At 41.4% G+C, this 127,843-nt stretch overlaps 1 protein-coding gene and 1 long non-coding RNA gene across 7 annotated transcripts; one reads left to right on the top strand and one right to left on the bottom strand.

Annotated features, from left to right (window-relative positions):
* Positions 1–8,524: 8,524 nt before the first annotated feature.
* Positions 8,525–22,143, bottom strand: LOC128105928 (uncharacterized). Of its 4 annotated transcripts, XR_008216537.1 has the most exons (4): positions 21,572–22,143; positions 17,436–17,746; positions 17,217–17,302; positions 8,525–17,099 (listed from the first exon to the last, which is right to left on the bottom strand). It is a non-coding gene; the product is annotated as an uncharacterized LOC128105928 (long non-coding RNA). The 4 variants fall into 4 exon arrangements; XR_008216536.1 differs by having other exon boundaries at positions 17,217–17,746; XR_008216538.1 differs by having other exon boundaries at positions 8,525–17,746; positions 21,572–21,657; positions 21,824–22,143.
* A 215-nt stretch (positions 22,144–22,358) lies between these two features.
* On the top strand, positions 22,359–87,229 carry Ect2 (epithelial cell transforming 2). 3 transcript variants are annotated; one of them, XM_052731678.1, is made up of 25 exons: positions 22,359–22,481; positions 28,823–28,974; positions 29,771–29,850; positions 29,941–30,033; positions 32,657–32,839; positions 33,916–34,005; positions 38,212–38,319; positions 43,916–43,989; positions 45,332–45,462; positions 45,900–46,015; positions 46,116–46,178; positions 47,929–48,151; positions 52,397–52,533; positions 55,774–55,893; positions 57,704–57,772; positions 59,874–59,984; positions 60,827–60,923; positions 62,083–62,164; positions 63,653–63,731; positions 64,091–64,210; positions 67,892–67,925; positions 70,331–70,485; positions 79,697–79,804; positions 82,351–82,494; positions 85,966–87,229. In XM_052731678.1, exons 2-25 carry the CDS (start codon positions 28,845–28,847, stop codon positions 86,053–86,055), a joined length of 2,637 nt encoding a protein of 878 aa, XP_052587638.1. In that variant the 5' UTR covers positions 22,359–22,481; positions 28,823–28,844; the 3' UTR covers positions 86,056–87,229. The 3 variants fall into 3 exon arrangements, with proteins under 3 accessions (XP_052587638.1, XP_052587636.1, XP_052587637.1); XM_052731676.1 differs by having other exon boundaries at positions 67,787–67,925; XM_052731677.1 differs by lacking the exon at positions 29,941–30,033 and having other exon boundaries at positions 67,787–67,925.
* The last annotated feature ends 40,614 nt before the right edge of the window (positions 87,230–127,843 follow it).

The following is a 127,843-nucleotide window of genomic DNA, read 5'->3' as shown; positions in this document are numbered from 1 at the left end:
ATAGCCGAGCTCACTTTGAACTGGAGACCCTCCTGTCTTAGCCCCTTGCTAATAGGGCTTATAGGCATGAACTACAAAAGCCTAGCTGAGCTGATGGATTTGAGAAGCGTGTCATGTAGAGGATTGTGATCACCGCTTTGGGAAAGGGAAGAATATTGCAGGAGGCCAAGGTTTCCAGAATTATGGGCAACTGGGGAGATGGAACCCACAGGGAGTTGCTGGGGGTTGGTACACACCTGTAATCTCAGCAGGAGATGCTGAAATTCAAGGTCATTTGCTACATAGTTTATAGCCAGCCTGGGCTACATGAGACCTTGTATCAAAACAAAGAAACAGACAAAATCAAAACAGGAGGAAATTATTAGGAGTGTGTGGCAGTTTGAATAAAATTGCCTCCATAGGCTTGTAGTTTTGAATGCTTTGTCATTAGTGAGTGGCAATATTTGGAAAGATTAGAAGGATTCGTGTGGCCTTGTTGGAGGAAGTGTGTCCTGGGGTGGGGAATGGGCTTTCAGGTTTCAAAGGCCCATGCAGGGCAAGACTCTCTCTTTCTCTCTGCCTAAAGATGAAGGTGTAGCTCTCAGCTACTACTGCACCATCTGCCTGCATGCTGCCGTGCTCCCCACCATGATGCTTATGAACTTACCATCTGAAACGGTAAGCAAGCCCCCAATTAAATGCTTTCTTTCGTAAGAGTTGCCTTGGTCATGGTGTCTTTTCACAGCAGTAGAACAGTGACTACAACAGAGAGGAAGGTCTCTGGGGAAAAGGCAGTATTGAACTTTTTGAAATTAAAGTTTAAAAACTTGTGTTTTCTTTCTTGTTCTGAAAACTTGTATTTTCAAAGGGAGACTCTGGTGGGCAGTTCAGTGTATGGATTCGCACCTCAGGAGAGATCTGAGGTAGAGATGGAGATTTGAATATTTGAAATATTGACAGTCTGAAAGTGAGAATAACACAGAGTAAAGGCCAGAAATAACAATGCTCATATGCAGCCCACAGAAGCGCAAGCCAGAGGTCTGGCCTGCGGGTTGGTTATGAGTTTTCATGCTTTTTCACCTATGGTAATGTGTTCCCACAGTGAAGCAGGGTTTTAGTGACTCAGTTAGAAGCAGCTCCTGGCTGCCTTGTTTCCTCTTTTAAATGTGTCTTAGGACTGACGGTTGTGGATCGGCGGAAGATGATGTGCCTCAGATGCCCAGGCTTCAGTGTCCATTCTCAGCTCCTCGGAAGAACTTTTCCTAGTTATACCTTCTCTTTATTCTTGAGAATTGCATGCATATACACAGTAACTCATGATCATATCCACCCCCAATTTTCTCCCCCAAATCGTTCCCAACAGGTCGTCCTCCCAACTTCATATCTTCCTCCTCCTCCTCTTCCTCTTCTTGATAACCCACTAAGTCCAATGAGTGCTGTCCATGGGTGAGTGTGGGCGGGGTGTGGGCGGGGTCATCCACTGGAGGGTGGGACACCTATCAGTTGGAACTTATCAGTTGATTCCCCCTCCTCCACCAGCTCCTCAGAAAGGGGTGGAGCCTGGAGATCACCTTCCCCCATCTATGCTTGAATTCTGGCTGGGTTGATCTCACGCTAGTCTTGTGCCAGTAACCACACAGCTGTAAGTTCGTGTGTGTGGTAGCAATGCCATGTCCAGAAGTCAGCCTTTCATAGCCTCCTCCAGCTTCTGAGCTATTTCTGGAGCCTTGTCAGGGTTGGGGAGGGTGGACAGAGTTGCAGTAGGAGAGTGTGGGGAGACTGGATACAGACGGGTCACGTTAATTAGCTAGGAGCACTCAGTCTCTTATTCTCAGTACTTTGATCAATTATGTCTCCTCTGCATTGACTGACTGCCCATTGCATAAAGAAGTTCCTGTGACCAGAAGTATCTGTGACCAAGGTTGAGAACAGCCGTGTCTGTAGGTATAAGCATAAGTATTTAGAAGGCGGTTTGACAACATGATCACTGAACCAGATAACAATAGCAGATTTTGCCCTAGGACCTAGGACCTCCTCAGCCATGAGTTTTTGACCAGGATTACAGTACAAACATGGATTCCATATTCTGGAGCAGGCCTCGAATCCACTCAGCAAGCACTTAGTTCCCTCAGAACAGTTATGCCACTACGGCACATCCTGCCCATTCAGTCAGCACTGTAGCATGCAGAACCCAGTGCTGAGTAAATCTACTGGGGCCTTTTCCCCTTGGCAGCCTGCACAACGCCACCTGGGATGGGGAACAGAGAATTTTCTTTTTTAAATGTGGGGAGTATTTCATCTTAGAGATTTGCTTTGGAGGTTTAGATTGTACTCTTGCTTCTGTCATAGTGAACTTACGTTTTCCTCAGTACAAAGGCTTCATAAATCCTGAGCATTCCACCGCTGAGCTATATTCCTAGCTACACTCTGAAATTTTTAGTTTGAGACAAGGTCTTGCTAAGCTGTTCAGCCTACCTGGAACTGGAAATTCTCTTGCACCAACCTCCTGAGTGCCAAGGTTGTAGGTGTAGGTCACAATACCCCATGTTGCTTATTTTTTGTAAGATCTTGATGTAAATTAAAATTCTAACCCGGTGTCTGTTCTTATTATCATCCCACCTGCATTAAAGATCTAAGTTCTACTTTAGACTATTTGATGCAAAAATAAGTGTAAGAAGAAATATAAACTGTGTGAGTCCGAAGCTGAGCTCTGGGAGGTAGAGCCAGGCCCAGTGTGCTGGCCCTCCAGAACTTGGGCTAGTATGTATTGGTCACTCTTGCATCTTCGTTTGGTAACATAACTCTAAAGGTAATCAACATTTTCATTATTCTAGGGGCAACATCGAAGAGGAATCACAATTAATAATGATAATCATACAGAAACAATAAAAAGCACACATTTATATCCACAAACTTAATACTTTAACAGGTAGAAGTTTAAAAATAGTAATAGTCTTTGCTATAAACATAATTTTATAATTTTAGTTTGTTAGATGTATATATAAAATTCGAGGGGTTGGGGATTTAGCTCAGTGGTAGAGCACTTGCCTAGCAAGTGCAAAGCCCTGGGTTCGGTCCTCAGCTCCGGGAAAAAAAAAAAAAAGAAAATTCGAGATTTTTTTTTTAAAGATTTATTTATTTATTATGTATACAGTGTTCTGCCTGCATGTATGTCTGCAGGCCAGAAGAGGGCACCAGATCTCATTACAGATGGTTGTGAGCCACCATGTGGTTGCTGGGAATTGAATTCAGGACCTCTGGAAGAGCAGCCAATGCTCTTAACTGCTGAGTCATCTCTCCAGCCCAAAATTCGAGATTTTTATTTGCTTATTTTTAGCCCAGGCTAGCTTGAAACTTACAATCTTTTCCCCTGATCTCCTCCAGCACTGGGATTATAGTGGTCCCCAGCATGCACAACTAAGGTAATCAATCTATTAGACATATGATTTTAATAATTATGAGCCTGGTGTGGTGGTTGGCAAATATTTGTAGCCCCAACACTCAAGAAGCAGAGGCAGGAGGACCAGGGGCTCAAGGCAAGCATTGGATACATACTTAGTTAGAGGCTAGCCTGAGCTACATGAGACCCTCTCTCAAAAAACACAAAACAAGATTATCTTTTTTGTTTTGTATATTTTTTTAAATAAGTGCATTTTCTATGCCCAGCTAGATTTTTTCTCTTTTCTTTTCTCTTTCTTTCCCTCCTCCCTCTCTCTCTCTTTTTTGAGACAAATTATCACTGTAGCCCAGGCAGGTTTGGAAACTGCTACACAGACTAGACCGGCCATGAACTTTTTTCTTTTCTTTTTTCCTCTTTCTCTTTTTCTTTCTTCCTTCCTTCCTTTCTCTCTTTCTTTCTCTCTTTCTTTCTCTCTTTCTTTCTTTCTTTCTTTTTCTTTCTTTCTTTCTTTCTTTCTTTCTTTCTTTCTTTCTGTCTCACTGTGTAGCTTAGGCTGGCTTGGGACTTGCTGTATAAACCAGGCTGGCCACAAAACTGACAGAGATCTGCCTCCCCAAAACAACTAGGACTAAAGGTGTGTGTGACCACATAGAGCTGGCCTTGAACTCTTGGTTCTCCTCACTCATCCTCTCATCCTTATAGCTTTTAAAATTATTATTATTACTTACTTGCTCCATTTTTTTGTTGGCTTTGTTTTATTTTGAAATCTCTGATGAAGAGGTTTCTACTTTAAGGTGTCCCAGGGTTTTCCAAGAAACAGAACTGTCACCCTCCTTTCCTTGAACAAATATGGGCTTGTTGAGCGTGAGATGGTTGAGCAGGTGGAGGTGCTCACCGCCAAGCCTGAGCACCTGAGTTGGATCCCAGAGGTCCACATGGTGAGGGAGGGAACTGATCCCCACATGCTGTACAGCGCGCATACTTGGAACAAACACGTAAGTAAATAAATGGTATCTTTACAATGTTTGTGCTTTCAGTTTTCGGGGAGAGATGGTAAAAGACTTGGACCACTCTTGGGCAGAGCTTGGATGTACACCATTGAAAACTCGTAGGACACCAAAAGTTTCACAATGAACAGACAGGGCACAGCAAAGGTTTCAAACTGTAAAAACAATCTACATTCATGTCAGGTGTTCTGTGTTGTGCAGGCCCTTCAAAGAAGGAGAGACACCCTAGAATGTAATTTAGGCTCTGGTAGCAGGGAGGAACAGTTTCTGAGAACTGAACCCCGAACCACTGTTCAGAAGCATATTTATTGGCTGTACATAAAGCCTGTGTTTGGGATCCAACAAGTTCCTCGTGTCAAAACCCCCTCTGATTTATTCTACATGTTATCTGAAGAAAACCATCACACCCTCACAACCTTTAGTCTTTATTGTACAGTGTTTGATGTTTCCAATAATAAAGACCTCCAAGTGTGCCTGGTTAGTCATGTGATCAAAGATATGCAATAGACGTATAACCCCTTCAAATAAAAAAAAAAAAACTCTATAAATCATAACTGTTCTTTACACAATTTCCTCAAGGTCCAGGTACCTTCAACAAACACTAATACACGCCCTAGATACAGTGACTCTACTAGATTCCCACCACACATTCACAACTTTTTGAAAACAAAAAGACAAAAAGAACTGTCAAGGATGTCAAGGCCAGGGATGGTGGTGCATGCCTGTAAACCCAGTACTCAGGAGGCAGATCTGGAGAAATCTAAGGCCAATCTGGTCTAGGTGGCAAGTTCCAGGACTGCCAGGGCAACATACTGAGACTTGTCACTCACACCACAAGCCAAGGTCCAAGTCCAGACTTGGGAGGAGGTGGAGACAGGAGAATTAGGAATTCAAGGTCAGTTTTGGCTACATAGTGAACTCAAGTTGGCCTGGGCTGCATGAGACCAGTCTCAAAAAAAAAAAAAAAACAAAAACAAAAAAACAAGTCAAGTGATGCTCACTCAGCTGGGCTTAAAATGTCACATCCACACTCTCAGGGGTAGTGCTGTATCAGGTCCTACACAGCTGGGCCTCTAATGTCCATCCACACTCTCAGGAGTAGTGCTGTGTCAGTTCCTACATCACCCACCTTCCTGAAGATAAGACAACAACAATAGAACCACCACCACCACCACCAAGAAAAGGATTTAATTTGGAACAATGAAACAGTGTAATTTGAATTTACTGATAATGATCTTAATTATACAATAGTATACGTAATGACTCTGTTCAATCTTCAAGGAAGAAGCATGCAAAATGTTAATGAAAAATTAAAGAAAATTATGTTTAATGAAGGAGAAAATAGCCCAATATTTTAATAGCTTCCATAAAATAAGCTCAACTGGGTGTGAAAAAAGGTGAAAATAATGAGCTAGAGCATTTTCCATTTCCACGGCGACTGGATCTAGCACCACAACCTTCATATTAGTGTTCATTAGGGAAATATTTCCTTTTTTACGTATATTAACCAAAACTGCCTCTCTTACAGATAATTAGTGCAGATATAAAGCTTCGTGTTTTCCAGTTGTACAAACATGAAAGCGTTGTGATAGGATTAGTGTTATCTGAGGCTGGGGATGGTGGAGTGCTCGCCTAGCATCCATAAAGCCCTGGTTTAACTCCAGCACAGCGCAGACTGGGCATGCTGGCGCACACCTCCAGTCCCTTCACTTGGAAGGCTGCCATTTTATTAGCTCTACGGCAAGTCTGAAGAAGACTGGGCTTCATGGGGTCCTGTTTTTAAGAGAATTGTAATAAGATCACATCAATCTGTTTCATAGTTTTATTCCTAGTGCCCAGCACAGCACCTCAAAGGTAAATGCCTAATAAGTAAATAGTCACACTGATTTGCTTTGTGGTGTTATGAAAACTGCCTGGCGATTTTATTTTTGGTGTGATAATGTTTTGAAACAGGATCTCATGACTTTAATTCCTGATTCCCCTGCCTCTACCTCCCTAGTGCTGAGACTGCAGGTCCATGCTACCACCATATCCACCCTGCCGGCTCATTTCTGCTGATGTACTACTGCTGTTCACAGTGTGGGACCTCTCCACTTTTCCATGCCTCTCTGGCCCGCGGCATCTCACACTCTGTGCCTGTGCTCTAGTGCTTTAGGCACACCAGTTCCTGTGTGACACGGGATTTGCAGCTTCTTCCGGATCCTCGTGTCACTGGAGCCAGACATCCTAAGTTCTTACCCCCAGGCCACTCCTTTGCACACTCTCTGCCACAGATTTAATAATGCTCTCATGAACATTATCCCATGAGCAGGGCCAGTTCTTGGGGAAGTCCATGTCAGCGACACCCGGGCCTCATGGACAGGCTTGCCATCCCAGCCACTCAGGAGACTGCAGCAGGAAAACTGAGATTTCAGAGTGAGTTCAAGTCCTGTCTGAGCAACATAGTGAGACTCAAGAGAGCAAATAGAAAAGTACAAAGGAATATAGCTCAGTGGTAGAGTATGTGCCTAACACATGGGAGGCCCTAGGTTCAACCAGAAGTGTGACAAAAAAGAAAAGGGAAAAAGAGAAGCCTAGTCAGGTGACAAAAGCACGACCTCCAGGGAATGAAAGTGAACTTGCGAGTGGTCTGGTGTGATTCCCCGCCCCCAGCCTTCTTCTTCAGGGTCGAGTTGTGTAGGATAGGTTGTCCTCAAGAGTCCATCCTCCCATCTCTGCCTCTGAGTGCTGGAACTGCTCACTAGCTACCTTTGATCTGATACCACTCATCTTTTGCTGTCTCCATAAGGCATTTATTTTGGTTATGCATTTTATGCACTTATTAAAATGATCACAGTGCCTTGTTCCCTTATCCTGTGAAAGAGGTAATACAGTTCACTGGATTTTAAAATGGTGACTTTTTTGGTTTTGTTTTGTGTTTGTTTTTCAAGACAGTGTTTTTTTTTTTTTTTTTTTTTGGTTTTTCGAGACAGGGTTTCTCTGTGTAGCTTTGTGCCTTTCCTGGTACTCGCTTTGGAGACCAGGCTGGCCTCGAACTCACAGAGATCCGCCTGCCTCTGCCTCCCGAGTGCTGGGATTAAAGGCGTGCGCCACCACCGCCCGGCCCGACAGTGTTTTTCTATGCAGTTTGTTTTGTTTTGTTTTGCTTTGTTTTTGGTTTTTCGAGACAGGGTTTCTCTGTGTAGCTTTATGCCTTTCCTGGAACTCACTTGGTAGCCCAGGCTGGCCTCCAACTCACAGAGATCCGCCTGGCTCTGCCTCCCGAATGCTGGGATTAAAGGTGTGTGCCACCACCGCCCGGCTACTTCTCTGTGTAGTTTTGGTGCCTGTCCTAGATCTTGTTCTGTAGACCAAGCTGGCCTTGAATTCACAGGGATCCCCCTGGCTCTGCCTCCCAATGCTGGGATTAAAGGTGTGTGCCACCACCGCCTGGCCATAAGGAGTTTCTTCAATGACCATCATCTCTGAAGTAAATTGCTGCTGCCAGGAGCAGATGTGTCTTATTGTCACGAAAAGCCCTAAGTTAGCAAAACATTTTTTTTTTTTTTTTTTTTTTTTTTTTTTTTGGTTTTTCGAGACAGGGTTTCTCTGTGTAGCTTTGCGCCTTTTCCTGGAACTCACTTGGTAGCCCAGGCTGGCCTCGAACTCACAGAGATCCGCCTGGCTCTGCCTCCCGAGTGCTGGGATTAAAGGCGTGCGCCACCACCGCCCGGCTAGCAAAACATTTTAAATGCCATATTCTGAAGGTCTTTGAAAGGTTTGAAGACCATCTATCTATCGAAAATATATCTCTATATGACCTGGAAAGCATACCTAACATATCGACAATTTTGATTGTTAGAAATGACTCAACATTAACCTATGTTTCCTGATTATCCTATATAGTTTATAATAATAGTTTTCCAAACTAGAACTTCACCCTACATTTCCAAATGAACTGCATAGGCACAATACCTCAAAAAAAAAAAAAAAAAAAAAAAAAAGAAACATACATATAATATGTTGTAACAAAAATAACCTTAAATTTTTATCAATATACAAAAATCCTTTGAACAAGAGTAGAAACATATATACAATATAACAAAATTAACTTTGAATTTGTATCAATATACCAAAATCCATGCCAATGCAAAATATCTGAAATTAATAGTTGTCTCTTTATTCTATATTCCTATATTCCCCTAAATAATAACAAACATCCATAGCCCACCAAATAACCAAAGGCCTCCCACAACCCAACTCTTGGGAATGTGGACTTTGTGTTCTCCAAACTGCTTCCTGCTGTCTGTGGATGAAGTATCTTTAGGGTCCCAGAGAAATTTTCAGATAATGGCCAAGTCCTGGGAAGACCAGCAGTAACCTTTGTGGATAGATATCACCTGTCGAGGTTCAGGAGGTCTCCCTTCATCATACCTGATTCATCTCATTCCTGAAGGAATCCACAGCCTCTCGTCTCCTGTGGGAACAAAACTCCAAAGCATTTTTTATTTCCATTTGAAAAATACATTTTTTTATTTCTTTTTTAGAGTTAAGGCATTCCTAAAGTATCTAGATTGGTTCAATTTAGCAGTCCAGTTCACAACCCCATGCATCTTAGCTGGTATTGCTTGCTTGTCAGCATTCAAAAAAATTAAAAATCAACACAATATTATATAGGATGCAAACTTCCTGTATATTTCCCATCTTACATGGCTTTTTTTCTTTTATATCTCTTTAAAGGCTTTATTTTTCAAACTCTATAACTGCTTATACCCATATTCTTTTTTTAAAAGATTTATTCATTGTGTATTATGTATACAGTGTTCTGCCTACGTGCCAGATCTCATTACAGATGGTTGTGAGCCACCATGTGGTTGCTGGGAATTGAACTCAGGACCTCTGGAAGAGCAGCCAGTGCTCTTAACCACTGAGCCATCTCTCCAGCCCTATACCTACATTCTTTTCTTTCTTAAGCCTACGCACATTATAAAACACACTTGAACCTGTTTAGAAGGTTTTTCTGTCTGAACCTCTTTTACTATGTGTTGTTGTAGAATATTATTTTAAGGTGTGTTACTTTTGTTTTGTTGCATTTGTTTAACTCTATGAAGCTGTGTTACTTTACCTGTCTAAAACACCTGATTTTCTAATAAAGAGCTGAATGGCCAATAGGAAGGCAGGAGAAAGGATAGCCATGGCTGGCAGGCAGAGAGAATATGTAGGAGAAATCTGGGAGGAAAAAGGAGAAGTAGCCAGAGAAGGAGGAGGACTCAGGGGCCAGCCACCCAGCTACACAGCAAGTCACAGAGAAGTAAGAGAATGGAAAAAGCCCAGAGGCAAAAGGTAGATGGGCTAACTTAAAGTTAAGAAAAGTGGGCAAGAAACTAAGCCAAGCTAAGGCCAGACATTCATAATTAAGAATAAAGCCTCTGTGTGTGACTGTAGAGAGCCATGCACGGCCGCGCCTCAAAGATGGTGCCAGCATCCGGCTTCCGCCTTCGCGATGGCAGGTGTTCTCTGGGATAAACAACTCCTTATTTGGCTTGGGTGTGGAATCTGGCTTGCTTGCGTATGTCTGACCTATCGGCATTGTCCATGTGGCACTATGGGGTTGGTTGCCGAGTGGCTATAAAGGGCGTGGGCTGGCTTTCAGAAGATTGTTCAAGGTTCCTGAATAAACTGCTTGGAGAAGAGCCTGGTGTTGTGTCTTCCTTGCTGGTTGAGGCGGACGCGACATGTGACTTATTTGGGAGCTGGGTGGAGGGCCCCCAAAAGAGTAAAATACCAACAACAGCATATCTTTCAGCCTTTTTTGACCATGTGAGCAAACTTGTAAACTGCTAACCTACATCTGTATCCTCCACATAAGGCTCTAGACTGGCTCTGCCCACTTCTGTGGTCATGAAAGCCAAGCCTAAAACTCACGGCTCGATGGGAGGTTTATGACGAACTACTGCATTCAGCCTTCCTAGAGCTCTAAAATGATGATGCTTGCACTGTGGCAGGCATTTTTACTTAGTTTTTTGTTCCTACTTAATGTACTGGCTGCTCAAGGGCTCACTGACTGGCAGGCAGGAACTCTTCAAGGAGCCATATTTGTTTTCCCTCCCCCTTTTCTCAGTCCCTAGGGATAGTCGAGCCTCAGATTGGTATGCCAAAATGTAAGTGATTGCTTTTGCTCTTTTGAGGAGCCCACCACCCAGCTCCCAAATAAATCACACATGGAGAGACTTATTAGTTATAAATGCCCAGTCTTAGCTTGGCTTGTTTCTTGCCAGCTTTTATTAACCTAAATTATCCCATCTATCTTTTGCCTCTGGGCTTTTCCTTATCTATTCCTGTATACCTTTCTTTGTTTCTTACTCCATGGCTTGCTGTGTAGTTGGATGCCTGGCCCCTGGAGTCCTCCTCCTTCTCTGGCTCCTTTTATTTTTCCTCCCAGATCTCTCTTTTTATATATTCTCTCTGCCTTCCAGTACCACCTATCATTTCTCCTGTCTCACTATTGGCCATTCAGTTCTTTATTAGACCATCAGGTGTTTTAGACAGACACAGTAACACAGCTTCACAGAATTAAACAAATGCAACATAAACAAAAGTAACACACCTTAAAATAATATTCCCCAACAGCAAGAGGATCAGAATATCAAGGTTATCCTCAGGTCTAAGATACTTTGTCTCATACACACACACACACACACACACACACACACACACACACACACACACACACACACACTGGAAACTAGGAGATAGAGGTACAAGTAGAGAAGGGCAGGTATAGACACTGTTAAAGATGGCAAATTTAGAACTTACGAGAAAGACAATATGAATGGGGATGAGCTCAGTGGTAGAGCTCCTGCCTAGCATATTGGAAGTCTGTTAGAGTCTGGGTTCAATCCTTTGCACTACAGGGTTGGGGGAGTGCAGCTTTCATGTAATAAGCATGTATAGTTCAGGTCAAACTAAGATGAAGCACTTTATGGAAGACATAACTTTAGATTTGTGCCATGTCATGTTGCATGCTGAAGGTAATTCTTAGGATAAATTTAGAGAATGTGCTATGGGCTAGTGACTGTTATTAGGTGCTGGAGAATAAACTGAACAGCAAATCAGTAAGGCTCCTATAGAGAGTACTTTATGTATTCATTTGCTTTTAGTTAGTTAGTTAGTTAGTTAGTTTGTTTATTTGTTTGAGATCGGGTCATATGTAGTACAAGATAGCCTGGAACTCACTCTGGAGTACACGCTGGCTTTTTTTTTTTTTTTTGGTTTTTCGAGACAGGGTTCCTCTGTGTAGCTTTGCGCCTTTTTCTGGAACTCACTCTGTAGCCCAGGCTGGCCTCGAACTCACAGAGATCCGCCTGGCTCTGCCTCCCGAGTGCTGGGATTAAAGGCATGCGCCACCACTGCCCGGCTACACGCTGGCTTTTAATTCCTGACCCTCATGTCTCAGCCTCCCGAATAATAATTTTTGTTTTTCTTTCTTAGAGTCAAGATCATACTCTGTAGCCCAGGTTGGCCTTTGGACTCACTATGAAGCTCAGACTAGCATTGAATTCATGGCAATCTTCCTGCATCAGCCTTCTGAGTCTTATAATTACAGATGTAAGTCACCATACTTATCCATTTTTAACTTTTTAATCTATGTGTATGTCTGTGTGAGTAAATGCCGTGTGTGTACCTGCTGCCTGCAGAAGAGAGCGACAGATCATCTCTTCATCTCTCTAGACCCAGTCCACTTTCTTAAAAAAGGTAAAACACAGCCGGGTGGTCGTAGCACATGCCTTTAATCCCAGCACTCTGGAGGCAGAGGCAGGTGAATATCTGAGTTCAAGTGTACCCTTGTCTACAGAATGAGTTCCAGGACAGCCAGGGCTACATGGAGAAATCCTTTCTCTAAAAACAGAAAACCAAAAAACAACAGCAACCAAAGGTAAACATACATATTATGGGTAAGTATATTGGTGCTTTTGTATGCATACTGTAAGATAATAGATTAATAGAAATGAGCCTTCTGATCTTGGTTTTGCCACTTTCTAGTTAGCTAACCTTGTGTGACCTCTATGTTGTTGGCCTTGGTAAAGGTCATCTGTAAAATCAAAAAATGAGACCAGTGAACTGAGTGAGGTTTTCTTCCCTGAGTTCATTTTACTAATCAGATTACTCAATTTTAAAGAATGCTTTTGGGGTTGGGGATTTAGCTCAGTGGTAGAGCACTTGCCTAGCAAGCGCAAGGCCCTGGGTTTAGTCCTCAGCTCCAGAAAAAAAAAAAAAAAAAAAAGAATGCTTTCCTTCTACTTGGGACCCTTTTGCTCTACCAAGGGAGCTAATTCTAGTGCCCAGTGAAGTACCAGAGCTGCTTTTGCAGTCCTGCAAATCGGTATCAAGTGATTTATAGCCTAATGATTCACATGAATAAAGCGAAGATTCATATACTAATTACTGACTATTGAAGTGCGCAAAGCAGCTTCTTCTGGCTCCCTCTGATTATAATGTCTGAGGCTTGTTTTACAGGAAAGGATGACAGGTTAGAAGATGCTATAGCATAACCAACCTGGAAGTGTGACAATTTAATTGGAAAATGCTAATAATTTTTTAAAAATATTGACAGAAATTTCATGGCTATCCATTAAAACAAAGCTTTAAATGAAATTCTTAGAGGACTGACTCTTTGTAACTTTAGTGTGGCATTATATATAGCTGTGTTTATAAATGAGGCCAGTGTGAGTCATATGAGACCTTGTCTCAAAACAAAAACAAAAACAAAACAGAATAATCTATCCATTGCAAGCTTTAATATTTGGCTTCATGGTGTGTAGTGAGATATAGTAGGGAAGGTGTTATGAACAGCCAGTTTCTATTAAAAATGGGCAGAGGATGGCAGTCGTGGCACACGCTTTTAATCCCAGCACTAGGGAGGAAGAGATAGGAGGATCTCTGTAAATTCGAGGCCAGCCTGGTCTACAGAGTGAGTTCCAGAGTGGGACTATACAGATACCCTGTCTCTAACATGCCCCACCCCCCTGGGGGGTGGGAAGAAGAGACCAGTATCATTGAGGTGAAATCTCTAATGTATTCCTCAGGGTCTGCACACACAGGGGGTCCATTGAGGGCCAAGGTTTTATCTTAGGCTGGCAGCCCAACTCTAAATGTGTAAGGGCCACCCAGGTAGTGCTGGTTTTTATGTTATTAACTTTGGGGTGACTACCAAAGACATCAGCAGCTGTATAATGAAGCTGGCCTGAGTGTTAGCATTTAGGCATCTGTACTGCCTGCCCTTAGAAGGACCTCAGCTGCAGCCACTAAGAGCATCCCCTGTGTGCCTTCTCTATGTGTCCTTATAAAAGGCGGGCCTTGTACACCTCCCGTCTCTTTCTATTACTTCCCTCTCATCCCCAGGGACCAGTCTCTGCCCCCTTCTCTCCCCTCCCATCAATAAACCTCCCATGTGGGTCCTGTTGTATGGTGTGACTCCTTCCCACCCTTTTTAAAATACAGCATTGAGCCTATGAGATGAGTTATATGTGCTGTGGAGGGCAGAGAGAAATGGGGGCTGCCTAAGCCCAGAAGATCATGAGTGGATCCCAAATATTGGCCACTGTTGGACTTTGATTCTGCTGTGATCTGATCATAATTGTGGTCTGGTTCTTCCCTCTTAATTTCTGCAAATGACTAGTATAAGTATTACATCTCTGAGGGAAAAGATTTCCCTAGTGGAAGTTGTTGTAGAATATTATTTTGAGATGTGTTATATTTGTTTATGCTGTGGAACATTTATTTAATGATGTAAAATATGTTGCATTCTTTTATGTTGCATTTGTGTAACTCTGTGAAGCTGTGTTACGTGCCTGTCTAAGACTCCTGATGGTTTAATAAAGATCTGAACAACCAATAGTGAGGCAGAAGAAAGGATAGGTGGGGCTGTCAGGCAGAGAGAATAAATAGAAATCTGGGAAGAGAGATGGAGGAGTGAGAATAGGAGAGGAGGACATCAGGGCCAGCCACCCAGCAACACAGCAAACAACAGGGTAAGAGTGAAAGTAAGATTTGCAGAAGTAAGGACAGGAAAAAACCCAGAGGCAAAAGGTAGACAGGATAATTAAAGTTAAGAAAAACTGGCTAGAAATAAGCCAAGCTAAGGCCAGACATTTATAAGTAATAATAAGCCTCCATGTGTTTATTTGGGAGCTGGGTGGTGGGTTCCCAAAAGAGCAAAGCATAAAAAGAGCAAGACCAAACCACAACAGGAGGTGTTACAGCTCTGAGGGTAAAGGTATCCTGGCAGTTGGGAGCCAAGGAATACCACAAAGTCACATGTACAACAAACCTCACACAAGAGATTTATTGGGAGAAACACAAGAGGGTAGCTGCCTCTGCTGGGGAGAAGCAGCACAGACCTGAACAGGAGGCAGGCTTATATAAGGTTTCTAGGGGCAGGGCTTTTCAGGATAGCCTGGGATTGGAGGGATTATGTGGTTGGTCTTGAGCTTTTTTTTGTAGGGTGGGGCGTGGCCACTCTCCAGCCTCAAGGGCCTGGGGACCGCACTTAGAGACTCTGGGAGGTAGTGTTTAGCTGTTCAAGCCTCAAGGGGCTTACAACTAGATTTTCTGAATTGGTAGCTTGATGGGTCCTAGAATGATACAGATAGATCTTGGCTCCTAGGCCTCCCCTGCAGTGAGCTGGAGTCCGCTGCTGCTTTTCTTATCTGGCTCTGTCTTCAGGCCTGTGACTGATCACTAGAGCAGAGCAATGCTGTCTCTAAAGGGGTCACCATGACCCACGGAGACAAGACTATGGGTTATAAGGAGGACAGATGCTGGGGGCCTGTCACTGCACTAAGCATTGAGTCTCTTTTTCAGTGTAGACCACTAGATTCAGTTTTACAGAGGAACAAATGCTTTGTCTGCACATCACATTGTCAAGTGCTGTTTGAATCTCGAGGAGAAACTAGTTATGGAGGTGGGACTTGGCATTCCCATGTCAGACTCAAGCATATTTTATTTCAAAACATCCTCCAAAGCTCCCCTCACTGAATCAGGCTGGCCGCCTAACTCAGTAACAGGGAGAAAGAATAAGAAAACAACCAAAGAATAAAGATGTGACTATTATGTATCTCACGATATAAAGCTCCGTCCCTAGCTGCCACTTACACTTATTTAAAACCAAAAGCATCATTATGGTAGATTGATCTACATGTATGAAGACTGTCTTCCTGTGTTTTCTACAAGTTTTACCTGCGAACTTACCAAGCCCTACAGTTCAACAATAAATACACAGGTAGTATTAATTCGTTATGTATACCATTTGGATATATGGATTTCTTTCATTAAGGTGGTATTAGGTAATACTATCTTCCCAGACACACAATTACCATGACACCAGCTGCATCATTTTCAGTTGTCATGTCTACTGTGGATTGTTGATTTGTTAGCTATTATGTCTCATATCATGGCGGGATGCTTTTTTTAAGCATAGCAAAGAAAGCTGGAAAGTTTAAGCAAGTTACAAGGGTCTGAGCAAGGTGTGTAAGAAGTCAAAGTTCAAAGCACTGATGTTTAAATCAAAGGAGTTGTTGATCTATTCTCCAAAATAATTACAAGGACTGGCTTAAAAACAGAAATGTATGTCTAATCAAAGTGAATTTAAAAGTGTTTGGTGAAAGGACCAAGCAGATGCCATAACAGGCTGCTCAGTCTTCTCTCAGAGATCAGGCCTCAATTTCAGTTTCCTGAGAGTTGAGCAAGCAGTTTCTGGGAGGGCCATGAACAAAAGACATAGTCCTTGCAGTAGCTCCCTTTCTGCACGTACTCTGATTGCTCAAAGTTCAGCCAGATGCTTACTGTCTGGGACCCCTCACCAACTTAGAGTTATGTGCATGAGTCAAGGACAGAGCCTGGACCACTGAGCCAGCACCCACAGTCAGTACGTGCTAGGCCAGCCAGCCCCCATGGCGGCTCAAGGTCAAAGCCTGGGACTTGTGCTGGACTGCCCCCAAAGTGATAATTGTAACCACCAACCAGTAAATTTAAAGGTTACATACCCTCACCCAATTAAAAGAGAACAGAGATAAAAATAAACCAATCCGAGTTGCACCCATGCAAAACCCCCCCAGCCCCCCTGAAGGGCTTGTGGTTTTTGCCTTTAAAAAGCTAGCCACACAAAGAAAGAGCAACTCCTCCCTGCCTCACTGTATTGGGTGTAGGAATGAGTTCCCTGTCTAGACTTGTATCTACAGAATAAACCTTGCTGTTGCATTCTGGACACCTTTGGTCTTTGGTGGTCTCTTTGGGGTCATGATCTGGGCATAACATTTGGTTTTTGCTCAAGTTTTATCTAAATATTACATAGTTGTTAAAAGTATCTAAGTGGTGCCACTGACCTTCCGAGAGTTCGATAACCATACTTGGAGGCTATACTAATGAGATAAGAGGGATGAGAGGGAGAATTTTGCATGCACGCATGCACGCACGCACGCACGCACGCACGCACGCCACCCCCCAGCTCTCCATGGTCAAGTATTACCAGGGGACTATGGGACACCTCTCTAAATGTCCTGCAACCGTGGGCAATCCCCTGCTCTCTTGGGCAGCAGGCAGAGATCCCCCTGGCGAGCTCTCACAGTGTCTGGTTTGCGCAGGGGAGTGTCAGTCCAGAGGAAAAATCTCCTCCATGCTTCAAGGGAAGTCATTGTCAAGCAAGGCCTTTGAATTATTCTCACATCCATGAATGACTGAAAAACAAAAGGAGGTTAGAGGATCCAGAGGTTTCTCTTGAGCCCAGACAACCCACAAGAACAAGATTCTCATAGAATCTTGACAGTTTAAAAAAAGTGATTAATTTTAGCTACCTGTATGGTCTTAAACACCCAGCAGGAAGATGTCCAAAGAATAAAGTGATTGGTGTGATTCTTCAATGGTTTAAGGTATCACATTCCTTGGGCATTAGGTTTAAAATCACATGAGATGTTATTTAGACAGCTATTTCTCATTAACAATTTTCTTCCTGACCAGAAAAAAACACAATACAGACCTCAGACCTTGGCTCAGTTAAACACTGCAATGCCTACCTGAAGACAAGAGACATAGGCCCACTACTGTTTTCAACTGATGGTTACATTTCCTCTTGGTCTCTTTGTCTGTCTCTCATCTGGGAGGGACCTCGTACTGCGTTGTTAGCCTGGGGTCATCACTCCCAAGACCAGCCTTGGATGTGGGACTGTCTTCTCTCTGGAGAAAGAAACATGAAGTGGAGATCCTGGCTGGAACAGCCTCGGGGTGGAGGTGGAGGTAAGGATGGCGGGCAGGTGTAGTGGCTGGGAACCAGGGCAGAAACAGCAGCATGGCCACCACTGCTCTTGCAGTCGTACACGAGAAGGCACTGTCGGGAAGGAAGCAGCAGAAAAAGAAAACTGTGGAGCCAAGGTACTCCTTCAAAGTCATCCCCTGGGGACTCACTTCCTCTAACCAGCCCTCATCTCCTAGTAGCCATGAATTTATCAATGAATCAATCCATCCCTGTGGTGTTCAGTCACCTCCCAGGAACACCAACAGCTGGGTACCAAGCCTGCCAATACATGGGGGAATCGGGGTGCTTTGTATCCAAACCAAGTCACAGCACAAGGGGAAGCAGGTGGTAGGCATTCAAGAAGAAAGATAAAGCTGGGTGGCGGTAGTGCAAGTGGGTCTCTCGAGTTCCAGGCCAGCCTGGTCTACAGCGCGAGTTCCAGGCCAGCCTGGTCTACAGCGCGAGTTCCAGGCCGGCCAGCGCTACTCAGAGAAACCCTGTCTTAAGAAAAGAAAAAAAAAAGGAAGAATAATAAGATTTAAAAAACCCTCAAACTGTAATATTTACTGTGTGGGTAATTTATTCCAGTTTATATACAAAGTAGTAGCTTTTAGAATCAAGTTAGTAAGTAGGAAAAAACCACATTAATTAAGATCAGACATAAGAAAAGTCAATGGACTAGGGCTATAGCTTCTTAGCTGAGTGCTTGCTTAATATGCACGAGGCCCTGGGGTGGATCCCCAGTATAGCATAACCTGAATGTAGTGCTACATGCAGTAATCCCAGCTCTGTGGGAGACAGAGGCAGGAGGAACAGGTGTTCAAGGTCATACTCAGCTAGGTAGTGAGCTGGAGGCCAGGCTGGAAACGCATAGCACCTTGTCTCAAATGGGGGTGGGGAGGAGAGAAAATGAAGTCAGTCTGAAAATGAAGTCAGAGCTTATTGATCTATTTTGGTGTAAAACTCCTACAATATGGCTTTGATCAATCTGAACAGCTAGGATCAGTGTTATAAATGTAGCTGTAAACAGGTACTCTGAAAGTTCTTGGATTTCAACTCAGACAATTGATAGAGTGATAGGGAAAAAAAAAGGCAGATTCATGGCTGTTAACTTGCCAATTTATAAAAAATACTTGGGGCTGGAGATATGGGTCAGAGGGCCTGGGTTTGATCTGTAGCTTCCACATAAGACATAGATATACATCAAGATAATGAAATATTTGCTTATCTTCCCTCTGTTTTTCATAAATATACACGTGTGTGTGTGTATGTATGTATGTACATATATACTTTGGTATCTATATAAGGTATATGTTCAGATGGAACCTCCTGCTCACCCCTGCACGATCCAGAAAGCCCCATTCCCGGTCTATCTCCAAATCCGCTCTTGTCCACTCTGAGATCCTCTGAACAAAGGAAAGGCGCCAGAAGACCACTTCTGAATTCTTGCAGCTTCCTCCCCTGAAGTTCCTAGCCGCCCAAGTCCCCACCTAAAGAGCTCATCTTTTTTTTTTTTTTGGTTTTTCGAGACAGGGTTTCTCTGTGTAGCTTTGCGCCTTTCCTGGAACTCACTTGGTAGTCCAGGCTGGCCTTGAACTCACAGAGATCCGCCTGGCTCTGCCTCCCGAGTGCTGGGATTAAAGGCGTGCGCCACCACCGCCCGGCTGAGCTCATCTTTTGACCATACTCGGACACAAACCGAGCTTGCGGCAGACACATCATCACCCCTCACCTACAACCTATAGTCTACCTACTTTCATCTCTGGGACTGGAGAACTGGCCTGAAAGTTGCTTTGCTCAAATAAACCTGTTGTTATTGTTAGAATTCCCAGCCACTCCCCCATGACCACTCATGGACTGGCAAGACGCTTAGTCATCCTAGGGCCTTCCGTCCTATGTAATCAGTGCACTGTGTGATCAAGTAATCTGTGCGCATGCGTGGCGTATCTATGTAAGCCCATACACACACGTGCGGGGGCGGGGGATCTATAAAAGTGGGTTCCACTTATTCCTCTTCCTGCACGGTCTTTCCATAGGCCTAAGCATCCCCTTCTATTTCCTCTCCTTAATTGTTATAGTGGGCTTTGTTGTACCTCGTGGCTTTTCTCGAACGGTAAACAGAGCCGCTTAATGAATAACATTGCACTGCATAATAAATAACAGTAATGCTTTTTCAATTTGGCTTAGTCTGGCTTACTGCAGCATTGGATAAACCTACTGTGGGGGAGGGAATCTATTAGTTAGTATATGTACATATAGGCACAAATTTTCTTTGTTTTGTTTTGGGACAGGGTAGTCCTATGTAGCCTTGTCTGGCTTGGAATTTGCTTATCAAAGAGCAATATACCACACCTTTTTAAAAAATATTTCACATTAAAAACACTTTTAGATTTAAAAACTTTCTTTTATGTGCTTGTTTTGCTGTATGTATGTATATATACCATGTGCATGCTGATGCCCACAACAGTCAGAAGAAAGCAGAAGAGTTAGGGTGGTTCTGAGCCACCATGTGGGTGCTGGGAACCAAAGCTAGGTCCTTTACAAGAGCAACAAGAGTTCTTAACCTGCTGAGCCATCCCTCTAGCCCCACCCCTGCACCTCCCCCACCCCCGTCCCAGCCCTTTTCATTCATTCTCAGGCTGCAAGGGTTTAGTCTGGCAAGACAGCTCCGTGTGTAAAAGCCCTTGTCATGCAAGCCCGATGACCTGAGTTTGATTCCTCACTTCCCACTGTGGAAGGAGTGAACTGACTCTTGAAAGTTTTCTTCTGACCTCCAAGTTACATACACAGGTGCGAAAACACACACACACACACACACACACACAGTGAAGATTCAAAGATTAAGGATTGTGTTTTATTTTACCAGGATCTGCACGATGCTAGGTACAGTTTGGTAGCAATCATCTCTCTCACACACAATTATCTAAAATGCTTTCCATACACTGTTTTCTATATTAGGATTCCTATTCATCCATCTGTTATTTCTGGATTCCTTTATATTTTTAGACAGGGTCTCACACAGCCCAGGCTGGCTTGGAACTTGCTGTGTACCCAAGGATGACCTCTAGCCCTCCACGCTCTGTGGAGATGGGATTACAAATGCACACCACCACACCCCACTGAAGCCTCACAGGCTGGAGCTACACCTAATTCGTGTTTTCACTCCAAGCAAGTGCAATGGATTCTTACATATTTGCTGAGTAAATACAAACCGATAAGAGAAGATGCTATCTCCTGTTCGATTCTCATCAAAGCGCCACACAAGCACTGAAAGGCTGCTTAGCCTTCTCGCACAGGTCTCACACCCTGTCCCAACAGACTGGGAAGCTTGTTTCCCTAGGGCAGTGCACAAAGGGAACAGGGCCGCTTCAGTCTGAAGTGCTTTAGTGATGAGAATGTTTGGAATGCCAGACACACCCAAGCTTAAGTACGCAGGCACACTCCAGAGGGCAGTTTCAATGCCTACTTTTCTTCCTCCCTAACGGCGAGTATAGAATTTTAGTGAAAGGCAGACCGTAGATACTGGTAAGCAGAAACAACTGTGATTAGAGACTGCTCTACTCATTCTGTGAATCGCACCACAACCTTTTCAAGCTGCTAAAGTTGCCTGACAAAACTAGAAAGAAGTTGTGTTGTTTTTAAAGTTGTGTTGTCTTTGGCTGGAGAGTTGGATAGTGGTTAAAGCACTTGTAGCTCTAACAGAGGTCCTGGGTGTGATTCCTAGCACCTACATGGTGATGCATGATCTTCTGTAATTCCAGTCCCAGGGGATCCCAGTCTCCTCCTTCTTAACCTCAAGGCACCAGGTCCTCCAAGGGCACCAGGCACATACATTCAGGGAAAATACATACATGCAGGCAAAAAATTTGGACACAAAATAAAATAAATAAATCTAAAACAAGAAATTTACTTTCCTACCTTTTATTGAGATTTGAGGGCTTAGCAACAGATTCACTCCCTTTTCATTGAAGTCAACGATCACTTGGTAGTTTTTTGTTTTTTAACTAGAAAATAATTGTTTTGAGACAGGTCACTCTGTGTAGGCTGGCCTTGTCCTCCACCTCCAGCCTCATCCTCCTCAGTGGTTTTTTTTTAGAAGTGTATTTTTCTGAAGAGCTTGTATTATAGAACATTACATCTAGAAACAATGTTCAGAATAGCAATACTGACCCCAGGGAAAAAATGGGTCACTTCTTGTCTAGACTTGGAGGGACCTTCTTTATGCCTGGGGTGCGGTGGGAGGAGCAACCCTGAGGCAATGTGCCTCGGGAGATTCCAAATCTCACACATTTTTAAGTTGCTCAGATGCAAGCTGGTCTTTAAAGCAGCAGTGAGTGCGGAATGACTGGGGGTGCTCGGTACTTCTTCTTGAAGTTGGAGGAGCCGGTAGAGCGAGGCCCTGCTCCTCAGGAAATAGGCTGTTTACTGAGTAAACAAGCGGTAACCACAGAAACACCTGCTACTCCAGAGGCGCCGCGGAGCCGCCGCCCCCCGCGGCCACATCCGGGCACTCCGCTGACGCTCGCACGCTACGGCCGTTTAGCTCATTTGAAAGCCACGCACAGCCAATCCACCGGCACCGCCTGGAGGCGGGCCTTGGGCTGTGACCAATCAGCACGCCCTTCGGGGCTCCAGCCTATCAGAAGGAGGTTGACAGAGGGCGCCAATCAGCATGGCTCTTAGGGAGAGCGGCTGGATTTTTGAATCGGCCGCGGCCGCCTCCCTCGAGCCATGGCGGCGCCGGTGAGCGGAGTGAGTGTGTGAGGAGAACAGCCGAGGACCGCGCCGGAGCGGCTGTCTTTACCTCTCGGCGTGGTGGGACTGCGGGGTGAGTGGGGGGCGAGTGCCCCGAGCCGTGGGCGCCGGCGTCCGAGGCCGGCGTCCCCGGGGCCGGCCGCGGGCCCCATCCCTGCCCGTCCCGCTCCCGTCCCGCCCTCCCCACCCCCGTCCTCTCCCGCGTCCGCTGTCCCCGGCTGGCCCTTCCTCGCGGTCCGAGTCTGGGTCCCCCTCCTGTGGTGCCGCTGCCCGGCGCCCCGGGTGAAGGGCGCAGTGGGGACCGGGATTTTGGCCGGCCGCCCGCCCGCCGCGGCCCCGAGCTGCCCTGATTGCTCTGTGGTTTCCCTCTGGAATTCCTGCAGAATTCCGATTTTCGATTTTTAAATATAAACCGCTGGCCGCCCCGCCCCTTCCTGGCCACAGATGTGTGTGGTTAGTGGTTAAGGAAGCGCTATCGGTGGATTTGGACCCCGCTTGGAGTCGCCTTGTGGGCAGCTTTCCTTAGCCACAAACTGGATGTGGCCCCAGTAGTCGTCTGTTAGGATGGCTGCAAAGGTTAAAATGAATGGCAAGGAAAAAGATTGGGGATAGTGCCTGTAAAATATTAAGCTCTAAGTAAATGAGAACTAATCACAGTTATCAATAACATATTCACTATTGTAATTTGATTCTTTACGCTGGATAACGTTTTTATGAAGAAACCTAATTTAAAAGAACAGCTAAAATGACTATTTGTTTAAACGGGCCCATGTGTTGTGAGACAGGGTCTCAGGTTGCCCAGCATAGGCTTCTACTGTGGAGCCAAGGGTGACATTGATCTTCTGATGTGCTTGCCTCCACCTGCGTGTTCGGATTACAGGTGTACTTTCACCGTGCCTGGTGCATGAGTTAATTGGGGATGACTTCATGCCTGCTACTGCGGAGCTGCACCCCGAGACAAAGATGTGTTGTTTTATGGTTACTGATTCTGTTGTGTTTATTTTTAAAAACTCTATGTGAATATAAAAAAATGTGATTGGTGCATTTTAGTTTGAAATCAGATTGTTGGATGCTAGTTATATCATTATTTACCATGTAGCTCTTTTGCTGTAAATTTTGAAGCTTTTTTTTTTTTTTTTTTTTTTTTTTTTTTTAAAGATTTATTTATTTATTATGTACACAGAAGAGGGCACCAGATCTCATTACAGATGGTTGTGAGCCACCATGTGGGTGCTGGGAATTGAACTCAGGACCTCTGGAAGAGCAGTGGGTGCTCTTAACCTCTGAGCCATCTCTCCAGCCCCATGAAGCTGTTTTGAATACATGATATATGCATTTAGGCATTTTCTTTTTTCTTCTTTTTTTTTTTTTTTTGGTTTTTCGAGACAGGGTTTCTCTGTGTAGTTTTGGTGCCTGTACTGGATCTCACTCTGTAGACCAGGCTGGCCTCGAACTCACAGAGATCCACCTGGCTCTGTCTCCCAAGTGCTGGGATTAAAGGTGTGTGCCACCACCGCCTGGCGCATTTAAGCATTTTAAGTTAAAGAGGGTTATATAAATTAAAATATCTCTAAAAATGTATAGTAAAAGTGGGATGGTGTTAGTTCACGCCTTTAATTCCAGCACTCGGGAGGTAGAGGCAGATGGATCTCTGAGTTTGAGGCCAGCCTGGTCTATGGAGCGAGTTTTAGGACAGCCAATGTTACATGAGAAGCCATGTCTTGAAAAACCATAAAACCTGTCTTTAAAACACACGCACACGCACGCACACATATTACAATGCATACACACACACACACACACACACACACATACATATATATATATATATATGTATTGTGAAGTCTTGACATTGATGCATGATTATACATAATTATGGGCTGTATTTTGACATTTCTTTTTTTCTCTGGGGCTGAGGGGTTGAACCCAGAACATCCATCCTTCATGCTTTACCACTAAGCTACACTTCAAGCCTTAGAATATTCTAGTACATTTATACAGTGTGTATGATCAGATCAGGGTAACGGTTATGTCACATCACTTCTTTTATTGGAAACATTCAAAATCCTTTCTACTAACCTCTTCTTAATGAAGCACAGTTGGAGTTTATTTATTAGGGGAAAGTTTTTTAAAATTTTTAAAATTTTATGTGTATTGGTGTTTTGCCTGCATATATGTCTATGTGAGGGTGTCAGATTTTGGAGTTACAGACAGTTGTGAGCTGCCATGTGGGTGCTGGGAATTGAACCTGGGTCCTCTGGAAGAACAGTCAGTTTAATCGACAAGCCATCTCTCCAGCCCCAGGGAGAAGCTTTAAGCACTGTGTTCTACTAAACATTTCATTAATTACTGCATTTGGCTTTTTTAAAATCAGGTTTCATGTGATCCTCCTGCTTTTACTACCATGAGCAGCTCAAATGGTCTTTTATTTTTATTTTATTTATTTATTATGTATAGTGTTCTGCCTGCATGCCAGAAGAAGGCACCAGATCTCATCATAGATGGTTGTGAGCCACCATGTGGTTGCTAGAAATTGAACTCAGGACTTCTGGAAGAGCAGCCAGTGCTCTTAACCTCTGAGCCATCTCTCCAGCCCCTCAAATGGTCTTTTTGATTTATTGAACATTTTTGATTTCTTTAACCTAGCTTGTTTTTGTGAACCTTTAATCCCAACTGTCAGGAATGCTGACACAGGAGGATTGCCTGGAGTTTCATAGTGAATTCCAGGCCGGCAAGGGTCACATTGCAAGATCCCTCCTCAAAAGAACATCAGTCAGCCAAATCAAATCATCTCCGTCCTGAAAGCTGATCACCTCTCCCTCCTCCCTTTTCCTTCTCCCTCTCTCCAGCCCTTTTTTTGAAACAGGGTCTTCTCCTGAATTTTGGAATAAAAGGTGTGTACCCCAAGGCTTGGCCCAGGGTCTTACTCTGTAATCCAGACTGGCCTCACATTCACAGTAATCCTCATGCCTTAGCCTCCAGGAGTTTACCATTATGTCTGGCTTTTTTTCTTTTTAAAAAACATTTATTTTTATTTTTTAGGTTGTTGTTTTTTCAGACATGGTCTCATTTTAGCCCTGGCTGTCCTGGAACTCACTATGTAGACCAGACTGGCCTTGAACTCACAGAGATCCATCTGCCTCTGCGCCCAGTTGCTGGGATTAAGATGGGCCACTATATCTGGCTCTTTTGTTTTTTTTTTAAATTGAAAATAGATTTTTTTTTTCCTTTTTTTGGTATTTTTGAGACACAGTTCTCTGTGTTTTGCTGGTTGTCTTGGCACTCTTTCTGTAGATCAGGCTGGCCTCAGATTCAGAGATGACCTTCCTCTGCCTCCCCAGTATTTTTTTTCTTTTTTTGATTTTTTTTAATACAGTACATTCGATCATTTCTTTTCCTAGATCCTCCCCATCTCCCTACCTCTCCACCTAACCAATTCCACAGCTTCTTTCTTTGTCTCTTTAGAAAACGAACAAGAAAGACAGAATAGAAAAATCAGGAGGAAAATCCAAAGAAAAAGCATGAGAAGCACATACACAAGCAGAGAGACACACACAGAAAAAACATAAAAGCACAAAACAGTATATAAACAAAAGACCAGTTAGGTAAAAAAATGCCCAAAGTATTATGAGGCAAAATATTTCCACAAGAATACCACAGTTTGCTTTCAGTTGTCCACCTACTGTGGGTATGGAGCCTGCCCTTCGTGATTGTGTACTCAGTGAGACTTAGGAGAACACTGTATTCTTCTTTTGAGTGGTTGTCAATTGGAGATAGCTTCTTGGTTAGAGATGGGAGATCATGTCAACTTCCTCTCTCAGTGCTGGGACCCCTTTTGGCGTGGACTGTGCAGGCCCTGTGCATGCTGCTTCGGTCTCTGAGTTCATGTGTGCATCAGTCCTGTTGATTCAGAGGGCACTGTTTGCTTGGAGTCCTCCATCCCCTCCTCCTCTTCTGATGGAGACGTCATCCCATTTAGGGCTGAGTGTTCCAAAGTATCTCACTCTCTGCATAATGTCTGGCTGTGGGTTTCTGTATTGTTTCCCATCTACTGCTGCTTCAAGTTTCTCTGATGATGGCTGACCAAGACACTGGTCTATGGGTATATAACAGAATGTTGATAGAAGTCATTATGTTGTGACATTTCTTTAAGTGACTTAGAACCTTGCGTTTTTCACTAGAAATGATTTTTAGAAGATGTAGGAAAAAGATTGTGTGGAATTTGTAATTGATTCTGAATAAAGACAACTATTGGAGCACTCTATAGAGAACTTTAGAATAGTAATTGCTTTGGAAGACAATAAACAATACCGAGTTGTGAATATTGTATAAATATGAATAGTTATTTGTCATTTCAAAATACCTATTCAATTTCTATCACAATCTGAATTTGAGTTGCAATCTATATCTGCTTTCCTCAAACAGAAACTGAGGCTTAATGCAGAGCTGAGCTAGGAAACAGGTGTCTGACTTGTAAGTGTATGATTTTTACAACCATGTGTAGGTCTGTTGTGTGTACATTTTGTACTACCCAGACTCACCATCCAGAAGTGAAGATTCAAACCTTACTGATTTTCCAAAGCATACAGTTTAAACTGTTTCTTTACTAAGAATCCAGAGTAGTAGGGAAAAGTCATGAGCTCTGATGTAAAGATGAGACTGTTACATTTAGTTAAGAAATTTGCGCCCCGCCCCCCCTTGGGTATAAAGCCCAGGGTCTACAGCATGATTGGCAATCACTGTACCACTGGCTACAAACTCCAGCTTTATATTCAGTTAAACTTTCTAACCTGCCTGCTTAACTTTTCAGTTCTTAGGTCCTAGTGAAAGGACCAAGTGGATGCCATAACAGGCTGCTCAGCCTTCTCTCAGAGATCAGGCCTCACTTTCAGTTTCCTGAGACTGAGCAAGCATTTCTGGGAGGGCCATGAACAAAAGACAGTTAATCACTGATGCCCCTGCCAGCAGGGACAGGGAGATAGGACACACCAAGCCTGGGCCACTGAGCTAGTCTCCACAGTCAGTATGTGCTAGGCCAGCCTGCCTCCACAGCAGCTCAAGGACAAAGCATGGGACTTGTCCAGGCCTGCCCCAAAATGGATAACTGTAACCCCTTTACTAACCCTAGCCAATTAAAAGTTACTAACATGCCACTTGCATAAACTAATCCTGAGTCTGTTCCTATGTAGTCTGTAGGCCCTAAGACCCACCCCTTGCTTTGCCCCTATAAAAACCCTGCCCTATTGCTACTCAGGGTCTCTCCTGCTCTGCTGCTGCATCAGACAGAGAGGCCCCAGTTAACTTGCAACAATAAAAAGACTCTGCTTTTGCACTGGATTTGGTCTTTTGATGGTCTTTGGGGAACTCTGGGTACAACACTAGAAATCTAAGAGCTTTCTTTCATGGTCCAGATTTATATTGGTACTAATTTATATTTATTTGTCTTGTCAAACCTTAGAGGTATTTGGAAGTTAATATAAGCATGTCAATAATATGTGAGCTGCACAATTACCTGTGAAAGGTTCTGAGAAATCCATAAAGGTTGAGTCAAGAGTGATGATTGAAGTAGAGAACATGCTAAGAAGAGCTGATCACTACTAAATATGCACAGTTATAAAGTACATTGCAGTTTGAGCCTCAAAACTGCTCAGAAATCATTGTGATTCATGGAGTTTGACACTGGAGTTACTGGATTTGAGACTGGCAGGCATTTGGGCAGGGAGAACGAGGCAGAGAATAAAGATGGGATTATTGTAGGTAGCTGTTGTGTGGACATTTTGGAAGAGAAATGGGTTGAAGACAGATGAGGAAGAAAGAAGTGGAAAAGTATTTGTGACCACCTTTTGTGTGCTTATGTCAGGGAGTTTTCTGTGTTCCTTTGATGCTCTTTGATAGTTATTTGTTACTGTATTTCTATAAACCAGTTCTGAGTAGCTTTATTTTACAGGAGAGGAAACCTAGACTCATGGAGGTTTTGAAACAGGGTCTCTTGTACTCCAAATTGGCTTTGAATTCATGTTGCCAGAGATGACCTCCTATCCTGATCTTTCTTCCTCCACCTCCCTGGTGCTGATTCCAGGCACAACGAACCCCTACCACTTGGGCCCAGCCGATACATTTTACATGACCCAAGTACAGCTTCTAATGCAGTGGTTCTCAACCTGTGGGTCAAGATCCCTTTGGTAGTCACATCAGATATCCTGCATATCAGAATTTACATTACGATTCATAACAGTAGCAAAATTACACTTATGAAGTAGCAATGAAATAATTTTATGGGGGAAGTCACCACAACATGAACTGTATTAAGGGGTGGCAGCATTAGGAAGGGTGAGAACCACTCACTGGTCTAGTGCTTGTTGCTCAGTGACCAGGTTTGTTTCATGTATTCAAATTTCAAATTTTGTTTTTCAGCCTCCAAAAAATAGTACAGACAATGGCTGACAACAGTGTATTAACATCTCCTACTGAGATAACAAGCTTGGCAGACTCTTCCATCTTTGATTCTAAAGTTACTGAAACTTCCAAGGAAAACTTGTGCCTGGCATCTACTTCAAATGTTGACGGTAAGCCTGTTGTCTGCTTTTAAAAACACAGAATTGCTACTTTAATCCTAAAGTACTGGCAGCTGATTTTTTGGTAACTGATGTAACAGTTGTTAAGTTAGAGCATGTCTATTGAGTAACTAAGTCGGGCTCTATGTCTACATTCTCTGTCCATCATTTGAGCTAATGCTTCCCCATTTTGAAAAAGGGAGTGTTCTAGTGTTGATACTGCTTCTTAGTATTGAGACAGTCTAGCTATAAAATTGCTAAGCTAGAATTTGTTGATGGTTAAGTGAGGAACCACTTTTTTTTCCCCCAGAGCTGAGGACCGAACCCAGGGCCTTGTGCTTGCTAAATCCCCAACCCCAAAACGATCCTCCCCCACCCCCAGGATTTCTCTGTGTAGCTTTGCGCCTTTCCTGGAACTCACTCTGTAGTCCAGGCTGGCCTTGAACTCACAGAGATCTGTGTGCGCCACCAACGCTCGGGAGGAACCACTTTTATTTCACTGCTTTGTAGATGGTCTTTCCTAAAGTTTCCTGTGCTTTAAGAAGGAGGATCATGCTTGATAATGCTTCTTTGGGGGAATTATTTCTTGGTGGTTGTTTGTATGCCTTTTACTACAATGTATCTTTTTTTTAAAGTGATACATAGTCAAATATTTTTGTAGGAAACTCAGAATTAGATTATTTTAACTTTCGGGAATGTTCTATTCTCCTCAGAGATAGAAGACTTTCTAGATAGAAGAAGGCCTAGGAAGTACTGATTGTGCTGTTGGTACCCTATAACCACATTAAAACATTTTACATTTCAATAGAAGAGATGCCTCAGGTTGAAACAAGATTGATACTGGTCCAGGAAGCTGGGAAACAAGAAGAACTTTTAAAGGCTGTAAAGGTAAGGAGTTTGGGTTTGTAGTTCATTTCCAGATGAGATTCTTCACCCACCTATCTTTCTTAATCTTATACTTAAGTCTCTTTTCCACAGAATATTAAGATAATGGAAGTCCCTGTTATAAAGATAAAAGAAAGTTGTCCTGGAAAATCGGATGAAAAATTAATAAAAAGTGTTATTAATATGGTAGGTCAAGCATCTCATTGCATGTGGCATGCCTCACTTCCTTAGATTGAATTGCTTCACTCTGGTGATGGAATCAGGCATGAGATGTATGTGCACTCTGAATTAGAAATGTAGAAAGTAGCCGGGCGGTGGTGGCGCACGCCTTTAATCCCAGCACTCGGGAGGCGGATCTCTGTGAGTTCGAGGCCAGCCTGGACTACCAAGTGAGTTCCAGGAAAGGCACAAAGCTACACAGAGAAACCCTGTCTCGAAAAACCAAAAAAAAAAAAAAGAAAAAGAAAAAGAAAAAGAAATGTAGAAAGTAGCTTATATTTATTTTAGAATTGGGTTGTTTTTGAAATCCCAAACTAGCATTTATTATAAATACAAATTTTAGAGACTTCTCATTTAATTTAAATCAAGGACGTAATGTGTACAAAGATCTGATAATTTTATTTACATGTTTTAATACTTTTCCCCATTAATTTTATGTAGTTTGAATTCTTGTTGTTTTTCCAAATTATTAATATCAATAATCAATTATTGTGTCTCAGAATTTGTAATATATCTAACTAGTTTTCTAGTCCATCTCCAAAACAATCATTATTTATTATATTTTGACAGATTGAACCCAGGGTCTCCTGCATGCTAGGCAAGCATTTTACTGCTGAGCCAATGCCCTGGCCTTCAGTTACATTAGTTTGCTAGGGACGTAGGAACAAAGTAACACAGACTAGAGAGCTTATGCAACTTCATTTTCTCAGTTTTGGGAGCTAATTGGAATTGGTGCCAGCAAGTTTAGAGTCCCCGAAACCTCTCTTGGCCTGCACGCGGCTTCTTTGCTGTATCCCTCACGGTCTTGTTTCTTTGTAGTACATCTTTGCTGTTAACATCCTTACCCACATATAATCACCTTGTGAGATAAAGCTTCACTTTTCATTTTGGGTTTGGGGTTCAGTATAAGAACGTCGAGGATAGCTGGGTGGTGGTGGTGCACGCCTTTAATCCCAGCACTTGGGATGCAGAGGCAGGAAGATCTCTGTGAGTTCAAGGCTAGCCTGGTCTACAGAGTAAGTTCCAGGACAGCCTGGAACTTACTCTGTTTTTGTTTTGTTTTTTTGAGACAGAGAAACCTTGTCTCAAAAAAACAAAACAAAAACAAAAAACTTCGAGGATAGCTGATTTGTCTCATCACTCCAGTCTTTCAAATTAAAGCCCAAATAATTTATTTATCAATTCAGAGTTATTTATTTATTTTGGGGTAGTGTTTTTCTGTGTATCCCTGGCTGTCCTGAACTCATTCTGTAGACCAGGCTGGCATCTGCCTCCCAAGCACTGGGATTAAAGGCGTGCACCACCATTCAGCTTCATTCAGAATTCTTTTTTCTGTTCTTTTCACACAGGAATTATGTAGGCTCTTCAGTATGTTGATTCTTTTTTTTTTAATTGTAAGATACTTGCCTTTGTGTATTGTACGTCTGTCCCATGCAGCTAGTTTTGCTCATGACCTTTCTTTACAGCATAGGTATTGAAATGAGAATGTTGGGGCTGGAGAGATGGCTCAGAGGTTAAGAGCACTGAATGCTCTTCCAGAGATCCTGAGTTCAATTCCCAGCACCCATATGGTGGCTCACAACCATCTGCAATGAGATCTGGTGCCCTCTTCTGTATACATAATAAATAAATCTTAAAAAAAAAAAAAAAGAAATGAGAATGTTAATCAGAAACCTTTTTGTTAAACTGTGGTATTTTATAGCTTATGGTATTTTTTCTTATTTTTTTGAAGATAGCAGTATATGTATATTATCATTTTTCCTGATCAGAATAAAAAGTGGTGAACAGATCACTGATGAAGTGCATCAAAACATGTGTGCTTAAATTTTTTTTAAGTAGGACCTGGTGGCTTATACTTGTAATCTCATCATTCAACAGTCTGAGGCCAGGAAGGTTGCTGAGAGTTCAAGGCCAGCCTGGGTTATATAGAGAAGTTCAGGCTAGCCTGGCTAATATTGTAAAACCTTGCCTCAGAAAAACAATAAGGCAGTGGCAATAGCTCGTTACTAGAGTGCTTGCCTAGCACGCTCAGAGTTCTGGGTTCAATTCCCGTTACCACCAAAACTAAAACTAGAGAAAGGGAAACTTCTGGTGTTCTAGTACTTGGAACTTACTGTGCATGCTGGTGGTTATAGGCCACTGAGTCATGGAGCCTAAGTTCATGTCTTTACAGTATCCATCTGTAAAGTCTTACTGTGGATGGGGTAGATGACATAGAGGTAGAGAAACACAGTTTTTCACTATTGTATAGGACATTGGTAATTGTATGCTTTAACAGTTAAGTTTTCTACAAATCTTAAAGAAAGATGTCAAAAAAGTACCGGAGTCCAGCCAGGCGGTGGTGATGGTGCACGCCTTTAATCCCAGCACAGGGGAGGCAGAGCCAGGTGGATCTCTGTGAGTTCGAGGCCAGCCTGGTCTACAGAGCAAGATCCAGGACAGGCACCAAAACTACACAGAGAAACCCTGTTTCAAAAAAACAAAAACAAACAAACAAAAGTACAGGAGTCATTTTTAGGGAGTCATGTATTTTATATGGTCTATGAATGAGTTTTATTTGTAATAACCATATTAAAAAAAAAAACCCTAGGAAATTAAAGTGCCCTGTGGAAAGATGGACTCAGTGGAAGAATTTGAAGATTTGGATTCCCCAGAATTTGAGAATGTATTTGTAGTCACTGACTTCCAGAGTTCTGTCTTCAATGACTTACGAAGGACTGACTGTAGAATTGTTGGACCACCAGTTATACTCAACAGTGCACAAAAGGGAGAGGTAAGAAACATACAGTTATCATGACTTCCCAAGAATCATTTTTACTGATGAAGTTTTTGAAAATTTATAATTAGAAAATCCTGTTAATTGTTGAATGTATGTAACACAGAATAATTCATATTTGCTGGATGGTGTTACTCATGCCTGTAATTCTAGCACTTGGAGGTGGAAATTGGATTTGGAGTCTAGGCTACATGAGGTGCTCTCTCCTCAACAAAATGATAATTAATAGGGGCTATTCTTATGTATTCCTTTTCAATTTTTTAGTAGTCAAAACCCAAGGCCATTGAAAGTCAGACAATAAGAACTGTGGGTATGTAAAAGCATGTACATATGGCCTTACTTATTACACCTGTAATGCCTTAGGGGAGATTTGCAGAGGCTTGGCTTCCAGACATGTGTATACATAAACCTTTCTTTTTTTCCACATAAAACTGGTACCATATCTGTTATCATAAAATTTTAACTAAGAAAATTATTTAGCCTCCCCCCCACCCCAAGTTTTTAACTCTGTGTGTGTGTGTGTGTGTATTAAGAGGACTATTTGGGGGGTTCAGTTCTTTCCTTTCATTATGGTGATTTCAGGGTTCAAACCCAGGTCATCAGGCTTGCCAACAAGTGCTTTTTTCTTGGAGATAGGGTTTCTCTGTGTAATCCTGGCTCTCCTGGAACTCACTTTGTAGACCAGACTGGCCTTGAACTCAGAGATCCCACCTGCCTCTGCCTCCCAAGTGCTGTGATTAAAGGAATGGGCCATTATGCCCAGCTACATTTTTAAAATTTTATTTTGAGATAAGGGCTTCTTGTATTCCTGGATGGCCTTGAATTTGCAATCCTCCTGTCTCAGCCTTCTGAATACTGGGATTGATTACAAGAATGTCCAACTGACCATACCTGGTGGGGAGATATTTAATTGTGGAGTTTATAGAATTTGACTTTTGTTACCCGAAAATTCAAGTAAAACTTGGGTATTGAAAAGTTGATTGGCAAGAGGAGAAACTGTTAAGCTTGAGGCCATGTTTTCTAAATCCTAGCTAAAAAGGAAGCTCATAGGTTTACACTTGTGCCCTCCACAGCCCCTGCCGTTCTCCTGTCGGCCGCTGTACTGTACGAGCATGCTGAACCTGGTGCTGTGCTTTACTGGATTCAGGAAGAAGGAGGAGCTCGTAAGTATGATAAGGCACCTTCGGAGACATTTTCCTAGTAATGCAGATTTAAATGCCTTTGTTTCTTTTTGGTATCATGAGTTCATTTAAAAGGTCTTGAAGGAAAAACGCTATGGCCATCAGGTTCTAAATTTTAAAGAAAAATTCTGGTTTTTTTTGGGTCTTTTTTGTTATTTTGTCTTTTTTTTTTTTCCAGAGCTGAGGACTGAACCTAGGGCCTTGCCCTTGCTAGGCAAGCGCTCTACCACTGAGCTAAATCCCCAACCCCTAAAGAAACATTCTTTTTTTTTTTTTTTTTGGTTTTTCGAGACAGGGTTTCTCTGTGTAGCTTTGTGCCTTTCCTGGATCTCGCTCTGTAGACCAGGCTGGCCTCGAACTCACAGAGATCCGCCTGGCTCTGCCTCCCGAGTGCTGGGATTAAAGGCGTGCGCCACCACCGCCCGGCAAAGAAACCTTCTTAAGAGCTTTGTTTAAAAAAAAAAAAAAAACAACAAAGAATGTAAGTGATAGCTGGCATGTAAATTAATAGAAAATTTTACTTTCCTGCTAATTATCAGTCACATTGGTTAATTGAAGTTTTTGTCACACAAAATTAATATTGTTATACAAGCCAAGCTTTAAGTATTCTTACCACCACAGAGAAATCACAGAAAGTTTTTTTTGGTTCACAATATTTCCTAAGTTGGAACTAGTAAATATTGCTATAATTTTGTGGGACAGGTATTGATGTTATATAACATGATGTTAAAAGTTAATATATTTGGCCGGGCGGTGGTGGCGCACGCCTTTAATCCCAGCACTTGAGAGGCAGAGCCAGGTGGATCTCTGTGAGTTCGAGGCCAGCATGGGCTACCAAGCGAGTCCCAGGAAAGGCGCAAAGCTACACAGAGAAACCCTGTCTCGAAAAACGAAAAAAAAAAAAAAAAAGTTAATATATTTGGGGCTAGAGAGATGGCTCAGTGGTTAAAAGCACGTTCTGCTCAGAGAACAAGAGTTCGGTTCTGGGTGATCTGACACCTGCTTCTGGCTCTGTGGATACCTACTTGTGTGTGTGCGTACTCACAGACACATAAGTAAAAGTGAACTTTAAGAAAGAAATCAATATATTTGTTTGTGGGTGTGTGGTCTTGGCTTTGATATCCAGTGTTGTAAAGAGTACATAAGGTGAATAAATGAAAATAATATATCTGTGTTTAGGCAGGATTAGAGCCTGTCGTCTATTAACTTAACATTCTGTGTGCATTGTTTGTCTTTTGTATGGTTTGCCTGTAGCAATAGCAAGCTACTCTCTCTTTTTTTCAAAGGGGTGAAAGAAAGCCTTAGAGATCAGGGAAATAGTGATAGCCACCAACCTTAGCTCTCCAGCTCTGCAGCTGCTAAAAGGGGCTACTTCCTGTCTAACCTACGCTTTTATTGCCTTGATGTTCTGCCTTCTCATAGGCTCTTAGCCCAGCTACCTCACTTCCTTGTCACTGCCTGTCTGTACAGACCTCCAGGTCTCTGGTTGGTACTGGGATTAAAGGTGTGTGTCACCACACTTGGCTGTTCCCTAGTGTGTCCTTACCTGCCAAGTGATCGGATTAAGGGCATGTGCTACCACTGCCTGACTTTTTTGTTAATGGCTTGCTATTACCTCTGATCTCTAGGCAAACTTTATTTATTAACATACAGATAAAATATCACATTTCAGCACAAATAAAATGTCACTACACTGTATCTTTTTTTTCAGAGTAGATTCAATAATTACAGTTTTATTCTATCATTTCTATATAATACATTTCTATACCATATTCTCCTTTCTTCTTTTAGAAAGAGATTGACTATGACCAATAACAATTTTTAACCAACCACTAAACAAAGACAAATTAAATTTTATTTGACCACATAAATTAATGACCATTAAGTGACCCAAAACCACCTACCCCACCTCTTGGGAATGTGGGCATCCTATTCTTACAATCCTCCTGTTTTTTCATTACATACCAATCCCAGTTCCTCCACCCTCCCCTTCTCCTGCCCCCCCCCCCCCCAACCTCCCCCAGTCTCACCCCCATCCACTCAGAGAGGGTAAGGCCTCTCTTGGGGAGTCAGTGAAGTCTGGCATACTAAGTTATGGCAGGACCAAGTCTCTCTCCCTGTGCCAGGCTGAGCAAGGTATCCCACCGTAGGGAATGTGTTCCAAAAAGCCATTTCATGCATCTGGGATAAGTCCTGGTCCCACTGCCAGGGGCTCCCAAACAGATGTAGCTACATAACTGTCACCCACATTCAGAGGGCCTAGTTTGGTCCCATGCATGTTCCCCAGCTGACAGGCTGGAGTCCATGAGCTCCCACCAGCTTGGGTCAGCTGTCTCTGTGGTTTTCCCCATCATGATCTTGACCTTACTTGCTCCTGTGATCCCTCCTCCCTCTCTTCAACTGAAGTCCAGGAGCTCAGCCCAGTGCTCGGTTGGGGATCTCTGCATCTGCTTCCATCAGTTACTGGATGTAGGTTCTATGATGACAATTAGGGTAGTCACTACTCTGATTATAGGGGAAGGTGTCTTAGCTGGTGTCATCCTTGTGGATTCCTGGGGATTTCCCTAGCACAAGCTTTCTCCCTAATCCCCTAATGGTTCCCTCTACCAAAATATCTTTTTCATTGCTCTCCCTCTCTGTCCCTCGCTCCACTGTGCCATCTCAGCCCCTCCTGTTCCCATCTCCCACTTTTCCTCCCCCTCCCCCCAGTTTACCCAGGAGATCTTAACTATTTTCCCTTTCTGGGGCCCTCCATGGGTGTCCCTCTTAGGGTCCTTTTTACCTAGCTTTTCTGGGGTTGTGAATTGTAGCCTGGTTATCCTTGCTTTGCCTCTAATATCCTTTAAAGAGTGAGTACATACCATGTTTGTATTTCTGGTTCTGGGTTAGCCCACTCAGGATGATTCTTTTTAGTTCTATCCATTTACCTACAAATTTCATGTTTTCATTGTTGTTGTTGTTTTTTTTTAAACCACTGCATAATGCTCCATTGTGTATATGTACCACATTTTCTTTATCTATTCTTCAGTTGAGGGGCATCTAGTTTGTTTCCAGGTTCTGGCTATTACGACTAATTGCTATGAACATAGTTGAGCATGTGTCCTTGTGGTATGATTGAGCATTCCTTGGGTATATGCCCAAGAGTGGTATAACTGGGTCTTGAGGTAGATTGATTCCCAATTTTCTGAGAAACCGCTGTACTGATTTCCAAAGTGTCTGTACAAGTTTGGATTCTCACCAGCAGTGGAGGAGTGTTCCCCTTGCTCCACATCCTCTCCAACACAAGCTGTCTTCAGTGTTTTTGATCTTAGACATTCTAACAGGTATAAGATGGTATCTCAGAGTCATTTTGATTTGTATTTCCCTGATGACTAAGGATGTTGAGCAATTCCTTAAATGTCTTTCGGCCATTTGAAATTCTTCTGTTGAGAATTCTCTGTTTAGATCTGTATTCCATTTTTAATGGGGTTGTTTGGTATTTTGATGTCTAGTTTCTTGAGTTCTTTATATATTTTGCATCAGCCCTTTGTCAGATGTGGGGTTGGTGAAGATCTTTTCCCATTCTGTAGGCTGTTGTTTGGTCTTATTGACTGTGTCTTTTGCTTTACAGAAGCTTCTCAGTTTGAGGAGGTCCCATTTATTAATTGTTGATCTCAGTGTCTGTGTTACTAGTGTTATATTTAGAAAATGGTCTCCTGTGCCAATGCGTTCAATTGGGCTACTTCCCAATTTCTCTTCTGTCAGGTTCAGTGTAGCTGGATTTATGTTGAGGTCTTTGATCCATTTGGACTTAAGTTTTGTGCATGGGGATAGATATGGATCTATTTGTAGCCTTCTACATGTCTACATCCAGTTATGCCAGCACCATTTGTTGAAGATGCTGTCTTTTTTCCTTTGTATAATTTTAGCTTGTCAAAAATCAGGTGTTCATAGGTGTTTGGATTAATGTCAGGGTCTTTGATTTGATTCCATTGATCTATGTGTCAGTTTTTATGCCAATACCAAGCTGTTTTTATTACTATAGTAGAGCTTTACAAGCTACTAATTAAAAAAAAATAAATGTTACATAAAATTTAACATTTATAAAAATTTGTATAAGTTTTGTAAAGTAGTTATGCTAAGTAAGTTATTAATACAGATTTTTGTTCAAATTAGTTAAAATCAATTTTGTTCAATTTTTCTTTTGAGGTCAAATTGGTGACATTGGTTCATCACATGGGTGGAGTTATTCGAAAAGAATGTAATTCCAAAGTAACACATCTGGTGGCAAATTGCACACAAGGAGAAAAATTCAGGGTATGTAAACTTAATAGTTTCATTTGTTTTCAGTGTAGTATTGCTCTATAATGGTTTTTTTGTTTATATGTTTGTTTTGAAATGGTCTCATACTGTAGTCCAGGATAATCTAGAAATCATTTTGTAGGCCATGCTAGGTTTGACATCACGAGTGTCCTGTTTCCCCGTACAACTCCTTCGATTATAGGCTGATCTACCATGCCTGGTTTGATGGGGTTTAATAATATCACTCATGTTGATTCACCATTTACTGAGGGTCAGATTGGAATTTTGCCATTGGCATGTTTAGTAAAGGGTTTGTGATGTAGCTCATTATAGAGTGCTTGCCTAGCGTGCACGAAGGACTCATCCAGTCCCTGGCACTGCATACCTGTCCTAATAGTGCATGATTAATCCCAGCCGTTGCCGTGGAGACAGGAGGCTTAGCACTTACAGGCCGTCTTTGACGGCATAGGTGGTTCAAGGTCAGCCTGTGTTCATGTGAATCCCTATTTCAAAAAACAGAGAGGGAGGCAAACAGAACCTTTAGCACAGATTTAATCTGTACAGAACTGTGGCCCATCAGGTTTTCAGAAGGAGTGAAGCCAAGTTAGACATGGAAGAGAAGCGAGTGGGGTGGGAGGGTGGGAGAGGGTTTGCTAGCAAATGTTGTCTGACAGTAGTGACAGGCGGGTCAAGAACTATAAGAACAGATGTTTCACTGTTGGCTTGATACAAGAACAGCCTCTTATAAAATGATCTTGTTCCTTTGCATGTGTTAATTATCTGTATATTTAAATAAAAAAGAATTATCTATTTAAAAAAAAACAACAGGAAAAAGTATGTTTCTCCTAAGACCGGGTCATTTCTTTTCTCTCTCTCTTTTTTTCTTTTTGTTTATTATGGGGGTGGGGATAAGTAAAGGGTTTATTTCAGCTTACATTTTCACATCACAGTCTATCACCAAAGAAAGTCAGGGCAGGAACTCAAGACAGGAACCTTGAGGCAGAATCTGATACAGAAGCCATGAAGGAATGCTGCTCACTGGCTTCTCAGCATGGCTTGCTTTTACACCCCAGGCCCATCTGCCCAGAGGTGCTATCACCCACACTGAGCTAGGTCCTCTTATATCTATCAATCACTAATTAAGAAAATGCCTTACAGGCTTGCCTACAGCCTGATTTTGTTTTTTTATTTTAAATTTTAAAATAAAACAAATTTTATTTATTCTATGTGCTTTTACATCATGTATCTTGATCTCATTCATTTTCCTGTCCCTTTGCGTCTGCCTTCGCCCCTGCACACTCCCCAAATAATACAAAATTTAAGAGAAAAAAATTAAAAAAGGAAAAACATAAAAATCTTGTCATGGAAGTTGCAGTGTGACACCATGAGTCATACCTTGAACCCTTTTGTCCGTATATCTTTACTTGCAAGTGTTCATTGCAAAGAGTTTGGTCTGATTTAAGGTCTCTGGTTTCTTTTCTTTTTTCTTTCTTTTTTTTTTATGTGCATTGGTGTTTTGCCTGCAGATCAGATCTTTGAGTTACAGACAGTGGTTAGCTGCCATGTGGGTGCTGGGATATGAACCCAGGTCCTTTGGGAGAGCAGTCAGTGCCCTTAACCACTGAGCCATTTTTCCAGCCTGTCTCTGGTTTCTACTACCCTCTGGGTGCTGGGCACTTGCTTGGGTTCTTCCTGGATATCTTGTTGTTGCCTTGTGTTGTGGAGATCTTGTAGCTTTGGGTCTGCAGGTCAGGTCCCTTCACGTGCTCCAGCAGATCATAGATGGGGTAGATAACATATATGGTGGGTGAAGTCATAACCTTGGGTTGGGCCTGGGCAGCTGTAGGGTTGGTCCACCAGATGTGAAATGGGGACAACTGTCCATGCTTACAACTTTGGGCCTCGCTCACCTCCACCTGCACTAACAGGATTGGCTCTCCCACTCTTACGATCATAGGGCCAGCTCTCCCCACTGCCCCAGATGTTGATGGGGGGAAGTTGAGGGGAGGGCAACTCCCTTCTGCCCATGCCGCCACAAGACAGATGGGTAATGGGGACAGTTCTCCCATGCTCACAGTTTTGGGACTGGCTCACCTGTGCTAACAGTGTTGGTTCTTTTGTGCTGCCCTGGCGAGGTGCAGGGTTTGCTCTCCGGAGTGCTACAACTGGTGGGGGTCAGGGACTGTTCTGCTCTTATGACCACAGGGTCAGCTCCACCTGCCCCAGACATTGATGGCGGTGGGGCAGCTCTTCTCCGCTCATGCCACCACAAGATGGATGGATGGTTCATGGGACAGCTCTCTCAAGTTCACAGTTTTGAGGCTGGCTCACCCACACCTGTGCTCAGAGGTTGGCTCTCTTGTGCTGATTTGTTTGTTTGATTGAGACAAGATCTCTATGTAACCGTGGCTGTTGTGGAATTCAGTGTATAGGCCAGGCTGGTCTGAAACTCTAAGAGATCACCTTGCTTCTGCCTCCCAGGTACTGGGATTAAAGATGTGGGCCACTGTGCCTATCCCAGTCTAGCCTCCCAAGTGCTGGGATTACTGGACTATCTATCCTGCCAGCTGAAAATAACTTAGTAGGATTGAAGTCTCTTTTAAGTTGTAGTTGAATTGTACATTTTATTTATTTTGTGTGTCTGTGTTTGCATGTGGATGTGTGCTTGTACTATGGCCCATGTGTGAAGGTCAGAAGACAACTTGCAGGCATAGGTTTTCTCCATTCATTGGTCCTGGGGATTGCATGGCAAGTGCTCTGAACCACTGATTCATGTCACTGATCCTAGTGAATTGTCTTAACTGGAGTTTATCATTCATCCCACATTCTCGGTGTATTTATATAGGAAATGGTAATTGGCTTGAATTTCCCCTAAATTTATTTTCGTGTGTGTGTGTGTGTGTGTGTGTGTGTGTGTGTGTGTGTGTGTGTGTGTGTCTGTGTGTGATGTTGAACATATGGAGACCAGAAGAAAACTTACAGAACAGTGGTTTTCAACCTTCTTAATGCTGATGTGTAGGAATGTTTTATATTTTGTCAGCTTGCAAATTTGTATACCGTGTGTGTCTGCCTCTAGAGCAGTGGTTCTTAACCTTCCTAATGCTGCGACACTCATGTTATGGTGACTCCCAACTATAAAATTATCTTGTTACTTCATAACTGTAATTTTGCTATTGTTGTGAATCCTAATGTAAATATCTGATATGCAGGATATCTTCTGATACGTGACCCATGTGGGGGTCTCCACTATGGGATGAGAAGAGCTGTTCTCTAGCATAATAAGGAGAGTTAGCAATGGGTATATATATACCTGATAGGGTGGAAATGTCTGGCATATCATAGGTGTGTTTGAAAATTAAATTCATTACTATGTACTAAGGAAGACTTACTGTTTCCCATTGTGGTAAAATATACCTAAAATCTACTCAGACTTGAGTCATTTTAAGTTCACAGTTCGGTTTCATAGCTATATCTCCTTTACTGTACAGTTCTTGTTATAATCTGTCTATTAACCCTTTTGTTTGCACTTTTTAGGGCTTCTCTTTCTCTTGCTTTAAAGAGTGCAAACAAACACTTATTTCTGTCTTTGTGAATGCCAGTACTCTACGTAACTTATTAGGAGAAATCTCATTTGTCTTTCAGTTTATATTGTTAAACAGTCCAGTAGCATCACAGTTTTGATTCAAATAGTATCAAAATCTTTATATAGGTCCAAAAAATTTGGGCTGGTAAAGGACATTCATTTTAGGTCAATTGTATGGTTGGTACACATGGGAAGCTTTTCAATTGTCCACTCAATACTCTAATAAGTAGCGATATTCATAAAACTCAGGTAATGTATATTACCTTTGTTTTAAGATTGTAATAGCCTATAAAAAGAAAGAAATATGAAAATACATGTTGCTTTAAATTTTTTTTGTAATACTGCACCATTTTACATTAAGTTAAGACAATTGTCAGGGACAAGGACAGAATCTCTAATTAGTGGAAAAATACAGACCCCCATAAGACAGGGAACTAGATCATCTTACAGTCAGGTTGCCTAGCAACAGGACATTGAGGCAGAGCCCTTGACCCTTTCACCCTGTAAACATCCTATACAAACATCCTGTTAGCTTGCCCCACCTTATGCAGATGACAGCTTCTTGCTCCCCCCGCACCCTGCAGGAACTATATAAACCCTCCTGGAGAAAAATAAAGTTGCACCTTGATCAGAATCTAGACTTGGTGTATTTCCTTTGTGTCTCCTGTCCCTACATTCCCTCCTTAGGGTGGTCGAGAACCCGTTGTAGCCCTGCAGGCGGGGCAGACAATAGGATTGTTCTGATAACTACAAGACATGATGTCCTCATATTTGTCTTCATAGTGTCAAGGTCAGTATCCGTTTCTGGTGCTGGCTACACTGCCATGGCAGGCCCCCCCCCCCCCCCCCCCCCCCCACACACACACACACACACTTGAGAACCACTGTTGTAGAAGTTTGGGTCTCTTCTTCTACCATGTGGATCCTGGGCTTGAGCTCAGGTCGTCAGGCTTGACAGCGGGCACACTGAGCCATCTTACTAGACCCCTAGTAATTTAAACCCGTACTCTAGGAGTTCAGTGACTTAGTCACATGTTTCTTTTGTAGTCCTATGTTGACCAGTACCTCCAAGGTGTGAAACAGGAACAAAAGGAGAAATAGAGCACAATATTGTCACACCTATTGACAGGGGTGTGAGTGAGCTGGAACTTGGGAGGTCTGGCCCTGCCCCTTATCTGCCCTATGGTGGTTTAAGCCTGGAGAGATGTCCCCCACCCCATGGGTGGGAGAGCTGGCCCTGCACCTCCCCTGGACAACACAGTAGGGCTGGCCCTGATGGTCCAGGTGTGGGAGTGCTGGCCCTGAGGACGTGAAAGCAGGAGAACTGGCCCTGCTCTTGCTCAGTGCTGCAGGGGTGAACTCGCTGGGGCAGTGCTGGAGAGCTCACCCTGGTGGTGAGGAAGGGGGAGAGCTGGCGACCGACCAACCCTGCAGCTACCCAGACCCAGAACCAGGGCTGTGAGTTGTCCCACCCAACATCCACCCCACCTATGATCTGCTGGAGCACGTGAAGGGACTGATTCTGCAGACCCAAAGCAGCAGGATCTCCACAACATAGGGCAACAGCAGGATATCCAAGAGGAGTCCCAGTGAGGGCCCAGCGCTCATAGGTGGTAGAAAGCAGAGGCCTCGAGCCAGACCGATGGCTCTCTGCAGTGAACACTTGGAAGTAGAGATACACGGACAAAGGGGTTCAAGGTGTGACTCACAGTGTCACACTGCAGCCTCCATGTTGAGCTTTTTTCCTCTTAAATTTTATTTTGCGGGAGGGGAGCTTTCCACAGGCAGAGGGACAAAGAAATGAATGGGATTGAGATGCATGATGTAAAAGACACAAAGAATAAATAAAAAGAAAGTTTAAAAAAAACAGAATTGGGTACCATGGAACTTATTTTAAAGTTACAATTACTTTAATAAAGTAGAATGTAAAATTCTGCTAAGAGTTTTGTACATAATTCTTTAGAAGCACTTCCTTGAATGTAGTTATTTACAGTGAAAACTCATTGTGATGGATGTTAATATTCTTAGGTTGCTGTGAGCCTGGGTACTCCAATTATGAAGCCAGAATGGATTTATAAAGCATGGGAAAGACGGAATGAGCAGTAAGTGCTTAGGAATCCAGTAGTTTATTGTGTGAATTTAACATGTTATTTATTTATTTATTTAAGAAAATTGATGTGTGTGTGTGTGTGTGTGTGTGTGTGTGTGTGTGTGTGTGTGTGTGTGTACGTACTTGAATGCACGTTGTTGTACCACGTGTGTGCAGTGCCTGAGGAAGCAAGAAGATGGCATCAGATCCTCTGGAACTGGAGTTACCATGTGGGTCCTGGGACTCAAACCTGGGTCTTGTCTTGTGAAATAGCAACCAGGGTTCTTAACTACTGAGCCATCTCTCCAGCTCAACATATTATTCTTTAAAATGTGTGATTTTACCCTTTGTTTTAAAGATAAAGCCATGTGCCAACAAAAACTAAATTTGTAGATCATACAGAAAAAAATAAATTCAGTCTTTGAATAGCTTAGGGAATAAAACATAGGTTATGAAACAATTAATTGAAAGATTTTGTATCATTGGATTTTACTTTGTAAAAATACTTTGTGTGTGCGTGCACGATAGTATGTGTGGGCATGCGTGTTGCAGCACACATTTGGAGGTCAGAGGATGACTGTGGAGTTGGTTTCCTCCATTTACTTTTATGTGAGTTCTAGGGATTGACCGTGCCTTTCCTACTGAGTTAGCTCACAGGACTGATTTTTGTGAAATAGGTTTGATTGGGTAGTTAAGATGCTTTGGTGGGTGGTGGTGCTTGCTACCCAGCCTGCTGACCTGTGTTTGATTCCCAGGGCTCACATCAGGGAGAGATTGAACTTCCAGAGGTTGTCCGCTGGCTTCCATGTGTGCATTGTGGCTCCCATGTGCACACATACAAATAAAATGATTATCGTAAACATTCTAAAATTAGCTAGGTAACAGCTTACTGCTTTTAGGTATTTGGATTATGTTACAGTTTTTTCTACTTTATGTTTAGATATGTTTGAATTGGTGCTTAAAATTTATTATCTTATTTTGCTAACTTTCCAATTACTGATTCTCTGCTGTGGCACTTCATCATCATGTAAAATTTCATGAAATTGGAGAATATCTACTATAAAATTCCAAAACCACAGCCAGGATGTGAAGCTTGTCTGTGATTACATTTGGTCAGGTGTAATGGCCCCAGGGTCTATGCATGTTACTAAGCGACATCCTAGACAACCCCCTCTTTTTTAAGAAAGGAAAGCAAAACAGACAAAACCGAAAACAAACTGCATAAGTTCAGGACCTTAGGTAAGATATTTTCAATAAGTGCGTTATGCTAAGACCTTTAGAATCCTGAGATACCAAACGGATGTGCCTAACTGATAGAATTTAAGCTGACTTTACAAGTGCATATTTGTTTTTAGATGTTTCTGCGCAGCAGTTGATGACTTTAGAAATGAATTTAAAGTTCCCCCATTTCAAGATTGCATTTTAAGTTTCCTGGGATTTTCGGATGAAGAGAAAAACAGTATGGAAGAAATGACTGAAATGCAAGGTAACGTAACAAGATATATGTGGTGGTTAATGTTGTCCAGAGACTAGTGTCTGAGCAGTTCTGAGGGAGTTTCTAGCCTAGACTGCTGGAGGCGGAAGACCCCCTCTGACTGTGAGTGTGCTGTCCCATGGTCCCATGCATATGAAGGAGAAAGTGAGCTGAGCACCTGTGTTTCTTTCTGTGTTTCCTGAAATGTGACCAGCCATCCCTTGCTTCTGCTACCGCGGCTCTTCTGCCATGCATGGACCCTTGAACCCAGCCGAAATAAACCCTTGCAGCTCTTATTAGAAATGACTAATATTATAAAAGTTGTATACATTTTTATTCCTCAGGCCTATTCAATCGCTTCCTAATAAATAGCTGCTGTAGAGATGGAGTTTGGAGAGCAGTTATTTGGCTGATTTATGTTTGTTTATCTGTGCTCCTGTTCTCTTTAGGAGGTAGCTATTTACCAGTTGGGGATGAAAGGTGCACTCACCTTATTGTTGAAGAGAATACAGTAAAGGAACTTCCATTTGAGCCCTCAAAGAAACTTTTTGTTGTCAAGCAAGAGGCAAGTAACTCCAGAATGAAATTAGGTAGCTTTAACAATACTCTAGCTTCTCTGCTGATGTAGATTTAAAATTTCATTGAATATTTTCTTTCTCCTCTAGTGGTTCTGGGGAAGCATTCAGATGGATGCTCGTGCTGGAGAAACTATGTATTTGTATGAAAAGGTAGGTTTTTGCTCTTGAGCTATTGGTTCTGTGAATCCCCCCCCCCCCATATAAAATTGATACTTTTGTATCGTATAAAATTGATACATTTAGAAAGCATGGTATAATTAGTATACATGTCATATATCTAGCTTTTTAGAAGAAATAGTTTGAATACCATATTCTTAGTCTTTGTAAATTTAAGTGAAACTGTGCAAGGCAGTGAGTTTTCTTTTAATGTCCTTACTAGTTGTAAGCCAACTTGACATAGCTTAAGTCATTTGGGAAGAAGGAGCCTCAGTTGAGAAAATATCCCAACCAGATTGGCTTGTGAGCAAGCCTGTGATACACATTTTTGATTGATGTGGGAGAGCCCCCTTCACTGTGGCTGTGGTCCTTTGGTGGTCCTGGGAACTATAAGAAAACAGGCTGAGCAACCCATGAGGAGCAAGCAAGCCAAGAAGCAGTACTCTTCATGGCCACTGCTTTACACCCTGCCTCTGGTCCCTGCGCTGACTTCCCGGGATGGTGGATGGACTGTAAGCTGTAAGATGAAATAAGCCCTTCTTTAACCAAATGGCTTTTGCTCATGGTATTTTATCACAACAATAGAAACCCTAACGAAGACATTTAATATAACATAAGTTATTCTCTGCTGATTGTTGACGATACTGTCATCAACAGTAACACCCTTGTCTTTAGAAACTTTACAACCCTGCTAGAACAAAGGTGCGTTATAACCAGATACTGTTTTAGAGAATCTCATTCTGAGAGAGTGGCAGGTTGGATAGGAGAAGTGAATGTTGAACCAGCATCCTAGGCTAACCAGGTGAGGACATTGGGTGCAGGGAGAGGTAAGCAAGCTTGCGACTAAGTAGTTCAGAGTAGTTTTTTTAAATTAGGGGAAAGAAAACCAATAGGTGAAGTTCAATAGATAGGAAGACCCAGAGTTCTTAATATCCTGAAGAGCCGTGTATTATTCAGAATTGTGAGTCATTGTTATTGAAAAGATGAATGTACGCAAGAAAGATTCCATTTTCATGTTGGATATCAACAAAGAGGACTATTAAATTCTAGAAAGATTTTTGAGAAGATTTACTTCAGTTTGAGATTTAGTAATTTTGAGTGGAGAAGCCAGGTGTGATGGCACATGACCATAATCCCATTACCTAGGAGGCTTCAGAAGAAGGTTTTCAGTGAGTTTGAGGCCAGCTTTGGCAATGTAGTGAGGTACCAGGGAGCCCAGGCTACTCAGCAAGACACTGCCTCAGAAAGATGAAAATCATTTTTGAATGCTGTGTTGAGTATAAGGTTTTAGACTTACTGTTTCCTCTATAAAATCTATGTAATTATCTCACTGTGCTCCTTAGTCTTGTTCTTGATGTAAAGTTCTCAGTGAAGTTTGAAGTGTGCTTTAGATGTAGTGAGAGAACTCTGAACTCTGGTTGAACTAGGAATGTTTCAGGAGAGACTGAAGCGTACTAAGGTCCCCCCTGCTGTAGTCGAGACTGAGGACGCAGGGTGTGGCTCACCCTCTCTCAGTTCATGCCCTAGAAGAGTAGCTAGTAAACAGGCTAAGAGACAGCTAGCTATTCATGGAGAAGGAGTCATGGAGGAGGTGCGAGGCTGCCTGTTACAGTGGTGTCCTGACCGTTCTGTTTCATGAAGCTTTGCAGTTGTCCAGTAGACTGCAAGATTCTGAGAATTTTGGTGTTCCTGTCTCAGTCAGAGCCATCATGATAACACTGAGCTTCTGTGCTTTTCATTTCAGACTAACACTCCTGAGCTCAAGAAGTCAGTGTCTCTGCTTTCTCTAAGCACTCCAAACAGCAACCGCAAACGGCGCAGACTGAGAGAAACACTGGCCCAGCTCTCCAGAGAGACTGACCTCTCCCCGTTCCCTCCCCGGAAGCGGCCCTCGGCTGAGCATTCCCTTTCTATTGGTTCCCTCCTGGACATTTCCAACACACCCGAGTCCAGCATTCACTATGGAGGTAATTCACATCTTACAAAACTAGTAACTAATAGAAGAATCCCTACTCCAGTGAATGAACAGGAAAGGCTTTTCTATTAATTAACTTTTCCTAGTCGAGGAAATAAGACACTTGGAAAGCTAAGCATAGCTGGGCAAGGTGATACACCCCTATAATTCCAGGACTGGGCAGGTGGAGACCAGAAGATGAGTTCAAGGCTGTCTGGCCAATATGAGACTCTGTCTCAAAAACCAAACCAAACCAAACCAAAAAAACAAATTTCATAAATCAGTCAACTAGATCGTTCACTGTAAGCTTTTGTGTGTTTTTAATAGGTGGTGTCTGATTTATAGGCCACTGAACTGAGGTGCAGGGGATTATGCCTTTCCCAGGGCTATAACTGGAGAGTGACAGCTATTTTAAAAGATTTTTTTTTAAACTTTTTTTTTTTTTTTTTTTAGATTTATTTGTTTATTGTGTATACAGTGTTCTGCCTGCATGTACCCCTGCAGGCCAGAAGAGGGCACCAGATCTCATTACAGATGGTTGTGAGCCACCATGTGGTTGCTGGCAATTGAACTCAGGACCTCTGGAAGAGCAGCCAGTGCTCCTAACCGCTAAGCCATCTCTCCAGCCCTTTTTTTTTTTTTTTAAGACTAGGACTCATAGCTGAGGCTGGTCTTAAACTGCTGCTTACCCTGCTTCTCAAGTCCTGGGCTTGGAGGAATGCACCACCACACCACTAAAGAGAACTATAAGCAATGTTACATTTATTATGGGGAAATATGGTGACTGACTAGGTAAAGTCCAAGGAGGGTGATGTCACTTTGTGTTGGACTGACAGGAAGACTATGATTAACCCTGTTTTCATCACCAGTATGTCTCTCTTTAGTCTGTAAATATGTAGTATTTTCTAGATTTTAGATAGAAAAACATAAAAGCTTTTGACTCCATGGCATTCTCTCCTAATTGTGCCATTTTCCTGTTCCCTTTCCATTAGTATGCTTCAGAGAATTGCCTGTATGATCCATGAACTAACTCATCCTTGTTTCCCTTATCCTTTCCGCTCGTCCCCATTAAGTAGCAGTCCCTACTACGTGTCATTTCTCTCCTGGGAGACAGTTTCTATGTAATTCACAGCACTCAGCATTTGAACAGCTAACTCCTTCCTGGACACATCCCCAGCCTTCCCGGACTTCCTGATAGAACTTACTTCTTTCTCCTTTGCTGAACTTTCCCTTCCAACTCTAACTCCAAATGCCTCATGATCTCATTTAATTCCCCGTCTTTAATTTTCTCTGCTGATGTCCCTGAATGTATCTTCTCTGCTTAGCTGCTAACTTGAGACATTCTGTCCTTAGGCAGTGAGGATCTGAGACTGAACCGAACGGGAACTCCTGTGTCTTTTCCCGTCCGTCCTTCCTCAGTTTTTCTTGTAGCAGACGCTTTTTTATGATAGTGACTCCTACATTACATCTTCATTTTGAGTTTTGCCTTTGTACATGTTAGACTTATAAAAGTCTTTAAAAATGGGTATTTAAAATGCATCACACCTCTGTTTTAAAAGTCATGGAATGGCTGCTTTGTGCTGTTGTAGCTCTTTCCCGTTTCTTTGAGGGTCTCCCAGCCCATCGTGGCTGTGAATGTCCTGTGCAGCTGAGACTGGCATTGAGCCGATCCTCCTGTCTTCTTCCCCTCCTAAGTCAGTGTCACAGCTGTGAGCCACCCTGTGTGGCTTCAGGAGTCATTAAATGAAACAGGTGTGGCCTTGGCCTAAATGATACTTCATCTTTGAAGATGATAGTTCGGTTTTAGGAAAATCAGGTGGAAAGTGAGTAGCTTTTAAAATTTCAATTTAATCTTTTTTGTTTCAACCTTCCAAGTAACTAGGGTCACAGGCCTACATGACCAGATTCGGCTTGGTTCTGTAGTTGTATGGACGAGGGCATGAGGTAGTAAGGAGCCGATCTTAAAGGTACAGGGCTTGAATGTGCAGTTTAGGAGAGAGGAGAAGAAAATTAACCATTAAAGCAGACACATGACACACTCTTATGTCAGGTCTCCAGCTGGCAGGTCCCAGCTAGACACAGTGTAATTTAACATCACTAGATCTCAGACGTTTCCTCATTCAAGTATCCTGAGGCTTAGGGCAGGCTTATGTAGCCTGAATAGCCTGAATTAATGTAGGACATATGGGAACTATTTCGAACTCTATTATTTTTCAAACAACTTAGAACTCCACAATACACATGATTGTCTTAATGTAAAAATGTTTAAAGATATTTGTGTAAAACTAAGTAAGGGTTAGGAATAGTTACTGTTTGTTTTCCATACTACATTTTTTTTTTTTTTTTTTTGTGAAACATTCTTCTACACGTAATGCTAAAGTGTTCTAATCATACTGAGAGTAAGAAAATGAATTTTTTTGAGGGCAGCCTGGGCTATAGAGCGAGTTCCAGGACAGGCTCCAAAGCTACACAGAAAAACTCTGTCTTGGAAAAAAAAAAAAAAGAGAGAAAATTAATTTTAAGCTTTTCTCCAATTTTTGTTTCATGATATATGCTTAAAACATGCTAATTCTTCTGCCTTTCTTCCATTTTCGGTTGGACTGGGACTGTTTCTATGTTAAGATTACTTTGAACTAACAATTTTGGTTCATTTTTTAAAGATTTATTTCATGTGTGTAAATGGTTTGTTTGTTGGCATACATGTTTGTACACTATGTGCATGCGTGGTCCTCTAGAGCAGAGGTTCTCAACCTTTCTAATGCTGCTACCCTTGAGTACAGTTCCTCATGTTGTTTGTGGTGACCCCCAGCCATAACATTATTTTGTTGCTACTTCATAACTGTGATTAAGCTACTGGTATGAATCGTAATATAGCTATCTGGTATGCACGGTATCTGATATGTGGCCCCTGTGAAAGCCATTTGACCCCCTAGTTGAGAACCACTGCTCTAGAGGTCAGAAGAGGGGGTCGGATCTTTGAGCTGGAGTTAGTCAGTTCTGAGCTTTTGTGTGGGTATTGGTAATTGATTCCAGATCTCTGTAAAAACAGCCAGTGTTCTTAACCACAGAGCCTGTTGGCTCATCTGTGAAGGAAGCTTCTTCTATCTGCAGAAAGTTTACATTATTGTAATAGTGTAATCATAGCCCACCCTTTCCTCTTTCATGTCTTATTTATTTATTTATTGAGGTAGGGTCTCTAGACATGGTCCTGGCTGTCCTGGAACTCACCATGTAGACCAGGCTGGCTTTGAACTCATAAAGATTCACTTACTTCTGCTTCCTGAGTGTTCAGATTAAAGACATGCACCACAGTGCCTGGTTTCCTCTTGTTTTACACTGAAGTATTTTAACATTTTTTTTTTCTATTTTAGCTTTTCAAAAACCTGTGGTTTTTCAGGTTCTCTCCATAGGATTATTCTGCCATGCTTTCTTTGGAATCAGTTCAGTCAAAAATCATTATCCATACACATTCCTCCATATCCGTTTGTGCTGTGTGAGAGGAGGGAGTAAGTGGAAAGCATGATGAGTCCTTAGTTTTCAATATCTAAGTGTCTGTGTTTGGACATTTCTTTGTGTATGTGTGTGTACTTTCTGAACATGGGTTGAACTCAGGACCAAAACATCCCGGGGGAGTGCTTTCCCACTACATCATCAGCTCATGCTTTGAGACAGGTAGGGGATATCACTGTGTAGTCCTGGGTATTCCTGAAGTCATCATGGCTTTCCTTCAGCATCCTGAACGATGAGCTTACAGACATGTACCACTGTAGCTGGTTTGGGGACGTTTTTTAAATAACCACATAACATTAATTCCATGAACCAAATCTAATATTTTAGATTTCTCTAGTTTTCTTAATCATGTCCTGATTTCTAGCCCCCGACCCAAACAACAACAAAAGTTTGTATTTTAATTTAGAGTACAATTCAGGATACACATTATTTTCATCATTTAGGTTCCTCTCATCTAGGAAACTTCCTTTTGATTTAATGACCGTGGCAAGTTCAAAGACTATCGGCCATTATTAGTAAAATGTATGTCAGTTTTGTAATTGGTATTGAGACTGGACCTAGAACCTCGCATGTACCAGGTCAGCTTTCTCCCATTGAGCTATATTCTCAGCTCAGAATTAATGACATTCTTGGTCACTGTATTTTTCTGGCCTTATCCTATGAGAAAATTTAACAGAAATCTCTATGGTGGTGCTATTGTCTGTATAATGTGTAGATCTGCCTTCCAGTTAAATCTCTTCCTTTTCAGAAACACCCAAGTCGTGTACTAAGTCTTCTAGAAGTTCTACTCCAGTTCCTCCGAAGCAGTCAGCCAGGTGGCAGGTGGCCAAAGAACTCTATCAGACTGAGAGTAATTATGTCAACATACTGGCCACCATTATTCAAGTGAGTATGAGTTAGGTTCTAGATAACTTCCTAAAAGACTGTCACGTCAACATACTGGCCACAGTCATTCAAGTGAGTGTGAGTTAGGTCCTAGATAACTTTCTAAAAGACTCTGCCCTCTTGCTTCCCTTCTGTGATTCTGTGTCTTGTTCTTTTAAAGGATATTGGGTTTTCTTTTGGGTGGCATTGAGGGTATGGGGTTGAGATAAATCTTGCTGTATAATTCTGGCTGGGCTGGCACTCAATACATGACATAGGCTGGCCTCAAACTTGGAATGACCCTACTCTCTCTCTCTCTCCTGAGTACACGGAGAGCAGATGTGCACCGATCTTACCCCGGCAGGAGGATGACCTGAAAGACCAAACCAAGTAGTATAGCATCAGCCTGTTTAAAACAATAATCCTTGACCCCAGCGGTCACTAGTGGTGCCAGTCAGAAGCAGCTGTTCAGTTTGTCTGTTAGAAGTGCCTTTGCTAGAATGCTATAGCCTTTGTGTGACCTAGCGGCTTTGTACCTAAAAATCCACGTAAGATCCCAGTTTCTTGTTTTCTTTTAGGCTGACAATGACTGACTACATTGAGTTCTTACAGCTTCACATTGTAAAGATACCGCCTTACAGTTAGAACTATAGAATTTTCTGGTTTGTGTTCTAGAGAAATCGTCCTATTTAATACAGCATATGTGTGAAAAGGTATTGTCCAAACAATACTGAGAAGCTGAACAACTCTGATGTCAGTAATTTTCTCAGTCCTTGCGTGTGTTCCATCAGATGGCAGTAGTTACTCAAACATGGGTCTCATTGCTTATCTGTGTTTAAACATTCTTTGAGCTGGTCATGGTAATGCCCGCTTGGAATATCAGTAATGTCAGTGCTGTGGAGGTGGAGGCAGGGAGGGCAAGACCAGTGGGCTGTAGTGAAACCCTGTGTCAAAACCAGGCACAAGCGACCAGACAGAACTGTGAAGTGCTTCTGATGAGAAGTCAGTGCTTTAAATGACTCCTGACAGCGTTAGAGTGCAAAAGACAGTGAGGAATAAGCAAACTGAAGTTTAAGGTATGAAAGCCAGGAACTGGACGTTTTCGTGTCATCTGAAGTAGCTTTAGGTCGTGAAAGAGACCATTCGGGATATTGTAAAGGTCTCCAAGTTTACCTTAAAACAGGAAAACTAATAGATTTAGTTGTGTTGTCCCGTTCCCCCCCCGCCCCCCAACCTTTTGAGATGGTATCCTCTGTATCCCAGGCTGCTCTGACACTTGCTGTGTAGCCAGGATAACTTTGGACTTCGGATCCTCCTGTTCCCACTCAAGTGCTAGGACTTTCAGGTGTGCACCACCCTGCCAGTTTTGTGTGGTGCTGCGGATGGTCACAGGGACCCCTGCGTGCTGTGTGTGTCAGGCGAGCACTGCTAACTGAGCCACATCCCCGGTCCTAGTTTTCATGGAAAAAAATTTACACACACACACACACACACACACACACACACACACACACACACACACACACACACACACACACGGGCTGGGGAACCCAAAATAAAGTGCCGTGTACCGTAGAGAACAGCAGAAGTGTGGGGAGGATGGTCAGGTTGAAGTGCTTGCCGTGCGGACAGGAGGCCTGGGATTTGGCTCTCCAGAACCTTGTAAATGCTGGCTGGGCTTGGCTGCCAGCCTTATTCCAGCCTCAGAAGTTCATGGGAACCCCGGAGCAGTCTGACTGTAAGATCCGCCGTGTTGGCTACCTTTGGGTTTGACTGAAGAGGACCTGCTGCAGTGCATAAGATGGGAAAGCCATGAAGGATGATTCTCAGCATCAACCTCAGGCTTCCACGTGCACATGCGCACACATGCCACAGATGTAATGAAAAAGGAGAAAAAGTACTTGAATATTAAAAATTGTCACCATTACAGGGGTGGAGTAGCTCTAGGGGAGAGTGCATATGCAGCATACATGGGCATAGATTTTATTATCCACACCATTAACATAACCAGTCCATTACTTCCAAGTCACACAGCAGTTTATAGTTTCCACAACACAGGCCCCTCACCCCCACTTGTATAAATGGGGTGAAATCTACCTGCTAAAAACGAATAAAAATAAGAAAACCACAGCTGGGTATAGTCGTCCATCCCTGAAACCCCAGTACCTGGAAGCTAAGGTTATTTGAGGTTTTGTTACTTCTTTTTTTCCTTATAATTGGCACAGCAGGACCAGTGAGATGGCTCAGTGAGTCAAGAATGTACTTGCCCCGAAAGGCCTTCATTGATCCCAGATCCAGGGTGGGAGGGGAAGACTGACTTTGGAGAGTTTTCCTCTGACTTGTGCATGTGCACTGTTGCACGTGGGCACCGTGTTTCTCTCCCCCTTCTCCCTACTTGCGTGTTCCCCCCCTCCCCTCCTCCCTACCTTCTGTCTCCCCCTCTCCCGCTTCTGTCTTTGACACACAGAAACACACACTGATAATAGTATAAAAATGCTACAGTGATAAGTGGGCAGAGTTTAGGTTTTCTCATGAGATTTAGAAATCTAGTTTCTTTGCTACTGAATTTTTATGTTGCCATTTCTAAAACATTTAGTATTATACCACTGTTATGTGTCTAGAAAGCTTATTACTTTCTTTGTTACAAATTGAATAAAAAGGAATTAACTTTTCTACTAATTCTAATAATTTGTTTGGTTTCCTTTGGAAAAAAACAGATTTATTTTTGTTTTATGTTTATGGGTGTTTTGCTACTGTTCTGGTGGAACCAAGAAGAATGTATTGGATTCCTTGGGATTGGAGTTATAGAAGGTTGTAAACCACCATATGGTTGCTGAGAACCGAACCTGGGTGCCCTGGAAGAGCAGCCAATGCACTTAACCCCCGCCCCCCAAGTGTGTGCCTGTACAGAGTATATCGATATAAGAATGAGAAATAAAATGTTAGGAGAAAAGATTGTGAAATTTAGGAAAGGTTTTTCCCTCGACTATTTTTTTTTTTTTTTTTTTTTTTTTTGGTTTTTCGAGACAGGGTTTCTCTGTGTAGCTTTGCGCCTTTCCTGGTACTCGCTTTGGAGACCAGGCTGGCCTCGAACTCACAGAGATCCGCCTGCCTCTGCCTCCCGAGTGCTGGGATTAAAGGCGTGCGCCACCACCGCCCGGCCTCCCTCGACTATTTTTGATGTTGCTGTCACTGTCACTGTTTATGTTTTAGCCTTCTTTTTCTCATGGTTTGCCTAAAGTAGATTCCTCCCCCACTTAGTTATTTCAGGTGCCACTAGAAGAAGAAGGGCAACGTGGTGGACCTATTCTTGCTCCAGAGGAGATCAAGACTATTTTTGGGAGCATCCCAGATATCTTTGATGTACATATGAAGATAAAGGTAAATGTGCATTAAAGATGGACAGCATTCTCTTTGGGGGTTGTATATACTTATTGTAACATTTCAGGTCTTTCTGCCTAGCTAAGTAAATAAGTTTTGTATGTGAGACTTAACATCTCACTAGTAGCTGTCTTTGAGCTCATCGAGATCCTCCTTGCTCAGCTAGGGGTTACAGAGTTGAGACACCACTCTTGGCTTAAATTTTGTAAATGTCTTCAATAAATTTTTTTTTTTTTTTTGGTTTTTGAGACAGGGTTTCTCTGTGTAGCTTTGCGCCTTTCCTGGGACTCACTTTGTATCGCAGGCTGGCCTCGAACTCACAGAGATCTGCCTGGCTCTGCCTGGCTCTGCTTCCCGAGTGCTGGGATTAAAGGCGTGCGCCACCACCACCCGGCAAAAAAATTTTTTAAGACATTTTATTGTATGTAGATAAATATTTTGCCTGCATGTTTGTATGCATACCACATGCGTGCTTGGTGCCCAGAGGTCAGAAGTTGGCATTGGATTCCCTGGAATCTGGAGTTAGAGATATGGGTGCTGGAAATTGAACCTGGGTACTCTGAAAGAGTGAAAAGTGCTCTAGACCCTTGAGCCATCTCCCCATTCAAATTTTTATGAGTATTTTATGTTTTAGGATGACTGAGGAATTTTATGGACCAGGGATTAGCAAACTTGTGGTTCATAGGCTGCATCTAGCCCTCTGTTTTGGTAAAGAGTCTTACAGTAGAGCCCATTCATTTTCATACTTTTTTTTTATACATTATATTTTGATTATATTCTTTCCCCTCCCCTACTCCTCCGATGCTCCCCACCTCCCTCCCCACCTAACTTCATGTTCCTTATCTCAAAAACAGAAAAAAAAAATTACAGCAAACAAACAAACAAACAAACAAAAAGCCAGCAGGACAAACAATATACCAAGTACAACAAAAAACCCACAAAAAGGGGGAAAAAAAAGTCTTGTTTTGTGTTGACCAACTCTTTCTGGGCACGAGGCCTGTCCTGATGTAGTTGATATACCCAGTGACAGACCATTGCAGAAAACTCACTTTCCATTTCCCAGAAGGGATCAGTTCCAGATCACTTGGTAGGGATTTGTTGAATCTGTTTCCCTTTCTCAATGCTGGGGTTTTGTCTGGCTTGAGTTTGTGCAGATATTTGCATCCTACTGCTGTGAGGTCCTGTGTTCAGTTCTGCTGTGTCTGGAAGATGCTGCTTCCTTAGAGTCATCCAGGTTCTCTGCCTCCTCCTCCACATACATGGCCGAGCCCGGGGCAGAGTTTTGAGAGAGTCATCCCATTTAGGACTCCTGTCCCAGTCTCCTCACTCTCCATTTGCATACTGTATGCTTGCTTCCATTCTGCAGAATTGGGAGCTAGTAACAAGCCATATGGCCTTGGAATATTTACCATCTGTCCCTTCTAGTAAAATTTGCTTGACCATGTTACAGGTTATAATTTTTAATGACTTGTGTTAAATTAGTTGCTACAGAAGCAGGGTTAAAAGTAGCTTTTTCATAATTGATTAGGCCAATCAACATTATATTTAGTAAGACAAAGCATTGAGCTATTAGTCATATTGGGGAATTAGGATTGGTCTGCCTGACAGTGCTTTGTATATTTTCTTAATTAGTCCAAAGGTTATGTTCTTTGTAGACAAAAATTTAATTCTTTGTTAGAAAAGGAGTTTACATATAAGATTAAGGTACTGCATAAAGTTTTGGTTTTTTTTTTCAGCAAAAGATCTCATAAATGTTATAAGATATGTAAGGAGCTATTGAGTTTCAATGTTTCGATTTGTTGTATTTCAGGATGATCTTGAAGACCTTATTGTTAACTGGGATGAGAGCAAAAGCATTGGTGACATCTTTCTTAAATATGTAAGTGTTTGTTTACAGTTGTGTGGACTTGAACGATTGCAGACTTAGTAGTAGCTCATTAAGGACTGGCAGGGAAGGAAATGTGAAAATGCCATTTAAAGAGTTCCTGTGGTTGTTACAAAATATCCTAGAATTGTTCTTGACTTTTGAAACGTTTTCTATATGCCAGCTTAATACAAGGTCATCATTAGAACATCACTTATCTCACAAATGTATAGTGACTTTTATGTAAAATTATTTACTATCCCCCAAATGGTTATATATTCATGATTTTTAAAAAAAAACTTTGCATGTGCCAGGCAGTGGTGAGCACACCTTTAACCCCAGCACTCAGGAGGCAGAGGCAGGTGGATCTCTGAGTTTGAGGCCAGCCTGGTCTACCAGTTCCAGGACAGCCAGGGCTACATAGTGAGACCGTGTCTCAAAAAACAAAGACTTTGTGTGCATATATATGTTGATACATGCACATATGTATTGTTGGTGTCTCTTACTTTCATATCTGCTTCTGTTGAATTTTAAAACCACAAAGAACCGCATATCTGAGGGTGTAGCTGAGACTAGAGTGCTGGCTGAGTGAGCATCACACATCACAGAAGGGGAGAAACAAACGAACCACTTAAGACTAGCCTACAGTGTGTGTGTGTGTGTGTGTGTGTGTGTGTGTGTGTGTGTGTGTGTTTAATCCTTCAGCAAACAAAATCAAAGACAAAAGGCAGAGTATATAGTTGTATACACCTCTCCTTCCAGCACTTAGGAAATTGAGGCGAGCGACTGAGTCAGAGGCCCACCTGGACTACATAAAGTGGTCCTGTTCCAACAAACATATAAAAACCATGTATCTTAAATTTAGGGAATAATCCATTTTGTAACAGGCCTGTGGTTTATATCTGTAATCCCATCACTTGGAGGCTGAGGCAGAAGGATTGCTTTGAGTTTGACGCTAGCTTGAGCTCTGTCTCAAAACAAACCCAAAACAAAGTCCACAAAATGTTTTCCTTTTCCTGAGGTCCTGTGACTAGGAACTGCTCTTCTTAAGTCTCTTAGGCTGGGATTTACATGTGAGTACCTGATGTTCCTTCTGCAACAGGTTACTTTTGTTTCCTAAGGCCTCTTTCTCAACCTTTATAGATGTTTGTTCAGGTTGTTGAGGGTTCTAAACATGGAGATCATTGACATATTTGATAACTCAACATGTTTAATTAGCAAAGACAGTTTTTTCTTTCTAGAGATTTTAGTTTTTAATTTTAATGGTATTTATATGTGTGTGGGTTTGTATACATGAGTGCAGGCAAGTTCTTGTGGAGGCTTGGAGTTAGGGTGTTGTCGACAATCAGTGTTCCATGTGGGTACTGGGTACTGAACTTGGATCTGCTGCAAGAGCAGTAAAGTCTCCTTAACAGCTGTGCCACATTTTCAGACCAATTTTTTTGGTCTTGAGAAATATGATTGCTGTTTTAATCGTGGTTTGGATTCTTCAAGAAACAATAACATTCATTTTTAGGCTCCCATAGATTAGCTTTAACTTAATTTAAAATATGAAAATAGAAAGGTTTTGAATGTCTAGTTTGTAGGTATGTTTCATCATGCCTAGTTTATATGGTGCTGGGATCAAACCCATGGTTTTGTTTATACTAGGTAAGCACTCTATTGACTACTTTCCCAGTCTGATATTCATATATTTGTTATGTTTTAAAGTATGTGTCATTTGTGTGTGTGTGTGTGTCTTTATTTGCTGTTTTAAGTCAGCAATAGGCTGATTTATAGGCTGTGTGTACCAGTTGATGCATTTTGAATAGCAATGAAAAAGTTCTTTTGAGATGAAGTCTCACTGTGTAATGCTGAGGACATCCTGGAGCTCTCAGCAGACCAGTCTGCCTCTTGCTGGCCATCTTCTTGGCTTCTGAGTGCTGAGGTGTGGGCCATTGTGTTTAGCATCAACTTATTTGTAAAACCAATTTCTGTATTTAACAGAAATTATGAGGAAACTTATTTAAAACCTTTCTTTTGCATGTAAGTCTGATTGTGATTGTCAATTGTGTCACAAAGATTCATTGTCTAAGGGTGAAATTCATAACAAATTGTTTTTATTTTTTGTATCTAGTCAAAAGATTTGGTAAAAACCTACCCTCCATTTGTAAACTTCTTTGAAATGAGCAAGGAAACAATTATTAAATGTGAAAAACAGAAGCCCAGATTTCATGCTTTTCTCAAGGTAATAGAATTTTCTTTCATACAAAAATTTGATTATCACTTGTGAATTGATTCATTAAATAATTTTTAAAAGAGCAATTTATAATTTTAGTAAAATTCTACTCATGTAATGACACATTAATAACTGGTCTTAATTTTAGTTGTAACTGTGGGTGGCTACGATGTTTAGACTTAGAATGTTTGGTATTTATACAGTAGGGGCCAAGAGGCAGCTGAGTGAATAAGGATGCTGTATGATTTGTTTTGGCTTCTCTGTAGCAGTAGGCTTTGCGTATGGTGGCACATGTGGATATTTTCAAAGGAAATAATGTTACCATCCTTGATGAGTTCTGCAAACGCCTGTCGGTGTTCCAACGATGCTGTGGTTTCTCCCGTCAGTGCTTTCTGTGAACCAGGGGTGTAGAGCAGTTGATCGGTTAAACCGTTTCAGGGCTGACGTATGCAGTCTTTATAAAAGCTTAAGAAAGCCCCTATATGTTACACGTGTGTAGAGGAACACACGCTCTGTAACATGTTAACCCTTCCTGACCAAGACAGAATTTTAGACCTTGAAAGTTATTGATCATGGTGATCTGCTAAAGAGTAGCTCCATCCTGCATCTTCTCCATGAATTCTTAATTCATTTATTCATTTATTTTATGCAAATGCATGTGTGCGCACGCTTGCATGTGTGTGCATTGCAGTGTTTGTGCATGCATGTGCATCTTTGACCCTGTAGATTCTGGGGCTTGAACTTGAGTGTCTGATGTGGTAGCAAGTTCCTTTACCTTCAGAGTCAGCACCTGCTTCCTCTTCTCTCTTCTTGACAAGGATAGTTGTGTCTAATAAATTACTTCTGTTTAGATAAATCAAGCTAAACCAGAGTGTGGACGGCAGAACCTTGTGGAACTTCTCATCCGGCCGGTGCAGCGGCTACCCAGCGTTGCTTTACTACTAAATGGTACTTGGCTTACTGTGGTTTTGTTTGCTTGATTTTTTTTTTTTTTTTTAGATATTTTTATGCAGTAGTTTCTTCCTCCTCCTCTTCTTCCTTTCCTTCCACCTTTCTTTTTCTTCCTTCTCCTTCCTTCTTTCCTCCTTTCTTCTTGAGGATGACCTTGAACTCCTGCCTCTCCAGTCTCCTGAGTGCAGTGATCAGTATCTGGTTTATGTAGTATTGGAGTTCCAGCCCACAGCTCCATGTTGCATTCTGGCAAGTGCTATCCCAGCAGCTCCATCCTCATTCTGCAGTACTTCTTTCTTGAAGAGTTGGTATTTTTATTTTCAGGGTTTGTTAGGTCTTAGCATTAGAGTTTGTTTTTTTATATAGATATTAAATTTATGATAAATTTGAAAAGCAGTCTCTGAAGCTACAAATATTTAGTTTTACCTGATAGTCTATGTTGTCATAGTGGTCTCTTTCTGCTTAAAAGTTCCTTTTGTTTCATGGTATCATAGATTCTAAATCTATTTATTCAAGTAACAGAATTCCCACAGAAACGTCACAAGAAGAGGACTCATGTCCTAAGTTCCTAGTCCTCTTTAAGGTTTTTATATTTGATTTTATGTTTACCTTTTTGTAAAGTCTTCGATTGGAGCTGGGGAAGTAGTTCATTTGGCAGAGTGCTGGCCTAGTACATGTTTCCCGACAAACCAGGCCTGGTGCTGCTCTCCTGTAATCACGTCCGGGGGAGTGGAAGCAGAGATAGAGTCCCAGTGCAGATGATCGGCACAGAGAGTGCAAGGTCAGACCGGGATACACGAGAGAGACCCTGTCTCAGATGACTCAGTCAGTCTCAGAGGGTTTAGTGTACCTTGAGACCTACAGCCATTTACTTCAGTACGTCAAACTGCAAGTATCAACAGGATTTGCTAGTACAGCTTTTATGATCCAGTTTTTGTTTTGAGACAGGCTATTACTGCGCAGTCAAGTTTTGTTCCAAACTTGCAATCCTTCTATCTCCAACTCCTAAGGTAATAGGGATTACTGTTCTGCTCTGCCATTCCTGGCCACAAACTTCTTTTCAATATAAGGGTTAGATGTTACCTTTAAAAACAGTTAGCCTATATCAAGATGGATGTATTTTAAGCAGTCATGAAAAAACATGTTATTATTACAGATCTCAAGAAGCATACAGCTGATGAAAACCCTGACAAAAGCACGTTAGAAAAAGCTATTGGATCACTGAAAGAAGTGATGACGTAAGCAACTTAGAGTTTCCTTTACAATGGGTGTGTGTATGTCAGAGTCAGAGAGAGAGAATAGATGAGCATGTGAGCACATGAGCTCCACCACAGGCACACAGAGGTCAGAGGACAACTGTGGAGCTGGTTTACTCCTTACACTTTCACATGGATTCTGAGGATTGAACTCGAGGTTGCCAGGCTTGCGTGGTGTAAGTTGCTTTTACCTGTAGATCCGTCTTGCTAGCTGCTAACATGTTTTTGTTATTGGATTTAGACTGGAAATGATATCTTTGTCATAAATAAATATCAAAAACAAACTTCCGTAAAATACCTAAATTATTCCCCTAATAGTATGATTATAATTAAAATGGTAAATATTGTAAGAGTATATTGATCACACTATTTATTTCTCACGTTAATTGTATGTACAGAGACAGTAATGGTATAGAAATTTGAAAATAGCCATTAATGCACAAATAGACCTTCTCTTCTTGTGCCCTAGAGCAAGGCTTTTTCCTCTCATTTGCATGCATATGGTCTTGTTCATGGCGATTTTCTGATTTCAGTTAAATTCTGATTTACAAAGATATATTTCTGTAAACCTTGCATTCATAGGTCCTTTCACCAACATGGATTTTCTTTTCCTACTACTACTTTTTATATTTCTTTACTTGAATGAATTTTCTCATATCAAACTTCATGCAATGAAAAGAAGACTTTAAACATTCCTTAAATTGAATAAGATCCTAAGTCCATACAAGTTGTCCGTCATGACTTACATTCTCAAGGCTCCCTGCTGATGTTGAACAAGGTGTGAACTCCAGATGGAAGCTCTTGCTATTGAGTTCCCTACTGGACTCCAGTAGGATTTACGCCATGGTGGAGGCTTGTCCACATTTCTTAGCAGTAAGCTACAAGTGAAAGTTCCCCTGCCCTTACATGCATAAACTGTTCACTGTAAATTCTTGGGTATCTAATAAGACACAATTGCTGACTAAGAGTTCAGTAAGTGCATTCTTTGGCTTTTTACCATTACGCATTTCCTAATTTCAAGAGACTTGTCCTTGTTTTGATGGATTTTTAGTTTTGGGCACAAAGATAAAAGAAAGGAGAGACTCTTAGACCATTCTCTCTAGAAGTAGTGGATTTTTTCTCTGCAGTGAAATGACTACCATGTGACTTGAGAATAAAGCATAAAGCTTTAACTGAAAGTATGTTTCAAACTTCAGAATTTTGTTAACATTAAATATTATGCAGGCTAACAGTATTTTAGAAAGTGTTTACTGATTAAGTAAGTATTCCACAGTGAAACATAACATTTCTGAAAGATCTATGGAATATTTTTTAATATCAGGATGGTTTTGAGGGAATGTCTGTCTGATTCATGTATCGAAATTAAGGCACCCACGTGAAAGTCAGGCTTTGTGACATGAGATGTATTTGTGTGCTGATTGCACGTCAGTGTTAAAAGAAATTTTACAAAATACATATGAATTTTTTCAGACATATCAATGAGGATAAGAGAAAAACAGAAGCACAGAAGCAAATTTTTGATGTTGTTTATGAAGTAGATGGATGCCCAGTAAGTATTGTTTGATGATTACCATTTAGTTTACTGCCTTAATGAGGTTTCTATAGTTTAAACAATATAAGCGATCTCAGGCTGCAGAGATGCCCCGGTGGTTGAGAGCACGTGCTGCTCTTAAAAAGGACCCAAGTTCAGTTCCCAGCACCCATGTCCGGTGACTCACAACCTAGAATCCAGCTACAGGGGATTCAATACCCTCTTTTGGGTTCTGAGGGTACCTTTTCACACATAGCATATACTCAAAGAGACACATACACATAAATAAGAATAATAACAATCTTAGCACCACTTTTGAATGACAACTTGTAAAAGTTAACTTGATAACATTCGACCATTTTTATCCATGTTCCCAGGCTAATCTGTTATCTTCTCATCGAAGCCTAGTACAAAGAGTGGAGACAGTTTCTCTAGGTGAGCACCCCTGTGACCGGGGAGAGCAAGTCACCCTCTTCCTCTTCAATGACTGCCTCGAGGTAAGTTTGTACTCAGTGTGACTTAACACTGAGGTATTTTGTGATTTCCCTAGATATTTAAAACCAAGCTTTGATTGGAGTACAATGCAGAAATTTGAGGTATACTCAGTTATTTTTCAAAGAAATTAAGACCAATTGCTGATTTCATACAGTGGAATGCTTTGGAGAGAAAGTCTAATACTAAGTTTGGTAAATTTCCAGTCTTCAAATCTTAAGTCAAAATTCCATACAGGTAAATGTTTAGATCATGAGTTTTGGGGACCTTGTGTTTTTATGTATATTTATTCAAGATCTACAAATTAATATTTTTTAATTAAAATGTAAGTAGCCCTTTGCAGCCAAGATGAAGTCAGTTGAAGAGCTAACTTGATAACTTAGTACTGTGAATCCCTTGATTCCTTCTTTGTCTACTTTGATAGCATCTCACTGTGTAGTCCAAGCTGGCCTTAAACTTTGGGCAGTCCTTCCACTTCAGCCTCCTGAGTGCTAGGATGGTAGGCACGAGCCACTATGCCAAATTGGATTCTTTAAAATTAAAAGGTTTTATTGATGAGATGTAATAATTTCAATTCCCAGACTCTACCCCGTCTGTGGTCAGTGTTTTCTTCTCATAGCAACCCACAAGCAAATTATTGAGTTTGTGTACTTCTTAAGCTTTTTTTCCTTCCTTTAACATGTATTTTTAAATAACCAATTTAATGAGGGAAAGTATCTTAGTTGCTGTAATGAAATTCCATGACCAGAGCACCTAGAGGAGGAAAGCATTTTTTCGACTTACACTTCCACATCACTGTTCATCATTGAAGGAAGTCAGGACAGGAACTCAAACGGCAGGAACCTGGAGACAGGAGCTGATGCAGAGGTCATGAGGGAGTGCTGCTTACTGGCTTGCTCAGTCTGCTTTCTTATAAAACCCAGAACCACCAGCCCAAGGGTAGCAACACCCGCAGTAGGCTGGGCCCTCACACATCAATCACTAATTGAGAAAATGCCCTACATTCTTTCCTACAATCCAGTCTTATGGATGCATTTTCTTAATTCAAATTCCTTTCTCTCAGATGACTTTAGTTTGTGTCAAGTTGACGTAAAACTATCCAGCACAAGTAGAAAGGAATTCAGCTTCCTTCATTTCAAAAATGAAAAGATGTTCATTGGGTAAAAACATTAACGAGAAAACTCATTTGACATGTTTATAACTGATTAACTTTCTGTTTCCCTCATCAAAGTGACTGCTGACTTTCCTGTTTCTTTTAAGTCTATCCATTCATTTTCTGTGTTGCTTCTCTTAAAGAGCTGTCCTCTTACATTGTGTACATTATTTAAAGTATAAACACAGGCCAATCTTAAGAGACCAAGGTATGTATGCACAGAGCAGCTATAGGTGCAGTAAAATCTCAAGGAAGATCTCCTGTGTTGAAGTTCTGTACTTAGAGGTTAAGAGTGATACTTTTATTTGGCTAGTAGTGTTACGGAAAGCACAAAGTAGTGATAATATGATACACAGTGGACCACATCCTGCAGTGACAAGAATGATGAAAGGTATGCTGTGGGTCCCCTGCAGTAAAGACCTCAGCCTGCTCTGTTTGTGAGAACAAGGCCAGGAGTCACCTTCAATCCCATCTTACCTGAATTTACATTACCAGAGGGCTTAGCTGTATATAGTTGGACTGTGTTTCTTCTGTTTGTTTCTGTTAAGACTTCTTTAGGTTTTTCCTATTGAAATCTCCAGGTCTGTTGGCCCCATTCTGTTAGGTCTGGTTATTTGGATTCCCTTAACAGTTTGTTGTGGAGTTTATCTTTGTTTTTAGTATAGCAGTGATTTGTTTTGATTTTTCAAGACAGGATTTCTCTGTGTAACAGCCCTGGCTGTCCTGGAACTCAACTGTATAGACCAGGTTGGCCTCAAACTCACAAGAGATCCACTTGCCTCTGTCTCCTGAGCATTGGGATTAAAGGTGTGGACCACCACTGCCCTGCTAGACCTTTATTTTTTAATTCACGTAAGAAAAGTAGAACTCAGCGGGCAGTGGTAGCATATGCCTTTAATCTCAATATTCAGGAGGCAGAGGCAGGTGGATCTCCGTGAGTTGGAGGCTAGCCTGGGTCTATAGAGCTAGTTCCAAGACAGCTAGGGCTACACAGAGAAACCCTGTCTCATAAAATGAAAACAAAAAAAAAAAAAAAAAAGGAAAAATAGACCAGCAAATTTGAAACAAAAATACTTTTAATATTCTGATAGTATATAACGTAAATGCCTAGAGCTACCACTATACTTACACATTAGGAGCAGTTCAATCGCAGTAAAATCTGTACTATCTTTAGTATGACATTGACTAATGTTAAATCTAGATTTAAGGATTTATTTTGCATTTGAACATTTTATCTGTGTTTTGGGTTTTTTTTAATCCTTGATTTATTAATGTTTATATCATCAATTTCAATACCGTAAAATGGTATATTTTGTTTAGCTAATAAAAAGCATATTGTAGAGGAGTTAAAGTATCTTCTGCTTACTTTCCCTGTGCTCCTGTCAGTGGAATGTTAATGTTTGGTATATTTATGTGATATGTAGAATAGACATTTCCATATCTGCTTTAGTGGGAATATGATACACCAACTAGCTTATCGTATTCATTAGCCCAGTACCACGTATTTGTCTTACTCATGATGACCAGTCTCGATTCAAGTAAATGTTTGCACTCATTTTATGTAAATGCTACTCAGCAAAATCTGTTTTACTGCAGAGGAGATTCCTTTCTCCTTTTTCTTTTTCTTTTCTTTTGGCAAAATCTCAATATATCACGAATCACAAGATCTTTCTGATTTTGCTCTTCTCCAGTTACCTATCTCTTCCTTTTGCATGGGTATCCAGTTAAGGTAAAGTGATAGCCTCATACAGCACTTTGACTTTATAATTTCTATTTGTGTGTGTGTGTCTTTCTGTGTTATTGTTGCTGTTTTATTTTTGAGACAGTCTTATTGTGTAGCTCAGGCTGGCCTCGACCCAAAAGTCCTCTCCTGCATTAGCTCTCTAGGAAAGAGCTGGGATTTCAGGTGCTGAATGCATGTTTAATTACTTTCCTTAGGCTTCCCTTTGTCAGTACTCTGTAGGCAGCCATGAGACTAGGAACTATTTGACACTTCCTCTGTATTATTCTGTCACTAGGAGATATTTGAAATACCCCCTTACAATACAATTAACACCATTTTGAACCCAGGAAAGCTGTCCCAGAACAGCTGTTTCCCATCTGAGGTTCCAGGCTTCATTCAAGTCTCCTGCCAATTTTTTTCTTGTTCTTGCTTCTCGTCCTTCCGTGCCCTTGAGACTTCCCACCACCCCTACCCCTAGGCCTGTTTTTCTGGTTGTGAACTTTCCTAATACGGACATGAGCATCTGGCTGTACAGTTACATGTGTGCTTTTTGTCACGGTCTCTCGCTTTTATTGCATAGTAACTGGAATGGCTAATCATCAGATTAGTTGCATATATATCTATGTGACTAGTGCTGTTATTTTTAAATGTGTGAACCTTTGGTTTTATCACAATAATGATTATGACTTTTTCCCCTACAATCAGATAGCAAGAAAACGGCATAAGGTCATCGGTACTTTTAGAAGTCCTCATGATCGCACCCGACCACCAGCTTCTCTTAAGCATATTCATCTAATGCCTCTTTCACAGATAAAGAAGGTGCTGGACATAAGAGAGACAGAAGGTAAGCTCACAGTATTCACTGAATAAGAATAGCTTGTCCTCACTGAGGCTTAGATTTACTACTGCCATTCCTTATTTAATGGATGAATTATCTTGACATGTGGCTCAAATATAATGTGTCCTAAAGTAATTGTTCTTATACCTCTATCTTAACTTCATCTCTAGGTACAGACTTGATGTTTTCATTGTTTCAACCAGCAGAATATTCTCTCTCTAAGAGTCAAAGGCTTTTAAATGGTTACATATTAAAATAACACCTTAGTTTGTCTTATTCCCATATCAAAACTTACTAATCATTCTTTAGAATCCAAAATAAATCACCAGTCTTGTTCTGGACCATATATCTTAATACCTTTTTTTCTTGCCCATGTTGCATTTAGGACTATCTTTTCTTTTATTCTCTATTGAAAAAACAATGTGTGTGCATGTTTTGTCTGCATATCTAAGCACTACATTTATACAGTGCCCACAGAGGCCAAAAGAAGGTCCCAGATCCCTGGGATTGGAGTTAAGATGGTTGTGAGCTGCCATGTGAGTGCTGGGAATGAAACCAAATCCTCTGGAAGAGCAGCCAGTGATCCTAACCACTGAGCCACCTCTCTAGCCCCAGGTATATCTTCAAGATACAAACTTGGGAAGGGAGTTGTGGGAGTGGACAGGAAGGCTCATTGTGTAAAGGAGTTTACTGCCAAGACTGACCCGAATTCAATCCCTGGGACCCACGTGGTGGAAGAAAAGAACTCACTCCCACAAATGGTCCCCTAAAGCACACATAACCTAGTATGTGAGTGTGCATGGGAACAGACAACCACACAGTTTAGTTTTCTTTTAGAAAAGATAGAGGTTGAAGAGTAGATGGATATGAAATAAATAGCCCTCAGTAACTGGTAGGCTTGGTCAGATGCATGGACACACACACGTGCAAAAGATAGCTGTGGTAGCTCCCTTTAATCCCAGCACTTGGGAGGCAGAGGCAAGCAGATCTATGAGTTTGAGGCCAGCCTGGTCTACATAGTGAGTTCCTGGCCAGCTGTGGTATGTAGTGAGACCCTATCTCAAAAGTAATAATGAAAAAATAAGTAGGCATGTGTGCATTTGTATGTGTGCACTTGTTGCATTTGTGCCAGCTTCTCATTTGCAACAAAATTCCTGAGATAATCTATTTATGAAATATTTTGGCTGATAATTTTGGAGCTTTCAGTCAATTCCCTTTTAGTTTTATTGCTGTGGACTGCGGTGATGTGGTTCATCATGTCTGAGAGCGCATGCTTGAGACCAGTAGCTGAGCTGTGAAGTGAAGAGGTCAGGGTCCCAGCTGCAGACAGGCATTTAACACAGCGTTGGTGTCATTCCTCATCCGTAGTGCAGCACTGGCCTAAGGAAAGCTTCTCCTTTTAACTTATTGAGTATTAGTGACTTTCTGTGGGTCTGGAAAGGCCCCCAATGAACATCTATCTGAAGTGGTGTTAGCTGTTTAGCTAGCACTTAGTGCAGCGTGTGTATGGTCATATTTTAGGCAGCATCTCTTCATTTGTTATTTAATAAAGTTAAGCTATTTCAGTGATCCACTCCTCTGAGCTGTAAGGCATGAGCCTTTCCTTTTTCTCATGTGTGTTGCTGGTGTTCAGACCCAGGGCCTTGCGCCTGCTATTCAAGCACTCCACCACGGAGCCGTATCTCCAGCCCACAGTAACTTACAGAGCTATTTTCTGTCAGTTCTTCAACTCTGTGTTTATTAGCGCCTATGAGGAGACCGTTATTTAATTTGGGGAGTGGTAGTTGTGAAAGTGTTCACATTCAGGGATGTCTCTAAGACACAGATCAGGGAGGTGGAAAGACCTGTGAGGTGGCTCAGCAGGTAAAGGCACTTGCCATCATGCCTGACGACCTGAGTCTGGTCCCAGGGCCCATGTGATGGAGAGAACTGACTCACACTCACAAGTTGTCCTCTGGCTTCCGAATCTTCATTGATAGCAACTTAATGTTTATCTTCATCATTATGTTTTTAAAATAGATTATTTTAGCATCTCGGTTACAAAGCAATTACGCTTTAATATTTGTACACTTTTATGTGATTTATGTATGTTGCTAGTGGTTTATGCTGCCATTTTAATTTTGAAACTTAAATGCTAGAATTAGATTATCTTTTTTTATTTGATTATCATTGAAAAATTTAAATGTCACAAAGAATACTTTTTATTTGTTTTCAGGTTATTGTTGATTCCTTATACAGTTTTTATGATTATAATTCTTCTTCCCAGTGCTTCAACTTACTGCAGTGATGGTCCTGTTTTAGTTGAAAAAAGTAGGAGTGGGGGAAGAGAAAGCTGAATTTGGTGGTCTGTAGAAATGAAATTTCTAAACATCCAAGGAGTAACACTGTTCATGGTTATTCTGGAACCCTAGATTGTCATAATGCTTTTGCCTTGCTGGTGAGGCCACCAACAGAGCAGGCCAATGTACTGCTCAGCTTCCAGATGACATCAGAGGAGCTTCCAAAAGAAAAGTGGCTGAAGATGCTCTGTCGACATGTTGCCAACACCATTTGTAAAGCAGATGCTGTAAGTTCTTAAACCTGTGTCAAGTGCAGCTGTAAACATGCACAGTGCAGTCAGGCTGCACAGTGCATTCAGGCTGGCCACATTCCCAGTGACAGGTTAATCATGGATGGAAGAGAGCCTTTAGTTTTATTCACATGCAGAAAAATGAGGTTATTCGGTTCCTTTTAACCTTCTAGCTCTTGTGGCTGCAGTGTAGTGAGTTTTTGGGGACTTGTAGTGCACCATGTGATTTTTGCAGATCCTTTGTCTTTAATAGAATTTAAAATATTGACATTAAGGTAATTTTGTATATATATAAAATCTTAATCTAGCTGTTTTGCAAGTTGTTTTCTAACTTTCTATTTTATTTTTTTTTTGTAAAAAATTACTGTTTTGTGTTTATGGGTGTCTTTGGCCTGGTTCCCATGGAGGCCAGAAGAGGCCATTGGATCCCCCGGAACTGGAGTTACAGATGGTTGTGAGTTGCCATGTTGGGAATCAAACTGAGGTCCTTTGAAAGAGCAGCCAGTGTTCATAACCACTAAGCCATCTCCCCAGCCCCTTCAAATCAAATTCTTCTTGAACTCCAGCACTGAACGTCTTTGTTCAGTGCTGTCCCAAAGTCTGTGCGAGCTCTCTTCAGTCCTGTTTTCTTCTGGTTTCCTTTGACTGTGCTGCCTTTGAGCTGAGTGGTTCATTTTTATTGTTTGACCTAGCCTGACTTCAATGCTGTCTATTGTCTTTAAAATAGTGCGTGTTTTCTGCTCACTGATTTTTTAAACTGCTTCCATCACTGTTAAGTGTCTCTGCTGAGCGTTGAATCTTTTCTCTGTATTTTTGAAACTTGAATTTCCTTAAAACAATTCTTTTTTAACGTTCCAAGGTATAATGTATCACAGTGGGGAAGTTGAGGCGGTGGGAGCTTGAAGTGGCCGGTTACATTGCTTCCATAGTTGAAGAGGTGGAGAATGATGAGTGCTTGTGCTTAGATTACTGTCTTTTTATACAGTTCTGGATCCCAGAGTGGTACAGCCCAGTGCCGCCCACAGTGGTGGTGCAGCCCAGTGCCGCCCACAGCGGTGGTGCAGCCAGTGCCACCCACAGCAGTCAGGGCTTCTCACCTCAGTTATCCTGTCCACGTAACCCTCCAAGAGTCCTGTCTTCCAGGTGATTCTAGATGCAGATTAACAGTCCTGGTAGTAGAGGCAGTCTTCCTGCTGCTGGTCAGCATGGTTCTCGTAGTTTAGTCCCTGGTTTTGTAATTTGCTCAGCATTGGTTTCCCCATAGTGTGCCTGCTGGTGACTTTCAAGTCCAGGGACTGAATTCTTTCTTGCCCAGGCCAGAGGCATCGTTCATTTTGCTTCACGTTGAGGAAAGAGTATTAATCATCCTGCCTTCCTTCTTCAGTGCATATTACTGTGCTAAGTTAAAAACAGACGATGCATCCCTCTCATCTGGCTGTCCTTAGCACTGAGGAAATTTTGTTTCCTGTCATTGTGCCGTCTTGTTTAACCATCTCAGCCACTGTCTTTCCGCTTCCTACCTCGTAATTTCCACTGGTGTCTTTAGGAATGCTTAATACAGGCAGACTATTCTTCAAAGTACTTGGAACCAGAAGTGCCTCACACTTTGGCACATTTTTCGGGTTGTGGAATATTTGCAGACTTTGTCAGATATATCTCTAATCTGAAATTCTGAGATCAGTCGCTCCCAAACTTAGCACTGAGCGCACACTGTTTTGTGCCTCATTTTGGCTTCCGGATTGTTGGGTTAGGGATGTTTGACGGTAGTAAAAGAGGGCATTTTCTTTCTGTCTCCTTGAAAGCAGTGGAAGGTCGTAGCATGTTGCTTTTTCTATTATGACAAGTTGCCAATCCAGTTTCCTCACAGCAACTCTTCAATTAGTTACCATCATTAAGACAAGATTACCTTTATACCAGACAGACTACAGTGAAGAGCTGGATGTGATGACTAGGAATAAGTGAATTGCCAGGAACCTGAGAACCTTTAGTAGATGTTGGATGCATTCACTATCCCCTGGAAGATCTTCATATGGGATCAGGTTGTTAGGGAGAGCCTTACTCTGCAGAAATGATGCAGAGATAGGATCTGTTGCTGTGATAGGCACAGCCTGCTCAGTAGTAGTACTGTGAGTTGCTTTGGACCTTGCCGTGGAATGACATTTACCATAATTACACTTGCCTAATAATGATGTTGAAGTTTGCACATAGCATGTTGGGAACAGCATCCTCATGTAGTTCTTTCAAGATGTGTAGCTATAATACTGAAATGCAAAGCTAATGAGAATTTTTTTTTAATGTTATATTGATTTACTGGATGGAAGGTCAGGCAGCAAATGCAGAAAATGTCAGAAAGTGTACTCATCCACAAGATGGCAGCAAACACACACAGAATTACTCTAGTCTGTTGAAGTTTTCCCTTAGAATTGTGCTTTACACATTCAGGTTCAGGGGCACCAGTCAAGCTCTTTCCTGCAGTTAAGATTTCACACACAGGAAAATTTAAAGCCCCAATTAATGTCTTATTTGAGAATATTTTGCGATGTTGAAGAAAGTATGTTTCTAAATATGTATGTACAAGAGATATAAATAATAGACATAACTGATATTTCTTAAAAAGGCAATTCTAATTATTCGAATCAGTAGGGTTTTGTTGTTGTTGTTGTTGTTGTTTTTGTTTCCTGTTACCCTAAACAATTGAAGTTGCTCTCTCTGTTATTGTTGAAGTGTCTCTTTCTTTGACATGTAACCCGGGAGTCCTCAAACTTGCTGCAGTCCTCCTGCCTTCGCCTCCCGTGTGCTTGGATTACCACACCAGCTTGACGCTGCTTAAGTGAATAAGATAAGTGTGATCATTTTATTGTCTATACTGTTTAAGTTATTGTGACCCTTTGTAAATGACTTAATTAAAGCTCTCAGTTTGAAAGAAAACTTAAACAAAAACATGAAACCAAAGCCAAGAACAACAACTGATATTTGTATAGTGACTGTAGGGTTCTGGCATCTTTATTCTTGGTCAAACCTTCTTGTTGTCTGGATGGCGCGCACCTTTAGTCCCAGCACTCAGGAGGCAGAGGCAGGCAGATCTCTGAGTTCAAGACCAGCCTGGTCTACAGGGCAAGTTTCAGGACAGCCAAGACTGTGCAGAGAAACCTTGTCTTGAAACACCCCCCAAAACCCAAACAAAAACAAAAACCCATCTTTTCTCCCTGTTGATATGATGCTTCACATTCTGTTGTTTCCAAATGTAAAGTATAAGCTCAGCCTGCTTAAAGTGTTAACTCAGAATGTTTACAATGGGATTTCCTGTCTCTTGCCAGCATGTACCTTTAATTGCATGGTCTATATTCTTGGTCAGGTGGTAGTTTTTTATATATACACATACATATACACACATGTATATTTCTGACCTCTAATGCCAGCACTATAGTTTTACTAATAGTGAAGTTAAACATTGTCACCTTTTGGCGATAGAGTTAGTCTAGAAGTAACTTGAGAATTAAATGCCCTATGCCACAGTTTTGTATTTTTGCCACCAACTCAACATTTCTAATAAAAATGAAAAACATAGTCTGTAACTTGGGGCTGGAGAGATGGCTCAGTGGCTAAAAGCACTTACGATTCTTGCATAGAATTCAGGTTCTGTTCCCAAAACCCATATGGTGGCTTAAAATCCTCACTATCTCAAGATCACGGGGATCTAATACCCACATCTGGTCTCTGGGCACAGGCATGCGTGCAGTGCACATACGTACAGGCAAAATACCCATACACATAAATAAAAATTAATCTTTTTTTAAGACCCCAAAGCAATGTTTTATGTCTTGATTTTAGTTATTGCCACTGGTGCTTATAGCAGTATTTTGTTTTTTCTGAACTTGTAAGCAGAATTATAACTACTTGGGGAATAGATGCAGGCTGTGTAGGAAGAGATTTGTGCTTGTGAGACAGTATTGTGTATAACTAAATTAATATGCGATTTGTATTTATAAATATTCTCCAAGTTATTGGGGTGGATATTTAGTATTCAAAATTCTTAGGTCCTAAATGTTAGGATCACAATTATTTCAGATGTTAGACTTTTTTCTATATTTTTGAAATACTTGGCATATGCTTAATATGGTAAATTGGATATTACTCAAGTTTAAACCTACAATTCATTTGTTTCTTATACTCATAGTCTGAAGGTGATTTTTTTGTGCCCGTGGGAGCTTGAAGAGTAACTAGCCAGGGAGGTGAGCGTAAGGAAGGCAAGGCACGGCAAAAGGATCTATGACTCACATGTCAGTGAGAATGATGCTTTTATTGGTTTAAGATACCAGAAATACGAGATAATTCGTGTGTGTGGACTGTCATTCATAAGTAAACTTGTAAACCACAGCAGCTCCCTTTCATCTGCAGTTGATACCATGTTCCTTAGTGGGAAGGCCAGTTCCTGCTTTCCAATCTTAGAGTCAGTACTTCTGTCTCTGTAATTGAAAAACTGCCCATCCATGGCTTCTTTTACCTTTGACATTCTTTGACTAACCTCTCAATGTTTTCAGAATTACGTTAGAAAGTACGAGGTTGAACTATGTTTTAAATTTATTTTACATTTAATTTAAGAAAGAGAAAAAGATTGGAAAATAAAGAGTATTTTTGGAAGAATCATAATTACTCCTGAGAAGTCACAAGCCTAGAACTACTCCGATGCATTTCTCCTGTGGCTCATTGCCCGTCTTTTCACTGTTTCTTCCCGCTTAGGGAACTGGGGCAGTGCTTCTGCCAACAGCTTTGTCGTTACTTTGCCCTCTAATGGAAGACCTGGGTATTTCCCGTTAGCTGTGAAAGACCCCGTGTTTGTCTTCTCCCCAAATCAGAAGGGATTTATTTGTTCTTTCAGAAAATAACCATGAAACTACTTTTCCCTTCTTAGTTCTTAGGGAGTTATTATTTGCTCAGCAATAGTTAACGCAATAGGAAAATGGACCCTAGAGTCTTAAGTTATAGAAGCCTTCATTGTAAAAACGTTTGACAAAAACTGAGCCAAGGTGGAGTTTAGCTTCGTAATCTAAATTGATACTTTTTTCATGAACATTTTATTGAAGAAATAAATTTTAGTTACAATATGTACTTATTGATGCTATACTTTTTACTCTTAAGTTGAAAAATAGTATTTGCACATTGGAGTAAAAACAAATCAACTAAAATAGGTACACTATACTAATACTTGTCTCATTTCCCTGTTCCAGTAGTCTCTCTCTTTATGGGTGTAGTTTTGTTATGCTCTTGTCTTTCCAGAAGTGGATGAACAGATGTAAAGATTTCTTTGAAAATGTACATTTATTAGAGTCACGAAGGCAATTTTGTCTATAATTTCACAAATCAGTACTTAGGCTGCTTCCTAGTATTTTCTCTTTCTAATTTTCTTTTCTTTTTTTTTTTTTTTTTTTTTTTTTTTTTTGTAAATAGGTGAATCTTTGATGCATACATTAAGGTTTTAGCCAGCCATTTTACATAGTCAAGTAATTTTCCAGGGCACAACATTGCAATTTTCAGCTTTCTGTTTTTAAAACAGTGTCACAAGTTGGACACGTCAAATGAACATTGACAGATTACTTGTAGTTAAAAAGTAAAACATACTTAACAGAAAGTATGTTTATCTCTTTGAACTTTCCAAAGAACAGTAGGCTCTTTCAGTATGTATTTGTTGATGGATATAGGAGTCATCCCTGGCCTCTGTTTAGCCAACAGCAGACTGCACGTTGTGATGGTCCGTCCTGTGAGATTCTTTTGTAGAGTAGCAATGTAGTTTATGTGGTCTGTGGATGTATGTTATGTTGTTTGCACAGTGTGCAAGTGCATTCCCATGGAGAAGCAGCACATCACTAAACTGTGCACTCAATTTGTGGTGCTGTGTGTAAAGCAAGGCAGCAATCAGAACCTACAGAGTATAGAAAAATGACCTCTTCCAATAAAATTCGTAATGAAGTATTTAGGAATAGTCTTTTAAGAAATGGGGAAATTATTTTAAGAAGTTTATGTTTGACTAGGATTATAATTCAATGGTAGAGTGTTCGCCTTACATTTCTAAGATCTGCTTTCACTATTCAGCACAAAAACAATGAAACAGAAATCTGCAGTATTGAGAGCCCTTGGTAAGATATTCCTGAGTGATAACATTAATACACAGGTGTTGATTCATCTTTAATTAGTTTACAGATTTCTTCTGTTTCTAAAATCCTTTGGAGAACTTTTGGAATTTGATGGAATGATCCCTAGGATGATTTTTAAAGAAGAAACTGATAACCTAGAAAATAGTAGCTCTGCTACCATATGAGATACTAAATTATACTTAAGCTTTAAAAATGACATTTGTTTATTTGGGAGAGTGGGATGTGTATGCCGCTGTGCTCTTGTGAAGGAAGCTTGGTGGATAGCTTGTGGTGGGGGAGTCGGCTCTCTCTTTTCACCACAGTGCTCTTGGGGGATTGAATTACAATATTAGACTTGCTGACAAATGCCTTTACCCACTGATTTAATCATGCTGGTCCTGGCTTGTACTTCTAAAAAAAAGGTTATAGTGATCAGAATACTATCGCACTGTTTTAAAAGTTTAAATATGAACCTATAGGAAGAGTAAATAAAAAAATATTTTCCACAGATGGCTGTTTTGCCTGTATGTTTGTATGTCTGTGCAGCACATGCTTGAAGTGCACACGGAGACCAGAGAGGGCATTGGCTCCCCAGGAACTGTAGTTACACATGGCTGTGAGATGCCAGCTGGTTCTTAGGAATTGTACTTGGGTCCTTTGGAAAAGCAGCAAGTACTCTGAATTGCTGGGCCATTTCTTCAGCCCAGAGCAGATGTTTTTGAAATAAGACTATCATGCTGGTGTAGACCCTTAACTATAGTTATGGTTTATAACTTTCATAGTTATGGCACAATGAAACTTAGTTAAGTATTTAGAAATTAGATGTATATCCTACTCCTTTCCACATCAATTATAAATATGAGTTAAGTGTAAAAAAGTGAGAAATGTGGCATCCATTACCTCTTTTAAATGGGAAATACCCATTAAGCAGAAGGGATATAAGAAAAAGAAGTTAGAGAGTTTGAGAAATGAACTGTATGTATGTAAAATAAAAATTGGAAATACAAAAACAAGATAAGTAATAAAGATAACTTTGTATCACTTTTCATTGTATCTTCCTTAAAAATATAGACATCTATAGGTACTGTTATCTACTGGGGACTGGATTAGGCCTGTCATTTAGCAGATACATCATATGGGAAAAGTGGGTCTGGAGCAGGCAGAGTGACTTTCGTTTTCTTGTTTTTACTTTTGAAATTATGTGTATGTGAGTGCACCCATCCATGGATGACGGAAGAGCTCACTGAATCTTTGGGAGCTCTAGTTGCAGGGAGAGCCTAACATGGTGCTGAGGACTGCACTCTGGTCTTCTGCTAGAATAGTGTATGGCTTAACAGCTGAGCTCTTATCTCCAGCCCCAAATGTGATTGCTTTAGTGAAGAAACTAAAACAGCTTTCGTAAACTAAGGCCATTTGGCTGCTAATGGTGGAGAGTAAAGCAGGCATTTATATTTTGCCTTTAGTTTCATTTTGAATAGCCATTTGTAATTGTAGGATGTGCTGTTTAATAATTTGTGTTTGTAGCTTGGTGTTTCTGTCCGTTCTCCTGAGCACTACCAGGCATTCCCTTTGTAAGTGCTGTCAACTAGACATAATCGGTATTTTCCCCACTTTGTATATGAGAAAACTTTCAGAAAAATATCTTTCACAAGATGGTATTCAATTCTCTGTAGTAGTTGTAGACTGATGGTGCTAAAAGGTGGCTTCTCAGTGCTTGAAGAATGAGGTCATTTGCCTTTTCTTAGTCTCGATTTATGAATTTAAAGTGAAAATCATTCAGGGCTGGAGAGATGGCTCAGAGGTTAAGAGCACTGGCTGTTCTTCCAAAGGTCCTGAGTTCAATTCCCAGCACCCACATGGTGGCTCACAACCATCTGTAATGAGATCTGGCGCCCTCTTCTGTATACATAATAAATAAATAAATAAAAGTGAAAATCATTCATAGGAATAAACTTGCCTTTGAAAGTGCAAACAAAATTTATAAAGTGCAAAGCAATAGTAATATTTGTAATTATGTGGAGAAGGGCTGTCTACTATACTCGAGGCAGTGAGACCTGGGAGAGTGGAGCACATGAGTGAGGCAGGCTAGAGTCTCACACTAGCCAGCTTTACTCAGAGCAGCAGTTTATACTCTGAGGGTTAGGAAGAGTCCATGAGTAAACTCTACAGTCATGTGGCAGAAACGTTTTCCCATAGAGGCAGAGACACAAACAAACACCCAGTTGTAATGAGTAATTTGAAATAAACTCACTCCATCCACCACACCTGGGAGGAGCATGAAAGCACATTCCAAGAACAATTCTGTGTTTTGAAGAAACTGAGGTCACGAGACTCTTGTTTTCTTAAGAATGTTTTCATAATCACTCAGAATTCTCACAGGACCATTCTTGGACCATGTTCTGACAAGGGGTTTTCTGGTTTTAAAGTTAATTTTGGTCTGTGGTTCTTAGCTTACTCTAGGAGGGCTCCTGCCCTTTGGGAATGTGCTCTATAATCTTGGAACCTTGTTTTAGAACAGAGCACTTTGCTCATTATACAGAATATTTGCACAGTTTCAAGAGTGTTAAACACACTGATTCCTGATTCCTTGCTGCTATTACTGTGGGACTGGGATGACAGGCCAGAGCCTCTGACTGAGGAGGAAAGTCAAGGGTGAGAGTCTCTTAGGGAAGTGTATGTGTCGTTGGCTTTGTGGCAAACTATATCTAAGCATTAACTCTCTTAAATTTATAACATTAGTTTTAGGTTGTTTAGTAAGCTTTTATATGATACATAGCCTATTGATTTGAGTTATGTGGTCCACAGTAAACTATTCCTTTAATCAATTATTTTCCATTATCCTCAAGTTAGTATATTTCAGGGTAGAAATTATGTTAAGCATATTACAGTTTTGGGGGTAGTGGGATGGGTTTGCACCATTGATCAGATCCAGGACCCGCTACCACTGAGCCACATCCCAGTCCACGTCACAAGTCTTAAGTAACTTCAGTTATAAATGTTACCATATATATGTAAGTGCTTAGTTGTTTGATTTTAGAAACAGTTGGTTTTTGAACTTTAAATTATTTTTTCAACAGGAGAATCTTATGTACGTGGCTGATCCAGAATCTTTTGAAGTAACTACAAAAGATATGGATAGTACATTGAGTCGAGCATCTAGAGCAATAAAAAAGACTTCAAAAAAGGTGAGTTTGGGTGAAATTCTGGACATATCTCTAAAATGTGTTTTTTACATTAAGTTAAACTAATACTTCAACACCAATAAAAGAATAGTCTAGAGCTGTTGTAAGGACTTGAATTGTATATCTAGAACCCAAAGGGGCTGGGCCTTGAGACATTTATAATCCTACTTCTGGGGAGGCAGAGTCAGGAGGTATTCCGGGAGTTTGATGGTCAGCTAGTATAGCTTACTTGATGAGTTCTATGCCAGTAGAGATCCCATCTTAAAGTAAAAGTTAGAAAGTACCTGATTACATATCAGTGATTGCCCTGTAGCAAGCTTTCTTTTGGGCCACCAACCAGCTCTCAAATAAAGACACAGAGACTTATTATCAATTATGAATGTTTATTATCAATTATGAATGCTCAGCCTTAGCTTATGCTTGTCTCACTAGCCTTATAACTTAATTTAACCTGTTTCTCTTCATCTATGTTTTGCCTCAGGGCTTTTTACTTTTCTTTCATTCTGTATGTCCGTGTCTGTCTGTCTGGTGGCTGCCTGGCTGGTCCTGGGAGTCTCCCTCTTTTTCTCCCTCATTCTCTCCTCCCTTCTCTCTTTTCTCTCGAGCCTAGATTCCTCCTCCTACATTTTCTCTCTGCCCGCCAGCCCTGCGTACCCCTCTCCTGCCTAACTGTTGACAGTTCAGCTTTTTATTAGACCAATCAGGTGCCTTAGGCAGGCAAAGTAAAACAGCAACACATCTTTACATAACTAAGCAAATGCAGCATAAACAAAAGTAACACACCTTTACACAGTTAAAGTAATATTCCACAACATAAACAAATGTAACACATCTTTGCCCAGTTAAAATAATATTCCACAACATTGCCCTGTGACCTGCTTGTGTGCACATGCAGGCACACTCTCTCAAAAGTCTACAACAAAACTGTTCTACAATACTTGGAAATGACTCACAGTTTTGGTTTTCTAAAGTTCAGTGGCATCTTTGTCATAGTACTTACAACTTGCTGTTGGCATTCTTGTCTTAATGACTATTGTATGAATCAGACTTGTGTTGAAATGTACTGTTGGTGTTTTACATAGAAATCCGTGTTCATTCATCTTAAATAATGCCAGAGAGAGTTTTCAGCAAGAGCATATGACTGAGTCAGGAAACAGGATCTATCCGTGTTTTCATCTTATGTTGATAATGGGGCTTTTAAAAAGTAGAAGTTAGCTGGGTGTGCTTGTGCCTGCCTTTGATGGCAATACTTGGGAGGAAGAGGCAGATGGGTTTCTGAGTTCCAGGACTACCTGGCTTATGAAGAGAGACTCTGCCTCCAAGATAGATAGATAGATAGATAGATAGATAGATAGATAGATAGATAGATAGATAGATAGATAGATAGATAGATAGATAGATAGATAGACTCTGCCTCCAAGATAGATAGATAGATAGATAGATAGATAGATAGATAGATAGACAGATAGATAGATAGATAGATGATAGAGAGATAGAGAGATAGATAGAGAGATAAAGTAAATAAATAAATAAGTAAATAAAAGTAGGGTTTCAGAGAGCCAATGGACATCTGCAACCTGTCTTAGGGTTTCTATTGCTGTGAAGGGACACCATGACCACAGCAACTCTTACAAAGGAAAACATTTAACTAGGGCTAGCTTACAGTTTCAGAGGTTCAGTCCATTGTCGTCATGGTGGGATAGCATGGCAGCATGCAGCAGACATGGTATTGGAGAAAGAGCTGAGAGTTCTACATCTTGATCCACAAGCAACAGGAAGTGAACCGTGTCTCATACTGGTCATAGCTTGAGCATCTGAGATTCCAAAGCCTGCCCCTACAGTGAAACACTTCCTCCAACAAGGCCACATGTCCTAATAATGCCACTCTGTATAGGCCAGGCAGTCAAACACATGAGTCTCTGGGGGCCATTTGTATTCAAACTACCACATAGCCTTATGGTTTGCTGCTTTATTTACAAGGTTTGTTTTGTCTCCCTTTGAAGGGGAGGCTCTGTGCTATCTTTGTATATGCTTTCACTTAACACTGTAACATATAGTAGGTAAACTAGTTAGATCATGATTCAGAGGAACTCCTTCCCTAGCAGCAAAGAAATTGGGTCCAAGTGGCTTTGGAATGCACAACTACACTGTGACAGCATAAGAGAAAAATCATGGGTTTTATTTAGCTAAGGATGTAGCTTAGTGATGAGTGGTTTTTTTTTTGTTTTTTTTTTTTTTAAGCACATAGAAATCCTGGGTCCAATCCCAGCACTACAAAAAGAAAAGAAACAGAGAACAAACAGCACAGCAAAACCCTAAATTTCTTGTGTCTCAGGCTAGCCTTTTCCTTCCACTTCTCCCTTCCATTGGACTTGAGTGCTCCAAGCGCAAGAGGGAATAGGCTTCATTTTCTCAGGGCCTATGCCAAAGAGAATTCTACCACGTCTATTTGTGGAAATGATATATTTGGCTTCCTTTGTGTCGAGGTATTTTTATGGACCATCTTAAGTTTGTCTAGCTAACTAATACTAACTCTTTTTAAACTTCAGGTTACAAGAGCATTCTCTTTTTCCAAAACTCCCAAGAGAGCCCTGCGGATGGCTCTTTCATCATCCCACAGCTCAGAGGGAAGGAGTCCTCCCAGCAGTGGCAAACTGGCTGTGAGCCGTCTGTCTAGCACGTCATCCTTAGCAGTAAGTATTGGTTCAGTAAGCTAAAGGACTAACTCAGATGTGGAGAGGTGCAGAAAAGGTCCTTTCTTTTTTTCTTTCCTCCAGCAGGGTCTATTGTAACCTTAGTTATTATGGAACTTCTGTGTAGACCAGGCTGTCCTCAAACTCAGAGATCCACCTGCTTCTGTGTGCACCCCCCCCCACCCCCCCACGTACTGGGCATGTGCCAGTACACCCAGCTAAGAGCCTCTTTTAGTGAGTTAGGTGCATACCTACTATGTAGTTTACTGGATGTGAGATTTGACTGGCATCGAGACATTGTAATTTTCATAAGAAAAGAAGCATGCTTTGGTCTGGCTTTATCGCTTTCTTAATATAAATGTTTTGTTTCTATTTGATAAGTTCCAGTAACACTGAACTAAGGTTTATTTCTTTTTCAATTGGCTTGATGAATAGAATGTCATCTCTACAACTAAACTTTAGAGGGGTCTATGGAATTTAAAATCAGTGCAAATACTTAAGTGTTCCTAAGCAATCTGCATTCACAGTGTTAGAATGACTAGACATTTGTAACAATGTCACATCACCAAAGGATATGTGTTCTCATTAAATTATTACTAACCCACGCTCTGAGGTTAAGGAAATCACATGGCTGTCAGTTCTTAGCTATATATCACTTAGCAAGCTTCTGAGTTTTTATGAACAAGAGGTCAGTAATCCTTACATCAGAGAACTGAATTATATATAAAATCACACCCGTAAGTCATGTGTGCTGCATCTTCAGGGATCAGTTTGGGTAATAGTTAAGCATGTGAACTTTGAAACCCAAGTTTTCAAAACCTTGTTTTGCTGTTTACTAGTGTATAATTTTGGCAAGTTTTATTAATGATCTGTCTTACTTTTACTGTAAAACAAATCCAAAGTAATGGTGAGGGTGAAATTAATGTATATTAAATGCTTCGAATCTGGCACACTGGGTGCTCTAGTATTAATGAGTGGGTAGTTTTGTGTCATATAAAACTAATGCAGATAAGGAACATAATAGTGAAGTTATTTTTAAAAACTAGTTAAAGTCTTTAATACTTCACAGAGTTATAGCCAAGAAAATGAGGGTATTTACAAGTACATGCAAAGTAGGCTGGAGTTGTAGCTCATTTGGTGAGTGTTTGTCTCACATGCACCAGGCTGTGGGTTGTCCTCGGCACCATGCTAACCAGGCACACACCTGGAATCCCAGCATGCAGTGGAGTGCAAGTAGGACCAGAAGTTCAAGGTCAGCCTTGGCTGTTTAGCTCTGTAACAAGTTTGAAGTCAGCTTGCCCTATATGAGACCCTGTTTTTTTCTATTAAGAAATAGAAAAAAAATTTTGTAAAAAAATCTAGGTGTGCAAAGTTACAAACACAATGCAGATAAGCATTTGTTTGTTAGATTATGACTTTTCTTAAGGCCAAAGTTTTATTTGTTTTTTCATTGTAACCAATGTAAACATGGTTGCCTTTAAATCCTGGTAAGTGGGTTTTATTATTTTTCTTAGAAGAATTGTAGAAAATGTATGTTATTTGTAGTAATATTTTTATATAGACAATATACATAAGAAGTATCTAAAATACCTTTAAGAATTCCGTGCTCTCTCCTCAGGTGCTGTTTCTAGTCTAACAGATTACCAGTTGTGTTCCCAAGCAGTGTAATTGGATTAAGCACGTTCATGGTCAGCACTCAGATCCCACTGTTGGGCACACTCGGTATTCCCATTTTTCTTCTGTGCAGCACTCTGCCTCCTGTTCCAGTTCTTCACAATTACTAGAAGGAAATAACTGATGTTTTCTTTCAACTTTTTCAAATTTCAGCAAATGTTCTTCCCAAGTCACCTTTGACATTTGTGAAGAATTAGGAACTATGCCAAGCAGTGATGGAAACAAGCCTTGTGAAGTTTTATGTGAGCTTTTTGGCTCTTTGAAATTTATATTTGTAGAAAAAGAAAGAAAACATTCTCCATTGAATCACTTTATGTGGGATGTGACTTTTGAATTCACAACTTCATTATTGCTTTGAATCTATAGTAAATTAGATTAAATAGTTTTTGCATATTGCCAAATAAAAATGTTTTTTACAACAGAATTTATTAAGTTCATAATAAGCAGGTTCCATTAAAATTTTTCTTTAGGAAGCAATCATCTAAAGGAGCATGTTATAATATGTAGATTCTTAAATTTATGGCTTTTATATAGTAAATCATAAAAGTTCTACCAGAGGAAGTCACAGAGTTTGGCTGTTGAAGTCATTAGGTTTCATCACTTGAGTGGTAGTACCTTATTAATTTTGCTTTTAAAACTATTTATTTTACTCCTTTTTGGATGAAAACGTAGAGCCAGTTATCTTATAGGCTCTGAGTTTAGATATAGTCATTCATCTGCATTTTAAAAAAAGTAGACTTTTAGTTTATTTTGATTATAGTCACTTGGGTTTTATAACCTTCTGCATGTTTTTCTTGTTATAGTTTAAGATTCTGATGATGATTAACTTTGACATTTGGAAGAATAAGTTTATATTCCTCAGAAATTTGATAATTACTGTTACTCAGAAGTGCTGCTGTCCTGTTCAGTTTCATGTGGAGTGAAATATACACATGAACATACACACATAAACACATAGGAGTTGTGCATATAACATAGAAACTTGATGACTTACTGTTAGGTTAGTTCCATGATGTGATTTTTAGCCTTCCTAATTTTGCTGTAAGAAAAGGGGTCTGGAGAGAGAGGCCTCAGCAGTTAAGAACATTTCATGCTCTTTCATAGTACCCAAGTTTGATCCCCAGAACCCACGTCAGGTAGTTCTCTCTCTCTCTCTCTCTCTCTCTCTCTCCCTCTCCCTCTCCCTCTCCCTCTCCCTCTCCCTCCCTCCCTCTCTCTCTCTCTCTCTCTCTCTCTCTCTCTCTCTCTCTCTCTCTCTCTCTCTCTCTCACACACACACACACACACACACACACACACACACACACACACACACACACTAAGAATTAAGAAAGAACCAGTTAGAAGGCTCAGCAGGCAAAGTGTTTCCTGCCGAACCTGAGGACCCACGTTTAGTCTCTGGAAGGAGAGACTCAGCTCCTAGAAGTTGTCCCTCTGTTCAGCATACAAGTTCCTCAAGTGTTTATCTTTTAACTGACTTACAAAGTCTCACTTATAACCTGTAGCCCTGAGGCACGAGTGCCTCACGGAGGAAAGATACCAATGCGATTAATTACTAAGCCAGCGTCTTCTGGGTAAATTAGTCAGTCATCTAGCTTTTGTTTCAGAATGCTAGTTTTAATTGTGTTTTATTCCTACTCCATTCCTCTGATCTTAAGTTTTATATTTAAAGAGTTTGGAACTGTGTCTTGGTTGTCGTGGTAATTAGTAGAAGTTGAGATTGGTAGGCATGGCACTGAGCTCTGCTACAAGTTTTGAGGAGACAAAATTGAAGTATGTTTGTCTTATCTTTCACAGGGCATTCCATCTCCCTCCCTTGTCAGCTTGCCTTCTTTCTTTGAACGAAGAAGTCATACATTAAGTAGATCTACAACTCACTTGATATGAAACTTAATCCACGGGACTTCATCCTTCCAAAAGATGCTGACATAAATGGTACTTCTAATTAGCACTTGGTGAAAGTCATAAAGAAGATAAGTAACACTAACCAATGCCGTTTTGTGTTCTTGAAAACCTACGTTTACTTCTTAGATTTTTCAAGATAATTCATGTAAAAAAAAATATTGATTTTTGATGTAATTTATCTCTGTTTGACGCTCACATCTGAAGACCAGTAACTTAAGTTATTCATGATAATTAGTAGCTTTGTAACCTGATACAGTAAACTTATTGGTGGGTGTAAATACTATTGTCTATTTGTATAGTATCTTGAATGAATTTTTGAAAGTACATATTTGTGTATCTCAATTTGTGCAGAGACTAAATGGTAATGCAATACTTACTGAATAAAAACCTCTGACTAAATTCTAGGGCCTTAATCACATGTATTGTTAGTGCTTAACTGCTCTTTTGCAGTTTATTTTCTTTTAAAATAAAAGATTTAGCACATGAATTTTAAAAGATACACCCATATTAACTGTATAATTAAGATTGTTTGAAAATATTTTTTGCAAATTGAGATAAGGACAGAAAGATTAGAAAACATTGTGTATGCTACAAAGACAGATATTAGTATGTACTTTTAATTGTTTCAGAGACTTTACTTTTATTTTTTTTGTTCTGGCTACTATCAAATCTTGCTTTAGTTTTGACTACTGTGTTGAGTTTTATTTCAAAGGAGAAGACCATGGGAAAACTGTTAAGAATTGCTTCTGTTCTCCCCACAGTCCTTCTGAAGTTGCCTTCAGTTTTGCTGATCTGTGAAATGCATAGATATTATGTGTGGTCAACTTTTTTTGTGGTCATATCATTAAAAATAAGATTGGAAATATATTGTCAAGTACTTTGTAAATCTACCATTATCTTTTAGTATAGTATTTCTTAGAGTCAGTAATACTGAATGATCAGGTTCCTGTGACCAAGTGTATTATTTCCCGCTTGTTCGGGGTGTGTAAGTCTCCTTGTGACTTAATTTTCAACCGTGTGCTTTAATAGTTGAGTTGACATGGATTTTTTTCTATGCCGTGTATGTCACTTCACAGGTTAGCATATGACACTGTTTTGCTATATTTTAAAAAGCAGTTATTAGCAAAAACTTGTAAATAAATAGCTTAAAACACTATTATCTTTTATGTGTCCTGTCTTTTCTTCAGAGAAATCTTCATAGACAAAGGTGGATGCCTCCTTAGTCTCTGGACTGTTTTGTGTTTAGCTTATTCTCATATATTTCACTGATGTTTTTGAGTATTTGTATAATAGGCTATCTATAGGATGGGGGTGTTTATTGTTTTATTGGAGATGGAGGTATTGCCCTACCCACAAAGCCTGAATTTCCAGAGAGAAGAAATAGCAGAAGTTATATGAACTTGGAAAATTATCGGGTATACTATCAAAAAATAGTAAACAAATGGTAAATTTTAACTTAAAAGCAACTCTGGGCTTTATCACTAACTGTCCACTGTAGAGCATTGGTATGTTCCCATTATCAGATAAAGCCAATTTGTATGTGCACTTAATGCATTAAGATTCTGCATCATGCAGAATTATCAGCAACTTTTTCCTCTATTGAGAAAGTAATGTATGTTTTATTTATTATAAAAGCCTTTACAAATGTTTTAATGCTTTTAGAGCATCCGATAGTGTTCTTTCAAGAATGCAAGGGTGGTTTAATATCAGGATATTTGTTGATAGGATTTATATTGACAATTTTAGGATGAGGGATGTATTCACCAATCACCAAGTTTCAACGTTCTGAGGACCACTTGTCAGCATAGCTAAAGCAGCTGGATTCAGAGTGAATGTCATAATGGGGACAACAAATGTGCCGCCTTTGTTTGCTTTTGGTGCTGAGGATTAGACCTACCTCCTCTTATTGAGTAGACTAACTACCGTTGCGCTGTCTAGGTCGCTAGCCCCAGCACCAATCATTTCTTATGAAATATAACAAAGAATAATAATGCTAATATGTAAGCAAGAGGAAAAGAACAATGTGGAAGATCTAATGGCTCTAGGGAATTGGGTCACTGACTCTTAACTGGTGCTTTGGGAATGTGAGTGGTGTATGTATGTGTATACATGCATGTATGTATGTATGCATGCATGCATGTATACACACACACACCCCTACCTCACATAAATCCTAAAATGTTTCTGCCATCAGAAATAGCTTTGGGCAGATCACGCTGTTTTTTGTCTGTTTTTCGAGACAGGGTTTCTCTGTGTAGCTCTGTGCTTTTCCTGGAACTCACTTGGTAGTCCAGGCTGGCCTCGAACTCACAGAGATCCGCCTGCCTCTGCCTCCCGAGTGCTGGGATTAAAGGCGTGCGCCACCACCGCCCGGCCAGATCACACTGTTTAAAGCAACAGAAAATGCCTGACTTGAAGGTAAGAGTGCAATTAAAGTAGGAGATGAAGTGTGAAAGAGATGAAGCAAGTAGCATCTCTTGGCCAAGAAAACAATAGATCAGTGTCGAAATACACATACATACATATACATGTACGCTCAGGGCCTGAGACAAGGCTCCGTGGGTAAGAGTGTTCATGAGGACTTGAGTTCAGACCCTCAGAACCGGTGTAAGAATCCTGGCATAACTCTAAACGTGCCTATAACCTCAGCCCTGGCGGGCAGAGACAGATGGATCCTGGGACCTCACCGGCTCGCCAGCCTAGCCTAAAGGCAGGCTTCTGGTTCAGTGATAGTTGTATGATACTTTGTTTGTGTTCTGACAAAGCTTGCCTGGAGATCAGAGGTTGAGCTAGCCACTAGTTAAGGTGGACCAGTCTTAATAATATTCTTCCCAGGGGCCCAGAAACGAAGTCGTGAACCAGAAGAGAAGCTATGAACGTCGAGAATTATTTTTGGGAAAAGAATCTGAAAGGACCAAGCAGATGCCATAACAGGCTGCTCAGTCTTCTCTCAGAGATCAGGCCTCAATTTCAGTTTCCTGAGACTGAGCAAGCATTTCTGGGAGGGCCATGAACAAAAGACTGCTCAAAGTTTAGCCAGATGTTTACTTTCTGGGGCCCCTCACCAACTTAGAGTTATGTGCAGTACGTGCTTGACCAGCCAGCCCCCATGGTGGCTCAAGGACAAAGCCTGGGACTTGTGCTGGACTGCCCCCAAAGTAATAAATTGTAACCACCAACCAGTAAATTCAAAGGTTACATACCCTCACCCAATTAAAAGAGAACAGAGATAAAGATAAACCAATCCGAGTTGCACCCGTGCAAAACTCCCCCAAACCCCCTGAAGGGCTTGTGGATTTTGCCTTTAAAAAGCTAGCCACACAAAGAAAAAGCAAGTTCCTCCTGGCCTCACCACTGCGAGTGAGTGCTTTGGATCGAGCTTCCCTGTCCGCGGCTTGTAAACAAACAGAAATAAACCATGCTAATTGCATTCTGAACCTAAGGTCTGTGGTGGTTTGTCTTTGGGGTCCCAATCTGGGCATAACAAATCTATGTATGCTGAGCTCTTTCGTCCATTTACTTTATTCCTCTTCGATAAAATCCTGTCTACACAGATTCAGTTCTGCTCTCATGCCTAGCTCCTTTCTTGCCTGATTTCTCTCTGTGTTTATCTGCTATCCCCTCTATGTTCTGTCTTAATTTTCTCATCTTAGTTCTGCCTCATCTTGGTTTTTCTCATCTTATTCTTCCCCATCTTGTTCTTCCCCTTCTGGCTCTTCCTCATCTTCCATCTCATTCTTCTAGTTCTCCAGTAGAAATCCTCAAAGTTCTCTCTAAGTCTCTGAGGTTTACAGTTATATACCCATGCAATAGCAGTCCTCTATCTAACTAAAGCAAGGTCACCAGGCTTGAATTCTTACAGGATCATAAAGGCAGACAAGAGTTTTCCTCAGGCAGTGACTGTTGGCTTTGTTTTACAACCCAAAAGAAAAGGAGGAGGTCAACTGAGAGCTAAAATTAGTTAATATATCAGAAAAAGAGAATTTATGTGCTCAAAGTACATTCCTAGAAGTGGTTAGGAAAAATTGTTAGGAGTCTATAATGTTAGTAAGGCTGTGTAAGAAAGGAGGGTCTCAGCTTAAATTGCACAAGAAATAAAACTATCCGCCTCACCTAGGAGACAAGCATTGTTTCCATAAGGGTGTTAACTTAGTTCAGGAGATCATTTGGCCTTGGACGCTTGATAGGTATTTTAGATAAATATACTGTTAGTTCTAGGAAGCACAAATAGAGTACAAGAAAATCATTGTAGGAATCGGCTAATATATATTCAAAAGCTAAAATATCACCAAGACTTCTTAAACCATAGCTTGACCTTCGGAAAAGTCCTTGACCTTTCCAAGTAGTAGCTTTTGTGATAGTAGCTGTATTCCATTACATTTTCTTGTGGCTTGGAACACTAGTTAACCATAGAGGCCAGGCAGTGGTGCCACACACCTTTAATCCCAGCATTTGGGAAGAGGAAGCAGGAAGAGCAGGAGTTCAAGGTCACTTTAGGCTACACAAGATTGAACCAGTCTGAAAGACAAAGGTGGTGCACGCCTTTAATCCCAGCACTGGGGAGGTGGAGACAGGTTCTCACTGCCCATTTGGGCTGAGGATTTGTAGAGGTAAGAAATTTCTAGTGGTTGCTGCTCTGCTTCTCTGATCTCTCCAGGCAGGCTTTATTTGTCAGAACACAATATCACACAACAGACAGTCCTATCTTAAGGCAATAATATCCATAGAGAATAAAATGAGAAGATACCCGGTGTCCTGTTTCTGACCTCTGTTTACAGATGTATAAACTGCACATATAAGTGTATGCACACAAAATAATAAACAGCTCATAATGGATGATAGATCAGCATGATTGTTTTTAATAAAACATTTGTTATGCCCAGATCACGACCCCAAAGAGACCACGGAAGACTAAGGATGTCCAGAATGCAACAGCAGGGTTTATTCTATAGATACAAGTCTAGACAGGGAACTCGTTCCTACACGCAATACAGTGAGGCTGGGAGGAGTTGCTCTTTCTTTGTGAGGCTAGCTATTTAAAGGCAAAAACCGCAAGCCCTTCAGGGAGGTGGGGGAGGGTGGGGGTTTGGCACGGGTGCGACTCAGATTGGTTTATTTTTATTTTTGAAGGTCTCTGTTCTCTTTTAATTGGGTGAGGGTATGTAACCTTTGAATTCACTGGTTGGGAGTTACACTTATCATTTTGGGGGCTGTCCGGGACAAGTCCCAGGCTTCGTCCTTGAGCTGCCACAGGGGCTGGCTGGCCTTGCACATGCTGACTGTGGGGGCTGGCTCAGTGGCCCAGGCTCTGTCCTTGAGCTGCCATGGAGGCAGCCTGGCCTAGCATGTTCACACTGACCCATGCATGTAGCTCTAAGTTGGTGAGGGGTCCCAGACAGTAAACAACTAGCTAAACCTTGAACAGTCAGAGTACGTGCAGAAAGGGAGCTAGTGCAAAGACCATGTCTTTTGTTCATGGCCCTCCCAGAAACTGCTTGCTCAAGTCTCAGGAAACTGAAATTGAGGCCTGATCTCTGAGAGAAGACTGAGTAGCCTGTTATGGCATCTGCTTGGTCCTTTCAATTAAGTGAGGGGCTGAAGTGATGACTCAGCAGTTAAAGAGCACTGGCTTTGATCTTAACTGAGCAATTGAAAGCATGTGGTAACTTAAAACTGGTTGTAACTCCAGTTCCAGGTATGCCTGCAAGAGCACTGTAAGCATATGATCCACAGGCAAAACAAAATGGTGATAAATGTTTAAAATATCATGGAAAGTGATCCTTAGAATTGTAAGCTGGACAATTTTACAAGAGAATTTTTCAAAAATCCAACGTAATCCATTAAATAACTCATTATTGAAATCTTAGTATTTACTACTACTGGTGAAACTGGAGAAACATACTCCATTTTTTTTTCTAGTAGCAAAATAAAATGTCTATAACCCTTATCCAGAGAATTTGGTCACATTTTAAAAAATCGTACCATCCATTGACATGTGCTTTTCCCAAATTCCATTGGCAAATAGAAAAATGACCTACACACAAGATGTTACCACATGATGTGGGTAGAGCAACACTGCAACGTCTTGTCCATTAATATGGGATTAGGTAATAAAAGTTCACTCACTATATAGTATTTGAAGTTAATTTTTATTCATGTATGGCGTGATTTCTAGAACACCATTTTGAAGCAAATGACAAGATTGGGAACAATAGTTTCATGCTTAGAAGAGTTTATTACATGTGGCCCCACCAGATCTAAAGTGAGCCCATCACAAGGTCCAAGGAATTCCAACTAACTTAGGGAAATCTGTGGTTGCTCTCCTGAAAAGATAGCAGTCCTTGCCTTTAGATGTCTAGGGAAGTCCCAAGTACGTTGTCGAGGTCAAGGGATGAAATGTAAGAAGCAAAAATGTCACTGTCATGAAGCTAAAGCTAGGGATTCTCTGCTTGGTGCAGAAAACCCAGTGGTCCGTAGGAGGCTGCTTCAGTTGGTCACAATTGCCCAAGCAGAGGCTAGGAAAATGTCACAGTGACCTGGTGTGTGGCACTCACCTGGCAGATCCCATGGAATGTACCATGCAGTCCTAATTTGATGAAACAGGACATTCTTATGAATGTTTGGCTCAGTACCCAAGAATCAACCATCAGTAATCCTTTGTGCTCCAATGAGGGCGAGCATGAGTTTGTATCACAGTGGTTGTACTGGTCTGTCCCCTGCTGGTGACATTGGCGTTGTAACATCATTTCATTTGGTGTTGTCTTAATCAGTCTTAGCTGTATTTCTGTGATAGTCTCACAGTCTCTGAGCTCACAGATCTTACAACTCAGCACTCAGACAAGAGACCTCAGTTGGCTTTCTCGGGGTCCCATCTTCTGCTGAGATGGTTAAGTACATATTCAATCACAGACCTCAGTAGGCTTACTGAAGCCCAATCTGTGACTTCTGGTTATATTAGAATTTTCTAGAAATACAGTAACATAATTCAGCTCTGAGTCAGAAGGCCTGAATCAGGGAGCTAACAGGCAAATGAAAACACTGCTTCTAAAAAATCCCAACAGGCTACTAGGCATTGTGCCTTTAAAAAATACTGTTTTTGTTTGTTTTTTAAAATTGATTTCCAGTTCAGGCTGCCCCTGAACTTACTAGGTAGCTTAGGCTCACTTGCCTTTACTTCAGAAGTGCTGAGGTTACATGTGTGCACCACACAAGGCTGACCTGCCTCTACTTCAGAAGTGCTGAGGGTACATGTGTGCACCACACACCTGGTTTATGTGGTGCTGGGGATAAGCTGCAAGGCTTGCATGTGCCAGGTGTACACTGTGTACCTCATCCTTCAAGTACTCAGTGGGTACTTGAACCTAGTTATAAGTCAAGGCTGAGGAGACTCAAGCATTCTCAGGGTCCAGGCCACTGACTTGGTGAAGGCTGTTGCCATTTATTTAGATAGCTCAGGATTAATTCTGGCAGAAGAGGGATGACAGTGGAGACGAGGGAATCATCTGCTGCTAGCAAAGAACAATCAGGATTTAGGAGTCCAGTGTCCTCAGCCCTGTTAGTCTTTTCAACGTGTCCTTATTCCAACATAGAGTGTCCATTCTTTGAGTCAATAACCTCCCTTTATTAGTATTCACCCTATATGCTTGAGAATTCAACCTGCATGCTAATCCAGCCACTCAGGGAACAGTCCTGCTTTTGTATTGGTTATCTTTTTCTTCGTGGCACATCTAGATTCTTTGAGGTCATTTATGCAGTGCATGAGTTGTAAATTAGAACCCTTCAGCTTGGTCATTTCTCTTGTCACTTTATTCAGTAACATTAGGCATGACTAACAATGTCATTCTTTAGTTTTCTAAGTGTTCACAAGCTCCTTTACTGAGTTGCTTAGCTCCTGGCTTCTGTAAGTTGTTGGGAGTATCCAAGGCCGATAGGGAGCATATCACAATACACACTAGCAAAGCTGCTAGAAATGGAGTCACTGATGTCTCTAAATCCAATCAACTTAGAGAACCAGCTCCAGAAATCCTAGCACCAGTTGAGAAAGCTCATCCTCACAATTATGTTTCTCTGGGAACATTGGTGTTACTAAAACCTTAGACTGGAGTTCTTCAGAAGCACAGCCAATATTATATAGAGTTTAGATACATAAAATAATATTCTTTTTTTTTTTTTTTTGGTTTTTCGAGACAGGGTTTCTCTGTGTAGCTTTGCGCCTTTCCTGGAACTCGCTTTGGAGACCAGGCTGGCCTCGAACTCACAGAGATCCACCTGGCTCTGCCTCCCGAGTGCTGGGATTAAAGGCGTGCGCCACCACCGCCCGGCATAAAATAATATTCTTATAGGAATTGGCTCACTTGATTTTGGAGGCTGGTGGTATAATTCAGTCTAAGTCTGAAGCTCAGAACCAGAGAAGCCAGTATTTAAATATTGGATTGAATCCAGATGTGTGAGAATAAATACTTGTGTCCAAGGGCAAGAGAAGATGGATGCCCCAGACTAAACATGGCACATTGGCTTTTCCTCTGGTTTTATCTAGTTAGGCTTTTAATAGGTTGGCTGATGTCCTCCCACACTGATGAGGGCAAATCTTCTTTACTCAATTTATTAATTCTACTGCTAATAACTTCCAGAAATATCCTTAGGGACACACCCCAAAATAATACTTAACCCTTAATCCAGTCAAGTTGACACATGAAATCAACAACTACATTGACGTTCCAAGGCAGTTAGTAAAAGGTGGTTCAGCCTTCTCTCCAGAGCACACATTGGTTTACAGTAAATCTAAAGGCAACATCCCTTACTACCTGGGTATGTAAAGGCAGCATCCCTTACTACCTAGATAGGCAGAGAACTTTCTGTATCATTAAATTCTTGTTCCTTTCTGCTCAACAATCCTTTCCTCAGTCCATGCCTTCTGATTCATGACATAATAAAAGCAGCAGGGGAGACCAGACTACATCTTGTTTCAGAATCTCAGTAAAGTATCCAAGTTGATCATGTCCAAATTCACTTTGCACAGCAGGAGGACAATTCACCAAGTTTCTTGCCATTGTATAAAAGGACTCCTTCTGCCTTCTTTCCAGCAACTCTCCTCATTTTTTCCAGAGACTTCTCAGCACACACTGAACATGTGTATTTCTACCAGCCATTTCTCTAGAGGATACTGTTGTTTGTTTTTGCTCTTTTGGGGGGGCTCCCAAATAAATCACATATGGAGGCTTATTCTTAATTATAAATGCCTGGCCTTATCTTGGCTTGTTTCTTGCCAGCTTTCCTTAACTTTAAATTATTATTCTCCTACTTTTATAAATCTTACTCTTACTCTGTGGCTTGCTGTGTAGCTGGGTGGCTGGCCCCTGGAGTCCTCTTTCTTTGGCTACTTCCTTTTCTTCTCTTCCCAGATTTCTCCTTCTATATATTCTCTCTGCCTGCCAGCCCACCTATCCTTTCTCGTGCCTGGCTATTGATTGTTCAGTTCTTTATTAGACCACCAGGTGTTTTAGACAGGCACAGTAACACAGCCTCACAGAGTTAAACATGTGCAACATAAACAAAAATAACACACCTTAAAATAATATTCTACAGCATTCCCCCCTTTTTGTCTAAATAAAAATAAAGGTTTCAACTTAAACGTGGTAAGACTACACATTAAAAAATATCAAGTAAGTATTACATTCACACTGTACTCAATTCCAATTCATTTGTGTCTGGTACATTTAAAGAAAATATTCGATAATCTATCCTATCTTAGTAAATCGAAAATTCTATGCCTAATTTACTTTCTATCATATCTAAGAAAAACTGCAACTATAACTATCTAGCCTTCAACTCCATCAAAGGCCCCAGAAGGATAATATTAATTTGACTAAACAAAAAGTGAACTGCAAACAACTTCCAAAATTCTAGCAATGACAAAGACATCTGACTGCCTAGACAGTCACCCAAAATTCCTTCTGCAACATTGGGGCATCCCTCTTCAGCCTACAGGCCCAGAATATCTGGCAAACTTTTCAGTGAAGCAGGAAATTTGAAGGACTGTACTGCCTTATAGTGGAAAAGTTCATCAGTTACTTTCCTCTGTGTCTTGTAGAATGTCTGGCAGTTTCTTCTGTGAAGCAGGAATCCTGAAGGACCATCCTGCCTTGTTTTGGTAGAGTTCAGCAGTCACTTTCCTGTGGGTCCTGCATGTCAAGTTTATACAGCATACTGTCAAGCAGTCCAGGCAAGAGAAATTTCTTGCCCAAATTGCTCACTTACTCCTCTCTCTTCCTCCGAAAAGGTGAGTCCTCCTATTGGGGGGTGGGGTGGACAGCAGAGCCTGGTACATTTAGTTGAGGCAGGACCAAGCTCCTCCCCTCTGCATCAAGGGTGAGCAAGGTGTCCATCCATAGATAATGGGCTCCAGAAAGCCAGCTCATGCACTGGGGATAGATCCTGATCACACTGCCAGGGGCCCCTCAAACAGACCCAGCTACACAACTGTCTCCCTTATGCAGGGGGTCTAGTGTGGTCCCATGCAGTTTCCACAGCTGTTGGTCAAAGGTTCGTGAGTTCCTATGAGCTTGGTTCAGTTGTCTCTGTAGAATTCCCACTCATGATCTTGACACCCCCTCCCCCAAGTCCTTGCTCATATAATCCCTCTTCCCTCTCTTGGACTGGGCCCCTTGGGCTCAGCCTGGAGCTTGGTTGTGGATCTCTGCATCTGATGAGCAAACCTTTAAACAGCTAACCTACACCTGAATCCTCTGCACACGGCTCTCAGTTGGCTCCATCCGCTTCTCAGGTCATGAAAACCAAGCATGAAACTTGCAGCCAGTCAAAGGTTTGTCTGACCAGGAACTGCATTCAGCCTCCCTAGAGCTCTAAAACGCTGATGCTTGCACTGTAGCGGGCATTTTTACTGAGTTTTTCTGTTCCTACTTGACTTACTAGCTGCTCAAGGCCTGCTTACCAGCAGGCAGAAACTCTTCAAGGAGCCAGATGCATATATTTATCTTTCTCAGGCACTATGGAAATTCAAGCTCCACATTGGTATGCCAAAATGTTGTTGTTTTTTATTCTCTAGGCTCCTCTGGCTCTTTTGGGGGCCTGCCGCCCATCTCCCAAATAAATCACACACAGAGGCTTATTCTTAATTATAAATGCCTGGCCTTATCTTGACTTGTTTCTTGCCAGCTTTCCTTAAATTATCTACCTTTTGCCTCTGGGCTTTTCTTACTTCTGTAAATCTTACTCTTACTCCATGGCTTGCTGTGTAGCTGGGTGGCTGGCCCCTGGAGTCCTCTTTCTTCTCTGGCTTTTTCCTTCTCTCTTCCCAAGTTATCCTTCTATTTATCCTCTCTCTGCCTGCCAGCCCCATCTATCCTTTCTCCTGCCTTAGTATTGACCATTCGGCTCTTTATTAGACCATCAGGTGTTTTAAACAGGCACAGCAGCACAGCTTCACAGAGTTAAACAAATGTAACAAAAACAAAAATGACACTCATTAAAATAGTATTTTACAATAGGAGACAGCCCATCCTGCTATGATTCTTGCTTCTGAGGTCTCACTGGTAGAATTACTTACATACACATTTCCTTTTGTTGTTTTGTTTTGTTTTGTTGAGACAGGGTTTCCTGTAGCCCAGGATGGCCTTGAGTGCACTATGTAGTCATGTTTGGCCTTGAACTCCTCATATTCATGCTCCTGCCTCTAATTGCTAGGTAGGATTCAGGCATGCATCACTACTTCTGGAAGCATCTGTATTTCTAACAAGTTTTTTTTTTCTCCTAGCACAATGTTGAGTTCCTCTCAGTATACTTTGTTTCATTTTCTTCTTATTTAATTTTTAATGTATGGGTGTTTGGCCTACATGTATGTCTGCACACCAACATAGTTGCTTGGTATACACGGAAGCCAAAAGAGGGCATCTGAGCCCCTGGAACCGTAGTTACAGATGGTTGTGAGCTGCCGTGTGGGTGCTGGGAGTTGAACCTGAGTCCTCTGCAGGAGCAGCCAGTGCTCTCAACCACTGAACCATTTTCTTTTGCCCCTCTTATTTAGTTTTTCTTTCTTTTGTATTAATTTTTTTCATGCAAGTATGTATTATACATTGAGCAATTAATTTCCCCTTGTATATTCTTACTCTTCTCTTTCTCATTTTTTTAAACTAGTAAAAATTTTTTTATATTATGGTATACAACATAGTATTTTGAAATACATGTTATAGAACACATTAATCAAGTAGTTAGCATATATATTACCCCACATAACCAACAATATAAACTTTTGCATAATTCATGTATCTTCTCACTAGCCAATTCCCTAGATATTTCTGCTTTTTGTTGTTTGTTTTTTGAAACAAGATCTCATATAGCTCAGTACAGCCTCAAACTTCTGATCCTCCTACCACCACCTCCCAAGTCCTGGGGCTGCAAGCAAGTGCTCACACTCTATGGAGCCATAGCTGATACCAAAATTAGTATTTGTTTCCTGTTGGTGACCATTAAATTGTGGTGACTTAAATACAAACTGATGGTGGATTGTGTGTGTGTGGCTAGCCTACTCTACACATCCGGCCTTTCATCTAACCAAACAGAACATGCTTCCCCGCCCCCAATCTCCATAGGTTCCCTTAGTTTGGAGATGAGAAGTGCAGTAGTGATCTGACACCAGGTCAGTGGGGCAGGCTTCTAGAGGCTCTAGGAGAAAACCCCTTCCTCCTCTCTTCCATCTCAGAGGTTTGGGCTGTTTCCTGGCCTGTGACTGTCACTCCAGTCTGTGGTCATGTCATCAGATTACTTTTCCTCCTGTGAGAACAACTCTGGTTACATCAGCATATTCCCACCTGATATTCCTAGAACTTCTCATCTCAAGGTCCACACTCACTTCTACAGAGTCCCTTCCCATGTAACATACAGATTTCTGGGCTTTGGGAGCCTGGCATCTTAGTTAGGTCGACAGATGATGGAGTCTGTGTCAACATTAGTACTTCATCTTTGTTCATATAGTAGTAATTGTGAAGTTCCAAAAGCAATAAATAGTTTAAAAGTCTCTGCTATGTTATTTTTGCCATTTTTTATTGGATAAAACCAATTATATATCCAAACCTAAAGTCATTATGGGAAGGCATTACTACATAGAGGTCCAGGTTTTAGATAACTTGAGCAAACTGGAACTCATTACTATGGTAACTTTCATAGACACTGTTTTAGAAAAATATAATTTGCTAGCATTAGAGATGGAAAACATCCCCATAAACACTAACGAGAAGGAATCATCATGTAAGAGGAATCAGGCCAAGTGGATTCAGTGGTGGATTCTGACTCTAATAGTTAATGACAAATTAAAGCCAATCTTACCTGGTGTGTGAAGCCCTAGGTTCAATTCCTGACAACAAATGCAACTTATACAACTTCTTAGGAACTAAAAAAAAATGGAATTGATGAATTCTGCACACTTTTGAGCATCTTAAAGGCTAATATTATGTGAGAATTCATGCAGAATTTCAAAATAAAATATTAACAAATGAAATTTTGTATTATACGAAAGAATTCCATATGACCAAGCCGGGTTTCTGTAGTGTATTCAAGATTACTTAATTTTAGATTTTTCCACTTTCACATGGAAACTTACATTATCTAAATAGAAAAATATTTGGTATATGTGGTGTACATCAGTGCATCAAACCAGGAGAAAAACTATCACGATTGATTTTGAAAGTTTTTAGCTAATTCAATACAAGAATATTAAATAATTATTAATAAAAAGGAGCAGATGGGGCTGAGGAAATGACTCAGTTGACAAAATGCTTGTTCCCAAGCCAGAGACCTGTGTTTGGATCCCTAGCACTCACTAAAAACTTAAGTGTGGTGGTACACACCTCTAATTCTCGGGAGGAGGCAGGCACACCATTAGAGCTCACCACCTAGCCAGCCTAGCAAGCCTAGCCCTTTTGGTGAGGTCCAGAAATGAAGGAACTTGAATCAAAGGTTAAGGTATATACACACATGTACACACACATGCAAAATGAAGCCAAAAGGTAAACAGACTGAAAAATACATGCAACATCTGTGATGTCAGCTTAATGATTTTAATCCAGAAAAGCTTTATAGTATCAAGATGTAATTATCAAGATCAATGGACAAGTCATTACCAGACAAATGAGTAATCAGTGAATGTGCGAAAAGTTACTCATTGTAATTAGCAAATGAGACTACTAAAAATGAAGTAATGCTACTTTAAAAATCAAGTATTCAGATATTGCAAGGTATGATGTGCTACTGGCAAGGGTGTGCTGTGTATCACAACTTGCATAAACAATTCTCAATTGAATACAGAGATCCAGACACTATGCAGAGAGTAAGAGACCTTGGAACATTCAGTCCTAAATGGAATGTCTCCATCAAATCCCTCCCCTCAGAGCTCAGGGAACCCCACAGAAGAGGAGGTGGAAAGAGTGTAAGAGCCAGAGGATGGAGGAAACAGGAGAACAAGGTCCTCTGAATCAACTGAGCAAAACTCATATGAACTCACAGAGACTGCAGCAGCATGCACAGGGCCTGCACTGGTATGCTCCGGGTCCTCTGTGTATATTATGGCTTCCAGCTTAGTGTTTTTATGGGACTCTCGAGTGTGCAAACGAATGGGTCTCTGTTTCTTGTGCCTTCTCTTTGGCTCTTTTTCTTCTGTTGGTTTGTCTTGTCCAACTTCAATGTGATAATTTTTGTTTTGTCTTATTTTATTTTGCTATATTTTAATATATCTCTTAGAAATCTTTTTTTTCTAATAAGAGACAGTTAGGGAATCAATCCCAATGGGAGAAAGTGAGGAGGAACTGGGAGAAGTAGAGGGAAGATAAACCATAATTAGGATATATTACATGAGAAAAGAATTTATTTTCAATAAAAGGAAAAAGAAATCCAAAATCCCAAATGCCCCAAATTGGGACTCCTGCCAGCATAGCACCGAAGTACTAAGGTCCACTATCAGACTCTTTCCAGCATACATTTATTTGTTTGTTTGTTTGTTTACTGAAGGGCACATGCAAAGGTCAGATAACAACTCCACACCTAACCTCTCCTTTTCAGGATACATTTGTTTGTTTACTGAGGGACATGAGCATGCTACAACACACATGCAGTGTTGTTGGGGGTTTTTGCTCTCTTGGGGGGCCTGCCACCCAGCTCCCAAATAAATTACACACAGAGGCTTATTCTTAATTATAAATTCCTGGCCTTATCTTGGCTTGTTTCTTGCCTGCTTTCCTTAACTTATATTATCCCACCTACCTTTTGCCTCTGGGCTTTTCCCATTCCCTTACTTCTGTAAATCTTACTCTTACTCTGTGGCTTGCTGTGTAGCTGGATAGCTGGCCCCTGGAGTCCTCCTCCTTCTCTGGCTACTTCTTTTTTCCTCCCAGATTTCTCTTTCTATATATTCTCTGCCTTCCAGTACCACCTATCATTTCTCCTGTCTCACTATTGGCCATTCAGTTCTTTATTAGACCATCAGGTGTTTTAGACAGACACAGTAACACAGCTTCACAGAGTTAAACAAATGCAACACAAACAAAAGCAATACACCTTAAAATAATATTCTACAACAGTACAGAGTTCAGAGAAAAACTTTAAGGTGTAGGTTCTTGCCTTCGACCATGTAGGTCCCAGATATTAACCACAGGTTGTCTGGCTTAGCAGCAAATTCCTTACCTAATGAGCCATCTTGCCACCTCACACCTTACCTCTCTAGGTAAACTGAAAATGCTGTATAAAACTGCCTTCAATCTCAGTGAATACAGTATACATGATACATTATTTTCATGTTTCTTTGCATTTAGGTTACATCCTCAATATATCTCATTGTGTGTCCACAGATATTCCTAAATATGAAACAGATCAAGAATTTATTTCCAATAGATACTCAACCAGAATAGCCTCAAGGAGTACTTTCTGGCATAGACGGGATTTCTTGTTTCTCTCCATTGTTTTATTTAGCTTACTAGTTGCAAACACTCGAAAACTGGAAGATATGGAAAGATATTATTTTTCACATATTATTCCGGGAGTGACCCATGATAACCAGGCCTATGTCTCAGAAGCCCTACAGGCATACACTCGGCCTTTTGGTCCAAGGCATGCCCTGGCCCAGCTGCTACAGTCAGGTAGGTATCGATTTCAGTTTCTGTCTGCACACCCTCCAGACTGTTGCCATTGCATTTAACTAGGCAAAGATGTGTTACATTTGTTTATGCTGCAGAATATTACTTTAACTTTGTAAACGTTTGTTACTTTTGTTTAAATTGCATTTGTTTAATGATGTAAGGATGTGTGTTTAATTATGTACAGATGTTGCATCTGTTTCACCTTGCCTGCTTCAGGCACCTGATTGGTCTAATAAAGAGCTGAACATCCAATATCTAGGCAGAGAAAGGATAGGCGGGGCTGGTGGGCAGAGAGAATAGGAGGAGAAATCTAGGCAAGAGAAAACCAAGAAGGATGAGAGAGAAGAGAGGAGAGAGCAAGGAGACGCCCGGGGCCAGAAGCCAGGCAGACACCAATCATCAGACATAGAGAAGCAGTAAAAGTAAGATGTACAGAAGGAAGGAAGGAAATAAGCCCCGAGGCAAAGGGTAGATACAGAGAAATAGGCTCATTTAAGTTAAAAGAGCTAGCCAGAAACATGCCTAAACTAGGCTGAGCATTGAAAACTAATAAGTCTGTGTCATGATTTGGGATCTGGTTGGTGGCCTAAAAGAAAACGTCTGGTACAGAATTTATTTCTTCTCTGCATGTGGGTGCTGTATTTAGGGTTACATCAATATTCTTTGTAAAGTGTTTGCAAAGGATTTCTAAGCTTTTATTCTTTCAAAAAATAAAATTGTTCATCAGAGATTTCTTTAAATTGTTGTTTTTATGTACAATCCCATAGCATGGCTATGTGCTTTGCCCATTTTCTTATCATCAGCCTCCAGACGGCAACTTGCTGCGTTACTGGAGGGTATGTTTGTCTTAAGGTTCTGCTAGAATTGTTCATGAGAAAGCATGCAGTGCACACACTTCTGAGGGTGTTCTGCAAAGCATACAGTGGCTCTCTTAACTAGTAAGTTCAGTGAAGCTTGGCCCAGACATATCACATACCTCATATCCTTGTATTCATTTCTTTGCATTTTACATACACTGTACATGCATGTTTATACATATCAAATTGTCTTCAGGATGTAAGCCCTTGAATGATTTAACACTTCACATACTGCATGCTCAAAGATCTTCACAATCTATATTTTGTATCTAGACTACATAATGAACAGCAAGTAAGACTGACATTCCCTAATCCTTTCCATGCCATTTTACATGACTTACTGTGACATCAGCATCCACCCTACCACCTGAGCCTGAGTCAGGCTGAGCCTGAGCCCTGGTCTCCTCTCCAGCAAGCTCATCTCTCTTCATCATTCCTTCTCCTAGCACTTTGATCCCACGTTCTTAAGGTGGATTTTATAAGTGAATCCATTCCTCATCTGTAGTCCATTGCCAGGCTTTACTTGAGACATGCACAAGTCTCTCCTGGATCTGCATGGTGGCCTTCAGTTCTAACCTGAGACTCACAAAAGCAGAACCTGGAACAAAGGCTTCTGCTCAGGTTTATCTGCCTAGTTCATCCTGAGGAGAGACAGAAGGGAAAGCCAACACAGTTTGCTTTATTGAGCTGGCCACCATTATAAACCACTGCTGCCCAGCCCTGTGGGAACACCCTGCCAGACATGTGAAAAGGAGAGAGGCAGAGAGCTCTCTCAGCCTTCAAACCCACAGTTCAAGAGCATGACTTCAGTCCTTTGTGAGCCTAGGTTGTACTTGCATGAAGACCCAGCAACTCTGACACCTCAAAGGCTTGGAAGTCCCCAAGGCACATCCTCCATCCTGGCTTCAGCAAAAGTGATGACATCTGAAAGGCTCAGAAGTGTCCAGTGGAAGGGCCCTGACCACTTCCATGCCCTTCCTGTTCATCTTTTATAGCCAGAGTCTTTGTAAAAGAAAATGAGTGTGCTATTTTCCTGCTTAAAATCTTTTGGTCTCTCCTGAAGCTTTCTGGGGTGGGTGAGGCTCCTTGGCAGATCACAAGGCCCCTCCTTCCTTCCTGGAGCCATCATCACTGATTCCCATGTAGACGCTGCTCCCTACAATGTGCCCTGCTTGAGTCCTGCCTCTCCTCTGCTGTTCCCTCTCCCAAGGATGCCTGTCTTCTTTGCTTGCTTTTTTCTTCAAAAAGCCTTACATGAATATGCTCTTTTCCCCGGGGTGGGATAGCTTTTTATAACTTCCAACATCATTTATTGTTTCCTTTAAGCATAGAATTTATGTCATTACACATGGAGGCAAGGGCTCTACCACTGAGTTATATCCCGTTCCCAGCTTCACCTAATTTACTTATCAAACAAACACAGCCAGCTCCTAGCTCAGAACCCGACAGACCATAGGTGTTCAACAACTGTTTAAATTGCTGCAGCATCAATGGGAAAGCTGATAGAGGGGCAAGTGGAGAGCTCCATTTGATACATGCCTCAATACATGCTTAGGGTGTCCCTTCTCAGAAGTGGTAATCTGATGTCTCCACAACACCTGCTTTGGGAGGAATAGGGATTTAATTTTTTTAAAATCACATTTACTTATCTATCTATCTATCTATCTATCTATCTATCTATCTATCTATCTATCTATCTATCTATCGATCGGTGTGTGTGTGTGTGTGTGTGTGTGTGTGTGTGTGTGTGTGTGCCTGTGCATGCCATGGCACATGTGTAGGTCACAGCTTGTGGGTGTCAGTTCCCTCCACCATGTGGATCCTTGTGCCTTGAAGACAGGCCACCAGGCTTGGTGGCACGCGCATTTACCCTCAGCCATCCCTTGAGTCCCAGCAGCAAGGATTTTGAGCATTATGGGAAAGAATGTTAGTTAAAGAGATGGGAAGAGGACTCCAAGTCGGCACATCACAGAGACACTTGCAAATTAATATGTATTGTAAAACTAGTCACAGCAGCTAAGTTATGGAAACTAACCTAGGTGCCCAACAAATGGATAACAAAAATGTGGTGTGTACACAGTGGAGTTTTTCACCTATAGAGAACTGAGTTGTGTGGCTTGCAGGAAAACGGACACGCCTAGAGATCATCATATTAAGTAAGTTAAACCTGTCTGAGACAGATAGATGCTTTCTCTCACATCTCATACATTTTATATTGACACACAAAATCATGTGTGTGTGTGTGTATGGATTAGAAGTGAAACTGTCTAAGGAACAAGGGGGATTAGTGGGGAGATGGAGGAGTGAGAAACAGAACGCAAGAGAGATAGAGGAGAATGTGCAATAAAAACTTGTGTGAAAATGCCCATATATAACTACCCTGTATAGTGAACATACATAATGAAAATCAAGGGGCAGAAGGAAGTGGTGGCCTGGTGGTCTTGGAATGGTCCTCTATGGTCATGAGCCTATAAGAAGTGGGAAAACTGAAAACTGACAGATGTGTAGCAGCCTTTGGGAGAGCCTCAGTGCTCCACACTAGTCTTCTTCATGAGTTGTAGCCACGAGCAGCCATGTGAGCTCAGATGGACATAGGCCAGTGTCATTTGTGCCAGGTTGAAAATATAACATAAGGCATTAGCACTATACCTCCCCAAAGCCAGATTCTTGCTGCCAAGAGGTGTGGTGTTGCTATCACTCAGGGAAGTGTGGGAAAAACTTGGGGAAACAGTGTAGGCTCAGAGATTACTTTCTTAACTTCCAAATCTGCCAGGCTGAATTCATTTGCAAAAGAATAGTCAGTTTGATAGGCTTGGCTTTGGCAATTTCAGCTTTCATAGACTTAATTTTTGCCAAATTGATTATAATTTTATTTTTAAAAGAATAGTATGATGTAATTGGAAGTTTTTCTGTGTCCTGCCTGGTCCCGCAGCTGCTCAGACCCAAATAAGCATACAGAGGCTTATATTGTAGCGGTAACGCCCGCGTTACTGATACCCATGCACCATGTCCGAGCGAGGGGCTGCGGATTAAAAAATAGAGACAAAGACAGTGAGTCATTTGCCATGGCTGGATGCTGAATGCGGTTTATTGAAAGAGGGAGGAAACCTTAAATACAGGCTTACAGCACAATGGCGGATCCCTGGAGGGCAGAAGTTCACTGCATTCTTGCATCTAAGCTGTTTACACCAAATGCAGGATACAGGAACAAAGAACCTCTGGTTGATCTTTAGGTGAGAAGGCAGGGAATCTGAATAGGGAGGACATCTGGTCAAGGTCAGCAAGAAAGGCGGCAGCCACTCACAGTGGGGGGCCAGGGCCCACATTATATTATTTTCAAACTATGGCCATGACAAGCTTCTTGCTAGCTAGCTCTTACATCTTAAATTAACCCATTTCTATAAATGTATACCTTGCCACGTGGCTTGTGGCTTACAGTACTTCACACCTTGTTTCTCCTGGAGGCAGCTGGCAGCGTCTGCTTCTCTCTCCTTTCTCCTCCCACTGTCTCTCTTGGATTTTCCTGCCTGGCTCCATCCTGCCCTGCCATAGGCCAATGCAGCTTTATTTATCAACCAATCAGAGCAATACATATTCACAGCATACAGAAAGATATCCCACAGCAGTATGATTCTTAATTTGTTTAGAAAAATAATGAATGATTGTAACTATTTCTGGTTTCTTTCTCCCTTCCTTCCTCTCTTTTTGAGACAAGGTCTAAAGTATCCTAGGCTAGCCTCAAAACCACTATGTAGCCCTTGTATTATTAAGAATGGCTCTGAACTTGACCCACCAGTCTCTACTTCCTGAGTGATGGGCATGTACTATCACACCCAGTTTATGCTGTTCTGGAGATTTAATCTTGTTCATGCCAGAAGCACTCTACTAACTGTGGTACATCAGCAGCTCCTGACTTCAGGGTTTCTAATGGTTACAATTCTGATTGCAAGCAGAAACAAACAAGGCTACTTCAACAACTGTTATCTTTAGGTGTTATTAATTGAACTCTAAAATCTTAAATATTTTAAATAGGATACTCAGGTAGAAAGAATATTTTTCCTTTACAACCAAATGACAGACAGAGACAAACGTTAACTTAGAAATACTTAAAAGTGAAAGGTGGTGGTTTCAGAACATTCTCCACTTTCTGCCTCGCCCCAGGCTAGCGACAAAGAGCAAGCTTTTTGTCGAAGTCACCATTCATTAGACTCCGCTGTGGGCTTAATCACACTTAAGTACAATAATAACTGATGTTCATCTTGATGTCCTTAAGCAATGCAAGACCCTGGGACCTTCATAATCATGAGAACACAGCTAAATGATGTTCGAGATTAATTTTCATTTGGCTTATTTTAAGCTAGGTCGATGGGCATTTGTGATAAATGTATTTGTTTTCTCACCGTATTTCAGAAAAATCCTTGAAGTGACTTCCATAAATGTATACTACAAAAATTGTAAAAGAAAGTGTGTGTGTGTGAGCTGCTGGCAAGATGGCTCAGTGCGTAAAGACTGATGATCTGAATTCAATCCCCAGAACCCACATGATGGAAGGAGAGAACTGACTCTTATAAATCATCTTCTGAATTCTACATGTATGCTGAGGTACCCCCATTCCCAAATGAATAAAAATTTAAGAGTAGGATGCTACGATGAAGCTAAGGATGAGTTTGGAACTCACAGTGACTATAGAGGGGTTCATTTGTTGAAAATGCACCACATGGTTCCATAGTAGGGCCCACAGCCCCAGTGGCTTTACCAAAGGCCAGAGTGCTCCTAACGACTCCAGGGAAGACACTGCTCACTGCCTGCTTAAACCCTTTAAGCCTGTCCAACAACCCCAGACTATACCCTCACCTCTGGGCTTCATATCTCAGCCTACTACCTTGAAAGAAGTCTTCAGCATTACCAGAGGCCAGGCAGGTTCTAGAAACCCCAGAAACTCCAGGGGAGACAAGGTCTCCCACCTGCCATATCCCTGTAAACCTGTCCAACAACTCCAGCCTGCACCCCGAACCCTGGGATCCATATCCTGGCCTACTACTTCAGAAGAAGTCTTTGACTTTACCAGAAGCCAGGCAGGATCTAGGAAGTCCAGGTTAAAAGACCAGTGAGGAAATAGAAACCAAATAGCCATCCAAACAAGACAAATGCAGAGATCGACACCTAGATCTGCAGTCATTCCAAATCCAGATGCCTAAATGCCAGAGAAGAGCATAATCAGTAACAGAAAGGGCAATATAACATCACCAGCACTCAACCACCTCACAACAGAAGACCTGAACAATCCAACACAGCTGAAACACAAGAAAATGACCTTTAAAGTGACTTTATGAAGATGATAGAGAAAATGAAAAAAATCCCTTAAAGAAATTGATAAAAAGACAAAAAATTGGAGGAAATCAATCAATACCTAAAAGAATGCCAAGAAAGCCAAGAAAAAACAAACAGACCACCATGGATTAAAGCTGGATTTCAACAATAACAGAAACAACAGAAAGCCTACAAACTCATGGAAATCAAACAGCTCTCTACTGAGTTACCACTGGGTCAAGGAAGAAATAAAAAAAGAAATGAAAGACTTCCGGAATTCAATGAAAATGAATGCACAACATACCCACACTTGTGGAACACAATAAAAGTAGTGCTAAGAGGAAAGTTCATAGCACTAGTGCCTTCATAAAGAAGTTAAAAGTTCTAGAACAAAATGAAGCAAACACACCAAAAAGGAGTAGACAGAGGAAATAAACTGAGGACTGAAATCAATAAAAAAGAAACAAAGAAAACAATACAAAGAATCAATAAAACAAAGAGTTAGTTGTTTGAGAAAATCAACAAGGTAGACAAACCTTTATCCAAACTAATGAAAAGACACAGAGAGAATACTGAAATCAACAAAATCAGAAACAAAAAACAGGGACATAACAACAGACACCAGGGAAATCCAAATAATCATTAGGTCTTACTTCAAAAATCTGTACTGTGTAAAATTGGAAAATTTAAAAGAAATGGACAAATTTCTTGATAGATACCACTTACCAAAGTTAAATCAAACCAGATAAACAATTTTAATAGACCATTAATGTCTAAGGGAATAGAAGCAGTCAGTAAAAGTCTCTCAACCAAAAAAAGCCCAGAGCCAGTTTGTACACAGAGTTCTACCAGACTTTCAAAGGGGACCTAATAACAATACTCCTCAAATTATTCAACAAAATAAAAATAGGAGGAACATTACCAAGTTCATTTTATGAGGCCACAGTCACCCTAATACCCAAACCACACAAAGACTCAACAAAGGAAGAGAATTGCAGAGCATTTTCATTCATGAACATTGATGCAAAAATACTCATTAAAATACTGGAAGACAGTAGCTGGGGTGGTGGTGGCGCATGCCTTTACTCCTAGCACTTGGGAGGCAGAGCCAGGCAGATCTCTTTGAGTTTGAGGCCAGCCTGGTCTACAGAGCAAGATCCAGGACAGGCACCAAAACTACACAGAGAAACCCTGTCTCACCCCACCCCCCCTCAAAAAAAATACTGGCAGACGGAATCCAAGACCACATCAAAAAGATCATTCACCATGACCATTTAGGCTTCATCCCAGAGATGGAGGGGTGGTTAAACATACAAAAATCTGTCAATGTAATCCACCATATAAACAAACTGAAAGCAAAAAAAACCACATGATCATCTTGTTAGATGCTGAAAAAGCTTTTGAGAAAATCCAACATCCCTTCATGATAAAAGTCTTGGAGAGATCAGAGATACAAGGAAGATACCTAAACACAATAAAAGCAATATATAGCAAGCTGATTGCCAACATAAAATATTGGAAAGGAAGAAGTAAAGGTATCATTACTTGCAGACGATATGATAGTATACATGAGCAACCCCCAAAATTCTACCAGAGAACTACAGCTGATAAACACCTTCAGAAATGTGGCAGGATACAAGATTAACTTAAAAAAAAAATCAGTAGCCCTTCTATAAACAAATGATAAATTGGCTGAGAAAAAAAATATCAGAGAATCAGCACCCTTTACAGTAACCTCAAATAATATAAAATATCTTGGGGTAACTAACCAAGCAAGTGAAAGACCTGTATGGCAAGAACTTTAAGTCTTTGAATAAAGAAATCGAAGAAGCTATCAGAAGATGGAAAGATTTCCATGCTCATGAATCATTAGGATTAATATAGTAAAAAGGGCCATTTTCCTAAAAGCAATCTACAGATTCAATGCAATCCCCATTAAAATTCAACACAATTCTCTACAGACCTTGGAAGAATAATACTCAACTTCATATGGAAAAATAAAAAACCCAGGGTAGCTAAAACAATCCTGTACATGAAAGAACTTCTGGAGATATCATCATCCCTGATTTCAAGCTCTACTACAGAGTTATAGTAATAAAAACTGATTGATAATGGCATAAAAACAGACAGGTGTGTTGTTGGCTATTTTTGCTCTTTTGTGGGGCTTGCCACCCATCTCCCAAATAAGTTACACATGAAGTCTTAATTATTTTCTTATGAATACTCAACCTTAGCTTGGCTTGCTGCTACCCAGCTTTTCTTAAATTATTGCAGGAGGCCATGGGAGTATACAGCAGGTGACAACTAGTATTTAACAGGTCAACCTCACTAGACACACCTGATGAGGAGCTCCACCTGGCAAAGCCATGGAGTTACTGACTATAAATGACTGGTTGTTTCTGTCTGTAATTTCTCTCATGTACCATTACATTTCTTTCCTAAGAACTGCTATGGGTATTTTCCCCACTGCTTGTGTGTTTATCTTGTAAAAATATTCCATCTTTGGGCACACATACTGCTGTGGATGGTCAGGAAGATGATTTCTGCTTTAGCTGTATAATTCTAATAATATTAGAACATTTTTCATAATGATACAAGAAAGTAATAGTATTTCCAATCACAAAGACAGCAAATTTTAGACTTCAGAACATATTCAAAGTAAACTTCTTGCTCTGGGGACAAATATACAAGGATGAATTCCCAGGCATTGTTTGTTGCTAAATCAAGGTCAGACGTGAGGCAATTTTGGTAGTAATTGACTTTTTGCACATAGTTCCAGCTTTAGTTTATGTTACAGGCTCAAGGTTCAGCCAACTGTTTACTTTTTTGTCTGGGAACCCTCACCACCTTAGAGCTATGTACATGGCCAAGTGTTACTCACTGGCCGGTCAATGTGACTAGCCTAGTCTGAGAGAAAATATGTGACTTATCATGTATTATGAGAATGGATTGGACCCTGAAAATGTAACATATAATTGTCCCAAGTTGGGCAGAGAGAAGAGGTGTGAGAGTGTGCATGTGAGCGTGAGAGGGCTGCTGTGAGAAGAGCTGTACAGTGTGAGTGTGTGTTAGAGTGTGAGAGAGTGCCTGAATGAGAGAATAGATGGAAGGAGAAATCTAGGAGGAGAGGAGAGGACAGGCTCCAAAGCTACACAGAGAAACCCTGTCTTGAACAAACAAGAAACAAAAAACAAAAACAAACAAAACAAAACAAAACCCCCAAAAGAAAAAAAGGAATGTGTGCAGAAGAGAGAAGTGGAGCTGTGTAAAAGAGAGCTGTCGAGGAAAATGAAGCTGTATAGAAAAGAGATGCAACAGTGCACAAGAGGTCGGTGGCTGTGTGCAGAACGCATGGAGAATGCAACAGTGTGGAATGTATCTATGTGGAGACAGATTTTCAAAGAAAGAGATTTTTTTTTTGAGACAGGGTTTCTCTGTGTAGCTTTGTGCCTTTCCTGGAACTCACTCTTCAGTCCAGACTGGCCTCGAACTCACAAAGATCCGCCTGCCTCTGCCTCCCAAGTGCTGGGATTAAAGGCATGCGCCACCACTGCCTGGGGAAAGAGATTTTTTAAAGATGAAGTAAAAGAAAAAGTTAGCATCAGAAAGCATGTATGTTTCCTTATTTACCCCTCAGGTAGAAAAAGTCTAGCCTTTGCCGAATTTATGGATTTTTATTTTTTGCATACCCTGGGTAGCTGGAGGCTGGCTATTGATAAATTATCCCATCTACCTTTTGCCTCTGGGCTTTTACCTTTCTCTTCTGTAAATCTTGTTTTCACTCTTACTCCATGGCTGGCTGGCTGGGTGGGTGGCTGGGTGGCTGGGTGGTTGGCCCCCTAGCATCCTCCTCTCCTTGTTCTCTTGGTCTTTCTCCTCTCCTCCTAGATTTCTCCTTCCATCTATTCTCTCTGCCTGCCAGCCCCACCGACCCTTTCTCCTGCCTTGCTTTTGGGCATTCACCTCTTTATTAGACCATCAGGTGTTTTAGACAGGCACAGTAACACAGATTCACAGAGTTAGACAAATGCAACATAAAAGAATGAAACACATCTTTGCATCATTAAACAAATGTTTACAGCATAAACAAATGTAACACATCTTAAAATAATATTCTACAACACAGGTGGATCAATGGAATCGAATCAAAGACCTAGATGTAAGTCCACATACCTATGAACACCTTGATTTTTGACAAAGAAGCCAAAATGATACAATGGAAAAGAGAAAACATCTCTAACAAATGGTGTTGGTCTAAATGGATGTTGGCATGTAGAAGAGCGCAAATAGATCCATATCTATCACCCTGCACAAAATCCAAGTCCAAGTGGATCAAAAATCTCAACATAAAACCAGATACACTGAACCTGATAGAAGAGAAGGTGGGAAATAAACTCTAATGCATTGGCACAGGAGACAATTTCCTGAACAGAACACCAATAGCCCAGGCACTAAGACTGACAATAAATGGGACTTAATGAAATTGAAAAGTTTCTGTAAGGCAAAGGACACATCAATTGAACAAAACAGCATCATATAGAATAGGAAAAATATCTTCACAAATCCCACATCTGTTAGAGGACTGATTTCCAAAATACATAAAGAACTCAAGAAACTTGTTATCAACAAACCAAATAATCCAATTAAAAAATGGGATACAGAGCTAAACACAATTTTCAACAGAAGAATCTCAAATGGCCAAGAAACACTTAAGGAGATGTTCACCATCCTTAGCCATCAGGGAAATGTAAATTCAAATGACTCTGAGATTCCATTGTACACCTGTCAGAATGGCTAAGATCAAAAACACTAGTGACAGCTTTTGTTGGAGAGGATGTGGAGTAAGGCGAGCACACCTCCATTACTGGTGTATGTGCAAACTTGTACAGCCACTTTGGAAATCAAAATGGCAGTTCTTCTGAAAACTGGGAATCAATCTATCACAAGACCCAACTATACCACTCTAGGGCATATACCTAAAGGATGCTCAATCATACCACAAGGTCATTTGCTCAATTATGTATATAGCAGCTTTATTTGTAATAACCCAGAACCTGGAAACAACCTAGATGTTCCTTAACTGAGGAATGGATAAAAAAAAAAAATGTGATAGATTCACACAATGGAGTGTTACTCAGATGCTAAAAACAACGACACCAGAAAATTTGAAGGCAAATGGATGGAACTAGATAAAACCATGCTGAGTGAGGTAACCAGACCCAGAAAGACAAATATTGTATGTATTTACTCATAAGTGGATATTAGCTGTAAAATAAGGGATAACTATGCTATAATCCACACTCAGAGAGACTAGGTAACAAGGAGTGTTCATGAGAGGACACCCAGATTTCCCTGGAAAGGGGAAATAGAAAAGATTTTGTGAGTGGACTGAGGGTGGATGGGAACCTGAGTGATTCAGTTGTAGTGTGGCAGAGGGGGAGAGTACTGAATGAGACTACTGGAAACGGGGGGCATTTCAGTGCCAGGGAAAAGTCTGGCACAAGGGAATCTCCTAGGAATCGACAGGATGACCCCAGCTATGGTGGATAAGAAGCCTGAACTGGCCATCTCCTGTGACCAGATTGGCGCCTAGCCCAATTGTCATCAGAGAGGCTTCATCCAGCAACCAATGGAAACAGATGCAGACCCACAGCCAAACATGAGGCAGAGTTTAGGAAGTCCAGCAGAAGATCAGGAGAAAGGATTGTAGGAGCCAGAGGGGTCAAGGACACCACAGGAAAACTCACAGAATCAACTAACCTGGACTCATAGGGGCTCACAGAGACTGAACCGACAACTAGGGAGCCTGCATGGGACTGACCTAGCACTCTGCATATATGTTACAGTTATGTAGCTTGGTTCTCTTGTGGGACTCTTAATATAGGGAGCAGGGGCTGTCTCTGACTCTTTTACTAGCTTTCAGGACCCTACTCCTCATACTGGATCACCTTGCCCAGCTTTAATAGATGGGGAGGTGTTTTGTCTTACTGCAATTTGATATGCCATGTTTTGTTGATACTCATGGGAGACCTGCGCTTTCCTAGAAACGGAGGTGGAGTGGATTGGGGTGTGGGAACAGAAGGGTGGGGTTGGGGGAGGGAATGGGAGGAGAGGAGGGAGGGGAAACTGGGTTGGGGATGTAAAATAAATAAATTTATTAAAAAATGCACCATGTATCTCATTCCAAGCAAGTAGCTTCTATGAAAATACCAGTTCTTCAGTCAGCAAGACTAATTCTATAGTTCCCAATGGCCAATACACAGCCAACTTGCTTGGAGATAGGAGCTGTTGCTGGAAGAGACTAGATCAAATGACTTACCACAGTGTAGTTGTTTGGATGAGAAATGTCTCCCACAGGCTCAAGCACTTGAAAACTCAGTGATGCTTTTTGGGGAGGTTATGGAACTTTTAGGTTGTGGAATCTTGCTGGATGAAACATATCACTGGAGGAGGTCTTGCTTCATTTCTAGCTCTTCTCTCTGCTTCTTTTGTGTAGTTGAGATGTGATCCCTCAACTTTCTGCTCTGGCAGCCTCCCTCACCATTACGCCAAAACAAACCCTTTCTTCTATTAGCTGCTTTTGGACATGGCATTGTATCACATTGATACTGTTAGGATCCTGGAGAAGTCCTACAGAAGACCCCCAACCATGTATGCAATCAACAAGAGCATTTATTATTCCGGTATACTGGGGCTGTCCATCCAACACAGAGGCAAATGGCAGTGACCCCAAGAGGGATATGTGGGCTCCTTTTAAGCATGGCAGAAGGGAGTTCCTAGAGCAATTAGGTCACTTTGGATATGATTGGCTTAAGCAAGTGGCAATGATATTAGTACATTCTAATTGGCTAGGGTTAGTTTGGGGCTGGTCAAGGCTATAGTCTTCCATTTTGGGGAAGGCCTAGACAAATCCCAGGCTTGCTACATCCTATTTCCCGTGACTTCTGTTGTCAGGGGCACAAGTGATTTAATTGCCTTTTGTTCATGGTTTCCTCAGAAACTGTCCAGTTTCAAGAGCAGGGACTCAGTTTTTAACTGAGTTATTAGGGCAGTCTGTCATGATATTTGCCTGGCCCTCTCAGACACAAACGTAACTTATATGAAGGTTGGTACCAAGTGTGGGGTCTCCACCACAACCCAAGTTCCACTTTTTTTTTTTTTTTTTTTTTTTTTTTTGGTTTTTCGAGACAGGGTTTCTCTGTGTAGCTTTGCGCCTTTCCTGGAACTCGCTTTGGAGACCAGGCTGGCCTCGAACTCACAGAGATCCGCCTGCCTCTGCCTCCCGAGTGCTGGGATTAAAGGCGTGCGCCACCACCGCCCGGCCAAGTTCCACTTTTACTGCCTCGTGCAATTACCTCTTACACCTCCTTTCAGGGCCTCCTTGCCACACATTTCCTGGCTTCAGCAGCTGCCTGGAACCATGCCTGTATTCCCTCATTCTTGATTTTCCATGTCACCAAAGCCATATGAATGATACTACCAAGTATGGCTGCCAGTTTGGGATGGACTCTTGACCCCTTGAGTCCCATTCATTTTGTATGCTGTTGTTTTCTAGGAGCAGAAAACAACCTGGAAACTCAGCTGGGTGGGTCTTGCCCTGAGGTCACATTTGCCTTTATTCTAGTGTGGAGCTGAAGGCCTCTACTAAATGGCACCAATCTTAACAATTACTGCCTCTCTTTCAACACATGCCTTGACTATAACATTAAGCTTTCTAGAGTTCCTTTTCTCTCCAAACTACATTTTGTATTTCTTTTTGTCCTACCTGACATTTTTCATTGTGGGCCTGCATAAGAGTTAGTAATAATCATATCACAGACTCAGTATTATGTTGTTTTGAAAAGCCATGTAAGGAAGAGTTTGCTTGGGCTCTAGGTTCTAGAGGGAGGCATGACTGCAGGCAGCCAGAGCAGAAAGTTGAGAGGTCATAGGTCAACTGCACACTGAAAACAGTGAGAAACTAGAAGTGGGGTGAGACTATAGGCTCTCAATTCCACCCCAGAGCCTCCTCCAGCAAGTCTCTTGAACATTCCATAACTTTCCCAAATAATGTCCCCTACAGGCAACCAAGTGTTCAAAGCCTCGGGTGGGGGCGCGGTGAGTCCTCATTCAAACCACCACACATGGGTTCTGGTAAAGAAGAAGAATCATCAGAACTTTTTCTCTTCTCATCCCTGCACCTAATCACTAACCATTTCACCCCCGTTGACTTCCCACTCCTTTGAGAGATTTAGTTGATGAATTTCTTCTTGGTCTCCACAAATTGAATCTTTCCATTATGTTTAATGACAAGAATACTCACCTCTTGTTCATTACTGTTCAGTCCAAGGAGATCAGCAACACTCAGAACTTCATTTGAACTCTGACTGTTAGTTTTTCGGCTGCGCTGTGTTCTTACCCTGCACGGAAATGTCACGAAACATGACAGAATCCGCTAATAAGAGTTTTATTAAAGATAAAGGGACAGAGAGTAAACAGGCCTGAGGGAAACGTGTGTGGAGAAGAAGGAAGAAGAAGAAGAAGAAGAAGAAGAAGAAGAAGAAGAAGAAGAAGAAGAAGAAGAAGAAGAAGAAGAAGAAGAAGAAGAAGAAGAAGAAGAAGAAGGAATCGGGAACTTGGCGCCGGATTTTAAAGGCTGGGTGTGGACAGATCAACGTCACTACTACACGCAAGCGCGTAGATCATATGGCCACATTGCGTGCCTACGTAGCCAATGGAACATCACGGATCTTAGTCACGCGAGATGCCCTGACCCGGAAATGGCTATCCTGACCTGGAACTGGCTAGGCAGAAGTGTCCATCGGGCATATGCGAACACGCCCGACCATGGGGGCGTGTTGTAAATCTTTCACTGACCTCTTCCCACAGGTTGGACGATTCAGGAGGAAGTGGTCTAGTACTTTGCTTCATTTGGGTCTTAAAACTGGATCCTGTATTTACCCCTGTTTCCTGGATTCCTGTGGGGAAGAGAGAGGCAAAGTCCTGGGACATCTTGGTTGACTGGCAACACCAGGCATTTATGATGGTTCAGGTGGTGTTACCGTCTCCTGGGCTTGGGCCTTCTTTAGATTTGTCTGCCTGAGGGAGAGTGCTCTCCTCATTCCAAACTATCAAATTTCCAAACATTCTCTTGAAAATCATCCTTCAAACTCAAGGTAAGGAGACAGTAACATTTCTTCTCCCCAGTGGGGAGATAAAGCTCCTAATTTTCCTTTTCTTTGTGTAAGAAAGGGTTTCCTCACAGGCTGGCATTAAATGTCCGCTCTTCCTCTTTAGCTTTCTGAATGCTGGGGTTTCTGGCGTGTGCAACAGGAGTGGCTTTCCTCCTTTCTTTCTTGGCTTTGTAGCGGGGGATCTCCTGGTTCTTGTCTTGTAATAAAACTCAGCCATGAGATACAATGAAGCTTAGTGAAGCGAAGCAGAGCCAAGAGAGATTGGAGTGGGTGGTCCCAAAGTGAGCAGCTCCGTGGTTCTACACTGTGGATTTTAAAGGTTTTATGAATACTCATGAGGTGGGTAGCATATTCATGGATTACTGTGACCCCCTTTTCTTCCCAAATCGTGGTGGACCAGATTTCCTTTGTAGAGCATCTCTTCCCAAGATTCTCCAGAAAGCCCACAAGAGGTTGGGTCAAAATGACAATGTAATTAGCATAAAATGTAGCCAGGGTCAGATGAGTGCACATGTGTGGCACCTGGGACAGTCCTCTTGTGTCTTAGTTTCCGATATAAACGGGAAGGACCTATTGCAGCCTTGAGGCACTTTTAATCACAAAAGGCCATTCTGACCTGGAGGAAATACAGCTACCAAAGTCTTCCTTGGTTACCTCGTATTTAACTCCTTGCCCACCCAGTACCAGTTCTTTTACAAAGTCTTTTCATACGCTTGGTATAGCAGTGAGCCAAAGCTTGAAAAACTGAGGTTTTGCCTTCTTCTTTGCAAATGCCCTGTGTCTTTTCATATTTGGCTTTCACATTTCTGGTGGCTTCTACTGAAATGGGTAAGAAAAAAGATGTCTTGTCTCAATAGCCTGTTAATTTTAAAAATTACATTTCTTTTGTGTGTGTGTGTGTGTGTGTAGGGTGGGGGACACATGCCACAACTCTAATGTCAAGGTCGGAGGACAACCTGAGGGATTAGTTTTCTCCTTCTGTCAGTGGGTCCCAGGGATGGAAGCCAGACTTGGCGACAAGGGCCTTGGGATGCTGAGCCACTGCGCTGGCCCTTTGTTACAGCTTCCATAATGTCCTGTAAGCGCACATGGATGGGACGTGCTGACGTGCTTAAACGCTTCCAGGGTGGACACTGTTAGTCCAGGGAGATGGCATTTCATTCTGTTGACTCTATTTTACCCATTTAGTCCATAATATTGATGCCAATTTGAGATAGATTATAAACATTGATAGCTGCCCCTCCCCCCAAATTGAAGATGCTCTAAATTTTGAGGGTAATTGTTGCTAACCTTGAACTGTAGAACTAGATCCTTTTGTTCTCTCTTCCTGTTGTAACTAGCGTACCTCGCCATCTGAATCTACTGAGCAAATACTTGCTTTAAAAGGATTTGCACAGATTTTGCCCCGTATTCACTCTGTACAAGGGAAGCTGCTTAGGAAAAAAATCTGCACTATCTCAGTGGAACTGTTGATTTGTGCACATATTCAGGGGTGAAAATTGAGAATGTGCTGCAGGGGAGTCTCAGCTTTTCTTCCGATAATCCTGAGTCTTGTGCAAACACAGCCTCAACATGTTCCGTGTTATCTTGTCAGTTTCTGCAGGTTATTCTATGCAAATGTCTCTTCAGAGTGCTGAGAAGCCTGTGAAGAAAGTGCCGGAGCCAACAAAGAAAACTATTGATGAAGGGGCTGAATGGCACAGCAATTTTTTAGTGTTGATGAAACTGCACTCTCATATGCTCATTTCAGAAAGGAGACAGAAGAGCCGCACAGGACAGACTAGCACAGCTTCGAAGTGAAGGTGGAGCTAAGCTGCCGTGTACTGTTTCAAAGATCCTTCTGCTTTTCAGGGACTGTGGAAGAGGGAATTGCCTGTTAGCTGATATTTGGGTTATAAAAGATTGGGTGAGCAAGGCAGTGAGCAGTGATTATATGAAGAGCTAGCTCTCTACGTCATCAAAACAGGACACAGGAGAAAAAAAAATCTTGCAAACAAGGTACTTTTGATAATAGCCCAATCTTCCAGATGTCCTTCTGTGCTGATGGGGATGGAGATACTAGCACAGCATTTTTTTTTAACCTCCCAGCATCTAGTCATGACTGCAGTCCCTGCACTTAGGAGATGCTGCAGTCTTCAAGGCATCCTGTCTGGAGATGGTGAAGCCAAGTGTGGTGCTTATCAGCTGATTGATGGGCTGATGATGCAGGTAACGATGCTCCAGAAAAGGATTTATGGGCAGGTTTGGACATTCAGAAGGTCTTCCCATTTGTCAAGTGGATTTGGCATGTAGCATAACAAACAATGAGTGGACGAAGGGGAGACTGTTCCTGCCAGCTGTTGCTGACTTCCAAGGTTTTAGGGAAGTGATTAATGCAGAGCAGAAATCCTAAATCTTAGGAGGAAGTTAGTGAAGTGCACGCCACAAAGAACTTATGAACGAGGAACTTCTTCAATTGATGCTTATCCTGGGTCCCCAGAGAAGAAAGAAGAGGAGCCATAAACAGCTCACAGCAGGCCTTAAATAATTATGCTTATAAAAATTACCATCACCTTGGTTTGGCTTCATCCATAGGCTTGCATTTTGTTTGTTTGTTTGTTTTTGAGACAATGTCTGTTGTTAAAATTCCTTCCCTGGGGAGATGTGAACAATGTCTGCCTCCTTGCACTAAGGTCCGAAAGATAAACCCAAGTCTGATTCTACCACAGTTCACCTGAGGGATCCAATGAGTTTATTGGGTTTTAATACAGAACATGGGTGAGGGCTTACTGATAGTAGTATAGGTACCCCAAAGCGTCCTCACTGGAAAGTCTTCAACTAGCGTGGATGATGGCGCTCCCACAGCTGCCTGGGTGAAGGCCTCCTCCCAGTAGTCTTTCCTAGCTGATGTAGCTAGCCCCTTCCCAGGATCCTGAGGCCAGATGCAGCTGGGACAGAACTGCATGCAAATGACTAGGACGAGTGAATTGACACTCAGGTCAGGGCTCAAAAAACCTGCCCATCCCTCCTTCTGAAGGTGATTTCAACAGTGCAATGGCTGATCACGAGTAGGCACAGTTGATCTCATGAAAATTGCAGAAGGTGGTGAGGGGACAGCACCTTACAATAGTCTTATGTAGCCCAGACCAGCCTTCTGCCTCCCGCCCAGTTTCTGTGGCTCTGGGAATTGAGCCCAGGGCCTCTTGCATGCTAGGTAAGTGCCCTACTAACTGACCTTAATCGTTTATACCCATCTAACTCCATGGTAACAAGCATCAAAAGACAGGATAGTCCCAAGGATGGTCACACACACACACACACACACACACACACACACACACACACACACACACACACAAATATACCACAAGACATTCATTAGGTAATAATTATGTAGCTAGTGTTTTGTATCACACATATTCGCCCAAACCCTTTGGTCTTTATTATTTAAGAGTGTTGAAATTTTGAAACATTTGTTGGGGTTTTGGAGTAGGCTGAAACAGAGCATAACATTTTCCTATTTAAAATCAAACACTAGTTGGGTTTGGTGGCAACCACCTGTAATAGCAGCATCTGGAAGGCTGAGGCAGGAGGGTTGCCATAAATTCAAGGCCAGCTAGGGCTAGAGTAAGAACCCATCTTAAAACAACAACAACAACAGCAACAACAACAAAATACTCAAACATCCTAAATAATAAAACATCCTAAAAAAGTAAAGACTATGTATAGATTATTCTTCCACTTCCTAAGTTTATTTTCAAGGCAATATTTCCTAATTAGATTAGATTGAAATTAAGAGGCAGTGCCTGGATATGTGTTTGTTTTTTATAAGAACATGATGTAACCTTCTTGATTTCTACGATACATATTGATATTTATAAAAATGCCCTTGCTCCGTCAGTGTAGTGGATCAGCCATGCCCTGGCATGCCTGCAGTACCCACAGCTTTCCTGTGGAAGGCTCCCTGCCCAGGGCTCCTTGCCGAGGAGCAGGGTGGTACTGTCTCTTCCAGACCCCTGGCTCCTTGCTTCTGGCCACAGATGACTGGAATAAAGGGAGAACTTAACTCAGAGTTTACAAACTTAGGAGCCAACAGAGGCCAGGTAAGCAACACAATTGATGGAGGCAGCAGACGTAGGTAAAACAGGATTCTCCTTGGAGATGGTAAAGTGAGGACAGCGTACTTCATCACAAAGAGGCCATAGTGAGCTTTGGCAACTGCTGCGATCCAAGGACAAAAAGAAGTGTTCAACATCTTTACAGTTTTAATAAAACCTCAAAATTCTTATGATTTTTATAAGATTTGTTTTGTTTTTATCTACGTGTGTGTGTCTTTGTGAGTGTATGCCATGTGCACATGGGTCCCTGTGGAGGCCAGAAGAGGGCATCAGATCCTGAGGAACTGGAGTTACAGGTGGTTGTGAACTGCCCAATGTGGGTGCTGGGAACTGGAGTAGGGTTCTCAGGAGCAGTATCAAGTACAATTAACTGCTGAGCAATCTTTCTAGCTCTGAAAATTCTTATTTTTAAATGAAAGGCTGCACTTTCCCTGTTGTGTGGGCCAAACAAATCCTGACGACAGGCCAGATTCAGCTTACCTGTGGCTTGCCTTTAACTTTTGACTTTTCCAACAGTGGTGTGTGGACGTTCCAATCAATGACCATCCACAACTGCTTGACAAGTCTGGGAGGATGGCAACTAACATTAACCCTAACTACTAACCATCTTTTCAGAATAGAAATACATCTCTATCTCTATCTATCTACCTACCTACCTATATTAAATCATGGTTTTCTTTTTTTAGGAGCTAAATAATATAGAACAGAGTGGGAATACCAGAAACTGCTAGGTGTTGGGGAATGTTATTTTAAGGCGTGTTACTTTTGTGTATGTTGCATTTGTTTAACTCTGTGAAGCTGTGTTACTGTGCCTGTGTAAAACACCTGATGGTCTAATAAAGAGCTGGCCAATAGCAAGGCAGGAGAAAGGATAGGCGGGGCTGGCAGACAGAATATATGGAGGGAGAAATCTGGGAGGAGAGAGCTAGGAGCCAGAGAAGGAGGAGGACCCAGGGGCCAGCCACCCAGCTACACAGCAAGCCTCAGAGAAAGAGTAAGATTTACAGAAATAAGAGAATGGGAAAAGCCCAGAGACAAAAGGGGATAAGTTAAGGAAAGCTGACAAGAAACTAAAGCAAGCTAAGGACAAGCATTGATAATTATTTGGGAGCTGGGTGGTGGGCCCCCAAAAGAGTAAAAGAGCCAAAAAAACAAACAACAACAGCTAGATGGTACTGAGGGTCAAACCCAGGGTCTGATATATGCTCGGCAAGTGTTTAACTATTGTGCCATGCCTTTTCAATTCTTTTTAATTCCATTCCAGTCTTCTAAAGTTTCTTTCCTTCTTTACCTCCCCAACCCAACCCATCTGCAAACTCTCAGTCCTTCAGCACAGTGGCTTGAATGTGTTTCCTGGAATTCCTTTCTAATAAGTTAGCAGTGTGAAGATGTGGCAAGTTCCTCAAACCAAGCCTGGTGTTGTAACAGGGGCCAGCAGCTGCCTTTCCTCCCCTGTCTCTTCCACCATGTAAGAGCGATGTTCTTCCCTTCAGATGATGGAGCAGAAAGACACTAGCTTTATTTTTTTTTATAAACAAGGTCTTAAGGCTGGTGAGATGTCCCAGCAGATAAGGGAGCTTATAGCCAAGCCAGATCCTGAATTCAACCTCCTGCCCTCACATGGTGGAAGAAGAGAGCTAACTCAGTTATCCTCTGACCTCCACATGCATGGTATGGCATGTGCTCCCCGAAAATAAAGATATTAATCTAAAAAATAAAACATGATCTTATGTAGCCCAAACTGGCCTTTGACTTACTATGTAGGTGAGGATGATTCTTGAATTTCTGAGCCTTCTGCCTTACTTCCTGAAGTCTTGATCATTGATTACTAAAACCTGACAAAGCTTTAAAGGATTCTAGCCAGGCGGTGGTGGCACACGCCTTTAATCCCAGCACTCGGGAGGCAGAACCAGGAGGATCTCTGTGAGTTCGAGGCCAGCCTGGTCTCCAAAGCGAGTTCCAGGAAAGGCGCAACGCTACACAGAGAAACCCTGTCTCAAAACACCAAGAAAAAAAAAAAAAGAATTCTAGACACACAAGAATGGAGTCAAGCACAGCTTCTTGGTAATCATGTTTTCTCCAGTAGGCTTTGTTTTCTGGTGGCAAGCAGAGGCGTGGCTCCATTAGGAGATGGCTTCTTGACTCAGCGTTAGCAGTAAAAGCTGCATGGCTCTTTTTTTTTTTTTTTTTTTTTTTTTTTTTTTGGTTTTTTGAGACAGGGTTTCTCTGTGTAGCTTTGCGCCTTTCCTGGAACTCGCTTTGGAGACCAGGCTGGCCTCGAACTCACAGAGATCCGCCTGGTTCTGCCTCCCGAGTGCTGGGATTAAAGGCATGTGCCACCACCGCCCGGCTGCATGGCTCTTTTAAGAGGCCCTGCTGACAAACACTTAAGTGGTGCTCATGAGCAGGGGGTGGCACACTACTTGTGGCAGTGTGAACCCAGAAGCTTCCCAGAGTTGTGGCAGTAAACATTTCCTGCATTAAGACTAGCCTCTCAAGAAACCAAGGAATGGGGCTACTGCTCTGGTCCTAGCCATGCCACTTAGCAGTTTAAAGATTCATGTGGTCAGCAAAAAATAGAGATATGCAGTAAAGACAGATTCAGACCAAAAACAAAAAACAAACCCAAAAACCTCTAAATGGGTTACACTGTGTTTAAAAATATGTGTAGGCTTTGGAGAGAAAAGAAAAAGGGTAGAGAAAGTCCTCAAAAAAGGAATAGAGTAATGAAAAATAAAATAAGCCATGTAAAGATGGAAAATACACAGAGAGTCTGGATTATGTATATTATTATGTTGTATTTAAAATTTTTGGCTTCTAAGAGACCTTGAATTATGAAAACTGCTAGATTAAACCAACCTGTATGTTTTAAAATTATCCTGACTTCAAAATTTAAGTCAAAAGATATGTTACTTTAGGGGAGAGGTTATGCTTTTGTTTCCATGGGAAATGAGAGGCTGTGGATTCTTTCTGGGTTAAGAAAAATCAGGTTTGATTGAGGAAGACCCCCTGAAAAATCTCCAATGTGAATGGATAGCCCAAATGATCCAATGTTTCAGAGTACCTCTGTTGCAGTTTCCTCTGAGTTCTGAATCCAGAACAGCTTCAAGGATGCTGGCTGAGATGATCCAGCCTCACAGAATTCTCCAGTCTGGATTTGACCATAATCCCAAATTTTCTCAGGGTCCCCCAAAGATTATAAGTGCCCCCAATCAGCAGGAAGTAGTCTAGAAAACTATGCCCATATTCCCCCCAAAATGAGTTATGGATATTTATTATCATTTTAGGGGGGTCGGTTATAAGTTGTTATGGATAATGGTCAGGGAAAAACCTAAACAAAGGAGATTAGATTCAGGAATCTTGATCTGAAAAGAAAAAGGGGGATTATAGAAATGATAGGATAAGAGAGTAGATTATTGAATCTATTTTAATCCAAAAAAACAACCGTTAATCTCAAAATATCTTACATTGGTATGGATTTTAGTTTATTGATACAATTTTAAAGATAATTTTGTTATATGTATATTTCTACTCTTGTTTAAGGTATTATTTTATGCAACTCATTTAAAAATGTAGTATATAACTAAGAAATATAGATTAATAGTCATCTATAGTGGTAAATCTTATAGTCATGTTAGTTAGGTTTTATAGGTGTACAGAGATATATTTCAGATAAATAGGTAATCTTCAAACACTTCAAAGACCTATAGAATATGGCATTTAAAATGTTTTAATAACTTAGACTTTTTGTGACAGTGAGACAAGTCTGCTCCTGGCAGCACCAATCTACTCCAGAGAAGATGATGGGCATCAAAGAAACTGCATATGGAGTTTGTTTTCTTTATGGCAAAAGTTAGCCATATGGACAAAGAAACTGCCCTTGCCTCAATTTCTGACAGTTACTGTCCAAACTGGACCAGCAGGGCAACAAAAGACTATGGTTGAACTTTGCGAAGACAAGGTAGGACAGTCCTTCAAAACTCTCTGCTCCACAGGAAAGTCTGTCAGATATGCCAGACTTGTAGGCCAAAGATGGATGCCTCAACATTGCAGAGAAACTTTGGGTGACTGTCCAGGCAGCCTGATGTCCCTGTCATTAGGTAACATTTCATCTTTCTGGAGTCTTTGATGGAATTAAAGACTAGGCAGTCATAGTTATATTTTTTCTTAGTTATGATAAAAGGGTAAATTAGATATAAAACTTTGGACTCACCAAGATAGGATGGATAATTAAATGTTTTCTCTGATTTTGTCAAATACAAATAGACTAGATATTGTAACTGTAATTCTTACTTGATAACTGTTTTTGTTGTATATAATCTTACTATTTTAAAGTTAAAACTTTCCTTTTAATTAGACAAAAAGGAGGAATGCTGTGGAATAATCCTCTTGTACCCTGTAAAGATTTGTCACTTGAATTGATTTAATAAAATGCTGATTGGCCATATCTAGGAAGGAAGTATAGGCGGGGCAACTAAGCTAAGGATGATGGGAAGGAGAAGGGCTGAGTCAGGAGTTGCTATATAGATGCAGAGGGGGCAGGAGATGAATGTGCCATGCTAATAAAGGCACTGTCACATGGCTGAGCATAAATAAGAAATATGGGTTAATTTAAAATGTAAGAGCTAGTTAGTAATAAGCCTGAGCTATTGGCCAAACATTTATAATTCATATAAGCCTCTGTGTGTTTATTTGGGATTGGGAGGTCTGGACAGGAAATTCTGTTTGCACAAAAGAATTAAAAGAATCAAAAGAATCATAGGAAGGTGGGGATGTAGCTCAGTGGCACAGTGTTTCCTAGAAATAAAGATCACTGTTCCTGATATAAGTGTGTTGCATCTTTTAGAAGGCAAACTTGAAAGCTCATGCCATTGAGTGATGATAATAATACTTTAACCTGTTGAGTATTTAAGAAACAGTCACCATAGCTTCTTCCCTAGACTCAAGGCCATGAGCACTCTTGGCATGTCTTCAGCTGCTCCAGAGCTGCCATTGCTGGACAGCAGAACTGTCTTTCCTCTTTCAAGTAGAATTCCTGAGCCCCAGCATTGTCCTGAAGCAGCATTTCCCCAAACAAGTGCACAATCAACAAGTTGGGATTCATGTCAGTTTTAGAATTCCTAGATTGGAACAGTTCAGTGGTAGTGTGCTGGCCTGTAGGAAGACCCGAGTTCCAGGCTCAGAACTCACATAAAAAAACAAAGCAAAACCAAAAGGTAGTGTAGCAGCAAGCACATATAATCTCAGCTCCTGGGGAGGCAGAGAGAGGCTGATCTCTAGGGCTCATTGGTCAGCCAGCCTAGCCTACTTGGTAGGTTCCAGAACTGCAAGAGGCCCCTTTTCAAATAAACAGACAAATTAGGAAAATGCCACTCAAGAAACAACACTTGAGGTTACCCTCTAGACTTGATACCACACACACACACACACACACACACACACACACACACACACACACACGCACGCACGCATGATTGCACGCATGCACAATGCCTCATGCACTGGCTTCAGTCTTACTCTGCTATCCATTGAGTGTAATGTCCTCAGTACACTTCTTCTAATGCTTTCTTCTTGTAATTTCTAACAGGATTAAGTAAAATTTGTTTGAAAAGATATCATCCCAAGTGTGAATTAATTCTATCTTTGTGTATGTATGCTGAGCATGTCAACATGCTCAAGTATAGGACAACCTATGGCAGCCTCATTGATTGGGCTCCTAACAATGATCCACCAGAAATATGTGTCTGGAGGCACCATGGTAGTAGGTCCCCACACAGCATAATTTAGCTTTTATTAAGATTCCCATAGTAGCATATTTCTAATAGTTTGCATGACTAGCTACAAGCAATTACTTTTTCCTAAGGACTGAAGAACCTCTCAAATCTCTCATCATTTCCAAGCAGTGAGGGCAAAAGGCGTGGACTAAGCCAGAGGACTCATTTTACAGACAAGGAAATTATTTTTTCTCTCACAGTCTGAGTGTTTCCTCCTGGGAGTCAGAGAGCTGATAGAATGCATATTTCCCCATTTTCCTTTCTCCAAGGGAATAGCTGGGTGATTAATGAGATAATGAATGTGAGGAGAACTCCCTGGGGGAAGAGCATTTCATAAACATGAAGTGAAGACTGGCTGACTCACAGATCCCAACAGCTAAGAGGTGTTGATAAATCTTTTGGTAGGAATCCTAGCTC

The sequence above is a fragment of the Peromyscus californicus genome, unplaced genomic scaffold (genome assembly GCF_007827085.1).
Source record: "Peromyscus californicus insignis strain IS unplaced genomic scaffold, ASM782708v3 Scaffold_9__1_contigs__length_137607984, whole genome shotgun sequence".
Taxonomy (NCBI): domain Eukaryota; kingdom Metazoa; phylum Chordata; class Mammalia; order Rodentia; family Cricetidae; genus Peromyscus; species Peromyscus californicus.
Note: the sequence above shows the minus strand (reverse complement) of the source record. Positions and strands in the feature narration are given on the sequence as shown.

What these genes read in the sequence shown, in the direction of transcription:
- Ect2 (XM_052731676.1), top strand. Translation starts at nt 28,845, where the DNA reads ATGGCTGACAACAGTGTATTAACATCTCCTACTGAGATAACAAGCTTG. An exon ending in CTATGTATTTGTATGAAAAG is followed by an intron (nt 46,179 to 47,928) that starts GTAGGTTTTTGC and finishes TTTTCATTTCAG; the next exon opens with ACTAACACTCCTGAGCTCAA. An exon ending in ATGAAGTAGATGGATGCCCA is followed by an intron (nt 63,732 to 64,090) that starts GTAAGTATTGTT and finishes CCATGTTCCCAG; the next exon opens with GCTAATCTGTTATCTTCTCA.